The sequence below is a fragment of the Solea solea genome, chromosome 20, assembly GCF_958295425.1.
Source record: "Solea solea chromosome 20, fSolSol10.1, whole genome shotgun sequence".
NCBI classification, from domain to species: domain Eukaryota; kingdom Metazoa; phylum Chordata; class Actinopteri; order Pleuronectiformes; family Soleidae; genus Solea; species Solea solea.
In genome coordinates, this window is record NC_081153.1 from 20,274,440 (window position 1) to 20,417,407 (window position 142,968).

A 142,968-nucleotide genomic window follows, 5' to 3' on the forward strand; every position below is an offset into this window, starting at 1 on the left:
GACTGTTCATTCCTAAATGTGTGAGTTTCATCAGATTATGGATGATTGTTATATGTTGTATGATGTTTAGTGTCAATATTCGTCTGACACATTTATCAGATTATAGGATTTAAGTATTTGTTGACAAATCATATAATTTGGACTGTTTTTTATCAGATTATAAATAATTTACTGACTTTTCAATTACATTGTTGAGAGTTTGCACACGCAGGTTTGTCTGTTTTATCAGATTATAAAGATTATAAAGAATTGTATGTTGTATGTTTAGTCACATTACTGAGCGTTAACTTGTATTATGGACAGCTTTATCAGATTATAAAGAATTGTATGACTGTTTTTCACAATACTGAGTGTTAACTCACATATTTTGGACTGTTTTATCAGATTATAAAGAATTTTATGACTGTTTAGTCATATAACTGAGTGTTAACTCATATTTTGGACTTCTTTATCAGATTATAATCGACTTTATGACTGTATTCACATTACCAAGCTTTAACTCACATATTTTGGACCGCTTTATCAGATTATAAATGTTTTATTGACTATAAATTGACATTGTTGAGTGATTTGCACACCTGGGTTTGACTGTTTGATCAGATTATAAAGGATACTTTGACTGTTTAGATTGTGTTATTTGCCTAATCTGGACTGTTTTATCTGATTATAAACTATGTATTGAACAGTATTGAGCGTTTTTACACACAAATCTGACCGTTTTGTCAGATTATAAAGGATTTCTTGACAGTATATTATGTCGAGTCTGGACACTCACACACACACACACAGTTATTTGCACCTATGCTTTTTCATTGTTTAAATAGATATAAATATAAGATATTTGTTGAGTATTTATTCAGGCACATTTGAGTGCTTTATCAGATTATGAAGGATGGTTGTGTGTTGTTTACATACAGTATGTGTGAGCACAGCACAGATAAGGATCCTGAGCAACAGCCTTTGACCCCATTACATAGAAAAAATCTTGCATTTCTTGTTCTTTCCTCTGTTGTATGGATGTCTCTGTGGTTAGAACTGTGAAATCCTTACAATAAAAATAAAAAAAGAAAGAAAATACCAGAGAGCAAGATTTTCTCTCTCATTGACCTCCATTTTCCACAGTGGTGAGCAGGAGTTTCTGGGGACGATTAGAGGCTTCAGCTGTGGCTTCATCCTGACACTATCCATTAAAGTTGGGATGAATAGTGAGAGAGAGAGATGTGGCACTTTTCTGTTTATTTACATGAGCTATTGATAGACTGCAGTGGCTTCTTAGAGAATCTGGTTTGAGAATAAATGAATTTTGACTCTTTTTTGTAAATCTGTGTCTGTACACTGTACCTGACACGTAAAACACAACATTTATATGTTAAAATGCTGCCATCTGCTGTTCAAACCACATAACTACAATACAGAAATGTGTTGACGCAGACTAAGCACTGAATGAAGCAGACAGACTTGAGTAGTATTATTACTGTGATATTTCTCATTTTAATTCATACAACTACAATACACACCATGTAATATCTGTGCAATCAGTACTCGGTACATAATATGACCATATTTAATATATTCTGCTCTCTATGGTATGTATGACTTTTTTCTTTTAACATTTTACATGTAGTGCGGCAAATAAAGGATCATCTCATCTTATCTTAAATTGTTTTATCTTAGCTGCCAGCATCTTATAGAGGAAGATACAGCTGCACATATTAATCACATTTCTGATTTTATGCTGTAGAATCATTTAAATTTATCTTGCAGGGAATTCATTCTTAGATCTTGTCCATGGTAATTCATATACTTTCATTCAGGTTATCATATATTTTATATTTCCAGGGGAATTGAAGATATCTTTAAGTGGATTTACAACTAGTCAGAATTTAAGTGTAGGTATCTCAAACTGGAACTGTGGATAGCGATGATATAAATGAACTGCAGTGACAAGCCACATACAAATGAACACAAACATGGAGGAACCATTTCTATACTGTAGCTTTAGGTGACTGTGTCCCTGAGCAAACTTGTTGATATAGATGTTGAAAGAAAAAAGCTGCAATGAAGCTCATCTCATCAAACTATAGCACATCTTTTATTGAAGACTCACACACAACAAAAAATACATTTTCAAGCTACCACTCAGCATTCACACGGAGGTTTGCGTCGTAAAATGTGTCGTTGAAGCTACAGAGAGCTGTGACAGGAAGTCCGAGTCAAAATATCACCTGCTTGTTTGACCACATTGATGTCGCTCCCTCTGTTGAGCACTCGAGGAACTGGCACAGTCACGGTCTGAGCAGGAGACGCTGGTCACATGAGTCATTACCACCAGAGAAAAACACAAACACTGCACGTCACAGGGTTTGGGTTTTTTTCCACACTGGAGATTAAAGCCACTTAAAGTCTTCAAAATAAGCAGAAACATGAAAAAAGAGTAACAGAGAAACATCTTATAGGATGTGATGAGCAGTTCATGAAAATATAGTTCTCTATCCTCAACCACCAGTAAGCTGCAGAGTAAAGAGGATTAACTGGCCGTTAAGGTAAATATACTTTTGACATTTTATTACTATTAAATGTACAGAAAATATGAACCGAACTTTGGCATGGGTTTAGTTTTTTTTCTTAAATATATATTATATATATATATATCATCTCCTATACTGGACAAATATACTGCATTTCTAAATAATACGTGTGATCTCCTCTTTTCAAGCCAGAGGAGAATGAGACAGTCTTGTTTCAGCTCTGATGCTGTGACTCCATTCAAAGGCAACATCATTGTCTCTCAGTGTCCAGTTCATGAGCTGCGTCTTCTCTAATCCATCCACATTCATTTTGCAAACAGTGAGGCAACATCTGCAGGACAGGACACGCATGCTTTCATACCATCTCTTTCCACACAGCGCGGCCACCATTGCACTTCAGGTAAACACTAAAGAATCGAAACATGTCACTCGTCTCCCCTCTGCCCTTTTAAACATCGTTTCCATTCAGAGCCGCATATTTTAAAGCACTCAGGTTGTTGCTGGACGAGCTCGCTGTTCTCCAGTGAGCAGTGTGTGCCGAGGTGCCGACTTCAAACACCTCGTGGATGGCTTTCCGGAAACAATGGAAATTGTACTCTATCAAACCTGCAAAGGGAACAAAAGTCCATCAAAATGGCTCATTTCAAATTTCAAATTGGCTGTGTGAGTATATATATATATATATATCCTGCCTTTCCTTCATTCCTAATGTCAGACCCTGCTAAATATTGAGCATTTAAAAGGAGTGACCACAGACAGTCAACATGATAGTTCAGGTTTCAGACTATTTGGAAACCTTTCACTCCCCACACCAAAGTCCATAGAGATCATCAGCGATTTTACATCACGGCATACAGGAATTGTTGATCCAAATGGGTTATCTTGTCACTGTGGTGTTTTAAATACTTTGTTAAGATTTATAAGTGACACAAACCTACCAAATGAGACACAACATTAGCTGTTTGAATATGGACACACTTCTAAAAGTAGAATCATATGTCATTTTAAGCAGTCTAGACAGTTCTATGCTGCCAGTTTTGGATTCCATATAAACACTTCTAATGTCCTGTATAATCAAACCACTGTGGTACCAACATGACTGTTTCAATAATCTACGACTGCCCACCTTTCCTCTCAAAGCTCTCCTCTCTGAGGATGCACACAAGAGCGAGGAACTTTGTGACCTCCTTCAGATAAAGCACTGTGGTGTTGTTGAGTTTGATGATAGCCAGCGACTCCTTGTCATAGGCACAACCGCTGCCGTCTTCCATCAGTCTGCCAAGAGTGAGATGACTGAAGAATCAGTGGGTATAATCTCTGCCATTACTTTAAAAAAAACATTCTCCTTCTTACCCGTAAATGCAGGAGACATCAATGACGACGTCGATCATATCACAGCAGATTTCGTACGACTGCATGTCCACAGGAGAGCTGTCTGTGGCGATGTAGATCTTGCTAACGACGTCAAACAGGAAGGCTTTCTCAATCCCAGAATGCTGAAAAACATAAATAATGTTAATGACTGAAGGAAACACTTGTTTTTTACTGAATGAAGATAAGAAGAAGAACAACATACTGATATGAAAATGTTTAAAAGGTTCTCCAAAGTTGGTAACTGAGGAATCAGCTTCTGGACGACTTTACTGAAGGCCTCGAATATGGAGTGGTCGTAGATACTGGTCAAGTAGAAGCTGAGGAAGGAACAGGAGGAGAGGATTGTGACGAAGAGGTGAGGCATTACCAGACAAGTGAAAAAAAATCATAATTCTGATAACAACAACAACAACAACAACAACAACAACAACACAAGTATTGTCATGTCAGCTCAATGTGAGGATGACACGACAACACACCAATTTATGCAGGTCAAATAGAAAGAATATTGTCGTTAACTCCACCAAGGTGGTTACAATCAGCAAGATTACACAAAAACTACTCAGCCGATCTCCTGGAGAAGTAAATCAAGACCCTGAGAAAAAGCCTTAAATTTTAGGATGGATCTAGAAAGCTTTTTAACTTTGTTTATCATGGCAAAGAGAGTGTTAACATTTCCACCCACCCTTCTAGTTATTATCATGCTACATCTAACACTATATCTAAAATGACTATTGAATGACTAATGAATATTGTATATACACACATATAACACAACATCACTCATGTATATACAGCCACATTTTCTCCCTGGGACCCTGAAGAACAATTATTTAAAAAAGGGGATAAAATAGGAAATGTATGGTCACCTGAGGTGAACCTTCTCCAGGTTGGCATCTGCCAGATCATCGTTAGCCCGCTGATGAATGTCTCTCTGTGTTTCTATTTTGTGGTCATCTGACAGTCCGTCTACTTTATGGATGAAAACCTCAAAGTTGATGTCTGGATTCACTTTGTAGGCTCTTGACACAGTGAGATGCAACCGAACCAGTGCCTCCACGTAATCATCCTAATGACAGGAGACATATTTATGGGAAGAGAACCAAAAGCCCGGATGTGTTGACTCATTTCACACAGGAAGCATTTAAATGTAAGCTTCAGATCCTCTTACCTGAGCATCGATGACAAAAATCAAAGCACCGGTTCCTTTGAAAATCATCTCACTGTCAAACGTGGGGTCGAAAAAGTCAACCTGTCCAGGAAAGTCCCAGATCTGGAAGTTGACAAAGGAGCTGCTGGAGATGTCGTCCTTGTAGATTTTGTTGGTGCTCTCCAGGAACAAAGTCTCATTGGGTGACATTTTGTGGAATACCACCTGGGGTATGTGCAAGTCACAATATTATTTCAATACAAACAACAATACGGTCAATGTAAACTGTACAAGGGTTTTCCCCTCACGCAATGTCTGATGGAGGATTTAACTTGCTGGCTGTAAAGCCGTTCGGGGGAAATGTGTTTGTGACGTTGGGCTATATAAATAAATATTATTTATAACACTTATTATCATGAGGGCCACACGGTGGTGTAGTGGTTAGCACTCTCGCCTTGCAGCGAGAAGACCCGGGTTCGAGCCCCGGTTGGAACAAGGGCCTTTCTGCATGGAGTTTGCATGTTCTCCCCGTGTGTGCGTGGGTTCCCTCCGGGTACTCCGGCTTCCTCCCACAGTCCAAAAACATGCAATGTGGGGATAGGTAAATTGGACACTCCAAATTGACCATAGGAGTGAGTGTGAGAGTGAATGGTTGTTTGTCTCTATCTGTGTGTGGCCCTGCGATGGACTGGCGAACTGTCCAGGGTGTACCCCGCCTATCGCCCGATGTAGCTGAGATTGGCACAGCACCCCCCGCGACCCTCTGGTTGAGGATAAAGCGGTAGATGATGACTGACTTATTATCATGTGAAAACTGTCTATTGACTGTTTTTTTATCCATTATGTACCTTTTTATCCCTTTAAATGTTGCCGTACAGTTGTTCAATGGTTTTTAAGGTTGCATAATTTTACTATTTGTATTGTATTTTACTATTTGTATTGTATTGTATTGTATTGCAGAAAGGGGTTTCCCAATATTTATTTGTTTCAAATATTAAAAGTAATATTATGCACATGTGAGCTATGTTTAATGATGTAACTGGACTATTAATCTCTGCACATTGTGTTTTTGATTATGTGCGTTTTACCATTCACAGTTATAATGGAGACAATGTTGATACTACAAGTGACTTACAGTATTATAACATTTAACCCAGCTTGTTACAAAGTTAAATATTGTTAAGGTGATACATGAATACATCATTTATTAGTATTTGTAGCAGTATTAGTATCAGTCCTAGTAGCAGTATTAAAACACATTAGTATCAGTCCTACTAGCAGTATTAAAACACATTAGTATTAGTCTTAGTAGCTGTATTAAAACACATTAGTATTAGTCTTAGTAGCAGTATTAAAACACATTAGTATTAGTCTTAATAGCAGTATTAAATCACATTAGTATCAGTCCTAGTAGCAGTATAAAAAACACATTAGTATTAGTCTTAGAAGCAGTATTAAAACACATTAGTATTAGTCTTAATAGCAGTATTAAAACACATTAGTATCAGTCCTACTAGCAGTATTAAAACACATTAGTATCAGTCCTAGTAGCAGTATTAAAACACATTAGTATTAGTCTTAATAGCAGTATTAAATCACATTAGTATCAGTTCTAGTAGCAGTATGAGAACACATATTTCTAGTCAAATAACACAAAATAAAGTGGTCATTAGGGACTAGAGCCAATGTTTATAAAAAACGTTTTTTTAAAACGTCTACCATAATAATATGAAAATTACATTCATGAAGATAAATCATAACCACTTTCCTCTAAATATAAATGAATCCTACCTTCTGTATGGATGACTTCCCGCTGCGCCTCAGTCCCATCAGCAGTATTCTGGGTTTGTCTGGAGGGGAGCAGTTCTCCTCCATGTCTCCCTCCTCCTCCGCCCCGTAACCAAAACTTTTGGGAAACGACCCGACATCGTAACTCCCAGTAAACGCAGACTCCCCGCATTTCATAGACATTCTGAACTAGACTGCCCCTCTGTGTTGTGTTCTTCTTAGAGCAGTGCGCTGTTAGTACACGGTGGTGTTTTTGTCTGTCCTGTTCAAAACTGTCCCGAGCGAGAATGTTATTGTTGTCGAGGACTTTCGCGACAAGCTAGCATGGCAAGCTAACAGGCTGGCAGCTGACCCCTCGGTGTTTCTGTGTTAAAACGCTAACGTATCATTGTGTGGTTTGAAATAACACTTGTAATAAATGTCACATTATCGCAATGTCGTGTTAGGACTGCATAACCCAAGCAAATAAAGCAGAAATGATCTCAAAATAGGACAGTTTCAAATTAGACATTTCCGCCCACCTCTGTGTTGCCATTTGTGACTAAAACGAAGAAGTCGGTATAACAAATATAACAATTATTAATTGTTATACAAATAATTCTATATGTAATGGTTTGCAAGTGTGTATGCAGTATTCGTAACACCGTTCTGTGTAATGATAAAAAAGCAACATAAACTCTCAGAACTGGACCGAATTTGGTTCTTCCAGCTGAGCGGAAAAAACTGCCCAACATGGCAACCCAGCCTCCCTGAATTTGATTGGCTGCTCTGTCTAAACGAAAATGTCATGTGACAGAATCGACAAACAAGCAGGAACTGGCACATAAGCGGTGAGTAATGTGTTTGTGTATAACAATGATTTAACAGTAATTATCTGGTGTACACTTGAATTATGAGCTATATTTAAAATTTGGTTTGTGTTTTTAAACGTTTCGTATCTTAAATATTCCACCATTTGTCTCGGAAGTGTATTTAGTTACTAATAACTGAGTGAAAAGTCTGTGTTTTTAGCTTGTACGTACTCACTTGAATGTGACTCAGTGACTCAGTGAAAATAGGGTTGTTCGGGGATAATCTGTGGACTCTTTCCTTGTTCAAACATAGTCTTTTATGTTTTATATGTGAGGCACTGATAAAGAACTGAAAGCACTGTAGATAACAGGAAATACAACATCATGGTTTCTGTTCTGCACAATCGATCAGTTGATAACACAAACTAACACATAACACTGTTTTAAACCGACAACTAAAAACACAGTTTGAAATGGTGCACCAATTTAATCTGCATTTGTGGTCTAAATGTTAAAATCAAGGTATATTAAATAATGTTGTTTTTCTTCACCCTGGAATAGTAAAAAAAGTATAACCTCTTTGTACTGTTGTTTATTTATTTACTCTCACTTGTGTTTGGGCTGCACAATATATAGAACATCTATCATCATTGTGATAACAATATATGCATTATAGAGTATTTGATGTATACATATTGCAAAGACTGACTGAACTACAACACATGTAGATAGTTCCTCGTGTTGGTTTTGTTTGACCAAGAACTTACAATAAAGGCAGATTTTTTAATAAAGAAAAATGAGAAGAGAATTGGTTTGAGAGGTACAATGAGAGCCACCGCAGTTTGATTTAAATTATTATTTAATATATATAACTATAGTTATTTATAGTCAAATGTTGCACGTCGTCAGTGCAATATTCAAAAATGCTGTCGCATACTGGCTGGGTTTTTTCATATTGTGTTTGCTGTTTTGTACTTAATTAGACTTAAGTATTGTGGAATTCTTATTTCAGGGTCCATAATGGCAGCAGCGCTCCTGTGTTTCCTCCTGGCTGGTCCAGTGCTGCTGGCTGCTGCCGCTCCACTCGACTACTCCAACAATGGCACACTACCGTTGGTGATTTGGCATGGGATGGGTGAGGATTGTAGTTAAAGGATACATAACACATTTTAAACATGTTTACATACACTATCTGTCTTTCAGCACTTTAAGTTTACATATCAGAAGTCCAGTGAGTTATCTTTACCATTTTTAGTACGTCTGGTCAACAGTATTGAAAACTCTGACAGGGTTTGGATACAAAGGCATTACTTGTCATTGTAATCCGTTATTGGGATTTGAGCCGTGAAGATGATTAATCTTATGTTTTAAAGCATGAAGGCATTTTTAGCATACTTCTTTAGAGCAGTATCTGTTTCACTTGTGTTTTTACTTTTCTATTTGGGGAATAATCTTAATCTTAACTGTAGCTCAGTTGTTTCAATGTGAATAAACAAAACCAAGTGTGTGTGTCTGTGTGTGTGTGTGTTTTCGCCAGGTGACAGCTGTTGTAACCCTCTCAGCATGGGTGCGATAAAGAAGATGGTTGAGAAAGAGATCCCGGGAATTTACGTGATCTCACTCATGATTGGGAAAAACATCGTAGAGGTACCGCTAACGCTGTGTTTTTAAGTCTGCAGTTGTTTATTTTCTTTTATTTTTCTGTGCTATTTACTGATATAAAATGGCAGATTCCCTTTGTGAAGTTCTGTTTTATCCTCATCATATCATTTTCTGCTGTAAAAATTAACCGACATGACCCAAGAAACGTGTGATATTTCATTGAGACTTTATTTAAATTCCATAAATGTACATAAATTCAGTCTCTCCACCTTGAATTGAGAAACCAACTTCTCTTTTTCCAATTGCACGAACACACACAATGCATATACAAATGTATAGCCAAGAAAGTTGTATGGAACCAGTGATACAGCAGCTGTGACTGATTTGTCCATATGAAAATGTCAGGAGTCCCATTCTGTGACAGTTGCAGCACCACTGGCACAAGTTACATCAGACAAAATGGCTCCTTTTACAGCTTCTCTGTGTCGTTTCTCCACATTTATATTCGCTGCAAACCAGTTTGACTTTGCTTTGATCCATCTCGACACCATGACCGCATCACTCCTCGCGGGCTGTGCTCGTCTCGTTCTTCTAATTTGTCCGCCAGGCTTTGAACTTTTTATATTTCCGCTCCTGCAGGACACAGAAAATGGCTTTTTCATGGACGTGAATAAGCAGGTGTCCATGGTGTGCAGTCAGCTGGCTCAGGACCCCAAGTTGAAGGGAGGGTACAACGCCATGGGCTTCTCCCAGGGGGCACAATTTCTGTATGTAGCTCCTGTTCTGGACACTGAATGTTGTGTAGCTTTCCTTCTTGTTCAAAGTGAAAGAAATAGGAAAACTGATGTCTTGGCTCTCGGTGCAGAGATGCTTCAGTCTTAGGTTGCATCCTCTGTTTGAACATGTTTTTCCTGATAAGACTGTGGAAGCTCACTCTGATTCCCCGCTGCTTACTGTCCTCACAGGAGAGCTGTTGCTCAGCGCTGTCCCTCTCCAACAATGAAAACTCTGATCTCTGTCGGTGGTCAGCACCAAGGTAACATCATCATGAGGAAAAAAACACGACACCAAAACAGCTCACTCCCAAAGAAGCAGGAAATATTATCATATTATTTCTGTTCTGACTCCAGAATATCGTGCTGTCTTACCTCGTTTCAATATTCTCTTGATATTTGCTGCTTTTATTTTGTCAACAAAACCAAAAATAAGTAACTGAGCTTTTGTTGGTTGTGGTCTTTTTGTCTGTTTGTCAAAATAATTGACTATTTAAAGTCTAAACCCTCCCGACGTGTGTGTTGTTCCTCAGGTGTGTACGGTTTACCCCGCTGTCCCGGCGAAAGCTCACACATCTGCGACATGATCCGCAAAGCTCTGAACGACGGCGCTTACACCGACATCGTCCAGAAACAGTAAGCTGTGACCGTCACCACATTAGATGCCGCTGTTCCTGTGAAACTAAAGGTGCAGCACTGACTGTCTGTGTGAATGTGTGCGTGTGTGTGTGTGTGCGCTTTTTCAGCCTGGTGCAGGCACAGTACTGGCACGACCCGTTAAATGACGACCTGTACAAGAAGCACAGCCTGTTCTTGGCCGACATCAACCAGGAGCGGGTCAGTATGTGGAAAAACCAGATCAGGCAAATGCAACATTTGCATCAGTGCAAGACTGAAAACTATCCTCTTGTGTTTTTGTACCTTGAAGGCAGTAAATGAGACTTATAAGAAGAATCTCCAGCTGCTGGACAAGTTTGTCCTGGTCAAGTTCCTGCAGGACACTGTGGTGGATCCTGTAGACAGTGAGGTAACACTCCCAACACACATGTAACATTAAAACATTAAATGTTATGACGCTGCATCACAAACGGGTTTGTTTTTTTTTTGTCCGTCAGTGGTTTGGCTTCCTGAAAACCGGCCAGGCCAAGGAGACGGAGACTCTCCAGGAGAGCGTTCTCTACAAAGAGGTGAAAGTCTTTATGGATATACTTTTATGTTGATATAATATAAAATAGGTCAGTGCATATGAATACAAACCCCGTCCTATTTAGAAAATCCTAAAGAACTGGTCGCTCTTCACACCATCTTTGAATAATCACAAATTCAATCATACAACTTAATTTAATAACCTTTAATATCTTTATTTACAAAAAAAATAATCTTTTAGCTTCTCATTTAAATGCAACAATGAAAAGTGTTTTTCAAATCAAAATCACATTTAGAATCAATGCTATTGTCAGTTTGTTGAGCTCTGCTACTTATTCCCTTACATTTTCTTTTAATATTCATATATCTAGTATCCTCTGATATTCACCATTTCAGCCTTTCACACATCTGGGTTTAGTTCTGCATCAAGCACTGCCAGGAACTCCATAGCAAGGAGTCTTGTGATAGACATAGATGTGCTGTATGAATGGGTGAATAACGAAACTTAAGTGTAAATTGGCTTTGAGTGATCATCCAGACTAGAAAAAGGGCTTTATAAATAAATACAGACCATTTACTCTGGCAGGCTGCATGTGTGAATGAGGAAATCCTTTCAGAGATTCTACTGCCGCTAATCTCCAAATAATTATTTACGGGAAGTTAAGTGAAAGGGTGCGCGTGTGTGTGTGTTATAAAACCTTTCTGGCTAAAGTCTTGTTTGTTTCTCCTCAGGATCGTTTGGGCCTGGCAGCCATGGACAAAGCCGGAAAGTTGGTTTTCCTGGCGACTGAAGGAGATCACCTACAGTTCACCCCAGAGTGGTTCAAGGAAAACCTGCTGCCTTTCCTTCACTAAAGCACCAAACAACACTTCTAATGCTGATTAGGGTTGCAAAAGGGGCGGTAGAGTAAATCCCCAGAAGACTTTCCATGGAAATTAAAGAGAATTAACTGGAAATAATGAAACTATGATATACAAAATAAACGCTTTGTTTTGTCATAAGCAGAAATGCATGCAAAAGGATACAATTGAAAGACACAACAGATTATTTGTGTGTGTAGGTATATAAATATATACACATGTATGTATATGTGGCTCTCTAGCTGTGACTTCTCTTGGAAATAAGATGTTTCTGGGCTTTTAATGTCCATGTCTCGAGCTGTCAACAGTTTTACTATTGTGGTCTATGGGAGAATTGTTTTTTGTTGCAGTACCACTAGTGGCCACTGGGGAAAAAAGTAGCTGCAAATACTCCATCCAGTTCTTATAATACATGTGAAGGAGGAATGGAAAATACAGTGCATACAGAGGCGTGGCTTAAGTTCCCAATCTTCAACTTAACTCACATTAATTCCCTTAAATGGAAAGTTTTGCAATTTTAAAAAGACTTTTGCAACCCTGATCCTGAAATACATGATCTGGCTTCACAATAACGCAGAGAAAGAGTAAACCGAGGCTTAAAAACCCATTTTTGCACTGATCACTTGTAGCAAATCCACTAACACTGGACTCTAATGTTATTTCATGATGATGTTTTATTGCTTTTACAAATGTTTGTTATTATTTTAACAGCTGATGGATTAATTATACAATAAAGACAGACCAAACTACACTGGTTTTATTGCAAGATTTCCTTTAATGATGTTTCCAGTACTAATGAGCAGACCTCTGATTGTTGGACCCAAAATAACAAGGTAAAAGAAAGACAATAGAAAAAAAAAAAAGGAAATGAGTGAAGAGCGTCACAGCTCCAGGAGCTGAACATCAGAGAGTGCAGACAGCCCTCAGAGGAAGAGTGAAGAGATGTTGATATTTAAGACCATTTCAAAATGAATCATATTTATATGTACACACGTGATTACAGCAGATATTTTCAATCTAGAGCCTGAGGTGAACATGAAGCATTTAACAATAATCAGTGATTTTCTTTTGTCTTGAGTCTTTCTGCATCATTCTTTCCTTCCGTCTGTGTCAACATCTCTTTGCTCTTTACCTCAAACATTTTGAATTTTTCTTACAGGCCTCCTTACATGGAATGATTAAAACTCAGGAATGTCCGATGTGTGGGATTAAGGGATAGCACATGGAATTATTACTTGTTCTTCTACTTGTTAACGTTTTACGATGTGAAATAGACTGATTTTGCACACAAAGTGTTTTTAACTTATTTCTATGTGCTTTTAAATTTGACAAATGTTTAACATGCATAATTGGTGACTTCCAATGATGTTTATTTTACCGTCTACATCAGCGATGGTGGTGGTAACATGGATGCCATTATCCTGTGTAGAAATGCTGTTGTCATTGGTAACACTGCCTAAAATGAAGCAGAAAATCAGGTCACAACTTTAAGAAGAGCCTGATTGAATGCAGTTGCTTTTTTTGCAGATGAATCCCCATCTGTTTCCATGATGGCTATTCTACGGGTTTATCTTTTTTGGGGAAAAAAAAGAAATCAAGTGCATCCCATCTGTTGGCAAAACTCATTTTTGAAAAGTGCTCATTGGATTTACAGGGAATCTGATTTGAATAACAAGCTGCTCCCTGCTGATTGGCTGGAGGATTTGCTGCAGGTAAAGCAAGCAATCCTCTCATTGGCTTATGGAAGGGACAGCGGAAGCTGTGCTTGGCTGACAGGGAAGGGGGGGTGGAACACATGAGGTCCAAATCTCAGTCTACAACGTTGATAGTGAGTTGGTGGGGTGGTCGAACAGTCAGGCGGGCATTGGGGTGATGTGTCGAGGAGAGGCGGCCATTTTCTCCACGCTTGAATCTACCCGGTGATCTCTGATGCTGTGGTGACGAGTTTGGTGCCGTCCCAGACGGTCTTGAACTGCTCAGGAACAGCAAACTCCGTCTGAGTAAAGACAGACAGGTTGTTTAGCTTCGATGTGCTATGTTCAAAATGCTTTAACTTCATCCATTTACTTCCACAGACCAAAAACTAAATATACAGTATTTTATTTTTTTATTTAACAGTTAAGATGAATAATTCTGATATTATATATTTTATAAAAATATTTTGAATAATTTTTGAACGTATTAAACCATCTTCAAGTCAACCCAAGTCTTTGGTCCTACAATGAATTGTATTAAACCCAACAGGAATAAATGGTTCCAGGGACAAGGATACTCACATAATCTCCGTCTTCCTTGACAATCAGGATGTTCATCTCTGAGCTCTTGGCGCTGACGATCTCACAGTTCACCGAGTCTTTGCTTAGGTAAATGTGACAACCGTCCGTCTTGTTGATGGAGATGATGGGGACCTTACCCATGACCTGGAGTCATATTAAAAACAATAACATTTATACAAATACATGCGACAGCTGTGGCATCACAACAGAACCGTGGATTTATTTCACTTCTATGTGATAGGACACATTTCTCTCAACCTACTGCTCAGTGTTTGACCAACATGTAACAGCATTAGGGCTCATTTTCATCGATCAATTACCTTTTCAATTAATCGTTTGGTCCACAAAATGTTGATCAGTGTTAACCAAACCTTCAAATGATGATGTTCTCAAATGTCTTGTTTTGTCCACAAACCAAAATGATTCAGTTTGAATTTCTTTGTTATATGGAGCTACTGTACTGCAATTTTACAATTGCAAGTGGCACCATATTTGTCAAAATATCATTTTTGATTAATTATTGTCTTGATCTATATAAATCTTATTCTACAGACTGAAGAGAACATCTTTGGTTCCCACACATCTGCACAAATATCACACAGTTTTCAAATTAAAATGATGATAATGATGTAAAAATTATCATTCTCTTCGATATCGCAAACCATATAGCAATCCTGTCAAAAAAAACGTTCAGCCCTATTTAATGATAAACCCCCGCTAAAACCAATTCTCAAAATAGTTGAAGATGAATTAATAGTATTAGAATTAATAGTATTAGAATTAGAATTAATAGTGTAGCCCTAAACTACATGAACTTACAGGACGATGCTCATGAAAAAGCATAAACAGCAGCACATAAACCAGTGGGTGACATGGTGACATGAAACAAAGTCAGTGGACAGGAACACACACGATAATCATCTTATACACACACCTGGATCTTAACGTCTTTGCAGTTGATGATCTCTACGACGCCCACGACATCATCAAACACCAGGCCCATCTTCTTACAGTTGTCTGAGTGAAACAGAGGTCCGTTGATACTTGAGTTATATTATGGTCTGTGGTTTATATGCAGATTTGTGTTCAACACTTGAGATAAGATCTGTTCACATGTTTAACTAGAACTACTGAAGTTTAAATACAACAGTATCTAAGCCTTCACCGAGATTACAAACCTCAGCTTTGTTCTTACCGACGATGATGGAGTTAATTTTGCCTTTGACCTGCAGAGTGCTTTTGTTACACTTGAAAGCATAAACCACTTGCTTCAGCTGAGTGTCGCTGATCACCAGATTCTGTGCGCCCTCATGGTTTTCCTACAGGCGGCGAGAAAGGAACAAATCAGCGGACAAAAACAGAGCCCAAGAGTTTTTTTTCCCTCTCGATTAATGCAGCAGTTTGTGAGGATTTGCCAAAATGGATTTGGCAAATAACTTTCACTCAATAATTTCAGCTAAAAGCCACAAAAAAAATGAAGTTAACATTTGATATGACTCACGGCCTGTGTGTGCATAAATTAATTTGCAATTCACATATCAAACATATCTATATTGCAATGTCTGTTCAAAATGATATTCATTATTACACAAATAGCAGTTACTTTTTTCTCAAATTATATTTTCCATTGGATCATGAAAATGTTTCACCTTTAAAAAAATGGGGTCCTCATATAAAGTTTGAGAAACACAGATTTTATTGTTAGCTGAATGATAGCTTTTAAGGCAAGACCTCAGATTTTGGGTTTCTATGTTTAACAGTTTTTTGGGGGTAGAGATTTTGTATATATGCGTCATCTAAAACTCTCTGGTTCTCATTTTTCAATTGGCTGAAATGTCCGAAAAGGGACAATACAAGATTTTGTTTTACCACTGGTGCAGTTTCCAATGATTCTGTTTGAACAGGTCTAAACATGACTAGCTGCCTTTACTAAAACTGACAATAAGAAAATACACTTTGTGTCTTATTCACTGAGGAGAGATAGGTTCAATAACTTACCACTTTCCACTTCTTCCCTTCCAGCTCCAACACTGGGGGCAGAGTTTTGGCTGGAGCAGGGGACGCAGCGGGTTTGGGGGAGGAAGAAGCAAAGGGTTTGGGTCCAGTACGCACAGAAGCTCCCTGACCCCTCAGGCCAGGATTCTTGTGGGTCTTCTCGTTATCGCTCACATGCTTCAGGCCTGGAGGTCAAAGAAAGAGAGGGGAAAAATAAATAAATAAATAATCACATGAGAATTTACTTAAACTCACAATGTGGTTTTAGAAAAGCCTTTCAGCTACCTACCCTTGGTTATGTCGGCTCCCTTGTTGAGTGACTCGAACAAAGCATTACGACTAAGACCAGAATCGGCACTGCCACCGCCAGAGGGTGCACTCAGGTCCATAGGAGGAGGTGGTGGTCCTGGGGGGGGTGGGGGAGGACAACAACCACCAGCAGGTGCAGGAGCGGCTGCAGTAGCTGAGGCTACTGGACCCTGAGGTGGACAGGAAATTAGAAAGGTGACAGGAGAAATCTTAATTAACATTTGCATTACAAACGCATTAAATGACAAACAGCATGAGATCTGATAACATCTCAATTGCTTTGAATACCTAAGAGTTGTTTTTATTTCCAAAAATGTCCTTTTATTTTTTCCCTTTCCTCCAAGTGCCAATTTCATGGTGATTAATCACATGATCACATTCAGTGAAGTGAACTTTTACTTCTCAGGAAGTCATTTAAGACTCACGCTCTTGCTCCAGGTCAGTCCTGTTGTGTGGTACTTCTTGATGTAGTCTTGCAGCTCAGTCCAGATGGCGATGTATGCCTTCACCCAGTCCACATGTGTCATGTCCCTGTCAGCGGAAAAGACCATGCTCAGACATCACACGAGACCCCCACACCCCAAAATAGACAACGAATAACACAGCATATAAACTGGCTGTTTGGATACAGGACTGTCACTGTTTTGCATTTAACTCCGAGGATACTTTGACAACAAAAGTCATGTTTTGTGCAGTGTTTCTGTTTAGTGTGAAAAGGGTAATTTCAATCAGAGGAATTTGACTACAACTCAAATCTGCTCATAAACACGTTTAAATGCAGGGAGTCTAACCACCAGCATGTCAGCCAGTTGTGCCAGAGCTGACTCTTTGTGATGCCGTGAGATAATGAGCAACAGATCGGCTGCAGGAACTGCTTGGCTATGTTTGAATGTTCCTATGATACTTATTTATTAGGTGTTACATTTATATAAAATAATAATAATGCGAAAGGATCTAAAAATAAGCTCAAACCTCCACCCAGACTGCTCAGGAAACTGTATCCCACTTTATCTTGCCAGGTGAAAAATTGTATGGGGGGAAAAAAAAAAATCCTGAATATGAATTGAAAAAAAAAAAAAAAGTGCCATAACCTACATCCCCAGAAAAGTCCATCCAAATATGTCCTTTCCTTTTTGAGTCACGCTGCTCAAGGTCAGATGAGACAATCAGTGACTCCACAGTAAACGGAGGCTTCACTTACTTGTCCTTGTACTCCTTGAGCACGCGGTTGGTGTAGAAGGTGGCGGCGTCCTGCATCTCTTTAACATAGGGACATGGTTTTGGTGCCTGGGACATGGAAATAAAATGTTTTTAAACATGAATCCATTCATGTCTTCACTAAATAGTTGTAGAAAAAGTTTCACATGAGAGGATCGAGAACACTCGCATACGTAAAGTAAAATATAACGCAACATTCAGCAGCCAGTTAGCTTAGCATATAAACTGGACGTGGAGGGAACAGCTAATAAGTGAGATTTAAAGGCCAACATGCATACAAATGTTAGTCAACTGTTTTAACAGAAGGATTCAGATACATTTGAGAGCTTATCTTAGGAAACCAGTTAACATACAAGTTGTTTTCATGCTGCTACAGCTTTGTATAGCACTCATGTTTGCATGCTATCAATTTAAATGAGTGCATTTCCCATAATATAATCTTTTCCTTTAAATTTCCAGTAACAAGTGGGTGGCAAAATCCACATAAGTTCAGTTCATAAGTGAATAAGAAGATTTTCGTAAAAGAGGAGAGGTCCAACAAAGACTGATTATATTATGTGCATATCAAAAGCTGATGCATTATTCATAAGCAACAAAATTGACAATAACCAACAACATTCATCATCATCATCATCATCATCATCATCGTCATCTAAATTGTAACAGTGCAGCTTTGTTGCTAGTGTGAGTCAGCCAAGAAACTGACAGAAACCGATGACAGAATCAAAGAGCGGATTGTTTCCCCCACCATTATACACTTGTTTATCCACACACACACTCATGAACCCCTGCCATCCCCAGTCTCACCATGGCGACCCATCCGAGAGCAGGAACACTCTCGCTGACAGCTGAGAGATGGTTGAAGAGCGGCGAGGTGCGGTGCGTCTCACGGAATGCCTGCACCTGTTGCAGCACTTTGGACATGGGCTGCAGCAGAGTCGTTATAACCGCCTGAACGGGACAAAGGCCACATGAGTTTTAGGCGTTTAGATTCAGACAGGCTGTATCCTGATTACCAAGTTCCACTACAACAAGAAAATGTTTAATATAGCAACACAAAAATGTGATTTACAGTTGCACATTCAGATGTCAAGAAGTAGCTATGAAGGCCGCATGTGCAGCAGTGTGTCGGCAGATTTTTAAACGTGTCATGGTGAGGCAGGAAATAAGGAGAGCCAACAACATGGAAGAGGAGAGGGAGCAGCAGGGACTTAAAGACGGGAGGGAATCTACATGAATAATGCAAATTGCGGCCAATAATCAATGAGTTGCTGTGTTTAATGTAGAATGAACAATAAGCAAATGTGTTCAACTCACATCAGAGGGCTTCTGGGAGGAAGACGCTGTTACGAGGAGTTGTCTCTGACTGGAGAACACCTGCTTTACCATCTCTGCCTGGAGGGACAAGATGAGGGGATTTAAAATAAAAAAAACAAAAAAACAAACAACAGATGATCACCAAATTGTTTTAATGATATTTTTTGTTAAACTGTATTTTCTGATTTTCAAGGATCGTACAAAAGAATAATTAATTTTATTTTTCGTCTACTTTTTATAGTTCAGCAAGATGTGTGATTCAAAATAAATATTTAAAATATGTAAAGACTCAGAGACTGACAGTGTTTCAAAAAGAAACAGCTTTCAGACAAACATTCCCATTATTAGATCCAAAACTGCGACTTACATGTTTCTGGACGTCGCCCCCGATCTTCTGGCTGATAGACAGGTACCGGGCCACAGCACCTTTCACGATCTCATCAAAGGCCTCAACGTACTCCGATACAGCTGGAGAAATAAGAAAGCAATTGTAATGTATAGCCCCATTTCACAACATACACCATCTCAAGGAATTTTACATAGACATGCGTGTGATTAAACATGGTATATATTTTGAATTCAATTGTTAAGACTTCAAATTATTAATCTGACAAATAGTAATACTCTCTGTAGACAAGGATCTCTCATTCCTGGGAATTATTCATCTCAAGACTGTTAATTGCTCTATAATAACGATGCTTGATGTTTACCTCCTCCAGCAGAATCTCCACCTGGGCCACCGGGGCCTGACATGGTCTCCAGACGACTCACCGCCACCTCCAGCCGCTGCACCAGACCCGCCAACTCTGCCATAACTGTGAGGTGGAGAGGAGAAGGGAGACAGGTGAGAACAGTAAAGAGTCAACACAGAGGAATTATAGTTGTCGATTAATTGATTCATCGATTAATAATTGATTCATCGATTAATTGTTTCAGCTCTAATCTACAGTCATGTGATACAGCGGGAGGGTAAGAAGCCAATTTAAATCCTGTTTTTGTAAACACAGCATTATACATATGTTTTTCTAAATGTCTGATCAATCAGGTTTATTGTTGAACAGTCATTGAGGTGCTATGACCTTCGGACAGTGGAAACATTAGTAATAGTAGAAACAACAAAAAATGTTCACTCTCTTGGAACATGTACATGTGTGTACATGTTCCAAATTACAAGGCATTTATCAGCCCAGCACAGAAGGTTCCTTAAGAAGAGTGTTGTTACAGGTGGGCAGGTCAGGACCTGCTGGGTAAAGAAGGTATGTAGAACATTAGCAGTTACTGTCAACTCTCTGAGGAGTGCAGACCTGCCCAGTTATCCTAACAATGTCGGTTGTGCATGTTCTCATGTTCCACAATGACAAAAATCTGGGCAGCACCAATGAAACTACATATAGGTACTATGGGTGAAACCAGAGCAAAACAAAATTGTTATTGCGTTACTCTGGTTAAAACAATGAGTAAAATTGCATTCAATCTTATGTCTAAAAGTCAGACAGTTACACCCATTCAGAACAGAGTCAGACTCAATCTGGCGTGGGTGCTTTTCACATACACCACAGCTCCCACCCCCAATTTAAACCCACAAATAATACAAGAAGCTGGTAAACAATAGAATAGGACAATAGCAACACAACATCACATTGGTACATGACATATAGAGCTCACCGTCACGTCCTCAACTGTGACTAGAAAAACCAAACTATAACAGGAAGAATGTGTGGCAGGACAGATGATTAACTCATTTCAATCCACTTCTGGCATAAACTTACACCTGAAGTACTCACAGATACATACGCACACACATACCTAATGAACAAGGCTAACATTACACAAAGACGGCCGTAACTGGACACTGCTGAGAGTGTCTCAGGTGATTACACCTGGCTGATAAGTGGAGTCACATGGACCACTCTCACTAACGAGTCCACACGAAACATGCTGCTGCAGTCTCACTTTCACTAAACAGGCACCAAGTTAAATCCTTTGATATCTCATGACTGGGAGAGCTTAACAGTTTTGGCTGTTATAGCTAAAGCTTTAGGCTAAAAGTATGAACTTTCCGGGAAGTATAAAGGGAATCAAGGGTGTAGGTTGCAAACTAAAAATGGAGCTGGTCTAGACTTACAATATTTTGACAACCGATAAACTATAATTTCCAAGTAAAAATATGAAATATTTCTCCTTTTTATCACAGATTGACTTAACCTCTGGGCAGGCCTATATTAATAACCTCTGTAGGCTGTATAATAATACTTTAAAAACAGGGTGTGGTGAGTTAAAAGTCCACAGTTGCAGTATTGAATGAAATAACATCTAGGCATGAGTATCAGCAGCATTACATTATTAAACCTCTAAAATGTTCACTGAAACCACTCCAGAAGGAGAAACAATTTGACACCTTTAACATTAAAAAGTACTATTCTTACAGCACCACATCTACTAGTCTCTCTCTGCAGGGCTTGGAGATAAATTGGATCACAGCAGGATAACACACCCTCTCTGTCTTTGACCTACATGCCTATAGAACCACCGCAAAGTCTCTGCAGGTACCAGAGTTCAGCTGTTACACTTCCTGGTCTCAGCAGAGAAGTGACTCAACAGCAAACCAGGAAGGGAGTTGCCCCTAAAGGTGACTCGAGGAGTAATAAAAAGCAAAAAATAAAAACAAACTTCTTTATGCGACAGGTGCCACTTTCTGACAACAGCAACTTTCTGGTTTTAGCAATTCTGAGCAAATCCCCAAGAGATGCACATTTTAGTGTCCTGGTGGTTGCCATGCTATAATAAGCATAAATGCTTGAGAACATTCAAGTAAAGTGCTGATTGCCAAGGAAACTCTACTGTCAAGGAAAGAACAACTTTCCAGGGACGCAAGGCCAGATATAGTCAGGCATCAAGAGGAAATTGCGCCTGACATAATATTTTCCTTTTATTTAGAGAAAAGAAACTATCCACAGACAAGGTATGGAAGTCAGAAAGCAATTTGTTGAAAGAACTGTCATTTGATGGACTCATACAGACCCCACTTCACCTGGCACCTCACCAACTGATTAGATGCTCAATCTATTGGATATTGGCCATTCTGATCATTTATATCATTGTTTGAGCACAATCGCTTACCAGTTCAGTGGTACCAGCTTTTAAGGTCCGACACATTTCAGTAGAAACGTGCATTTTGGAGGGATTACATTTACTTGCTCCACATTATGGCCCCTGCTGGCTTTTCTCCAAAATGTGGACCAATGCTGACTGCATTCTCAGACCTACTTATGGACATGTGGCAAAAATATTCTGCACAATAATCATGGAGAGGCCATAAAGTAGGTTAGGCCTGTGAGCTTGTGCTTCTTTTGCCGGAGGGTGGGGACATGGACATTCAAACAAAGACAGGCGAGTCCAGCTTAGTATACAGTATGTACATTTGCTGCCCACTTTGTTAGGGAAACCAGGCCAACAGCTTAATGCAAATACATCATCGGCCAATCACATGGCAGCAACGTAATGCATTTGGACATAAATGCTGAGGTTCAAACCAAGCAGAATGGGGATGAAAGGTGTTTTGAAGTGACTTTGGCACCAACAACCATACCACATTCAAACAGAACAAACTGCTGATAGAGTGAATTTCATACACAAACATTTGTAAGGTTTACCGTGAATGGTACTAAAAACAGAAAAAAATAGCAAATAGCAGCAGTTATCTGGGTGAAAACATATCGTATTGGAGGAGAATGACCTGACCGGTTCAAAATGATAGAAAGGCAATACTACAACAGGTCAAACATGGAAGCAGATGGCCTAAAGACCACGCCAGATGCTACTCCTGCCACTTTTCTCATCATGTGCATTGCATTAAACAAAAACACACATCATCTCATCCCTGCCATGGTGGCAAAATTAGGCCATGAGGTCTGACCTTAGTGTCCAACCTCGGTGGACTTACAGCTGCAGACATATCAAGTTCAAGCCACTGATGCTTTACAGTGCAGTACTAGTTTGTTCTTGTGTGTTTGTGTAAATGCATGTTAGCGCTATGGAAATTAATCATTTCTAAAATGTGTCACAAAGCAGCCAAACTGATTCTGCATCGAAGCAGCGACAGCACATACTGTACATAGCCACGTAACATTTCTGTTCATTTTCCTTTTGCTAGAAGCTGCAGCTTGAGTGCAAGAGTATTTGTAAAGTTCTTCTTCTTCTTGTTAAGTTTCTTTGTAGGTACACAAAAATGTGTGCAAACTTCACAGCCTTGCTCAAGGTAACAAAACTATACAGGTCATATGGACCACTTTTGTTCATTGTGATTTACTCAGGGGTAACTGGCTGGATATTTTCTGCTTTTCCAGTACATTTCTGCAGTGAAATGTCATGATCCATGGTCCCTTTTCCCCCAAACTGGACAGATCAAAGGCAAGCAAGATAGAACACAGACAAGTCCAAAGCAACAGTATAAGTTTGAATTCTGAATGTAAAGAAATAGAAATACATATACAAAGTAAGATAACTCTAAATTTTTTGGGGAAATGAATGTTCTACTTCGAGTATAAAATAGCCATGTGCATTAGTAAATAAAACTGAGGATGCAATGCATCACGGAAGTGAATCACTGACATGACGATCAGAATTGTAATACGACACCAGTGAAGATGCACAACCCCAATGCATATAATTATGTGTTATCTTTAATGTTCCTATTGCTTTGCAGAGCTTGTTTTTATTTACATATTATTCATTGCGTGCTGCTGTTTGATTTTATGGTAATGTATGATGTTATTGTTGAATTGTGACCTGGGGTGTAAGGAGAGCACTTTAAATTAACTGTACTGTTATTATTATGATGATTATTATTATGACGGTGTTGTTGTTAATGGATCACTGAGTTTACACTCAGACCAGCTATCAGAGCTAGTGATGGGTGAAGTGGGCGACCCCGTCCCCACGGCACATTCAGTCTCCGGTAACGCATACTTTGGTCACCACTAGTCCAGCAATTATCACGTATGAGAAATAAACACATGTTTAAAATATTAAATAGCGAAAAACAGATCTATATGAGCTCAGTCTGCGAGGGGAACAAAATGTTTCGGGACACAAGAAGAGCTAGCTAACGACCATTAACGCTCGTTAATGGTCTCTTTTGAGACAAAGCTGTGAATAAATTGGATAAAACTGCAGTTATCCATGTTGTTAGTATACTGTGTGTCTGTTTATAACTCCTCTTCCTCTCTGCAGTTAAGTATTTGTTATCTGTGTCGGCATTTCCTGGATTTTTTTCCTCCTCTCCCGCACACTCGCACACCCCTCCCTGTGTTAGCTAACGCTGCACAACACAGCAGAAAACAAGAAGTTACCACATCCAAGCGAGCAAGCAATTCTTCTTATAAAAAGAAGAAGTGCACGACTGGGTACATGTTTTAAGTGTTTAAAAACACACTTGTGTCGGCGGTGAAGTTGCATCCGTGCGAGCTAACAGTGTCGACTAGCCGGTGTGTGTGTGTTAGCATCACACCGATTACAATTCACATTTCCTGGTGAGACAAACTGCGGCGCATTGAAGCTAATATCTCCCTCTATTTTTTATATTACAAAACAAACAAAAGGAAAATGGTGTTACATTGGCAGAGGCACAACAACATGGCGCTCACCTGCCAAACTGGTGGAGCAGTGATTTGGTCCGTGTGTGTCGGTGAATGAGCGGAGCAGCAGCAGCAGCAGCAGCAGCACCAGGTCAGGTACAGTGACAACCGTCAATGCAACAGCAGCACTAGCGTCGTCTCTCTTCCTGTATGTGGTGAGATTACCCAGCTGTCACCGCGCCGCGTTTCCGCCCTTGTTCGCGCAACTAATTCCTTTCCCTTATAAGGAGTGTAAGAGGCAGAGGGCAGCAAAAAAAAAAGAGAGAGAAACGATGAAAGAACATCTCTCTTCTTCTCCCCCCCCCCCCACTCACATGATAACAGAAATGTAACCATTGTCATCTGTTCTCCTAATCATATCCATGTCCCCCGTAAAGAAATTCAAGTGACAAATACAGACATTTGCTGACAACATGTGTGGAGTTGCATGTTTCTTGTTGGAGCTTGTTTGCTGATCTGATCCATTTAAACAGAGGATGTCAATTTGAAATGTTTTATTTATTTACTTTTACAAAAATCTGTTTCATGTGTATTCCTACAATCAGTGGCGTGCACGGACAGGGGAGAAAATTAAAAGGGCACCTACTGGTGAGGCAGGCACCATCCATCCATCCATCTTCTACCGCTTTATCCTCCACATGAGGGTCCCAGGGTCAGGTGCCAACCCCAGCTGAAAGGCGGGGTCACACCCTGGACTGGTCACCAATCCATCACAGGGACACATAGAGACAAACAACCATTAACTCTCACACTCATACCTACGGTCAATTTAGAGTGTCCAAAGGAGGAAACCGGAGAACCCAGAGAAAACCCACTTACTTTCTATCACCAAGACGGGCATGTTCTATACAGCACTGAATCATTTCCCCTAAGAAATGCTTCATGTTGATGAAAATCATTCAAATGAGTTTGAGACCCCTGTTTTATATCCTCTCTGGTATGTGAAGGCCATCGTAGTTCCTCGACATGCTTGGGAGGGATGAGAAAAAGGAGTCCTCCTTTTGTTACGATCTGCAGTATCACCACTTAAAGGGAGAATAAACCCCACAATCAACCTAATATGCATGCACTTAATATGGGGAATTTGGTCATAATAACAATGAAAAATGAAAAAAATTTTATTAATTAAAAAAAGGAGTGCCGGTATCCTCACTATAAAGATTTTACACGTGCAGTAACCCTAGCCTACAAGTATTTTCTAAGGGGAAAAAAGCAAACGCTTCTCAAGAACAAACAGAAACCTTTTATTTTAATTTACAGATAATCCAGTTGCTTCAGGTCTGGTCACACAAAGAAAACAAAGACAGAAAGGAGGAGTAATCCTTCATTAAAACATACTTCCTGTTAAACATTTAAAATTAAATTCCCTTCAGTTGCTTTTCCTTTCTCCTTCTGCCTTCACAGAAGACTCCATCAGAGTCAAGGTCAGTTTATTTAATCCCAAATGTCACGGGCCAGTGTTGCACACAACAGAAGAAATGTCAAATTCAGTATCGTTAAATTGGTATAAAAAGACTTGGAATGGTCTTATCTTTTTGAATAGAGAATGTCCATGAATCAACAACACAGTTCTATGTGTGACAAAAAGAAAAGAAAATAACAAAACTTTAAACAATGAATTGAACTGAAATCAGCAGTAATCGACTCGACAGTGCGAAAACAAACCTCTTTTAAATGATTGCTTATTTCACACGGAGTACAAGCTGAAGTGAATTAACAGTGTACCCCTTTAACAATCAACAAGTGCCTCAAAATGTGGACTCATGGAGCAGTTTCACATTCTGTGTGCAAAGCGATCACATGCTCAGCTCTCCAAATGACTCTTCATTTTGGTTCATGTGGTCAATCAGTGCAAGTTCAGAAACACCTTAGAACGACACTGACACAGCAGATTTGTCTCCATTATTGTGTGTTCTGTAACTGGTGCATCTCAGGCAAACATCCCTCCTGATTTTGTGGAAAAAGGAACAATTAGTTGTCCTGATAAAGCTCAGTTTGAGCCCATGACCCATTTCCATTACCAATGGAGGTTTAGTGATGCCTGTTTTAATCTTGAATTTCAGTCTCGATCAGGTCAAGGCCTCTCGCGCCGATGTGTGAATATGTGCCACAAGTAAAGCAATTGGATAAATGTTGCTGAAATTACAGAGAAACTTAAAATCCCACTTTGATAGACATCAATTATACCTTCACTTGCAGTAGGCAGGACCACACTTGGATTGGACTAATACTCGCTCATATTTAAATGCATTTAATTACCTTTAAATCCAACTCTGTTTTCATATTTAGGTTTCTTTGTGTCATAGGCAGTTGCAGTAAAACAGCCATTAGATGTGCCCGCTCGACTCTGAACTGTGGCATCATCCTCTCAAATCTCTCAAATAGATTTACATAATGTTGAAAGGTTATTAAGGAATTGTTAATATGCTAATACTATCCTGCCTACTGCACCTTTACGCCTAGAGGTATGTAACAGTTACTGAGGATGCCTCTGGATATGAGCTGTGTTCAGGTTTGCTCAAGTTCTTCAGATTTCCTTTCTATATTCAAGGGGAAAAAAAACTGCAGCAGAATTATTCAGTGTTTTTGGCTGAACTTCCAACCAGTGAGACAAAAATAAGACTGACAGACATGAAATCAAAGTGCATTGAAATCTAATCACAGCGTAAAGGTTGTTTAAAAAAACAAAGCAGTCTCCACGGTTCAAGCATTTGTTACACTGCGGTAAATTGAGATAATGGAGGAAGCCGTGTCCCAATTATCTTTGTTGTGAACTTATAATTATCTTCCTCACTCATTAACGATGTGTGTTCCAGTGTGTATGTGTGTGTGTGTGTGTGTGTCCTAGTGGATTTAATCCACAGAGAAGCTTTCACAATAAAAAACATGTTGCTTTTTAGAGATAAAGAGATAAAAAAATGATCTTCTGTCCCAAACTCACCGACAACACAGCGGCTCTTCCGTGGGTTAATTATTAACAAACATAAAATTAAATAAAATGCACTGAAGATCACATGTTTTTTGGCACAGCAGCCAGACAAACCCACACATACACTCCACTCACACAAACATGCAGACGGTCATTCCAGTGTCGTATTGTGCCACAACTGCGATCTGATTCTTCATGCACGTATGGGTTTTTTTTTTTCTTTAGGTGACTGTTGCTGTTGGTGGCCATTTTGTTGTTTTCATCAGACGAGTCACGAAAAAACGTCCTCAGAGCAGAAAAAACCACGGCAGTGTTTGGTAGCACCAGGTTGACCTGGCACAGTGTGACGACGATGTGTTTGTGTGCGGTTATTTACGTCTGTGACAAGAGGCAAGGTGTGAGTGAGTCAAGTGGCTGGTTTTCATGTCACTAATGCAGCTTTTCCTTTTTTTTGTCAATCCAGAAAGTCAAGTGTAACTAATGTGTGCCTCAGTCAGAGGGGTAACAGTACATTCTTTATGTCTCTGTGTTAAATAAAAGGGGTCTATGTCATATTTTATACAATACAAAACACAGTGCTCACCCAAAATTGAGTGATGTTTTTTTTTTCCCCTTCATATTGGCTCAGAACAATCAGGAATATTCCGGTATAATGGGTGTTTTTTGCTGTGACACATGTTTCCAGCATGTGTTTCCCAAATCCAGGTATCATGCCGTCTGTCTTCATGAATGAGAGGTGCGAGGTTTTTGTGTTGAAGAAAAACAAAAGAGGAAGAGTGAGGAACAGAGGGGGTGTGATGGTCAGAGGAGGGGTGTGTGAGGGCAGCAGCGAGCTCCCTCCTCCTCTCTTGCTATAGCCGCTCCTCCCTTTGCTTCTTGGCCCTGGTCGGCCCCTGGCCGTTCCTCAGGGAGCCGTTCTGGGGCCGGAGGAGGTGCCCGCGCTCCTGCTCCGTCCACGGCACGCCGCCGTGCCCGTCATCGCTGTCCAGGTCAGAGTCCGAGTGCATGAGAGCGGAGGAGGTGGGAGCAGTTACTGGCTTCAGACGTGCTAGAAAGCAGGTTGTGGTGAAGAGGGAGAAACGGTGTGAAGTTCAAGTGACGCTCATTTAAAACTGGACTATGCAGAAGATTCTATTGTTATGGAGCAGTGACTTATTTATTACACAATTTTATGATTATTTTAAAGATTTTTTTTCGTTAAGCAGCATCATTCAAAAAGTTAACAACAGATTGAGATAAAGGTTTGTGGATATGTAAGTTATGGACCATGGAAGAAATCATAGGATTTGGGTGGAGACCAGGATACAGATTCACTGTATTGACATTGTGGAAATCTGAGCAGCCTTTTGCACAGGTTTGTACTCTGTGAGTGATTTTTCTTATTTTAATGTATGTAGCATAAGGAAATTAGATAAAAATACATGCTATAGTACAATAATAATTGCCTGTGTTATTGAAAGATATTCAGTTATGACATGTCTTACCAACTCTCGGCAGCTGTAGCTCCAAACTGTCTTGCTCGTCAGCTTCTAGTATCTTGTATCGACTTTTGCTTCTGCGCACTTTGCTCTTTCGCCTTTCAGGAAAAAAAACAAAAAAACATTTCACTTTTCATCTGCCGGTGAAGTAAAGAGGTGGAGAAAAACCTCAGAAAATAAAGTGTGTACTTATGCTTCCAAAGACATTTTAGAACAATCATCATATTTTATTTCAAGTTGTAGGACTTCAACTCACCGCCTGCAGCAACACACCATACCCCAGAACACTGTTGCTATAGCAACCACGATCAGAAAAGACGCAATGGTCACGTAGAGTACGCTCCACTCTGAAAACAAAGGTTTGACACAAAGAAAATGTACTTAAAATAATATAATTCAACGAAATTGTACATTGTACAGTCTCTTTAAGACTGAGACTACATTTTATAGAATAATCCCTGTACACTCACCAGCCACAGGTACACAAATATCTGATATCTAATCAGTAAATCACATGGCCGCAACTCAATGTATTTAGACATGTAGAAATGGTCAAGACGACTTTCTGAGGTTGAAACGGAGCATTACAAAGAGGAAGATCTGTGATTTAAGTGACTTTGAATGTAGACTTTGACTCTACTGGGATTTTCACACATATCACAGTTCTCTTGTGGAAAATGCTGACAAATTCAGAAATTAAGTCAATTAAAGTTAATTGTCTAAAGCAGCAGAGGTCAACTAAATCCAAGTCATTATTATTATTATTGTTATTATTATTAGTTTTATCTGGTACTGCTCCTGGCCTTTTTATTAGGGTGTCCCATGTGCCTAATAAAGTGGCTGATGAGTGTACAGTATATGAATTCTCATTCTTCTCATCTCACCACAGTTGCTCTCTGCATCTCCAAACTGAGTTCGGATGAAGTTCTCCATCCAGAACGGGTGACAGACACAGCGTCGTGTGAACGAGTCACACTCGCCATGGCTGGAGCAGTTCAGCTGACAGACTGAGGAGAGAGAGGGAGAGTGTTATATGTAATTAAAATACCAGAGTGATGACAAGATTAAAAATACTAACAACAAACTGCAGTATATGCATGTTATAGAACACAAATCAAGGAATTGAAGTGTTCTTCATTTCCTTTTGCTGCGTTTGTCTCTAACAGCCTTTATTTCCTAAGGTACTCACTGACTGTATCCACTCGTCGAGCTTTAAAGATGAGGAAGTCGTTCTTCTGCTTGCGCAGTTTGTTGCGTAGGCCAAATGCAACACTGTGTCCAGATAGAGGAGGGCGCCCTGGACCACCCGACACCAGGAAGACCAAACAAGTACTGAGGAGGGATGAAAAAGAGGAATGAATGTTATTTGTTAAATATTATTTCTGAAATGTATTAGTATTATTATTATTACTTTCATATCAGACATTTCTTATGTTGTAGTGAGAACATCTGGATTTAAAACAGTGCTTCACAATTAACACTGCACTAAAAACATGGTAATAGTTTTATTATTGTGATACCATTTTATTTCTAATGTAGTTTCAGTGTAAGAGTGCGGTAATTAGGAAATAATACAACAGTAATACCATGTTTTTTCATTGTAATAGCTCAGTTATGAGAATAACCTCCAGTGACAATCATTGTAATATATTGTGAAAGTTCATTATGTCTTCTGCTTGAATCTTAGTTTTTTGTTCATTTTTTTTAGACAATAGTAAGTTTTTCTTTTACCTTGTTGACAAGTTTTGGCGTGTATCTTCCGCCTTCCTCAGAACGAAAAGAAAAACTTACTATTGTCTAAAAAACAAACCAAAAAACTAAAATAACGACTCACCTGTGCTCATTAAATGCAGTGATATCTCGCACGATGATGTCACTGTCCAGGACGCCCAGTAAAACGCCGACCTGGCGCAGCAGCATGTCACGCTGGTGCTGGGACACCTGTGATACTGGAACCTCCAACACCAGCTCCACCAGGTCACGTTCCCACGTGTCTGACGGGGACAGAACGGGAGAGGGACACAGTTTAAGACAAATATGGCATTGAAAAAGAAAAAAATGTATACATTTTTGGTGAAAACTAAGAAATGTTCTGGTGTCTAAAACTTATTATTTCGTACAATTTTAATCACGACCTCAGAGAACAATGCCTCTCATATTAGTCACGTAACATATTCCTGCTTTTGAACTATTTTTATGTTCTTGTACATATTATTTTTATTTACTTGCTTTTGATGTTATTGTTGTTTTTGTCTGTGTGACATAAGTGAAAACAAAAATAGTAACGCAGAGATGAGAACAGGCTGATCACAGAATCCATCTGACTGTTAAATCTGGGAAAGCAGCCAGAGCGCAGAGCGATGGATTAGTTTCTGGCGGAGAGTTTGTCTGTGCACCGTATGTCGTACACTGATCTGTTCAACCTTCTGCTGTAGGGTTGTGTTTCTGGCTGTGTAGACTCTGCAATAGACTTTGAATTCGTACCTTTGTTTTATTATGATTTTTAAGATAAAATGCTGCAAGTTGACTTCTAATTTACACACTTTACCTACAACAATCTCATGTGCTTCGGCTTTATCGTCTGGGTTCATGTTTGTTGTTGTTTGGTTTTATGTCAGTAGGTTGAATGCTACTACAAAATAAAAGTCTTAATAGAGGCTGCTGTTTTATTAGCCATATGATTTTTCTTTTAGGCTTCAGCTCAATATTTACTGTATTAGAGATATAAAAAGTGATGCTTTACCACATGATACCATCAAATAATGACTACTATACTGTAATACAAGAATGACAATTTGAATTTCCTCTATAAGTGGGTTCATATAAATATATCTCACAATAATAAAAACAGTTTTACCTGCTTTGACCTCCACTGTCCCTCGGTCATTGCTGGTCTGTCCTTTACTGTCAGTCACAGTAAGGCTAAAGCTGTACTTCCCCATTACCAGGTTTCCCAGAAACAGCACCGCCTGGTGGTCAGAGTTGTTCAGTACATCCTGTTGGAACAAAAATTACAAAACATGTAACTGACGTTTCCTAATGTGGATATCCAAATTAGCTTTCAAGGGACATATTTAGCATTTACTGTTTCTGATGTACAGTCAAGGGCTGAAATTAAAGACACTCACCCCTGCAGCTGGGCTGGTATCGTCTCTGGTCCACAGGTAAGTGACTCCACCTTTGTCGTCAGTTGAGTGGGATCCGTCCAGAATGGCGGTCCTGACAGGCAGAGCGATGGGTGGACTCGACACGACGTGAGCCAAAGGTGGCTGGTCCAACTCTGGTGGGAGACAGAAACATTGTATCCGTATAAAAACAGCAGTCTCATATAAAGTGAAGGATTATCAGATAATGTCGATCAGGTTTGGTCAATGCATGTGGGGTAGATTACTGTTAACATGAGGGGGATTTTTTCCACTGAATGAATCTATAGCATTTGTCTTTATGTCACTATCTATTTATGGTGATATGAACAACTCGAGAAAAGCTAAAATAGAACTTAAAAAACATTCAGGTCATAACTTAAACTATATTTTTGAAGTGGATGTATGGGTAAGTATTTCTGATTATGTATGTGCACATGTATTTTAGATGGGTATATTTTAGAAGTATATTTAAAAAATATAATATATTTTTAAAAAAAAAAGGATTTTGTTATGATTTGTGGGAGGTTTTTATTCTGCAGGTTTTATTTAAGTTAAAATAAAGATAAGATATAGATCAACATAACAAAATGAACTAAAAATCCTTAATACACAGCTATCCTTATGGAACTCACATTGACCTCCATTCATTTGGACAGTCTAAAGTCTTATCCCTAACCCTGACCATAACCTGTTAACACCTTACCTTTACCTAACCACAATTCAAATCTTAAATCTAAACTTAACCAGTTCCTCAAAAATGAGGTTCTGGCTCATAAGAACCGGTTTTTGGTTTCCATGAGAACTACTGGTCCTGACAAAGTCAGTGCTTATGCTAGAAACGGTCCTAAAGGGGTAAGAAATACAATTACACCCACACACACACTCACCTTCTCTGACGATGACCACGACAGTGTCTGTACTCTGCAGCTTCCTCTCATCCATTACAGTCAGGGTGAACTCGTACCTGCCGACCTCCAGACCTGTCACCGTGGCAACCGCACCGTCTCCGTTCTCGATCTTCACATCAACAGGACCGCTGATGGAGCAAGAGAGTGTGAAATGAGATTAACTTATGGTCCTTGATGAAAAAGAGCGGTTGTGGATGTTTGCTTTCCACTACGTTATATATCTGAAGTGAAGTGAAGTGTTATGTTAATGTTAATTTCCCCGAGGGAACCTCCCAAAGGGATTAATAAAGTCGTCTGTCTGTCTGTCTGTCTGTCTGTCAAGTGACTTTAACACTGAGTCATACTGAGTTTTCTTATGACTTACTATTTCATGGGCTGCAAAACCAGATTAATACAGATGTGGATGGAACTTTCTAATGAATGTGGAAGTTATTACAGTCAGCTCATCTTAGAACTGAAAACTATAACCTTTTAATGTAAATCCTGAAACTAAATCATGAGATTCATGGACATTTAAAGGGAAGAGTGGAATTAAAGAGGTAAAACCATAGGCTGAATTTAGGATTTAACTTAAACAGCAGAGGCTGAGATGTTCTAAAATGTTCACTTTAGTGCAGAATGTAATCGCTGACGTTTCCCTCCAACTGAAAATCTACATTTTATTTAATTAATTCAAAAAGAAATGTGCCAAAGTGTATGTGTGTATGAGCTGGTGTCTAACTGACCTGGTTTGTATCCAGTGGTATGTGGAAATCTTCTGATCGTCGCTGCTCTTACTGCCGTCCAGTGTGGTCCGGTCGACTGGCAGAGTCAGCTCTTTCTCTGGTCCTGCATCTGCTACTGGTGGTTTATTGTTTTCTGCAGAAAGAAAGTTACAGAAAGAGAGAAGCTTAAGACACATTTTTATCTCTTGTTTGTAGACCATGAGACTCTTGAATATAAGGATTGTGGGTTTGAGGGCACTTTTTCTGGGCTGCCAGGTGGAAGAGAATTGGGTTTGTAACTGTAGAGTTGCTGGTTAAAATCCATGGACAGGTCAGGAGCTGAGGTACCGCAGATGCGTGCTGCCCGATGCTCTTGATCCCCCATTTGTGTGTGTAATTCTCAATGAAAATAAAAACAACAACACAAAACATCCAAGACACAGTAACACACCCGACTGTTTCTTCAGATCTGCTCGTCTATGATCATGTCTATAACGCACCACCTGCACAGGGCACATCACACATTGGAATTACACTATTATTGACACAGTGTGACCCTGCAAGAGATAACATCACACATCCATATCCTGTTTAAACATCGCAATGCCGTCTTGCTAATGTTTACACGTTACAGTTCACTATCTGCTCATCGCCTTCCACACACGGAGTCAGCGGGTCACAGCTGGGTTCAGGTGATTCTGCTGCACTCAGCTTGACAATGAAACAGGATTTTAACCATTTGAGGGGGAAAAAAAAAATAGAAAATCAATATGTAGTAATCAGTGTGGATACTGTGGTGGTAAATCATTGTATGGGAAACACAGAGCAGTGTAAAAATACATCAGAGAATATCAGCTGAGAAGGATAATGACCACCTACGAATGTGTGACACTACAGACCATGACAATTTCTTATTTTTATATACATTTTTTTAATGATTTTTTTAAAAATGTATGTGTTTCTGAATGGGTAAAATATGGTATTGCAACTTCATTGTAAAAATCAAAATCCATACCGTAAGGAAAACACAAAAGGCTCATTCTGGGGTCAAGAAAAACAACAATTTTCACCTGAGACAAATGTCTGAATGAGGCCAAAATGCTTTGTCTTACAATGGTTTGGAAACAAGTAGAGATTTCTTTTACAAATGTAAGCACTGACATCAGATTCACACATAAATAGGAGAATAAATGATACTGACACAGAACTGTCAGTCAGTGTGCTGCATAAATAACGCTCATATTTGTATGAAGCCTGAGAGAGCACGTGTAAACAAGACATAACTCAGGAAGTAATGAGCATAAAGGAAGAGATAAAGAGTTTAGTGTCTCAGTTTTAGTGGTTTGGCATAAGTGCAGACAGCTGCACAAACAAACCCAAACTCGACAGGCAATCTGTCCAGGGCGTATAAGGTCAAGATCACATCACACATCTAGATCAAGATTATTATCTCAATCTGCTCCACGCTGTGCACATTCATAGAGCCCAAGATCATAAATGGAGCAATTCACACTGATGATTGCTTCATATCACTAATTCTGACTTTCTCTGCATAATGGTCAAATTTTAAGGATTATGATAAAATAAATGAATGAAATAAAAAAATTTTGACCATGTTTAGTTAAAATCATTAAAATTCTTGCATGATCCTGCAGACAAATAAACAAACCACAGCTACAAACATATACAGCTACACAAAACATGAGGTAAAGCATGTGCACAGCAGCAAGACAGTATGAAGCTAAATCTGGTGTCCTGAGTATTTTTCATTCCTTTTCACTTGAACATGATCTGACCTGACTATCACTTTGGATGCCGTTACCATGGCTTCCAGCTTCACTGTGAAGAACCTTGGGAGTTATTTTTGACCAGGGCCTGTCATTTGACCCGCATGCAAGACTAATTTCCAGAACAACCTTTTTCCACCTGCTAAACTCAAAACTCAAACTCAAAAAACACTAGTTAGATCTAGACTGGACTACTGCAAATCAGGATGTTCCAATAAGTCTGTTAAAACCCTCTATATGTATGTTACACCATGTCAGTCCTGTGATTCTCTGTGATGTGATCTATCCACTGGACTGAATGTAATCTATGTAATGTATGAAAACAAGAGGCTTGGCACAACATTTACCAAGACATAGACAATTCTTGCCCCGTCCTCTTGATTGTTTGTTTATTTATTTGTAACTAATATATATATATAAGAACTAGTTGTACCTCACCATCCCAAATGATCACTTCACCCTCAAAATGCAGGCTTACTTGTTGTTTTCAGAGTCTGTACGCGTAGAAGCAGAGTAGGAGTAGAGTTACCAGGCTCATCTCCAGTGGAACCAGCTCCCAGTGTTGGTTCAGGAGGTGATTAATCTCTCTGTATTTAAAGTTAGACTTAAAACCCTGATTTTTGATAAAAAACCTATCGTGAGAGCAGGCTCAGGAAAACCTGAACTATCTGTTAGTTATGGTGCTATAGACCTAGACTGCTGGGGGAACTCCCATGGCGCTCCCTGTCCCACTCTCTTTGTATGCACGTTACATTATGACATGACACTAACCTTATTCATTTTCTCTCTCTTCTTTCTGCATTATTATTATGCTTATTGTTATTAATAATCTCTCTGTCCTCGCTCTGCTGGTACCTGTGACTCCAGAGCGGATATTATTATATCAAATTGTGTGTGATTTGGCACTATAAGAACAAGATTGAATTAAAATGCTCATCCAGCATTTTACCTGGCTGCACAATGACCGTGACCTGGGCGGTGTCCTGCTGTCCAGATGAGTCTGTCACAGTCAGCTGAAAGGTGTAGTCCCCCTCCTGCATCGCTGACAGCTGCAGAATCGCCGTCCGTACGCCCTGAAATCACACACGCCGTTAGCTGCCACGCTCTAACTCATGGAAGAATAAGCTCAAAGCATGAGTTAAAATAATGTTGACGAGTTTCTCACCTGCATCTCCACCACTTTATCCTTGCTCTCGGGGCTCAGGGACCACTCATAAGACAGTGAATCGTGGTCGTCGTTGCTTTGGTTGCCGTACAGAGTGATGGAGTTGCGAGGCAACTGGATGACCTGAATTTTTCAGACATTGAAGATAAAATAATTGTAAATAATAATTATTTTGTAGTGTACAATTATTGCTTTTCATTAGTCCAGAATGAGCCTGTTTATATTTAAATCAGGAACCAGCTGCAACATGCATCTTCACCATATGTTGCTAAATTTTACACACCTGGTTAGGGCCGGCATTGGCCACGGGCCGGTAATCCTTGGCTTTGTACACAGAGAGGGAGGCCTGCGTCGAGTGTTTGGCTCCATCCGAGTCTGTCACTGTTAAACTGCAAAAAGGACACATTCATCTTATTAAATATACAAACTTTATGGGCTACACATTATAAATGTACATAGTAACTTAGTATTCAGCTTTGAGATAAATGAGGTTCATCTGCACCTGAACGTGTAGTTCCCAGGCACCAGGCCGGTGAGAGTGAGGACGGGTGTCTCGGCAGAGACCTTCTCCTCCCTCAGTGGACCTTTGACCTCTTCCCAGTACCATGCAACGACCTTGTCATCATCAGTGCTCTCTGAAAAGAGGGCAAGGAAAATGTATTTAAAAGGCATTCATAGAGGTAATTCAATGTACTTTATAGAAGCGGTGGTGGGTACATTTTTAATAGAAACAAATGTCTATTATATTCAAATCACTGCCATGAATTCACACAATAATGATTAAAAGCTTATCAGCTCCAAACACAGTATACTGTAGCAGTGTTTTAAACTATCCAGCGACATTCCTGTCCAGCGACTAGCAAAGTTAACACCCTGCAGCTTTAAAAGAGAAAGTCGAAAGAGTGTAAAAGTACACATGAAATAAAAGTTTAAAATAGATACATTAAAGGATCAGAGGAAATTATAATAAATTAAATTATTCCTTAGATATGTCTGTCTCTCTGTGTGTGTGTGTGTGAGACTCACGGCTGCCGTCGATCACCGTAGAGCTGGTTGGCAAGGAAATCTCCTGGAACTTTGGGGAAACTATGGCAACAGGAGGCTTGTTTACCCGAGGCTCTGTCAGGTGGAAGACAAGAAAGCGAGGCACTGTCAGCAAGTCATAGTCATGAAGTGTGTGTGTGGGTGGAAAGCAGCCTCATCTCCCTGTAATATGATCTGAGTTGATGAAGTTAAACAAGAGGCATCAACTGTGCACTGACTTATGATCATTCCTTCTCATTGACTCTTTCAGGAAGGAAAATATGATCAAAAACATCCTGCTGTGGGTGGACACAATAACACATATATAATAGTCTTGCACAAATTGTTCCTGAAAACTCTTACACAAATATCCTATTCTGTTTGTCAGGGTCAAGCCATCGTTTACATCAATTTCTCATATAAAACAGGTAAAAAAAAGGCTTGATATTACATTTTTTTTATTTGTTAATAGGGCTGAGCAGTTTATCGATATATTATCTATATGGTTTTAATTTGGCTGTTGTATTGATAATCATCATATTTCATAATTTAATGAAACACACAAAATATTATATATTGATTAAAAATAATCAATGATTGGCACTTAATAACACTTACACACACTAATTATCTTTGTCATAGCAGAATTTGACCATATTTGTATTTAAATGTATTTCCATAAATGTAATTTCATTGTTTCTGACACACGTACATATCCTTCATTGAACATTAAAAAGACAGAAATAAAGCAGGTATTAACTGAAATGAAAGGTAATGACTGTATTTTAAGATCATGTCATACAGATAATACAGTGAAGTGTATTTACAGTGTATTATCGCTCTCCTTTGAGAAGCACAAACATCTCAAAAGAAAACGTTTCATGAGTTTAGAGAAATAACCCGTGTGCGGCTTTATATCCCGATATATCTCGTATATTTATAAACACCCTTTTTGCATACATGTACATTCCATTTTCATTGTTTATAGCACTGCTATTCTATTTATTTGATATTGCGTATTTTATGTCCTATTGTAGTACTCCCAACCCTGCTACTGTAACAGGTGAATTTCCCCCAGTGTGGAATCGATAAAGTCAAACCTAATCTAGTCTAATCCAATTTAATCTTTGTATGATGACTATTAGATCCTGAAACTACCTGGCAACCACAGAGCCAGAGCCTCTAGTCTGGGGAGGGTGGATAACACCTTCCAATGTTTTGAATTTGAATTGCGACACTCGTGGAAGTGACGTTAAGCTATCTTATACACATCCCTTCATCACACATGCTCGTTTTTATGATGTCACACTGAGGTTAACCGTTATAAAATGCCATTACTTCATTATTTTGCCATACTTGTGTAAGAGATTGCCGTTCATTTTACAAGAGCGTGAATGGTGTTTGGTTGTTTCATGGCCTTTCGCACAGGAACACGTAAACACCCTCTGCTGACCATGAGGACATTAATGAGACCGCTCACCTGGTTTGACCGTGACGTTGACAAAACCTTCTCCATGAGCTCCCCCCCCGTCCACCATCACCTCAAACTCATACAGACCCACAGTCAGCTGTGAGAGAGAGAGAGAGAGAGAGAGAGAGAGAGAGAGAGAGAGAAGAGGTTGAGTGAAACAAGCAAGCGTTGAGAGGAAACGACCTTTCTGAGACAACTGAAACCTTCTGTTTATTGTGTTCAGTGGAGCTGCAGCTGCATGCTTTATTATTAGCAGGGTACGAAAGTGAGAGCGGTTCATCTGTACCTTGCTGAGTTTAAGAGTCTTGTTTTTCTTTCCTTCCATCTCCCCACTGTAATCTTTGGGATGTGATATCAAGCGCCAGTCAAATGCATAGTTCGTCCCTGCGAGCAGAGAAACAGCAGTGTTTAACAAGTCAGGACAGTACACAAAATTACTCATGCTATGAAATCAAAGGTGTCAGATAAGAATCATTTTCACATGAGAGACTTAGCACAGAAGGAGCTTGTCAACAATAGATCACGGGATTGGAAATTTTTATGACGTGTAAGCTGGATTTAAATTTCTGTTTGACAAACAGTGTGCTAAATACAACAATCAGAGATGCTGACTCAGTGTTGAACTAAAACATGTGACACTGACAGTGACGATGTTTACAGGGATACACTTATCAACCTTTTCTTTATACACCTGTTCAAATATGATGCAAGTATCTAATCAGCCAAGCACACGGCAGTGACTCAGTTTATTTAGGCACGTGAACATCATTTAACCTGAGCATCAGAATGAGGAAGAAGGGCGTTTTTGACGTGACTTTGAATGTGGCATGGTTGTTGGTGCCAGGGCTGAGTATTTCAACAACCTGGTGATCTACTGGAATTTTCACACAAAGCCATCTTAGGGTTTACAGAGAATGAGTGGATGAGTGAGCAGAAAATGCCTTGTTGATGTCAGAAGTGAGAGAAGAATGGTCAGACTGGTTCTAGACGACAGAAAGGCACAAACCCTTACCCACAGAAAGGCAATAAAGACCATCTCTGAACTGGGGCTGCAACGATGATTCATCGATTATTAAATTAAACATCAACTATTTTGATAATCGATGAATCGGTTTGAGTTTTTTTTTTTTTTTTAATAATTAAAACAAGCTTTATGATTTTTCAACTTCTTAAATGTAAATATTTTAAGAAATCCTTAAAACTGAATTATTTTGGTTTGTGGACAGAGCAAGAGCAACATTTGAGAACATTGTCACTTGTTTGTTTCATGGACCAAACAAGTACTCGATTATCCAGAAAATAATCAACAGATTTATTGATTATGAAAATAATTGTTAGTTGCAGCTCTACTCTAAACACACAACACATGGGCCACAGCAACAGAAGACCACAACAGGCACTTTATTAGGTCATAAATCAACCTTATTATCAATCATCTAAAAAAGAAACTGCCATATAAACTATATTTTCTGGTTATCTGAACATGAATATTATCATCCTCGAATAATAAATAGATTAAGATGTGTCTGGAATTATTATTATAATATTCTTAATTTTGGTCACATTACGCTCCATAGGAGTTTTCACAGCACTGATGAGTCATCATCAAACTATGCTATGTTAACAGAACTGTTGATAGAATATTCTATAGCAACAGAAATGTCTGATTCAGTTGGATTATTTGCGTAAACTGTTTAATTTATGGTGCAGTGGTTTTTTACCTGTCGGAGGCGGTGGGACCACAAAGGCATTGAGTTCAACCTCGTTGCGGGGAAGTGTGACCTCCACGCTCTGTCCCGCTGACACCACCAGCTCCTTCACTGCTGTGGGTGACAACACATGATCAGAGACGATGCCAAAATGACAGTAGGGTAAGGCTGGCATGGCAACCAAAGGACTGGAACTGGTCAGGTAATGGAGGGAATACATTTTTATATATTTTTCTGGTCAACATCATTACTGTAGAGTGTGTTTATCATGAATTAGGCAGCTGGTTTTTCGTGAAAACCTGTGAAAAGCCAATGTTCACTACCTGCAAAGCAACAAACAACACACATAGCATTATTTAAAAAGCATTTATTTGCTAAATATCCTTAGATGTCATCTAGGGTTTAATCTCGGCAAAGAAATCAGGACCATTTCCCAATTCCTCAGAAATGTATCTTGACAGTTGGTGATGCTAAAGCCTGTGGCCTGTGAATGATTTCTTCAGAAATTTAGTATTAAATTCCAGGAAAATTGTCATCTTTAGTACTAATGGAGACTAAAGACACAGCTAAAACAAGCTTGGACACAGAACTTGCAGAAAGATGTAGAGAGAAACAAGATTTCAAAGAACAATTTTGAATAAATATTATGTAACGTGCGATTATTTAGACTGAAACTGGGATTGTATTTGCTATATTAGAAGAAATGGTAATGTTTACATCATTACTCTCATTTTCATTGAAAAACATTTTTAAAATGATGACTAGATTTGTGCAGATCTGGGAAACAAAAAGGTTTTCTATAGTCTGAAGAATATGATGTGTAAGTCAGGACAATATTTAAACTAAAATGGTATTCTGACACATGTCTCTTCAGGCCTCAATAAATATTGTACCTCCAATTTAAAAATTGCAGAAAGCCATATTGAGATTTTGACAAAATGTTACCATTTCTCCATATCTACTAAATGTGGGGAAAAGGTCCTCTTAAAAGGTGATAATACTAGATATTATTTATTGCTTACTCAGTGATACTGCTCCATAAAATTGGGGGAATTGCCAGATATACAACCGTGTTAAGCATTAATCCTCATGTCTAATAAACTGATCATCTTGTGTAAAACTGTGAACTGCATCAGGTGGTTAATGTGAACATAAGCTGCTCTCTTAGAGAATCATTGGTTCTAATTGTGTTTCAAAAGTGCAGCTTTCCTTCAAAACCAGCTCAGCTTGTTATTGCTCACTAATAAATCCAGTGTTGTGAGTTTACAGAGTCCGTACCAACATGTGCACGGCTTTGTCTGCTGTAAACACATCGGAAATCTAATGTCAGAACAGAGGAGAGGTGCTATTTTCATTCAGGGTGGAGAAACTGATCGTGCGAGTTATTCCTGTTTGGATAAGCCTGAGGCTTCTCAGCACATTCCTAGTGATAACACTGACCCGGCATCACACTCGCGACGGGTGTGACTTTGATGTGGGAAAAATAACATGTGCACAGTCTGCCGTTGCATTCGTGGGCAAAGTACGTCTTTGTTTTGTCAAACATCAGCAAGCTCGAGCAAACGAGAAGGTAGAACATGAGTGCCCGTGAGCCATAAAAGCACGTAAGCTTGAAGAAAGGACGTGAGAGTCATGTGGAATCTTTCTCCTCGGCTGCACAACCACAGCGCTGTTACATTATATATTAGCTGATAATTAATAAGTGATGGCAAATTACTGAATGAGCTGGAAATAGCCAATCTCTGATAGTCTTACCAGCCTTTGTTGGAGTTGTGATGACATTCAGTTCGGTTGTGATTGAGGTGACATCACTGCTGTTGGAAGACGCCGGACTATCAACAGTGTTGTCCACCGTTGAGTTTTGTTGTGATGATGCTACAGCTGTGTGTGAACTCCCATTGGATAAAGGGCTAAGGCTCTTTTGGGGTACCTGGAGTGCGATGGTGCTGGGTGACGTCGGAGTGGGGAAAGATGTTTCCAGCTTGAAACTTTCCTGCAGAGACAATTAAGGATTTAAGCAAACTTTCAGGCATAGAAAGTGAAAATAGTCTTCCTCATTTGTACCAGTACAATGTGAGTTTTTATTCAACTGGAAGTTCACAAACGTCACCTGCACCATTGGACGACACTAGCTGTCAATTACACTGGTGTCCACACTTTTGTACAGTGCTTAATAGTCTGTTTTCCTCAAAATGGAATCAATCAATCAATCAATCAATGACATCAAGTTCCATTGAAGAAGAGCTTAAATTAGCAATAAAGATCAAGAAAATGTTTACTAATGATATAAATCAAGGACTTCTGTGCATTTTTCTACACAATATATGAGGTTGTGTATATATATCCAGGTTGATATCTTTATAAAATGTATTTAGATTTATTATTTCATTCCTCAAATGTACCTCCACCACACTTTTATTTGACTAAACCAAACTGGGGTTGTCAAACTCCTGTGGTACTTGGAGGAAAATCAGAAATACTAAATACTATAAAAATAATGATGATTTGATCAGAGGAATTTTTACCAGTGTGCGTAGAAAATGAAACAAATAACTAGAAATAATAATAAAGTAAATAACAATAATCTAATGTCGCTATACCAGTGTGTGAAGTACATGCGCAAAGTATTTACACCACTGTATTTTAATGTTGCTGGTGATCATGGTGTTACTTTGAGAGCTCAATATTATTTTTGCTCGGTATAAAGAGTTTGAGATCCACTGACCGAAACAATCAAAGCGCGTGAGAATGGTTACAAAAAAGTTACAAACAAGCAAATATTCTGTGACGTTACCGTGCTTGTGAGGTCTCCTGGGTGTGGTCTGCTTCCGGCAGGAAGTGCACGACGAGCCGCTCTGCGTTTCGCTCGGACGGGACCCTTTAAGTAAAGATACAAACAAAGAGTTTTAGAAATACATTTGTTCTCTATAAATGTCAGTATCAATTACTACGACCAATGCTGTCTGTATTATGTTTATTCTTCATGGGACTTGCCATGCGAAATAACGTAACAGTGATATGGCACAGATATGTCAAACAAACATCAGAGCCACTGATTAATTGAAGCCGGTGCATACTGAGCTTTAACTGTAACAAAACACGCTCATCTACAGCTGAAATCACCCCAGTTTCCATGTTTCTTAACAATAAGAGAAAGTCAGTAACGTTAGTTTAAGACTGATGTATTTGTTGTGGGCAGTGTTGAGCATGAATCCAATCAATGGCTCAACAATCTGAAAGGTGAATCAGTGTGTGAGATGAAATAAACGTGCCTTGGAGAGCAACTGAAGGAGGCCAAGAGACTCCTGGTGAGGCTGGGGCAGGAAAGTGATGGGGCAGCCCTTCTTCCTCGAGCAGCTGAGGAGGATGCAGCGCCCGCCGATGCTCCACACGGCACTGCAGTGCTGATGTAAGCAGCAGGACTCCCAACATGTTGCCCCACCTATCCCGTCTGCTAAAGGGTACCAACCCAGGCTGACGGCGCTGCTCCAGTGCATCCCCAGAACCCCGCCAGTCACCCTGCACAGATCTGCCGACACCCCTGGACCAGGAAGGGAGACGGGAAGGATGTTAAAAAATAAATGTTATTTTTATTAAAATAACTCAAGACATTTGCAACAAGATCACAGTTATAAGAAGAGGGCACAATTCAGCAGAAAGGGAGTGTGGCGCTTCTGTTTCTGCATCTGTTGTTACTAAGCAACCAAAACCCGGGAGCTGCTGAAATGACAGAAGTTGCTGCACCTAACAACAAACACAGATTACCAGCGCCGCTCATCTGCCACAGCAGCTTTGCTGTTTGGAAAGTGTGTGGAGAACAAAACAGAAATGTGTCTGGAGCATCCTATCCTTCACCAGTCTATTCAGCAGGGTTTCTCAATGCTTGCTGATGAGCTGACCAACTGAATCAGGTTTGTCGGAGCAGGGAAACATCTAAAACACGCAGGGCAGAGTTTGGATGATGGAGGTTCGAGTCGACAAAGATCAGTCTACTGTCCTTCGTTGAAGTATCAAAATAGTTGCTGTGCACATGTCTAACATGCATCCCCTCTGTAAATAATGTATTAGTGCGTGCAAAAGAAGATACATGCAACGGCTCCAGAGAGTGGTCACGAAGAAGAACGTTCACGACAGAATGTAGTTTGATCAAATGGATCTGTCAAATGCACAGTTACTGGGCAGTGTACGCTCGTCTGTGTCAGTCCAGCCATTGTTGGGTGAACTTGGCAGAGTCACAGGCAAAAGGGCAAAGTAAAACCCACAGTGAATTCCTGCTCCAAACCAGTGACACTTAACAGATTACGCTCCGACTGAAGAAAAGCCAGTGTGCGGCCTCGGTTAGAGGAGTCAGCCAACTCAGCAGCAGAGAGAGGAAGTTAGCCTTCCCTCCACCCCGACAAAACAAGGTACTGATTAAAACCCAAAGCACAGTCAGCACAGTACGCACAAAGCTCCGCCCACTGAGCCAGACCTTATCAGACTCACATCAGCAGTGCAGTGAACCAGGACATTTAGCTGTTAAGAGTGTGTGTGTGTGTGAGTTCTTCTGCTTGTGTGTTACTTCAGGCGATAAAAGAATTCTCATGTGCTCCCTTTGTCGGATAAACCCATCATTTGTCTCAGATGAAACACTTCTTTTATAGCCAGGTACAATAAAACGGCACAATGGAGGTTTTATACTGTATTCAACATTACTTAAGTCAATGTCCACAGAGACAAAGAAGCCAAACCGGACGTGAGTAATACAGTAGTCCAAGATGTAAGGACTTCGGCTGAGTCACTTCAGGGAATAAAGAAAAACTACAGTCGTAAAATCAACCCAGTCCTGTATCCATCACATTTGATATGTTTTAATGTTGTTACTGTATTTTAACACAATGATGTCCTGTTACTTTACTGAACGTAAAGAGCAGACTTTATATTGTTGTTGTTTTGTGTTTTTTACTGTTGTGTACTGCATTATTCAGACAAACAATATTATTTATTCAACAGTTTATCTTATAAACCTCTAGATTTCAGTCCTGATTGGTATTGCAGGGCTAACTGAACTGTTATTTTGTCAGAAATATAACCGAGGAGCAACCTTTTTCCATCATGCATCCATGACCTTGTTTCATGCCGCATGAGCTCCACTTGTTTTCCAAACAGCGGCACAGAGAAAGGAGTCGATTACCATGCAAAGTCTCCATTTGTTTGATGCATTTTTCATTAGCGATTGACGTGAGCTGTAATCTCAATGACAGGCGCATTGTTTTCCTTAGTCACCACATTATAAACAATGAACCTGGATGACGTGGGTTCACCGTTTCTTATCCCACCCAGGAACGATGGGTGGGATAACCTGTGAACGGTTAAGAAAAAGACGATAGATCATATAAAGGTGGGATATAACTATGTGAAACTGTTTGACTTCTGCAAACTCGAGCGAAAGGAAAGATGAAAGAAAAGTGCAGTCCATTAGACCGTCTGGGAATAACTGCTGCTACCATGGCAACACTAGAGCCAGAGGTAACTTTACGGGATGCGTCAGTGTGAGACAAGTCGGGGAAAAAAAACACTAACGAAAAACACACAAAAGTGCTACAGTTTGTTTGAGAAAGGGGTGTCATGCCCCGGGCCTTGTTCACTGTTTCTCTGTCCGCTAGTCCTCTCAACACACACACACACACACACACACACACACACGCACACGCGCACACACACAGTGTCTACCCACAAGGCCCTTATTGTTCCGTTTCACATTGTAAGCCACTGAGTGGCATGGCATCTGAAAGAAGGGACGCGCATGAGCAAATACACACAAACACACACACACACACACACGTACACACACATGCATATGCACACACACAGATAGACCGACAGACACAGTGGGGGATCCAACAGTCCTCAGTGTGTCAACCTCGCATTAAACACATACAGTAAACCCCGACAAGACAGATAAAGACCCACCCTGAGCAATCAAAGGTGTGTGAATCTACTCCGTGTATCTAGAATACAGATGAGCACCGGAGGTGTAACAGACCCGAGTGTCTTTATTCGTTTTCTGTCAACAAATGCTTTCCTGTTTGGTGTTTGTTTTACCTGTGGTCAGAGCCACGAGCCACAGGTAGGTCAGCGGCAGGAGGGCGAAGTGAGATTCGCTCCAGGTGAGCAGCTTGTGATGTGCATAGGACATTTTTCTTGAAGACCTTAAGAAGACCTGGGGAGAGACAACAGAGCGACATAAGCACATCATCGTTATGTGTCGCTAACCTGCCACAAGCTCAGTCACTGCAAACTCTCATAATTCCAGTCATACTTTCAATTCTAAAAAAATGAAACAGCTACATATCCTCTTTTTACACAGCTCGTTCAAGGTCTGCACCTTACTGTATGAAAAGGTACAAAGACACCGTGAGAGGACATTTCTGTTCCACCACATTTGACTTTATAACATAATCCAGGGAGCTTTTTTGCCTACATGCATGTATGCATGAGCGTTGTGAATGTGAACTGTCAAATGCGACTTGTATTGAATCTGACATGAATAATGTCGCTGGTAATAAGAGATGAGCAGATATAATATGCAGTACTGGCTTTCATCCAATAATGGTTAAGATTACTGGATCAATTAGCAGAAACAAGACTATCCATTGCTATCTATTTGTTCTTTATTGAGGCAGAAAATGTTTTATTATAGTTAAAATCATGTTTTAGAAATGGCTGTTTCTGGCTCAGGGGTGAATGCATCAACACAAATACCTCTTTAATTCTCAAGGTTGTGACATTGGTATCGGGCAAGAAAAAGTGCTTTCGAGCCATCCCGATGTTAATGAACATATCCCTGGAATCCAGAAAGCATGAAAACATTGTGATTCAGCGCTGGAGCAAGAGACTAATATGTGTTACACTTAGGAAAAAAATAATTGCTGTGTTAGACGGGCTACAGCTGGACTTTTAAAAGACATGTTAACACAGTGGTTTTATACAGGGACCAACTTTTTAAAGATAAATACAGATGGCGACAAGAACAAATTTGGTAATCCAGGACAATTTCAGGAGATGAACATTTGAATTTCATTTTACATATTGTATGTATTATTTAATTAATCTTAAGTAAAAGGCTGGAAACAATTCAGCAAATTATTTAGGCGACACAAAAAAAAATTCTCCCGTGACCCAGCTGAGGATCCCAATCCAGTATCTGGCAATGACTGAGTTCACTTCACTCATTAGTCTGACAGAAGTGCTAATAAATCAAATCTCTCAATGACAGACTAACACACCCAGACAACGACTGGAGTCAACTTATTGTTTCAGTGTCGGCTGACACAGAAATATTAGAAGACAACAGCGAGATAAACTTGTCAAGATCCAGGCTAGTGAGAGAGCAATTTTATGCTCTGCCATCTTAAAGAATTTAATATTTTAAAGTTCATGGATGGTAGGAAGACTCGGCTAAGGGGGCGTATCATCACCTAGTGTAGCGGAGGTGGACACACTAGAGTCAATAAATCGATTCCTCGCAAGGGCTTGCAGTCGACCTATGGCTGTATGAAATATACTGCCTGTCAGATGCAGTGGAATAAGATGAACTTCCACCTTTAAAAATGCACTTATAAGAAAAGTTGATGAAGAAAACTGCATGTAAAAGGTTTCACACTGTCAAATAAACAAGCTTATCATGTGCAGTACAACCCATGTTGTACTGCACCCTACTGCAGTACAACAGTACAGTACACAGTACAGTTCTTATTTTTACACTTATTTTATGCATATATGTTATTTTAGTTTCTTTGTAATTATTTATATTTTTCTTATGTATATTTATACTTTTTTTTTTACAAAAGCATCTCTTTCTTACTTTATGCTGGTGTTTTTGAGTGGACAGCAAAGTAAGAATTTCATTGTACAGGGAAACGTGTTTCTTTACTGTGCATATGACAATAAACACTTTGAATCTTTGAATCTTGAATCTCTACAACCAACTGCATTGATGCGTTGTAACAGCATCAATGAAGCAGTTACAACGTCACCAAATAAATGCACAAATGTAGTGTTTTTGAGGATTTAATTTCACCACAGTGAGCGTGATGATTCTCAGGTCTCACACCCCATCAACTATTTAGGTGTGATCAGACTCCCACTCCCACTCACAGTAAACAAACTTACTGTGTGTAAGGGCAACTTAGCAAACTAATCTACAGTTTGTTTATTCAAAAACCTGCTAACTGTAATCAAGCACGCCCTCTAAATAACAACTGCCAACTTTAAGAAAGAAAAAAAAAACAAAGAAAAAGAAAAAAAAGCACACCTTACTTTACCTTTCTCCCGACCAGGCAGTGGAAGAAGAGGAATGCAGGAAGAGAGTGAGGGTTTAGGTTGGCAGCGTGCCGCTGCGAGGCGACGGGTGAAGACGGGTCAACGCCAGCACTCTGAGGAAGAGATCCAACATGGCCGGCGCTGGGGCCTTCACGGACTCAGCTGCTCAAAAACAATGCTGAAGAGAGCGAGACAGAGAGAAATGATTTAATGTGTTGATGACGTGTTTATCACACTATACTCAACAAGGAAACTGGTTTAACTCTATCATACGTCTTAATGAGTCTGTCGCTGTACTCTTTACTTTACTCCTTAACATTCTGCACTGTGGTAAATGCTTTAAATGCCTTGTTTGTTGACACTATTTGGTTGTTTATGTCAGTTCCTACCAATTTAATAATGTTTTTTAATAATCAGCTCCATACTGAACTTTTATGGCAGGTGGTCCTTTGTTTTTTTCTTTATTCTGTGTACTGTGTAAATATAGTTGATGTAACGATGATTATTGACATCAGGCTGGGAAATATTTTACCATTTTCTTGATTGTCTACTGTGTGTTTTACACTGACTTAAATTACTTGTGTAAATCACTTCAGCCCCCCTGATATTTCAACTGTATGTAACAACATGTGGATCGGAGCATCACCACATGATCGTGATGAAACACTTCATCAACAGCAGACACACCTCTCCTAAAAATAATTCACCGATTCTGAAGTCAATGTGCAAGAGAAAGTGAAATGTTTGTCATTAGTCAGTTTCATTATGGTGCAACGCTGCTAATGTCCTGTTGCCGAGGTTTAAAACATCTCACAATCCTGTTAGGGACTTCTGCTTTGAAGCAAAACAGATGTGAAAAAGGAAAATCAATCAATCAAATAATTCAATCTATAACAATCTGTGCCATGATGTAATCCCTGAGCCTTAACTGAAGACCACAGCTCAGCAAATTGTGCAATCTGTCCTCCACCATCTAACTATATGTGTCTAGTTTTGGAGTTTTTATAGTCTTCTACCAGCCAGACTGTATGTCCATAAGCTGAGTTTGATGTAAATGAACCATGGTCAAAGTCAGAGTCAACGTCCTAACACTCAACATCCTGTCTTGCAGGAAGTGTGAGGAGGAAGTTTCTCGCTTCAAATTCATGAGAACTGATAAAAAACAGTGCTAGAAGATAAACAGTCAAAAGACGGCGGGGACAAGGCAGAGACTATGTCCAACATGTAACTGCATGTAACCATTTTCCTCAGACATAAATCTGTTTTCTTGTAATACAAAAGGTGGATTCAGTTCTCATAACACTTCATACTTATATGATAATGATAGTAAATAATAATAATAATAATAATAATAATAATGATGATAATACATCAAATTCTATAGCGCTTCTCCGGACACTCAAAGAAGCATATAACATATTGGAGTATACTATATAAGTATATGGTTGCAAATGACATAACTATATTTCTTTTGGTCTGTATTTAAAACATGTAATCATGTAATGTAACCTCCTCCAATACAAGATAGCTGATTATTTCTGTACTTATCGTATGTACATTTCAACTATCCTATCTTATTTGATCATTTTTAGAAAGATGCTGTTTAAAAAACCAACCAAGTTCATACGATCATGACATCAATGTAAAAAATATATAAAGAACATCAGAGCTGCTTTTGATCTGTGATTTAGGCTGAGTATAAGTATGTCTGTTTTAATGTAGAGTATTTTACTGCTTCTTTTACTTGTTTCCTATTGATGTCAAGTGTCTTTCAGCATTTTTTAAAGCCTTATACAAATAAAAAGGGTTATTATAATTATTATTTTACAGTAAAAATGCTACAGCGACACCACAACAAAATTAATCTGGTTACACAATATGAACTGTTGACACAAACCTGTGTGTTCTTCTTCCATGTATTTCATTTCTGCGTGTGGACACGCTTGAGCCTCTGCAGCTCAGCTCAAACGGCTCCCAAAACCACAATTAGTCATTCGCTCCCTTCCCAGGTGAAAGAGAATCCAGGTTAAAAAACCATCCAGACAAAAAGAAATGTGGGGGATTGTGTCCTTCCTGGTGTCACAGTAATGTGGATCTTCCCTTTTTTACTGCGCAATAAATGTCCAGGGGCTGCAGCGGCGGCGGCAGCAGCAGCAGCAGCAGTAATGCTCAGGTGCATTCACTCACCTGTGCTGATGACAGCTCAGCCATTACAGACTTTTCAATGGCTTTTCGTCCCTTGAGAAGCTTCTGTTGAACAATGGCCTCTGTGACCAAAAGCCTCCACAAGTTCTCCAAGGTTCTTTCTCTCTCTTCTTCCTCTCGTTCAGCCACACCATCTAATCCCTGTGATGGTTTTAATCAAGTCAGGTTGGTGGAGGAGACAGGTGTTTCCAGGCTGCAACAGGGAAGAAAAATCTTATTACAAACGCCGGCAAAATAATAGTAATGCTCCTATTCTGCTGTGACAACTATAGAAACATAATTACTGCAATGACAATTGCAATCTATTCCTAAAACAGTAAGTAGAATCTAACACTTACAAAACATGAATTCACAAACTAAATAACTATTATAGTTTGCCTCTAACACATATTCATTTCACTGGTATTCACGTGATCGATCAAACCAGTTTGTCTTGTATTATTAGTTTTAGCATTTGCTCTGATTCACTGCATGTTTTATCTTTGTCTCGCAAACAATACAACAAACTGTATGCACTGATTGCAATAGATGTGAGTATTTATTTATATTACAAAATACCTGCTCTTAACTGAAGAAAGTAGCAACTATTTTGATAATGAATTAATCTTTTTCCCAGTCGCTCCTCTGACAGTAAACTGAATTAGTTTGATTAGTGGACAAAGCGAGACATTTCAGGGACGTTGTGACTTACAGGTTTAGGAGACACCGATCAACGTTTATCACCCTTTTCTTTTTTTTGCATTTTATAGACCAAACAACAAATCAATTGGCATATTAATCAATAATGAAATAGTTGCAGCCCTAAAATGAACTGTCAGCAAATTGCTCAGGGGATCAATTGATAATATTAAAGTCATTCATTAAGACTAAACACCCCCCAGTTGTTTATTATTGTCAAAATAGATCTTCTAAATAAGAAGACACTGGAGGCTCTGGTTGCCTTTAAATTACTAAAGTAAATTAATGATGGATGAAACCAACCATAACAAATGATATGTTATTTTACGGCAGGGATTCATTAATTAGCTGAAAATAAGTGTGTGATTAGAAAACAGGTTGCAAAGAGCTGGTGGGGGATTTGGAAAGTAGAATGGAAAGTATAAGGCTTATAAAGAAGTTATTTTGTTCTCCCTCTGAACAGAATGCAAAGGAATTTTCCTTTGCATTCTGTTTAATATCATCTTATCATTGAAGTAGTAAAGCTAACAGGAAAGCACAGCAGTGATGTGAATGAGAGATATTGAAAACACAATGTACAATAATATATATATATGAATAAACTAATACAGTGGAAGCATTACATCTAAAATGGTGGGTTCACACATTGTGCATCTTATCAAGCTGTGAAATAATATCACTAAAGGCCGATGCTTACAGCAAAATACAGCATTGTAATATCACACATTTACACAGGAGTGAGGGCTGAATCAATAACACTATATCAAAATTTGGGTTTTTTATCTAATTAATGAAATAACGACATCCCAGCACTGAGGCATGAAGGTTGAGGTAAGTCACACTGAGGTAATAAATACACCTGTTATAATCCGGGATCACCCCCCGCGTTTTACGGCACCTTGAGGCTGACAACAGCTGCTGACATCTCTCCTCCAAGACTACAAACCGAGCAGGATTCATCCGGTACGTTTTTACTTACAACACCGTGACAGAGGGAGAAGTGCGCAGGGACTTACGGTGTTGGAGAACGAAATAGAGGGGTTTCCCTATCCGGTCAGAGGCTGTGGAAGTGTCGTTTCGTCGCTGCTGCTGTTGTTGTCGTTGTCCCTCCGCGGCTACAGTAAAATGGGTCAGCGTTTCTGTCGCTGCTCGTACAGCTGACGAGCTTGTGTGACCGCCGTCAAGAGACAGGGGAGGGACGTAAGACACTTCCGGAGACTGGATTTCCAAAATAAAAACTAGTTAGTTATATATATATATATGTATATGCATTAACTGCTATATAGATATATACATATATGTATATATATATATATATAGAACAAAAAAGAATATATACAGTTTCCACACACACAACAGGGTTTAACTCAAATATATACGACTAACTTACAATGTACATTCAGGAGTTATTAAATAGCACATTCATTTTTGGAAGTGAAAAAACTCTTCTTTTGCATGTTCTATTAATGATTTTAAGCATTAACGATTCAATGTAGTAAAGCAAGTAAATACTTTTTCAACATATCCACACATTTTTTGGATTTATGCCTTCCTTACTTTAATGCCCTTTTATTCCATGGTCTGCCTTTAATTGATTGTTATTAAAAAACTTTTTTTTATTCTTTCCTATGTTTAACGTTTGTAAAGCTGTACAGCCTTTGCTTATATGCTCCCAATGAGTACATTGTGTATATGTGTGTTCAATTAAAAGTAACAGATACTAGATTGATATTCAGTGCAAAAATGCATTATACTGTATACATGTTGTGTCTTCAATTACACAATGGTTGATCCAGATATTTGCATATCTGTGAGTTAATGCAGTAAATATAGATTAATTTATTGAACAGAGCTTAACCCAAATCTGCAATTAGTCAATAAATTAAATATTTATTTTTATGCTATCTCAAAGTATTTTTTATTCAAAATGGGAATCGGTTGTATGTTTTTGTTTTCTTTTTAATGATGGTAGTTTTTCAGTATTTTATAGTCCCTTTATTTTGAAAAGCGGAAATGGGGCATCTTGTTCTACGCAGCTTCAACATTAACACACAATCGAGAATACTGGCGCAATCCACGCTGAGGGACCATGAGAATAAGAGTGACAGCTGGCGTAACCGCCGTCTATTATTGAATTAGTTCGGCCCAACGACAACCTGCTGAACTAAACACGAGTACATGTAAAATGTAGTGTTACTAATAAAACTATACTTACATTATACATATTATTACATGCACACATTCGATGCTCATGTGTGATGTGACGTCGCTTTAACGGCGTTATAACACGAAGCAAAATGGCGCCTCCACCTGCCAACTATCCCCTCTCTGATTGGTCGACTAAACTTGTAGCGCGGTTTTGATTGGCTCCAAGTCGCCGTACGTGAACGTCAACTTCCGGTGAGCGTCCACGAGCAGCCTTGGCGCGCGAGAAGGCTATCTATAAAGTAAGTGATCTTTATTAAAATTAAGAAATTCATCGTTTGAATCTTACATCGCCACAAACTGTTGTTGAGAAACCACGAGTAGACTGACTGCACATCATAATATTAAGGTGGCGTTTGTCGCTGTTGACACCGAGGAGCGTGTGTGTGTGGCAGGCATGAGTGCAGCATTTACTAACCCGTTTCACATTTTTCCTAACGTTACTCGTTATTTATCTCTCGAGGTGCATGTTCGCGAAGGTCGTAATGGCTGACACCGCCGACGGGAAAACTGCTGTGAGCAGCCGGCCTCCTGGAGAAGAGGAGCAGGGAGGAGGAGAAGGTGGAGGAGGCTCAGAGGAGGATGCAGGAGGTGGTTTGACAGATGCTCAGAGAGATGTGTTGGAGAGATGCCTTCATGCCCTCAAACACGGCAAAAATGACAGTCACACACTGGCTGCTCTTCTGTTGGTAAGTCTCCTCCATGTGAGCAATATCATGAAATTCAGCTGGTTTTATACTGGCTGTGGCCCTATTCACAACATCAACAATCCTCATTATTCATATTTGTATATAATTGAGTTTTATAACATAATCCTATTTTATGTCTTCATATTGAACCACCAGGCAATGAGGGATTAACCATGCAGATAGTTTTTTTATATTCAATTAGATTAATCTTGTCTTTATTAATCCCCACACTGTGGAAATTAACTTGGATACAAAATACAAAAAAGTAATAGAATTGAATAGAAAATATGCAATACATGTAGACAAATATTAAGTATAAAATTTAAATTAGACACAGACTGTGTGAGTAATAACAACTTAGGTATTGCAATGGTGCAAATTACAAGTATACATTTTACAGTGTAACTGTGTTCTGTAAAATCCCTTATATTCCATTATCTTCCCTGGTTTCAGAATATCTGTTTCTGGTGTTTGGGATTTGTATTACTAACTCATGCTCACATGCTTTGCTGTGAGCTGCCTATCCCCTGTGCTGGGTTTCATGGTCAAAAAGATCAATGATTATTGTAATAAATGCCCTGAGTGAATTAGGGATGGCTCAATACCACATTTTTTTGTGTCCAATCTTGATTTCAGGTCTTGAATTTTTACCAATATCAGTCAGTCAGTCTTTTATCTCTTTTAAACAATTTAGCTGGTAATGACACATTTATGCCAATGCATTTTCCATTTGCACCATATAAAGAGTTGACAAATGGTTTAGAATGACTTGATGTTTTTCCAATAGTGATTTTGGATAGTGCTGGACAGATAATATTGTGTAAGCTCATCCCTAGAATAAAAGATTGAAGAAACTTTACCCGCATGATGACTGACTATTGGGCCAAAATGTGTTATAATTTAAGATTTTCTATAATTTTGTACATCAGAGTGCTAAGGATGCCTTTATTTATGAACTGCCACTTACATTTTATGGACTTCCCCTTAAGATTGAACAGTATAGTTTTGTTTTGTCACCCTTTGTGACCCTAAGTTGCACTCTCCTTTGACAAGCACTTGTTAAAGTAGAGAGATATTTCTGAAATCTAATGTAAAATATCCAATTCAGTATTATTTATTATGTGCCACAAATGCATAAACATGTCAAACTTTTGTTACATTGCTGTTGAATAAAATATTTTTTTCTATAATTGAATTCTGACCCAGTCCGAACTTGTCCCTATGTGAACTGTTGGCATCATTGCGTTACTGTTGGGGCACATGACAATGTAAAGGTAATTTATCTTAGAAGGTTTGTTGGTTTAGTCCGCACAACTAACAGATGATTGCTTTGTAACTGTGACTTTATTTGTTGTTATACTCTTTGCATCTTAGATCACTCGTTTGTGCCCAGCAAGCCAACTTGACAAACCCACCTTGAGACGCATCTTCGAGGCCGTGGGACTCAACCTTCCCGCTCGGCTTCTGGTGACAGCGGTCAGAGGGAGCGAGAGCTCCGCCTTACCCCCACATGAGCTCCTTTCACTAGGCACAGCTCTGTTGGCTGCCCTGAGCACAGACCCAGACATGGCCTCCCATCCCCAGCTCCTTATCACCATCCCTCTCCTGCTGGGTATTTTAGCAAACGGTCCCCTGCCAAACCAGCAGAAACAAGAAGAAGAGATGGGTCAGAGTCCAGATAATGAAGGACAGTCAGCAGAGAGGTCAAGCACAGATATTACAGTGGAAATATCGGCCGGAGAGAGTCACTCCAGCAAGCAAAAAGAAGACGATGGCACTGCAACAAATGGAGCACCAGCATCTAAAGAAACGTCAGCATGTTCCAGTCTTGATGAGGCCATGGCTTCCGACTGCTACCAGGTTTTGACCGCTGTGTGTGCTTTACCCAGAGGTCCTGATCAGTTACTGAGCAGGGGTGCTGTTCCCGCTCTCTGTCAAGCAGTGGCACAAAACCAGACTCTCAGCCAGGATAAGGGGCTTCCCTTGCTTGGTCGCCTCCTCTCTGGCAAAACCAAAGACAAAGTGTGGAGTAAACACAGTGCAGAACTCCTCACTCTGCTGCTCAGGCTCTGTAAAGATTTCTGTGAGTCTGCAGACCAGGCCAGACTGGATATGTGTTCCCAGTTGGTGCAGTTTCTTCCCCCAGCAGGAGTGGCGGTGGATAGTGAGGAACTGAAGGGCGCCATGAGCCGTGTGTGTGGGGAATTGAGGCCCATGATGCAGGCGAAGTTGACACCGAGGCAGATCGGGCCGATACTGGTCCTCAGTGCATGTCTGCTGGATTTGTACGGGTGGGAGCTGTTGGGACCGCCAAAGTTCTGCTGCTTACTGGTGAACCGGGCGTGTGTGGAGGTCAGAATGGGCCTGGAGGAACCGCCTGGTAACAAGCTGAGTCCAGAGCTGCAGCACACACTCACAGGTAGTGTATTAATCATCATTATACACACAGTCATTTCTGCTACTAAGGTTTTATCAATGAAAACAATAACAAAATAACCTAGTTTGATGACAGTGGGATCAGGGGATTGTTGATTAAAAATAATATAAAATAATAACAAAAGACAACACACTGGCTTACCCGTAGTACCGAATATTTCCTTTCCTTGGTCGTAAGTTATAGCAGGGAGACAGGGAACGACATCTTTAAAAGGCAACAAAAGTGAAATGTACATTTCAATAATTATAATGGTTACTATAATAATAGCTATAGTAGTGTTAGATCTGGATCCCGCAGCCCTGGAGTCATAGATACCTGCAGAATGAGGACAGAGAAGTCAATAAAGTTAATAATTATAATTACGCATCTTCTAAATAGTTTACTTCATTCAGAGCCAAATGAACAAAATGTGAATATCAGGGCTTGGGAATGAGAGCTAACTGGTGCACAACTGTCACTCTTTGATCATGCCGTTCAATTCTAACCTGTTTTTAATAGTGTTTGGAATTTATCCAAGTCAGATTAGAACACAATTAACTACTTTCATTATTTAAAGTTGCCCTACCTTTTTAAACACAAACAAAAGCCTGCGTAAACCTTTGTTTAAGTTTACACAATGCCAATTAACAATAATACACATTAATGAGCATTCACATGTGAATGTCCCAGATTGTAGCCATTTCCACCTTTAGTCCCAAAACAGGTTGATGTTTCGCCCCGCAACATTCCTGTGCTGCACACAGGAAGTGATTTATTTTACCTCATAACAGAAGTAGGCAACAGCAACATTGCGCTAGTAAAGTGAGGCGACTGCAATCAGGTGGGATTATTATTTAAAAATTGTACTGCTTAAAAATAAAAACAGTCGTTGAGTGGTTTGATGGTATAAATGCTTCTTGTCCCCACCCTCCCCGGCGCTGCCTGTGTATACACACCAACACTCCCTCAGTCAGGTCTGATAGTTTTGGTTGATAGAGCTTGTTTCCATTATATAAATAATGTTGCATCTTTTCTGTTCACAAAGACCAAACCGAGGCAGAATAACAACATCAAGAACAACAACAACAACAAAACAAATCACCAAAAGTTACGCACTGTAGCTTTAAACCTCCTCCTCTTGTTCTTAGGCTGTTACAGAATCATGGAGGCTGCTATAGAGCAGGCGTGCAGTTCAGCATTGACGCAGACAACTGCACCTTCTCAGAGCTCTGTCTCCTCACTCAGCCTGCAGCAGAGCAGGCAGGTCCTCAGGGTGCTGGAGGAGGCCTTCTCCGCTTTGATATACCACCTACAGCAGGTGAGGGGACACCATCATCTTTGATGTTTTACTTGCTCCTAAGAAATCTCCCATTGTGCACCATGTAATTCTTCCTGTAATAATAATCATTATAAGCACTGTAGAAGCCAAACTCTCCTCAGAAGTCACTTAAGCATTCTCCCTCTTCTCCTCCTGTTGCCGTAGGTCGATCCAAATCAATATGGCGACCCTTTTGTTTTTGCCACGTTCCGCTCTCTGTGCTCGTGGCTGGCTGAGGAGACTTCCTGTCTGAAGGAGGAAGTGATGGGACTGCTGCCTTTCCTGATTGGATACAGCCGGAGCCACCTGCAGGGCGAGAGCTCAGAGCAGGGCCTCTCTGACTGGATGGCTGACATGAGTGTCTCTGACGAGAGGCTGGCCTGGACCGGCAAAGAACCTTTGAGGTAAGAATTACAACACAAAGAAATAAAGCATGAAAGGCTGTTCATAAATCCTTTCCTTATTATGAAAAAAACTATCACAGACAATAGATTACCAGTGCTGCTCTTCCTTCACTCCAATTAAGATTATATAGATTAATCTGGATGATTGTTGTTCAGAGGACGGTTAAACATTTTTTGGCCAGAAATTCAAAAGACGAGCTTCAAGTGCTCAGTGCATTCCAAAATGTTGAGATATTCTCATCTCAGTGTGATCCCAGAAAAAAGGTACATCACAACTAAGTGGCATGTGGATGTGACGTCACCCCTATTTCAGCTGGAAGAGGTTTTGGATGATTCCAGTTGTCGGTAACACACGTGTCCACTCATATGTGCCATACTTTACAGTCTATTTTCCTCTAAATGGAAAAGACATCATGTTCTAATAAAGAAGACCCGAAACTATTGAGACATACTGAAGTAGGTTAATTTTCTCATTTTATAACCAGTTGAGTCGCCCTCTAGTCGCTATTCAGTATATTCTTACTTTCTAATTAGCTTGAACTAGTAAATCAATAGACCAATTTTTAATTATGTTTGAAACGGATACACGTCATTCTTTTTCTTGAAAACATTGTATCTGTGCACACTGCATGAGTACGGCCCCTTACAAGTACACCTTGTTTTATGTCTGTGTTGTCTCCAGGTACCTCCTCCCAGCTCTGTGCCACCTGTCGGCAGAGGAAGGTCCCAGGAAAGTGCTGCTCACACTCGACACCCCGGCCTTGCTGGTGGACTACCTGTCCCAGAGCTGGACTTCCCTCAGAGGAAAAGGTGGCATGGTTTTGGGCAGAGATCCCAGCATGGAGACGGTCTGCTCTGCCCTCCTCAACTTCACCGTCACAGAACCAGAGAGAGTCAGGTGAAATAACTCATCTTCTGCCTGTGAATTAACCACACAACACATAATCTGTTCCGTCATTTCCAACTTTGTTCTCCTTCTTTGTTTGTTTGTTTTCTAGGAAAGACCCATGTTTCAAAACGCTCGAGGCTTTTCTGAGTGAAGCACTTCCCTTGTTGGTGCACAAACCCCGCCTCCTGGTCCTTGCGGCAAATTACTGCACGTTGGGGCTAATGATCGGCCGACTCAAATTATCTCCTGCAGGTGAGAGCGGTTTTGGTTAGTCACTCACATTTAGTGCCATATAACAATTTATGCAAATAGTCTCTGTGCTGTTGTATGTAAATGATGCTGTAACTCTACAGCTGTCATTATCAAAAACTGGATCAGAATGGAAAAAAATGGTCCAAAACATTATGTACACCGATTTGTTCTTATTGTGAACTAGATTGCCATAGTTTGTCATCTTTATAAATTGAGTCCGCATATAAAGAGTTTTGGAGTTTTTCAGTTCTTGTATTCGTCTTTTCTTTCCAGTGATGTGTCTTTTTAACTGACCTCAGTTCAGACTTACATTTACACATTTAAAAGTCTTAATCTAAAGCCATGAAGACCAGACCATTTTTATTTTAAAGTGATTACACACATAAACAAACAGTTTGTTCAATTTCTGCCAGTAACCTCCTGCACCTTTAATAGTTAATGTTGACTGAGTGATTCTTAGAGCAAACGTATAAACCTGTATCACCACATAAGTGAAGAATAAATATTGGGTGGATTCATCTCACTGTAGTGTGAAAGTGAGGAAGAAGGGGAAAACATAGTGGCTTTAAATGGAATTTTTGTGTCCTCTAGTGGCCAAAGTAGATTAATGCAACTCTAACTTTCAGTTGTTGGCAGCATTAGATAAGAAACATTAACATGAATCCATGTTTGTTGTTTTGTTCCTGTAGCATCAGCAGAAGCAGGCCAAAGGCGTTTCTTCTCCTCCGCTCTCCGGTTTCTCCGCGGCGCCATGGACTCCGGCTCCAGCCCCGGTCCGGTGAAGGTGAGCGTCGGCTGGGAGGAGAGCTGGGACGAGGCCGCCGAGCTCTGGAGGTTGGGCCTGCAGGCTCTGGGAGGCTGCGTCCGCGCTCAGCCCTGGATCACCAGCCTCCTCAGAGAGGAAGGCTGGCTCAAACACACACTCACCATGCTGGGCCAGTGCAGCGCACTACCTGACCAGCACACACAGGAGGCGCTAGAGGAAGCACTGTGTGCCGTGGCTGAGCAGTGCACGCTCTGTAAGCAGGAGATTAGAGACATGATGATGAGACACGATAAAGGAGCGCTGAGCTGTATGAGGAACCTGAAGAAGTCGGTGGCAGTGAAGTGAAAATCAAATAAGGTCCAACTAAATAAATAAAAGCACAGCGGTTTATGATGTTTCTGTCGATCATATTTTTCAGTGGAATTATTCCCCAATAAAGAGGCTCATTCACTATTTGCATGACTGGAAAAAAACGTTTCTTACATGTGAATGTGAAAATGTAAATGCATTTAATAAAGAATTATTTTGTCAGAACAGAAAACTTATGTTTCCATTTGTCACTTTCTTTTACAGCCATGTTTGTTTGTTCTGGGGATGTAGGTAAGACCTAAGGAAGAAATAATATTATTAAATAATTATTTTGGTTGTGATCCTGACACATTTTATTTTATATATTTATATTATAAGGCTTGTAAATCAACATTAATACTTATAGTTAATAAACATGGTATGGCATGGAGGTTGGATTAAGATAAAATATGATGTACTTTATTAATCCCTGTAGGAAACTTGAGTTGTCCACCAGCTGACAAAATAGGCAAGACAATAAATAAAAACATTAAAGGCCGTGAAATTGCATTTCAGCCAGTAAAATACAGGTCTAAAAGGTAGTGCAATCAAACCTAAAGGATTATACAGGGTATTATAAGTGTATGGTGTATATAAAATCTAAAGCTGGCAGCATAGAACTGTCTAAACTGCCCAAAATGAGACATGGTGCTACTATTAGTGTGTGTCCATATTCTAACAGCCAATGTTGTCTCTGCTTTGCTTTGGTGGATCCGTATAACATTTGAACATATTAAGTGGGTAAATGTGAAGTTTTAGTGTTGTTTTGTGCATGAAACTATTATTTGTGCTGTAATATAAACACAGTAGATCACCAGTGAATTAAATTTAATGGAGGCTGAAAAATCAGCAGTGGAGATTAGAGAACAGTGATCTAAAGTGGCCACAGGGTGGCGCAGTCAGACCTAATGTGGTCACCTAAGATTTTTGATCTCAAAACTCATTTGCTGAATGGTTGTCTGTCGCTCTCCCTCTTGTTTTTAGACAACTATGTATGTTGTTTAAATTTAAATAATAATAATTAAAAACCAGAGATAATAGAAGTAGCCACACATGTTGATTAAAGGTCGATGTAACATCAAATCAAATCTGACAGTAAACAGATTCGACAAATTGATCTTTACATTAAGTATGTGTTTAAATGCATTTCTCAAGTTTAATCATTTTAAGTTGTGAATTTATGTAAATCAGTGTAAATAACGTCTACAATTTGCATTTTTTTGGTCATGTGATGTGTGATTATTATCACAGACCAGCCGTGTTTTTTTTCTTCCTTATTCAGCGCCTCATCCCGGATCCTTTATTCTTTGTACAGCCGTGAAAGAAGTTTTCAATCAGCTTCCCCCCTCGACTCCTGTCACCTCCCGCCCTCTCCTGTATCTGAGCCCCCCCTCCCTAACAGCGTCTCTATTCTCTCTGACTCATCCATACAAACTCCTGCATCGTCTCAAACTAAACTCACTCATCTTCTGCACCTTCAGCCTCCATCCATCCACCGCGTCACGTTCAGCCCATCAGTTGGAGCTTCACCATCCTCATCATCACCACCACCATGCTCTGGAAATCACGCAAGACTGATATTTTGCAGGTAAAAAACGGCATCACAGTTTCTTTCCTGTCGTATAAATTGCTTACTTATTTATACATTTACTTCAGCAGCTAAAACTCTGTTGTGTGATGGAAAAAAAGAGGCAGCAAATGGTGCCGGCAGTTTGAAAATAGCCTGAGTGATTTCATTTAAAGAACATAAAAAACAACCAAGAAAGTCCTAATCTTTGGCTAAAAAATACTTGGATGTTCGTGTGTAAAATCGATTTAAAATGTTATTTTAATGTTTAAAATTTGATTTTTGTCACATTATTGTAAAGTTGACATGAACAAAATATTGGGAAAACTAGTGTAACGGGGTGCGTAAAACGTGCGTAAAACCTGGAGTGCTGTACAATCCTGTGCCAGTATGTTAAAATATTGTGCCAAAAATATTAAAGTGCAGTGTGTATGTGTGTGTGTGTATTAACAAGCGATAAGTGGATGAATATATCTCTTTAAGAGAAGTGGACCCTGTCGACCCCTCCCCTCTTTCTGCCGGGTGCGCGCAAAACCTATAAGTAGTGCGCTCATGGAGAGGCTGCGGGACTCTGTGTTGCGTGTGTGTATATCTGGCATCAGCAGCATCATCATCATCAGCAGCAGCAGTGGCTTCTTGACATCTGTGTGTAAATAGTTCCACGGAGCAGCGAGAAAAAAGGAAAGCCAATAAGTTTTGAGTTGAATGGAGCGTTAAAACCGCCTGGATTTTACGTCTCGGGAATCATATTTTTGGGTGACAGCTCGTTGGAACGGTGCGCATCGTGTTGAATTTTAAGTTTGGGAGACATCACAGTGGTCCAGATGTTAATCCACACCTATTCCGCTATGGTGAGTTTAATAAACACTTTTTTCTCATGTCTTTTGATCAATAATTCGTTTTAGGATTAAATATTTTAGACCAAACCTTGAAAAACATGCGTATTATTTACTTTTAAAAGTGGGTGAACATGTTTTTTCTTGTAAATGGCTGTATCATGAGAGTCATTTAATGAATGAGTTGCATTATTACACCTGTGGCACCAGCTGTCGAACTGAGAGAATAATGAACGTGACTGATAATTATTATCTTCATGCGCTTTTATCGCGGAGTTAAACACGTTTGTGAGAAGTGTGGATGATTCTCTCTCCCCGGTGTTAAAAGTGTGAACTGCTCTGAACTGTGCGTTTACTGTAGCAGGAGATGCTCTTTGTCTGCGCAGTGTCACAGCGAGTGAGACCTACAGTGACAGTGGAGTGTCCACGCAGACACTGCGAACACTCATCGTGACGCGCGACAGGGTGGTCTGCGCCCTCAGATGCAGTCTCAACCCAATAACTTGTGTTAGGATAAAAGAAGAAACATATACAGTATATGTGTACATATATATATATACAGTATGTGTGTGTAAGTGTGTGTGACCTGCGTGGTAGTGGCCATCTGTGCCGTGGCAGATAATGGACACGGTTCCACCACAATAGCATTGATTGATTTCGGGTGACCTAGCTTTTACAATAAATCCAATTTTAGCAGGATGTACACACACACACACATAGAAACACATTTTTTTTTTTTTAATTCATTGATATCATTCATTTGGACAGCCTAAACAAATCTTAGCTCTAAACTTTCCTCAGAAATGAGGTTCTGCCTCATTAGGACCAGGTTTTGGTCTTCATGAGGATTATTGGACCTGACAAGTTTAGTGTCTATGTCAAAAAAGCTAATAAAGAGGTAGCAAATACACACAGAGAGACAAACACTTTTTACATTAAATTCACATTTCGTTTCCTGCTCTTTATGACATAAATTACCTTTTTTTTAAATTATTATTATCTTGGTTGTGTGGGTCAGGTGTGTGTGTGTGTGTTGTTGTTTACACCCCTCCCTTCCTTCTGCCGTGGTGAGGTGTTTGTGTGATTGTTGTGTATTACCTGTCCCCTGTCCTTTGTGCAGCATCTTGGTGGCCATGACCTTTGTGACACTGTTAAAGCGGCGATGCCAACGGCGTCTCGTGTCAGTGCGCATCACTTCCAGCTGCTGCTGCTGCTGCTTTTTCCAACCATCCTAAAAAAAATGGAAATCATTTATAATTAATTCATGTTTCTGTGTCCAAGTGAAATATTGGAACAAGTTTGTGCTTGTGTGGTTTTGTTTAGACTCTTTTCCTGCGTAATCATTGTGTTTGTGTTGGGTTTTGATAAAGAGTTGATAAAACAAACTTCCTAATGTTTTATTCTTCTCCGCAGGACCGCGCAGACGGACTCAGCGGTTCTTCGCCGGGTGGGCGCCTCTCCCAGCTCTCCTCCCTGAACCAGGCCGCCTACTCCTCAGCTCCTCCGCTCTGCCACACCCCGGCCTCTGACTTCCAGCCTCCGTACTTTCCTCCCCCTTACGCCCAGTCTTCCCTGTCATACTCCCAGAGCCAGGACTCGGCCTATTCCCACCTGTCGGACCCTTATCCCTCCATCAACTCCATCCATCAGCATCAACAAGCGGCATGGCACTCGCAGAGGTCGCGCTCCGAGGAAGGGGGGCTGCTGTCACAGTCTCACCGGGCTCTGAGCCTCGACCCCCGGCGGGAGTATCCAGCTGTGCCCCGGCTGCTCCACGGTCTCGGGGAAGGCGCTGCCGCTCTTGGGGACGGTCCTCTAGGGATGCACCTGGGACATCACGGCCTGGAGGATCTGCAGGTGACTGGAGATTTGTTTTTTTTTGTTTTTGTTCATTTTTTCCCCAATCGCGCTGAAGCTGCTTACATTTTATGCAAAGTGCGTGCGTAAAAGTCACTCGGCATTTCATCCAAGCAGCACGCAAAACATATTCCTTACTTTTTCGATGATTTTACTTCCAGTAATTTATAATAATCCATAATCCATTATTATAAACAAAATATTGAAAACACCTGTTATCGCGGGAACATGTAATGTAACATGTAACATAAAAGCTGCATCAAGGCCTTGAGGTCATTTATCTTCCATTTACACTATTTACAATTCTACAAATGACTTCATAAACACCTAATAAAATATCGCAATTATAATAAGAATGTGCTCTCATTAACTCCTTATATATTAGGCTATATTTACAATTTTTATTTTGTATTTTTTAATTACCACCTTCAGGCCTTCAGGCTATTTTAAAAATGTATTTAAAATAAGAAATATCACACGAGCAGCTTTGCTGTTAAACATAAATAAAGAGGAAATCAATTAGTCAAAATATCAAAATAATCAAAATAATATTGAATGTCTGGAATATTAGTTTCCATCAGAATAAAATTGTGTGTTTTATGTAATTGATTTGACTTAGGATGAACTAAGTCAAGTTAACATTAACATTTTCACTTAAGTGGATTTTATAATGCCCTTTTTGCCACAGAAATTTAAAGGTAACGAGTCTATAAATTAATTCATTTTTGAATGATTCAATTTTATTTAAAGAAAATAACAATAAAAGTGGTGATTATTTGGTAACAGGCCAGTTTATTATTCATTCCTGCACCCACACTGTTAACCTCGGCGTTATCCGGCGTCTCGCACAAAGACAAAGTGATTTTTTTTTTCCTTTTTGATTTTTGTAGAGAAGAATAGTTTCTATGGTTTATTGAGCAGCAGCCTCAGCCTCCCTGCAGCAGCAGCAGCAGGTGCAGCTGCAGACGCTGTTGTTTGTTGCCTCCTCGCAGGAAAAAGACAAACACACACACACACACTCACACACACCGAGACCAATTGATCTTTATGGTCATTAATAGAAAAGAAACGCAGCAGCGGCATCAGCGCCAGGCGAAGAGTCAGCGCGCGGGCATGTTGCTGTTAAACGCTCCCACCTGACAAGGACCTTTATTTGATTAATGGATTATATCCTGCGCGTCTGAAGCCTCTTATAAATTCAGCACAAAGGAGAGACATCCGAGAGGAGACGCTTTTATTCCGGGAGAATGGAAAAGATCAAATGAAATGCAATGGTTTTCAGTAATTCAGTAACACAGCGCCTGTTTTTACATTCAATAGTTTCAGTTTTTAAGTCAAAGTGAAAAGTGAAATCCCTTATTTGTATTTTGCTCATTATATTTATTTGAAAAACAGTTATTTGAGTGATTTTTTTTTTTTTTTAGAATATTTGAAATTGTATTTTTGGTGCTATGATTTGAGCTCTGACCCTGGAAAAAGAAAATGGTTGACCTGACTTTAAAGCTGGCAACATCTCAATGAATTGAGCTAATATAAACAACACGTGATTAAGTTATACAACTTATTTCAACCTTATTAATTTAAATGTTGCCAACTGAAGTCATTTTTGTGTGTTTGTCGGCCAGTGAATAACAGAGGGACGTTTTCATCAAAAACATTTTTACTACATAAAGCTCCTAAAAAATAACTAATAACATAACATAAAAATGAAACTATAAAAATATAAACTGTGATCATTTAAAAAAATGCACTTACACAATTGTTGTCAAGTTGTGTGTAAAACATGATTAAACAATGTCATTTAGTTTGGAAAAAAAAAGTTTTACGTGAATATGGAGAGGACTCACATTCACTGTGTGTGTGTGAAAGAGAACTAAATGTTGGACCTTCTATCTTAGTTTGGCCTCAGAGAAAGTGTGTGTGTGTGTGTGTGTGTGTCCATTGATAAATGATAGTGACTGTCTGTCTGTCTGACACAGGGAATGGAGGAAGGATCGGCCCTGGGCATCCTCGACCACTCTGTCATTAAAAAAGGTAAGAGGTGGGAGAGAGAGCTCTGTGTGTGTGTGTGTGTGTGTGTGTGCGTGAGAGAGAGAGAGGGAGAGAAAGTGAGTGTGTGTGTGCATTTGTGTGCACCTATATAATTGTGCTATATGTGCTGAAGGGGGTTTTGTGTTTAGGGGCACTCCAACACCAGTCTCTCTCTCTCTCTCTCTCTCTCTCTCTCTCTCTCTCTCTCTCGCTGTTGCACACACACACACACACACACACACACACACTATAAATAATTCTGTTTTGCTATTTCATTTGAAGTCAAGAAGTCCTCTAACACTCAGCTGCAGACTTCACCCCAAAGGCACACATTCTTAATGAACTGTTCATGGTCATATGAGAGAGTGAGTGTGTGTGTGTGTGTGTGTGTGTGTGTGTGTGTGTGTGTGTGTGTGTGTGTGAAAAAGAGAAGGATTAGAGTGGAGAGGAGAGAGAGGGAAGTGGGCCAAGGCATAAAAGGAAAGAGGAAGACGATAAAAGAGGAGTTGTGGGGAAATTTGCAGAATATATATATATATATATATATATATATAGAGAGAGAGAGAGAGAGAGAGCCATATATATGATGGCTCTAATAACAGTGTGAGTGTGAGCGGCAGAAAACACAGGGGCACGATTAGAAAACTCAAGTTGGATTTGAAGCTGGTGCGCTGTGATAGTGTGAAAATCTCACTCAGCCAAACCCCCCTGGTACAGACAGTGTGATGGAGTGTAGTGGTGCATTAAAAAAAGAGACAATTTGCTTTTATTTATTTCTCCTTATACATTTTCTTCCATATTTAGTGAAAATAATTGAAAAACTGTCTTTGGTATTCAAACAGTTCTAATTCAATGTATTCATCTCGCTGGTTTTAACGTCTCGGTGCCGTAAAGTTTTCACAATAACAGAGATGTAATCGTCTGAATCTAAAGTCCCAGAGGAAGAAGAAGCTCAGTGTGCGCCTGATTCCAAAGTGGGTCTGACTGAATCTGACAGACAGACAAACAGAGATTGCACTTGTTTGCCACACGTTTAGAAAGTGATCAGTCACCACAGTGAGTCTCTGCTCTGGCACGACGGCAGCGTGGAGAAACAAAAAAGCCCTTGTGAATAAGAAAATCCGAAAAGAAGAAGAAAACAGAATATAGGGAAAAGAAAAAAACAGAAAGAAAGAGATGGAGTGAGGGAGTGAGGGAGGGAGGGGGTGCAAGATGATAAGAGAAGGAGAGAAAAGAGAGGGAGGGGTCGACAGAGAGGAAACTCTGTCCTCACTGCTGTTTCATCCACTGGCTGTGATTGTGAATGATTGGATTTTAGGAGATTTTTCTTACCAGTTTGTTGGGGAATCGTTGCTCTGTGAGGAAACCACCCAGGCTGATGTCAGTCATTCACACACGATATGTCTCTTTGAATAGAGAAGATCAAAGAAAGAGTGAGACAGAGGCCTGGAAGGAGACTTGGAGTCATTTACTGTATTATTACATAGTGAATATTCTTACTAAAACACTTAACAACTACTGACTAAATGAGTTCTCTGACCCTGCCGTCTTGTGCTTTGCTTCGCTCTATTTTGACCAAAAAAAAACATATTTTCCCTGAAGACAGTGACACTGAGCCTCATCACTTCCTGTCATCCTTATAATCATGCCTTAAAGCTCCAGTATGTAACATTAAGGAGGGAATAAACTAGCCAGAAATTTTTTTTTTTAATAAAAATCATAAATTAATAAATATAAATTGAACTGGTGTAGCTTACTATGAAAATAAACGCTGAGCATCATCCTTTTTGGTCTGTAAAGGCCTCCGTATATAGTTCCCTGATGCTCTAGGAAAAGGGTGAGAGGAGGAGTTTTTAGAGATTTGTTACAATCTGCAGTCTCACCAATAGATGCAATTAAATGCCCAAAATGTTCTCTTCTGCACTCATAGATGGGCAGATAGTCTAGGTTTAAGGTGAAGTCATTTTTTTGGGTGTACATTCATTCATTGTTGTCATCTGATCTGGGGTTAAATTGGAGTTAATCCCAGATACACAGGCTGAGAGGCAGTATTTAGATTTTTAATAGTTAATTTATGACATTTTTTTGAGCTTAAACAAACTTCGTTGAATTGAAAGCCAAAAAGCCTACACTGTAAAAAGAAAATGGTTGCTTTAACCGCTTTAACACCTAAATTAAACTAAAATAAGCAAGTTCTCCTCATATAACTTGGTAAATTTAGTTTGAATTAACTTATTTTAGGTGTTAGGAACTGAAGTAATATCTATTTACTGTTTACAGTTTTTCTGTGCAACACCTAAAAAAAGCTTATTAATAAAAAAGAGTAAGAGCTTTAGGATGATTACGCCAAATATGAATGTATTCAATGTAAAATATTGGCCACAGTGATTACACATAGTTCTGAAAAAATATTCACCGTTCAAAGTATTTAAAAAATATTTTTTTTAAAGCAAAAGGAAATCTGTTCCAAACACAGATTATACAAACATATAGATTCATGGTACCTGCAGAATCCGGGGGTTAATCTCATCAACACACGGCAAAGATAATCAGGGTCAGGTCTCTCTGCCAACTCTCACATCTGTTTTTAAAACCTTGCTGCAAGTTAGCAGTTGGTGCACATTACACACAGATCAGCCCTAAAAGTTTCGTGATGTGCAAATTGAGCTCTTGCAGGTGTGAAATGAAGCTATTTGAAAATGCACAACTGTAATGAAACAAGCTGCAGTTTTAGGCAACAGAGTCAACAAGCAGCGCTCCGGATTTAGAGCTGTCGACACGGGGGAGAAGATTACGCTGCATAGATTAATGAGGAGTCATTCACACAACACTATTGTCATTGCACGAGACATATGTTTAGGACTGATGATCTTTATTCACCGTTTACCTCTTTTGTTTGCCTCTGTGTGCTGTTGCTGTCACAGTTTCAACTCTGGATTTTGGTGTTTCTGTGTTGTTTGTGTATAAATGAGTTAAAACTTTTCCAATTTTTTCTCACAGTTCCTATCCCGTCCAAGCTGAACGGCTCGTCCCTGTCAGCCTTGTCCCTATGCAAGGAGGGTCTCAGTATGGGTTCCGTGTCCAACCCAGCCGAGGTGTTCTGTTCTGTCCCGGGTCGCCTATCCTTGCTCAGCTCCACCTCCAAGTACAAAGTGACGGTCGGGGAGGTGCAGCGCCGCCTCTCTCCACCTGAGTGCCTCAACGCGTCTCTGCTGGGTGGAGTCCTCCGCAGGTGAGAGGAGGATGGGGAATGAGTGAGCGTGATGTTGTTCTAGGGAGCAAGAATCTGAAGTCGACACAAAAATAAACCTTAAATGAGTTGTTTTTTTGGACCTAATAAAGGTTTCTACACTGGAATTAAGTTCATTCAAGCTTAAATATGCACGTTCTACATAGACAACATGCTTATTTTAGATTGTATGAACATTTATTTAAGTGTTACCAAATTAAGTGTTTTTATACTTTGGTTGTTAATACCTAAATGAAAATGTGCAAGTGCTATGAAGACAACTTACTTACTTTAGTTTGAATGAACTTCGTCTTTACTAAGCACTAACAACCACTTCTGACTCACGTATGGTACAGTATTTTAAATGAACTCTTAATCATAGGTCCAGAGCCGAGGACCCAGTGTGCGTCATGGGACTAAATCACAAGAGAAGCAATGTGGTTTAATGAATCACAGCCTCAGGGTTTTATGATTGGTTGTTAGAAGCTAAAGTACTTCAAGAAGACATAATTAAAAGATATTTAGGAGAATAAATGCATTCTATGAATAATAATCCCCTCTATATCACCCACTACATTTACTTTTATTCTCTTCAGTTTATGGCATGTTAGTATAGTGTGGCTGAAAGTAAGATTGTTTTAGAAAGAATGTGATGCATATATCTTGATAAACCCCCAGTTATCTATAATATAGTTAATATCAGCTCCACTTCAACAACTTTACTTTGGCTTAAAGTACAGTAATGTAAGAATTAGTGACATCTAAAGGTGAGACGGAGGACTCGTCCGCTCTCCCCTCCCTTCACAAAGAGCATAAAGAAACTACGGTGGCCCTCACATACCAGAAAGGATGTCATTCTTCTTCATTTTTCATAGCTCCGTGAAATGCAAGCACAAGGCTTATATTAAGGTCACGAAAGCTAAATGATTATTACTTTTAAGTGATAATACGGCTGTAAAAACATACTTAGACGTAGTAAATTAAATTTCTGCCAATAAAACCCTTCTAAAATATTACACAGTGGGCTTTAAAGTCAGGTTTCTAATGCAGGAATTAATAATAATAAAAAAGGCCTAACATATAGAGGAGAGCTATTTCCTCTCCCACTGCTGTGGGTCAATTGAATGTCAAGAATGTTTCTTAGAAATGGTAAATGAAGATGACTGGATGAGAGCAGACAAGGAAGATAAAAGCAATAAATCAGGGATGAAAGCAAAATAAAGAAATAAATACAAGACACCATTAGTTCTGACAGGAGACATAGGGAGAAGTTAGCCACACACACACACACACACACACACGCTCTTTACCATAGACATGATCTAGAAACACACACACACACACAAACACACCACAGCAGAACCAATAAAGCCAAACACACCCTGGGCACAGGCTCACACAGCTATTTGTCTTAGGACACTGCATGGACGTACATTCATCTGGACGGTCTTAACACTGCTTCATCTCTAACCTTAACCAGTTAATGCCCTTAACCCTCACCTTAACCTAACCACAATCATAAATCTTAGCCCTAAACATTTCCAAATCCTCAGAAATGAGGTTCTGCCTCATTAGGACCATGGTTTTAGTCTCCATGTGGACGACTGGTCCTGACAAAGTCAGTGTTTATGCCAGAAAAAGGTCCTAAAGAGGCAACAAATTCAAGCAAACACACACACACTCACCCAAGGAGCATCTCCTAAAAAGTGCTCTCTCTGTCTCCTCCCCCTCAGGGCGAAGTCAAAGAATGGTGGCCGCTGTCTGAGAGAGCGTCTGGAGAAGATTGGCCTCAACCTGCCCGCCGGGCGACGCAAGGCAGCCAACGTCACTCTGCTAACATCTCTAGTGGAGGGTAGGGAAACGCGCACACACACACACACACACACACACACACACACACACACACACATGTGACCTGCATGTATCCTGACAGATTGAGACACATATTCACATAGAAAAATCCTCACATGAGCAGACATGAATAAACAGTCATAACAGGGTTCAACTGATGCTTTTGTGTGCGTGTGCACTGCTGCTGCTGCTGCTGCTGCTGCTTCTTGAAGCCAAAGTGCAGTGAACTGTTTGAGCAGCAAAAGTGAGAAAAATGGCTGCAGAGTTTGTCTCTTGACCTTGACCTGAACTGACCCGTCGATTGTGCATCACTTAAACCCATTTACATGGATAATTACTGTAATGTTGACCCCTGAAAAACACACAGACGTACAACAGTAGCTGCTTTCCCCCTTAACTAATGGAGAGGAGAGTCTGTTTTTGGACTTGTTTTGTATTTGCTTCACTCTCTCCTCTTCCTCCTGCTCCTCAGGTGAGGCTGTCCATCTGGCGCGGGACTTTGGTTACGTGTGCGAGACAGAGTTTCCAGCCAGAGCGACAGCTGAGTATCTGTGCAGGCAGAGCGAACCAGAGCAGCTCCCGACACGGCGCAGCATGCTGCTCGCCACCAAGTGAGTCTCACCGTCTGAGCACGGATTATTTCAGGCCACAGCTGCAACTTCTCTGTCTTTTCTCTTTTTACCAAATCCCCACTGGTCAAAAAATAGTTAAATCCCAAGTTAAAGAAGGTTTTTCACTTAAATGACTCTGTAATGGACACATTATTGGCTAGGGCTGCAGTCGGCATCGATGGGACAGCAAGAACTTCATCTTCTGGCCGTTAGTGTAGCAAATAGCATAGCTGTAAGCATGAAAGTTTGTAGTAATCCTTATTTTCTTTGAAACCTGGAATAGCCCACATATTTAAAATTTTAAAAAGATCACGAGCGCTATGGAGTTTTGTTTCTGTTTCCAGCCGAGGTGAAAGTGACACCACAGCACAGATGGAAACAGTGTTAATCATGTTTTTTCTTTTTTCTTTTTTTTTAAATCAGCTTCATGCAGGTTTAAATATCCCAGGTTTATCCACCAACGAGACTTTCTACTGATACTCAGTATCAGTAAATCGTAATTTTTTAAGATTTTAAATCTCAGTGGTATGGATGTATTTACCACCTAGCTTTAATTAGACATTTCAAAAAACATCAGCATGGCAGACACGTGCAGCCTTCACTCATTTTCTGGTTACATGACAACGGTCAAAGTCACTAATTCTTATTTTTACCAGTTAACGATGCAGAGTATTGGGTTCATCCTTTCTTTTTAATCTGCAGAACCTGTGCAAAGTTTGCCTTGTATGCATCAATTTTCAGCCAAGTTTGATTGATGTTTTAATGTTTTCAGTCACATAGGGATGATAATCAATAGTTTTTTTGTACCTTTGTAGCAGCGTGCCTTACTATTTTTTAAGCAAAAACTGTTGACATTCATTTTTCTGACAACCAACAACTTGAATCATTTTGAAATAAAACTGAACCTGAGCCTCAGTATGAGCCACAAATCTCTGGATGAATAAATAATAAAGAAATCCAACCTCTTGTTTCCTCTCAGGGAAGTCTGTAAGGAGTTTGTAGACCTCATGTCCCAGGACCGTTCCCCGCTAGGCGGCAGTCGACCCACCCCGTGTCTGGAGCCAGGAGTCCAGGGAAGCCTCACCCACTTCAGCCTGCTCACCCACGGCTTCGGAGGCCCCGCCATCTGCGCCGCGCTCTCCGCCTTCCAGAGCTACCTGATCGAGGCCATCAAAATGCTGGACAAAGGAGAAGGTGGAGGGAAGAGCCACCACGACAAGGAGATGAAGCACCGCAAATAGAGGACGAACGAACAAAAGTGTGGTGACATGGATGGATGGATGGATGAGAGGCAGAGAGGAAGAGGAAAAAGAGGGCGGGGGGTGGGGGGTGGAAGACTTCCGTGTGCCCCTCTGTGTCTTTGACCTTTGCCCTCAGGATAAAAACTGAGACTTTTACCTCTCAGAGACCCCTCGCATCACAGAGGTGGGGATTATGATGATATCTGTACTGTAATACTGTATGTGTCCACAACCACCTCACTCGAAACGACGCATGGACCTCTTCTTCTTCTCAGTAGCTGGTTTGTGTCGCGATGGCGTCGACAAAAAGACAAAATCTTCAGGATGAGTTCCTACACATGGCAGTCATGATTTTATGATTTTTAATAACCCCATTTTATATTAAACTCAAGTAGGGCTGGGTATCCAACTTCAATACTTCTGTGGTATCGATCAAATCTTGGCCTGGGTATCAAATTTCAGTACTTCTGTGGCATGGCGGTGCTTGTTTAATGAATGGAGGTATGTTGAGAAGAGCTGACTGTGCACTAAAACTAAAGGATTTTACCGTAATGTGTGATGTTATTTTTGTGAAAATGGACTTCATAACATTGGTACTGAAGAAAGTCTCATTCAGGAGTTAGTATCAAAGTCCAGATATGGATTCTGTATTGAAATGTGTAAACAATACCCAGCCCTGTACTCTCATCCTTACCTTTACCCCCCCCCCACACACACACACACGCACACACACGCACTTACACTTTTTTTTGGACTGAACTCACCTTGGGAAACATCGTAAGCCATATCTGAGAGAACGACCTGCTCTTTGCTCCTCTGGAGACTTCTGCGAGACTTTTAGCTCCACCTGATTGGACAGCATAAACTTCCACGTGTTGTGATCCGTAGCGGGTGGTCATGGGAAATGGAGTTCTCTTGGTACACTGGCAGTGAGGGTCAGGGGGAGGAGTCAAAGCGGCAGCTAAAGGAGATTTGTTTTATTTTGAAGTACGACGTGCTGGTAACTTAAAAAAAAAAACACAACGCAAATCATTTTGTACTTTCTGTGTCTGTTTATTATTAATGTTATTACTGTTGTTGTTATTATTATTATTGTATTACGGCATAAATGTAATATATTATTAAAGAATTAAGAAGTGAGCAGCTGGGTTTTATGACTGTGTTTTTATGTTTTAATCTAAAACGACAAAAACTAATGGCACGTTTATTCAGCTTTTATTGCTATGATCATAATATTTTTATTGATTACTGCAGGCAAAGTCTATCCTCTCTTCCACAGTAAAGGTCATGACCAGGTCTAACTGACACTTGAGTTCATCATTGATTATTCTCTGGTTTGTTTGATTGACTGAGTGACTAATTGTTGAGTTCATACATTGTCTGACGATTATAAAAAGAAAATTGTCGTGTGAGGCTTTTATGGCTCATGGGGAAGCTGGAGCCCAACCTAGCTGACCTGGACAGGTCACCAGTCCACCACAGGACAACAACCACAACACACCGTGAGTTTAGTGTTCAATTAACCTCTGCATGTTTTGGACTGTTGGAGGAAACTGGAGTACATGAGAAGAACATGTAACATCCACACAGAAAGGTCCTTGTTCAAACTGGGATTCAAATCAGTGACCTTCTTGCTGTGAGGCAACAGTGCTAACCACTACTTCACCACATGGCTCCCTTTAAAGTGGAATTATGCAGGATTTATACCATAATTGAACAGTTTTGGAGTCATTGTAACGGTTAAATGTCTTGTCTCCACTGCCCCTACCGTCTGTTCATGGGAAACCAGCTTTGCAAGATCAGGGCCGCTGATTCTCAGGACTCTGGGTCACGGGTCTGGCAAGCACTACATACTACACACACACCCACAGCCAGGTACCAGCTATAAGATCGAGGCAGTGATAATGTTATTTTAGACGTCCATCATGGCAGAGCTGGTGAGAAAGAAGCAGAGACAACTGTTGTCGGAGGAAGTGAGGAAGAGGAAACGACACGAGTAAACCTCAGACTGGTGGAGAAGCATGCAAAATGGATGCTGAAAGGCATGAGCATGGCGGAGAGGGGACGGGGGGGACAAGGGGGTGGGTTGTGAGTGGGTCTCTGTAGAGAAAAAGGTTGAAAAGTGACCCAAACTGGGCTTTAAAATTCTTCTAGATTAATTTCCAGTTATGAATGAATGAATCAACTGCTGATGTAACTTCTGATTGAGCTGGAGTAAGCCTGAATGCTGGCTTACCCTTTCACACATAGTGAATACTGTGCTGGCAAATCTTCCGTGTGCACAAAAAAGGGATCTCTCAGCAAAGTGAGGGTCCCTCTCGGGCGTCAGCACCGGCCGACGGAGATGGCAGCATCATAAGTGAATGTGCCTAACACACCGTCGGACCTCTCCCCGTGCTCTTTCACTTTATTTAAACAGGACGAGATATACTCCACACAGATATTACGCTCTATCCTGGGACTGCACACATACATGTGTCGCATACCTGCCCTATCTCCTCTTCTCTCTTCCCATCTCATTACCCTCCTGTGTCAACCACCCCCCACTCCTCCCCTCCGTGCCTCCATCCCTTCATCTCCCTCTCAGTAACCTAACCACTCTGATTTCTCCTTTGTGTGTGTGTGTGAGTGTGTGAGTGTGAGAGTGTGCACACAATGACTCAGCAAAGCTCAGATTTTCACTAAACTTGGGTTGTAACTCCAGATGTTTAACGCTTGGAGGTGATCAGTCAAAAGTCCATGAAAGCACATTTTCTAAACACATCTCCACAAAAAACTAGGCTAGATAGACGATCACAATCTAAAATTGATCAGATTATTTCCATCGTATCATAAAACGTTTGGGGAAAAAAAAGAAGCATTTTCCACAATATCAAAAACTTTTATATCGTAGAATGGAATATCATTTTTAAGTCACTCTCAGGAAATGATGTCATATGAAGTAGTAATGCAACAACACTTACTGTAAATAACATTAGAAAAACGAAAAAATTGTGAAATGGGTAAATAAAGCCATATTGGAAATGCTTACCAACACTGCATCAGAAAGTTGTTGATATAAATTCATTGTACATTTTGATTTTCATATTATTTTAGGTCTGTAATGATGAATTGCTAATTTGTGTGAAACTTAGAAGTGTTTTCTTTTAAATAAAAGCATGTTCTGTGATTTCAGCTTCTTAAATGTGACGTTGCGTCGATTTCTTTGCACATTTACAACAATAAACTGACCTTGGTTTGTGGACAAAACACTCGAATATTGTCATCTTGAAGTCTGAGAAACAACAATTGACATTTCTAAGCTATATATTAATCATAAAATAATCGTCAGATGAAGTGATAATAAAAAACTAGCTTGAATCCATGAAAATATTGATAGAAACTTTGAAACCAAGATCCTTGTCAAACTTTTTTACATATTTAAGAATGATTGACTAAATAGAACTAAAGGTTACACTTTCGAGGAGTTGCTGCTTGAACATCACAACATTACACGTTAGTTACACCAGGATGATTTGAAAACCTACTCCTATTTTGATGTAGTTTTGACGTTCAGCGACAGGAAATAACATTGTACTCTTCATGCACAGGCACGAGTGAGTGTGCATTAACCATGCGCACACTTGTTGAGAACAATCGCAAAATGGGGAAAGTACGCAGCCAGAAGGCTGTTCTTTCTCTTTGTATGTGCAGATGAGCAGAGAGGAAGCACCACGGGGACAAAGAGCTTGTATCTCAACTGTGTGTCACTTTTTTATTGAAAGAGAAAGAAGGTTAACAGTACAAAAAAAAAACTACAGAGCGCAAGGGGCGTCATCGTTTGTACTTAAGCCGTGATTGGTCCCTTAGTGCCAATGGTGATCTTCTCCAGGTCATGGATGCCCTCCTTGTCAATCAAACGGACAGTGAAGGAGTGGAGGTTCAGGATGAAACGCCTGTTCAGCTAGAGGAGGAAGAAATGTGAACATATTAAATACAATTAATTACATTTTTACAGTTTTTATTTAAACTTCCTCAAGTTGGCTAGTTGTCACTTTCCAAAAAGACTGGTAATATTGTCTGTTCAGCATCTACAAGCCTCTATATTTACACCTTGAAGAGTTTACACGTAGCTAATGGCTACTGCTGAACCAGCACTAATTAGGGAATTTTGTCGATGGAGAAAAAAAAGGTAGGCTGTAAACCTATAGGGTGAACAAGGCCTGTGCACATTCGTAGTAATAAGAGTAAATTTGTTCCTCTAATAAAGCAACATTACTACTGCAGCAATGTAGTAAACTATGAAACAAAATGCTTATCATTGCTATTTACACAATAGAGGTAAAACTAGTTGAACTCACCTCCTCAACGCACTTCTTCAGCAGACCCACAGCCTCATCTTTGGTCAGATCTGAAACAACAGAAACATGAATTTAGATTTAAATAAAGCTGGAAACATCTATCGTTAACAAAATAAGGAATATAATTTAGACCAGCACTGAAAAACGTATCCTATCAAATTGGAACCACAAATTACACAGGGTTTATACTTAAATATCAGTGGAAGACCCTATGCAATAAACATGTTGGAAGCACTTTGAATCTTCTCATGTTTGCATTAAAAAATTAAGTAAAAAAGTAAGTTTAACAAAACTTGTTGAAAATAAAATTGTGAATCAAACTAATCACGACAAAAAAAAAAAAAATCGCAATTAGATTTGACCTGAATGATAACTATGGAATATGCTGAGGTACTGAAACACACTCTAAGGACCAATATTAGAGCAGTTGTGCTCAGACAGCAGCAACAACATACAGCCAAAAACAACAAAAAACAAAACACGTATAAGACATTTCCCTGCACTGACCTGGTTTGTAGTAGCGATCAAGAATGGACAGAGTGAGAAAGGCTCCGTAGCCGTGGGCAGCGAAGGGGGCCTTGGCCAGGGAAGACAGGTAGTCCATGTAGAAGAGACCTGGGCCATCTGTGTCATCATAGCCCGCCAACAACAGGTTCACATGATACGGCGTCTGGAGATGATGGAGGATGAGCGCGAAGGTAAGTAAACAAGACACTCAAGTGTTGATGAAACCGCTTTGATGCCACTTTAACAGCAATTCCCTTGTACATGTACAATGACAGTTAAGAGTCTTATCTTAATCACGGCATTATCTAACGTGGTGGTATAAACACTGCAAAAACAATCAGTGAATTTTAAATAATAAATAGAAAGGACAAACTCAAAAATAGGACAGAAATCCCAGGGCCTACAGTTTGAAAAGAATGGCAATTACAGAAATTTCATTTGGGTAACTGAATATGGACTCATATGTAGAAGTAGACGTGGTCAAGATGAGCTGCTGAGATTAAGAGCAGATTTCAGGGTGAAAATGCCTCGTTGATGTCAGAGTTCGGAGGAGAATGAGCTGGACTGGTTCAAAATAAAAGAAAGACGACAGTGAGTCAAATAAACACTTGTTACAACCAAGGTCATCTCCGAGTAAAGATGTGCTGCATCAGCAGAAGACAACACTGACTGCCACTTCTGCAGCAAAATACAGTGTCCTCTGTACCTAATAAAGTGGCCAGTGAGTGAAGTTTGAGAGTGGACTTGATATTATTCTTAAAAAAATACATAAAACTATATATATATATATATATTGGTGAGTGTCTCGTTATGCTGCTGCTGTATGAGGAGGCAGAATTCCTACACTTTCAGTGTATCAATGCCACTTTGCTGTAGTACGACTAGAACGACTCGGAAAAAAGGTCTTCCGTCACCCAAGAGTGAGAAATCTCACCACTTGAAAAGTACAACTTCTCAACTCCTTCCAAATAAATTGCTCTTAATTAGCGACTTTTTCTACCTTGGCGCAGACGCGGAGTGATGCACACACAGTGGCAACATTGACACAACATACAAAACAGAGAGAGGGAGGGAGGGAGAGAGAGAGTGGAGGGGGCTGGAGAGTGATGGAGGGATAGGAAAGGTGAAAGGGTGTTACAGGACAGAGGAGGTGTGTGTGTTCTTGTGCAGGAGAAAGGTGTCACCGACTGTGTGACATCTGCTGGGAGTCAGCACCCCCTGTTGCTCCCTCCATCCCTCAATGATCCTCCCCTTTTTTCACTCCCCCCCTCCCTCTCTGCCGCCTTCAACCCTCATGCCCTGGAGAAGTGCCAGGGCTCATTAAAAACTTCTAAAGTCGTTTCTCTTTTGCCCCCTTTACCCCCCCTTTTTTAAATTACATCTTTTACGCTCCGAGCCTCTTATCCCCTCTCTTCCTCCAAAACACTAATTTTCTCCAGTCGTTTTTTGCGAGCCCCTCTTCCTCCATTTATTAAAGCCAGACAATTTTCAAAGCGTTTCACGGCACAGCCTGACATTTTTTTGCAGAGTGTTTGCATGTAGTGTGTGATGGAACAAGAAAAACGTAACATGTCACACAGAGAGAGGCAAATATGATCCAATGACGCCAGGAGAGCTGTGATCTACACACCTGCCCTCTCATTTCTATTTAACTCACACACAACATGCTTATTTCTGTGACGTGTGTGTGTGTGTGTTCCGGGCCATGTTTGCCACAAGGGTAGTGATGATGGTTATGTTCCCCGTGGACTGGAGTCGGCTTTGGCGTACATATGTGTGTGGGATAACGATGGATTACACACACACTTTCACGTGAGAAAGGGAAACAGTGTGTTTGTGAGTACACACCAGGGGTGTGACTCTCAAGATGAATATCTTATTGTGCGCGCGTGTGTTTTAATTCCTCTGTGAGCTTGCGAATGCCCCGGTGGCGTCACCCCCACCCACCACACACCTGCCTCACTGGTTACAATGTAACAATAATACTGACTTGGCATCAAAATAACCTTCCCATGTCACCTCAGAGGGAGCCAGGCACCTTGTTAACCCTGCCACCTGAACTCACACCCAGGTTCTCATGCAAACAATGCACATAGTGTGTTTTTTTCTCTCTTTCTCTCGCGTGCTCAGCCACACAAGGCAAAATGCAGTGTTTTGCCAAACAAAAGACGCTCCTGTGTGTGCGCGTTACTACCGTCGCCTTCAGCAGACTCAAACCAGACCCAACTGGTTTTCAAGGAGCTGTCTTGACATTTTGGGAAAGTACTCTCACTTTGAAGAGAGTTAAATTGATACTTCTGTCTATATAGTGGAAGAAATTTGGAAAGGGAACTTCTAACTGGAGGGTCAAGTGCTCGACATCTAGTGTTCTCCTAGTACAGGTCCCAAGCCTGAATAATTGGGAGGGTTGCATCTTTCATAAAATCTCTGCCAAATCTAATATGTGAACAAAAAGCAGGTGATCCACTGTGGTGACCCCTAGAGAGAAAGAAAATCATTGTTTGGTTTAGCAAATGGACTAGAACTGGGTGGGGAAAATCTTAGTCTTGGCAACAGTCAGTCGCACGTCAATGGAGTGAAATAGGATTAAAGGTCCATTGGGTAAGAACGGGTGACACCCGATGGTGAGAATGCGAACTACAACACCTCCGCTAACCACGCTTTTCCCATAGTGTATCAGGGAACTAGTGTCTTTCACATGCTATAGAGGATTAGTTGTCGACCAACAGTTCAGTTTTTGATTAATTAAGAGTGTTTTGATGCAGTGCTAGTGTTTCTTGGGTTGGAAGCTGTTGGTGTTGTGGAATCGTTATGTTAAGACAGAGGCGTACAAGATGTATCATGTTGGACAGAGCAGTGAAATCAATCTGCTCATCAAACTCTGGTCAAGAAATTTGAACTATTCCTTGAGGGTGACACATTCAGAACAAAGGCGGCAGCTTTGGCTGCGACACAAATTAAGGTCATGTTGCGACTGCGCCACCACAAACTCATTCCCTATCTCCTCTTCCACATTCTAGCATTCCCTCCCCTCTTTCTTTCCTTCCTTCCTTCCCTCTCATCCCTCCCCCTATTTTTGTACTCCGCCCTGGGGCATGTTCTCTTTATTGGCATTTCTTCTCAATCTGCTTGTATTAATTGTTCATCTGTGCAGGAGCAGGGGAGCAGCATGCAATATGGCACCAGTAATTATTTGTGCCCACTGTGTGCTACAAAATATTTTACAAACCCATATGGGGCCAGCTGTGGATCACCACAGTACAGAGGCTAACTGTTGCTGTGGCCTTACCAAAACAAAAAAGCTTTATTTACAAAACCAAACAAGGAATTCAAATTTGACAGAAAATGTTTCATCATCACCTGAAAGCAGCAAACATCTACATATTTACACAAAAACTGGAGACTGCAAGGCTTTTACATGAAATGTGATATTTATAAATTCTCTGCCTCTCGCAGCATTGTTGTTGTTTTGTTTGGTTTAATCTAACCTCATGTTTGAGGCTCACAAACAAACACTGCTTAACTTTTTTTTTTTTCTTACCTCAGTGGTGAACCTGTCAATTCTGGATCAATTAATTTAATCTGTATTCATCTAATATACACAACTATATCAGTGCACATAAAACGAGAGAAACTAAAAACAAACAGAATTTCTATGCTGGTGGTGAATTTCTATGCCGGTGGTGAATTTCTATGCCCCCGAAACTTTGCAGTTGTTGTTTTGTTCTGAATTTCATGTGTATCATTACTGATATTCATGCGGCACAGTCGAGGCCTCAGGTGATTACACTTACCGCTAGTGTGTGTGTGTTTTTTTTTTTCTTTGTCTGCTCTCTAAAGCTTGAGTGAATACAGTACTCCAGAGGTTAGAGGAGTTGTTTTTCTGGACAGCGGGCTGGTAAAGTACAACAGGCTTAACTGTGCCCTTACTGAGCTGCTGACGTTAACTAACCTCCTGGAGGTCAGAAGACACTTGGGTAATTTCATCTGTAATTGATCCTGGAGGAAAGAGGCCATCAGAATTAACAATATACCACTGATTAATTTATCAGTCAGGACTTGTTTTAACCCAAGGGTCTGGACATACTGGCAGCATTATGGGATGGTTTGTGTGTATGTGTGTGTGTTGGGGGTGGGGGGGGGTGTTCAGAGGATGATTTAAGAATGGAAGGGAAAAAAATTATTTGTGATCATTATCTTGCCTTTCTGTCTGGGTTAAATTTTCATCTGCAATGATTTAATCAGATTAATTAAAACATATGCAGTCAGCTGCTTCCCCAGACATGAAGTGAGCGAGGCTGTACGTTGACTTTTCTTTTAGACAGCAAATGAGCTTAATCCATGTCTGAGAGACAAGCCTGTAGGCTCATATATCATCTATGCTGCACACAGCAGACATCATTTATGGACAACAAGTTCACCTTGAACCTTTATGGAACAGTTGTCTCCCTAACTCTATACTACATACACATGAACATATACGGGAGTTGTTTTTCTTCAAAATGAGAGAAACTGAAGTAGATTTTGATTTTTAAGCATTATGGATTTCCTCCTTTTCTGTTGGTTCAAATCCTGTACTTTTTTTTTCTTCCCTCAGACAAAAAATAAATATCTTTATGGCCAAAATGTATCTATAACAGAGACTGTAGATTAATTGCTGTTGAAAATAAACCATAAACTAACTAACACTGTAATTCCCAGCATCAGGAGTGATTCTAGATGGTTTAAGGTGACATACTTAAAAATATAATTATTGGCCTAAATTAGGTAAAAGAAAAATGGCCAGATTGAAAATGCTTCTACCTTCTGATAACTTCTGCAAACGTATTCAATACCAAACAGTTCAAGTTTTTGGCAGTTGATTTCTTTCCTTGTTTCACATTCAGATGGACAACACACATTACATATTCTACAGACTCAGGATGTTCTGTGGGGGGGGGACCATAAAAAAAACTGTTTATACAAAATAATTTGCAAATGTCCATGTTCTCTGGAGGTTGATGAATGTGAAAAGAACATAGCTGGAGGAAGGTGTGGGATGATGCACAGGAGAAACTGCTACTCCAACACTTTCTGCAGCACTCCTGAGAACATGGCATTGGTGATTCCTGCACTTGTAAAACCAAATTCATAACCGTGAGGCACAAATATAGCGATGCAGCTACAACTTATGACAAGACTTGAATATAAATGTTATCCTCCACAACATGTACAGTACAACCTTGACTTGAATAACACAGTCCTATAGGTCCCTCTGTGTGCATGCTTATTGTAATCATGTGCATTTTGACTCATCGTCTTTCTCACACTGTGTGGTGTTGTCTACTGGGCCCGTTTGTTCTCCCCCAGGACCCCCACTACTCCTCCTCCTCCTCCTGCTGCTCTATCCCTATCCCCCGTTCGATGTGTCCCACATTCCCTTCTCTGCCGCACTAATTGTTTTTTGTAATTATTTTTACCCTTCTGCTATTGTGACAGGCAGCGGCTGCACTACTCTTAACAAATTAGTGCAAAAGATGCATTGAATAGTTAAATGGAGTTGAGAGCACATGCACGCAGCAAGAAAAACTATATGTTAGGAGAAGAAATTAATTAAAATTAAAAAAATGTTTTTGTCAAAAGGGGCATACTATTTTCTTTTTATGATAAAACCATAGTTGATAACATAAAACATACTGAAATTAAGAAACAACTCTCCACAAATGAGCTGGAACAGAGACATGTTTGTCTATTGTGGCTGGTTATTTTCCTATAAATTGTTTTTTATTACAGCCACTAAATCTTGTACTGCAAGTAGTACTGCAAATTAACTGATTTATCATTAGGTATGACAAATTGATCCCCATTTGAACGCCAATTGGTTGTGGCCTTACAGGGTATCTAAATGTTTTCAATTAAAAAAAAAACACCCAGAGTTCTAGTAAATCATCTAGACAACAGATACTTAATTTAGGGGTGTTGCTGTCAGTATGTTTAACATACAGTACATACAGTCCATCCATAATTTAGCTATAGCACTTACTTATACGGCAAAGTCACAAAATAAAAAGTGACGAGCGCAAGGCATACATTTGCAAAGTGAAGTACAATTATATTTAGTATCAATAAAACCGTTAAAATAATTGCTAATTTATTTGGTGATGCCTTGAAAAATCTCCTGTGACTCATCTGTGGGCCCTGACACAGTCTCTGGAAACAACTGCCCTATACAGTTCACCAGTCAGTCACATGGCTGACACATAAAAGCATTTATACTCATAATATTGGCACCATTTGGCAATTTGTGGTCGTTTCTTAATCCTAAATGTGTTTGGACTACAGGAGGAATCCAGTGTACCCATAGAAAACCCACTTAAACACAGTGGACCAATAGAAATTTTGTGTGTGTGACTCTCATTCTGCTACAATTTTGCCTCTTGGGTCAGAATTTTAAATAATAGCCTTCTAAATTAAGTACAAATGTATTACAGTTATTACAGGTGTGTGTGTGTGTGTGTGTGTGTGTGTGTGTGTGTGTGCTGCTGAAGGCTCAGGTGTTGCCATGAAGTCTCTGAGGGGAATAGGTCATGATTCACAACAAGCTGACAAATGTACCTGCCTCTGTCAAAATGCATCTGCTTACACACGCACAGGTACAATTACAGGTGACATCTGATTCCCACCTGAACTTGACTGCGACACCAACTCCTCTATCACCATGACGACAACGGTGTCACAGCATCAAGACAAAAAAAGGTCTCTGCAGTGATTGTGTTCCTTCTTAGTTTTTAGCCACCAACGCATTTGAAACAAAAATGTAAACATATTGCTGATGTACACACAGTGAATGTTGCTGCAATTTGAATTACATATTACTTTAAATAATGGAAATTAGCCTGTGAGGCCATCATTTGTTCCCTAGGGCAAAATGAGACTGAAAATGCTACAGGATGTAATTAAGTTTAAACAAAATTAAAATATTTATAGGTATACTTGCTTAACACACCACAATGAATATGCATAACTCAGAGGATGACCACTGGTGCAAGGTATTAATTATCTTCTGTTTTTTAACTGAGAAAAGGAGAATACAGATGTTAAAATTATTATAGTGACATAGAAAAGACTGACAGATGTAATGGGAAGACAAAAAAATGTATAAGTTCAGCAGATGCTGCTGCTTTACATATAATCAGAATCCTTTTATTATCCCGAAGGAAATTGTTTAAAAAAGTAGAAGACTGAACAGGAGCGACTGTAAAAGGCTGCACGCTGGTTGGCACATGCGCACAACGAAGTATAGTGGATTTACTGTACATTTGTGGAGATGAACACTACACACAGGACTGCTGTGTTTGTTTGGTGTGAATAAAACTGTGATGCCATGTCTTTTAAGATTGAAGATAACCCAGTGTAGTTTGAAAAATCACAAATGACAGAAGTAGTTATTGTTGAAATTAAATAATTTTGTTGGTTGCCTTTGTTTTTTTGGTACAGCAACTAGAAATGTTCAAATAAATGTGTCCATTACATTATCTTAATCTTCACCACCATATGATCAGCTATCATTGCTGTCTGTGTTGATTTGTGAAGATTCTCAACAATATTGTATGTGCAAATCATCTGAATATACACTTCATTTTTCTTTATCAAAATTTAAATTCTACAATTTGTAAAACTTCTATAAATCTGGCGCAATAAGATTATTTATGTTATCGTGTGACTGTGAGGTTCAAACCGCTAAACTCCATTGAAACTCACTGAAAAAAAGCTATTTACATACATTCAAAGCCAAGGGGGAGCAAATTATGGATAATTTCTACTGCAAGTGCCAAGTAAAATGAAAATAAATACTTCCTGCAGTTTATTATGTCTTTTTAAGTTATAACTATACATGACCACTGTATTGTTAAAACAGCAATTTATTTGATACTTAGCAAACTCATCATTGTACTGCTTTAAGGATGGCAGGGGTTTTCAACGTATTGTCAAAGAACAGCTCTGCTCCATTGAAAACTGGGGCTGATTTTGCTTCACTTTGTACAGTATATAAATTCAAATTCATTCTACTCCTAAAAGTTGTGTTCAAATATGTTTTTGATTTTTAGGAAAATCCCAAATGGATAGCATCCACCATCCATTCCCATAGTGCTGATTTGCTCAATGTGGCTGTAACATATGCAATAAGCACAGTTTATTCAGTTGTAGCCAGTTTCACTCTGAATAAATGGGTCTAAATGGGTTGTTTATCAAGAATAGTTACCCTGCTCCGAAGGTAGTCTGCCAGGTTTTTTCGTGTGAAGTTTGCTGCTGCTGCTGGACTGAGCTCATAACCTGAGAAATAAGGATGGGAAAATGGCGTCACAAAGAAAATTGAGTGAATAAATTAAATAAATAAACTTAAGGCCTATATTTGTTACATCACTTGTTAAATTACATATTTCTCAACAATAAAAATAATAGTAATAATAATAATAATAGTATTGGTAATTAAAATGTGGTCACGCAGGCCTTTCATAAATGAATGCCAATCAACACCCAATTGTTAAAGACCAGATCATTTGTGTGATTATGCCACAGCCATGTAATATTAATAATTTCTTTAGTTCTTACCATTCCTCATTTTGTAAAGCTGGACATTCTTCTGGATATACTCTGCAAACTGTACGGTGTCTCCAGCTTCACCAACACACAGCATCAAAATCTTCTCACTGAGCTTGAACATTTTGTCATAGTCTGGAAAAAACACAAATCACACGAAATTACTTATTTATTTGACGTACTGTAAATATCCTGAGCACCAGTTCCGTACACGTTAATATGGGTCTGACTTTCACTTTCACAACAGTAACACAAATACATTTTCAAACGTTTTTAAAACGATTCGACCGAATCAAACCATCAACCAAAGCAGCGCTTACTATAGTATTACATGTTTATGGGAGAATATAAACTCAAACACCACAGAATCAAAGCATAATGCTAGAGATTCATGCGCTACTTAGCATAGTGCATGATAGCTTAGTTAGCTCAGGTCACAACCAGAAATTGTGATTCAGTCGGCGTTGTAAGCAGAACGGTAAATGTACAAAACAGTGTTATATAAGAGGGAAAATAAATGGCGAGTATGTGTTTACTGAGAAAACGAAGATTTGTGTTAATTTAGCAAGCGGCTCAATGGCTAATGCTAAGCTAACGCATTGTCATACCGTGTTTCATTTGAATGATACTGCTGGCTGCGACATTATCAGCGGCGACGAGGACAAAATCCTTCCCCTGGATTCCAAGCAAATATTCCATCTTCAATATAAACTGTGCGTTTAAATAATTGTAAAATACTATCAAACCGCAGGTGCCTCTTAGCCGGTGATACACAGATTACACAGCAAAAGTTACTCAGTACATAGACAGCGCAGACTAGTGCCGTCACCGGAAGACACTATTTCGTCATTTCCACGCGACAAGGGCGGGCAATTTGAGCGGACTCACCGAAGCTAAGATAGCAGTGTTTTTATTTTTGAAATCAAAACGGCAAAGTTAGACCGTTTTATTTGAACTGAATGTCTGTATGAACTGCGGAACACGTCGAAACAAAATGTCTGAGTCTAATAAGCTCGACGTCTCCCTGCGGAGACGGTCACCGCGGTTGAGTTCTCCTCTTCAGGCTAACGTAAAAACGGATACGAAACCGGCGCAGGGCCCTGTGGCTGTTAAACGCTCAATAACAGTGAGGAAAATCGCTCCCAGAAAAACAACCGCGCCATCGGAGCATAACAAGGAGAACACACCGAGGTTGTCAGAGACGGATGGCAGCCAGCAGAAGAAACAGAGGGCGTCCGACCTGGTTCCCATCCGGACCCGCCGCAGCTCCTCGACTGGGGAGAAAGAGAAGAAGAAGGCCGCTATGCCCTCACCGATCCTGCCATCATCACCGCCGCCCTCTCGCCCCCAACAGCCGGCAACGGATCCAGAGGACGCGGTGTGGTCACAGAAAGTTCGCCGGTCCTACAGCAGGCTCAGCGACAAGTCATTCAGCAGCCCCGACTCAAAAGATAATTTATTCGGCTTCGAGAAGTTGCACACCCCGGAGGTTTTCCAGAGAGTGCGACATTCCAAGGCAGATCTTGAAGGCTCCGGGTCCTTGTCTGGTCTCAACTCATTCATGTCTATGCTCGAGGCGGACGACTGCGGTTCGGGTTTCCCCGAGCAGGATCCAAACATCCCCGGAGTGACTGTGGTGAAGGAGAAGAAGAAGAGGAGGAAGAAGGTGCAGCAGATTAACACCACGGAGCTGGACGCACTGGCTGCAGAGATGAACGCAGTGTTTGAGCAAGCAGAAGAGTTTGATCTGATTGTGGAGTAAAACCAACATAAGAGACTTGGACAAACTGAAGGAACGATTCTCTTTTTGTTGCATGTGGATTTTCTCACTGACATCCCGGAAAATTACTTTTTGGGAGTGTTTTATATTCAAAACGGATACGTTTTTTGTATACTGCAAGTTTCTTAAGATGTACATGTTGTTTCTTTGACTTTTGCAGTTTTGCTCTTAATTTAAATGTCCTTAATGGTGAGATTTAGATCATTTATGTAGACATAGACAAGTATTGTTTTGATTTGACCAGTAGTTAATTGCTTTAGTTACATTTCAAGCAAAAAAGTGCCACATGTTCTGCTGATTCATGCCTCAGACATGGTAATCCGCTGTGTTTCTTTAGGATGTATCATATTTGACATGTACAGTAGTGTTTCTGATACAAACCGGATAATGACAATAATCTGAAAAAGACACTGCTATGAGAAACAATACTGGTTGTGTTATATAGTCACATTTGAATCTTAATGAGATTATGATGCCCTGCTGAATTGTTTGCAGCAGTGGACATAATATAGAACACCAGTCATAATCCGACTATGCTCTGTAACATGTAAACTGCAATATAGATGCAACAGTCCATTACAAAGTAATGTTAACATTATAACCAGAGTAATGTCTCCTACAGAACAAGGTCAGTAGATGGATTTTCTGTGTTCATTTAAATGGAGCTGTGATAAACTGAATAACTTGGAGTTTACTTTGGATTAATTAATAAGGAAAATGGTTATTATATGCCACCCTAATTATCTTAAATTTTTACCTTGATTTAGAATGATAAAACTACATTTATACACATGTTTATAAGCAGGCTTTGGCCATGTTTACTGTCTCCATTTTGTACTGGTTGATTGTTCAGGAGATCCATTGTGGAAGACAAAAACTGTTGAAGCTGTCTGAACACAATTAAAGAGTTCCACTCAGGAGTTTTCTCCTTTTAAAACACAACTAGCATTTTGTTTCCCCCTGTTGATTACATTTGACGTCCCCTAGAGTGACAGATCACTTCCCTTTCTTGTTCACAATCAACAGACTCAAAACAGTACTATTAGACAGTGTTTATCTATGTTTGATCATTTGTTTGTCTTAAATGTAATGGAGAATCGGTTTTAAATGTAAATAAATCACCTTTAATAATCTACCAACATATTTACAGGTTATTTCAATCACTCCAAATTCACTTCTTTAGCAAAGTTTACTTTTTGTTACTGATTTTAGGGATACGAACATCAACAAAAGACATTCAGAGCTTCTTTTTTTCTTTTTTAATAATTCATCATATGGTAAACAGATATTTGTGTGCCCTGGGATGAACAACACATTGATCTGCTCTAAAATGGATTTGTTTAGCTGAAATAGTTGAGGTTGACGCTCTCATTCATTATTACTGAGTAAACATAATTGGGGTCTAATATTTAGCTGCTGGTGGAGTCTGTTGATTAACAACAGTCCTGTTCACAGTCTCCAGTGACGATGATGACGATGATGATGAGGCAGACTGAATGAGTGCGTGGTTGATCAGTTTGCCTTTAATGAGAATGGTGGACAGGTAGAAACACTGTCCTCCAGAGTCTCTTTAACTGGACGTGTTGCATAATTTACACTAACAAGGACCCACCTGTATGTGTGAATGTAAACACAGAGAACCGCCCGTGTAGATCAGAGCACTCTCTGGCAGATTAATTGATTCAGAAAAACAATTACTGCAAACATAGTACAGGGCAATAATAGGACTTCTCTTTAGTGTTTCTTCTGATTTCATCACCATGCATTATATTTAACGTTCTATTGCTAAGCAGCAATTATGGCTACGTATTATGTCTCAAAACTGGTACAGAATGTTTATTTTATGGATTTTTGCAGGTACAGAAATGTAACAAATATAAAACAGCAACTATCCACAGGCAGATTTTAGTTTTTTATCCTTGTGATATTATCACAAAGAGGTTTTGGGAGACACATGCACTCATTATTAAGTATGTACAGTAGGTAAATCACTAATTAAATTGCTATTATGGCCATTTTAACTTGGTTCATGAGTTAATGTTTGTCCACTGTCCTGGTCAGGATCATCATTTCTTTTGACCCCACAAAGCAACCACAAGATTATGTTGAAGAGGATTAGGGTCAAATCTGAAATTTAACTTGGAAACAAAATAAAAAGTAAAAGTCAAAATAAAAAGTCAGAAATTCTGAGATTTTTCTCCAATATTTATTCTTAGAGTCCTGAGATTTAAGTTGGAAGGAATTCTTTGGATGACAGTAAACAAATGTTTTACTGTTGTCATTGTATACACACTGATGAATGAAAGAAATTAGTCCTAAACCTGCTGATTATAAGTATATTTATTGGTCTCAGCCTTGTATTTCTCCTATGATAAAATAACGCTCAAGGTTTTTGCAGACAAAAAAAATCAATCCAATTTAAAAAGCAGTTAAATTCTCCACCCCACAAGCTGGAGGCCTCCACCATAGCTGATACTGTATTTTACTTTGTTTAACTACATTTGTTAAATAATCAGATTAAAGTGAGTCCCTGTGTGTCTGTGGCTCACGTTTAATCGACCCACTGTTGTTAAAACAGACCAAAGCGCCACAGCTTTCACAGTCACGCAGTACTATCAGGCGGAATCATGATAAATAAACCATGAAGATCCATATTTAAATGATGCACATTGTAGTGGAGGATGCTGACAAGTATATATTCACCTGTTAGAGAGAGAGAAAAGAAAATCCCATGAATAAGCTATGAAGTCAGATGTTTACCTCTGCTTAGACACGTGTGAATGAGGACGAGGCATGCAGAGAAATAATGAGTGTGTGTGTGTGTGTGTTTGAGCGTGTCACATGTAGTGAGCGAGAAAATCCACAATTTGCTCATGCATTTGTTTCCTTCCTCAGGTGCCATTTCATCTTCATCCTCTTCATTTGGCATTTCAGCTCCTGAGGAGAGGAGACATTTTATTTTCAGTTTTTTTTTGCAGACACACACATTGAGGCTTGACTTAGGTATAGTTTTAACAAGGTGCTCATGTGTACTTTATACTGACACTGAAACCAAGTGAAGAAGGAGGGTGCTTTTGAGTTGCCACTGCCAGAAACTGTTATTGATTCACACTGCTGCTGCTGCTGCTGCTTTGGAGTCTGTTCACTTTTTGGGGGAGGTTGGATGTTTTACACTCATATTCATGCCCCCCCCCCCCCCCCCCCCCCCCCTTCACCATCACCACCACATTTCACTCTCGGCAGTTGTCGCTGGTTCAGCTTGACTGCTTCGTTAGGGCTCATCATTTGCATTCAGATTAATTATCTAATTACCGACAAATGTCCGGCGGCCACCCCACACTCCGGCTCGTCAGCTCTCAGCCTGTAATTATTTTAATCATTTACTTTCATCTGGAGCGTTCCTGCCATACTCCTGTGTTTAGAGGCCATTCTTAATTACCCTGCCAAGACACTCTTTTCATGAGAGGGAAGGAGGGATAGAGGGAGGCGAGGGGTGGTTTTGGGGGAGAAGAGAGTGCAACTGGGTGAGGGAACATGTGTGTGTGTGTGTGGGGGGGGGTGGGGACCAATAGGGACATGATCCAGAGGCTGTGACAGCACAGAAGAAGCTCCCCACACTGCTGGATGCTCTTTCCTCTCTTTTATTTTTCCTCTCTCTTTTCCCCATCCACCCATCCCTACCACCTCCCCCATCCAACCAACTTCCTCATCTCCCTTCCCCAACAGACACACACGCACACACACACACACACACAAACACAACTCACTCCCACCCCCTCGTCGACTCAACGCCCTGCTTTTCTTCCACCGTTACACTTCCTCCCTTTTTCCCCCCTTTATCGCGAGCACACACAGGAATCGCCCGTGGGCTTCAGTGCTCTGACTGCTAATACACTCACACACTCACACACACACACACGTGCACACACACACGCACACACACACACACACAGAAACAGGCAGACAACAGAGTCACGCGCCCTGTTTGTGGCACTCGTCACATCTTTCCACTATCTGCCTAGAAAATCTATACTCCTCTCTGCTCATCTGTCTGTTCCCGTCTCCTCTCTCCTGTCTCTCCCACCATCCATCCATCCCTCCCTCTGTCCATCAGACCTGCATGGCTGCCCTCTACATGTCTGTCCACATGCTGTCTGTCATCCTCCATGTCCATCCCTTCTTTCTTTTTCCCTTTTTTTCATCACAGTATTTGGACAGCCACACATCAGGCCTGCTGCTCCCTGTCCTCCACGAGGGTCATCTGTCTCTCTCTCTCTCTCTCTGTCTCCCCTCCTTCTCATCCTCCTCTTCCTCCACCAGTGTGACTGCCTCATAATGATGCTCTCACTCAACCCTAAAGCCACTCACCCTTCTCCCCGACTGCTCTTGTTAAGAAAAACAAGAGTGAGGGGGAATGAGAGAAAGAGAGAGCGAAGGAGAGATACAAGCTCTGTAATTGGGCTCTTGAATATTTAAGTGGCTGGGGATGAAAGTTTAATGAAAAGATGATTATCTACCAGTTTATCACCACCACTGTTTCATATTTCATTCTCATATTCTCGTTTCCAGCCTCGTTGTCCATTTGGCGGCTGTAGATACAGCGTTTACTATCCAGAGCGAAGCTGAAAAACACAGAGAAGATGGAGGAGACGCTTAAAAAGAGATGCATCAGGGAAAACATTTAGGAGCAAGAGTCCTGTAATGTTGGTTTGTCACGTGTATTTTGTCCACAATTGTCCATTTTGACAGATGCAAACTGAGTGCAGTAAAGTGTATGTGTTAGATTAGGCTGCACAAACTGTTGAGGTATGAGGGGAAAAAGAAGAAGACCTGTATGATGCTATGATGAGTTAAGAGATCATTAAACTCAACAAACCACAGAGTCAGCAACTTTGAAGTGAACTAAACCAGACAACGTGATTCTGTATAAACCAGAAAGCAACTTTCATATTCCACCCCTGATTTAAACTCTTACTCTTCATTTTCATTTTAAATACATGTGTCTGTAATATTGTTGTTTGCTTTGTTAGTTTAGGAGCAACTCTAATGTTGGAGTCCCACTTGATGTCTTACTGTGTCTTCAAATTGGACTCATAATATCATATTTAGTCATGCACTTGAACCTGAACCAATATCATATATTGGAAAACTATGGCCAAAATGACCCCAGATTTTAGGATGAGCAACAATAACCATGATGTAAAAAAAAACAATAACTTGGAAATTATTATTTTTTGTTCCAATTGTTGATGAATCATCATCATAAATAACCACAATAGTAACATTAATCAAAATGTGGAATTATTGTTTTGGCCATAACTGAGAAACCATATGAACACAAAATAAGATGTGAATAACAAAGTGAGACATAAGATGTTATTATACTTCCCTTTATTATTAACTTTCAATTTAGATTGGAGAAAAGAATATAAAATACATTTGAATAGAAGAAATTTTAGATTCCTATCTGAGGCCCACCTGTAATACCTGCAAGGCCCAGTGGTGGACCACAACCCACACTTTGGTAAGCACTGATTTATATATGTAACAAATTAGGAATTGAAAACAAAACACAATAAGACCACTAAACATGACTTTCTAAAAACATAGAAAGATTTTACTTCAAGTTGATTCCAATTAGAATTTTAAAAAATGATGTTCAATTTAATGCACATTAATGAATCTTTTGAAATCAGACTATATGAATATTTAGGGAAACTGAGAATCGTGTAAAAACACACATGTCGTGTGCATATGTAAATCATATTAGGTTGGATTGTGTGACAAAACGAAATACAGTTTATCTTGTGATCCGCACAATAGATACATTTTAAAAGACACTAAAACTGTTACTATTTGAAAACACACACTCCCTAACAACAATAATGCTCATTCCTGAGACATGTTTAAAGTGGCAAACAAATTAAAAAATATAGAAGTATTTCAATTTAAAAGTTAAACAATAAAAATGTCTAAAAGTAATTTAATAAAAAGAAGGTAAAAGCAATGATATCATAAAGTGCTCTTCCAGGATCAGCAGTGCTACTGTTACTGGAGTAACAGAAAACATATTATCAGTTAAGTTTTTCACCTTTGTCATACAATAAATCAGATTTTCCGTTGCATTCAAACTGAATGTAATGAAGGAATGGATTGACTCCCAGCAACCTCAGCTTAAAGCATCACATGGCAACTTAACTCGCCGCTTTCAGCCCATTCTGTTGATTGTGTGTCACCTCCTCCACCCTAACACCCCCGAGACAGTTCAATAAGAAGCACAAGGACACTCTTTCCTTTATTTAATGGTGCCGGATAAACAGACGGCTGTTTGTTATTCATTCTCATTATTCATAATAGTGGGGACATTAATCCCTTTTTGCTGTAAGAAGGTGTGAATAAAAGCATTGAGCACTGCTCCGCGTTGACATGTAGCACTTGAGCCAAACCCCAGTGGAATAACAGGGACCGCTGCAGAGTTTGGAGGGGGATTATGTTGAGAACACACACACAGCCTCAGGGGCCACAGTTTGGAATGGGGCCACAGTCGCGGTGGCAGAGATTAAAAACCATATACCTTATGTGGTGCAAGGAGGCCATTTCCAGGCAGAGAACCAGGCGAACACGGGGACGACTATCAGCTGTGGTGAATTCATTCTGGTAATAAGATACAGACTTTATTGTGAATGCATTAAAAAATGATGATAAGAGGTGATGCTTGCTTAAAGGCCATATTGACACGAGATAAATCTATGAATTTTGTCAAGTCAAGTCAGTTTATTTGTACCCAGAGGGAGATTTGATTTGCAAGTTAAAGACAGTCAGTACATTTACATGAAAAAACTATTTGAAATGTATTAAAAAAAACAAGTTAGACGAAAACATGTTAATCTAAATCCAAGTTGGACAAACACACAGTCTTGTATAAAGTACTTATGCAAGGGAAACTTGAGTATGTTACCAGAAAATGACTGGTAGAAGTTTAAGTCAGCTTTTCTAATAATATTACTTAAGTAAACGTCTTAAAGTCTATGACATTTATCGTACTAAAAGTGATTTTCTGATATAAAATATACTTAGAAGTAAAAGCATTAAATAAGTGAGGAGTTAGGATTGGTGCCATGGTAGTTCAGTGGTAGGAGGAGTTGTCTTTCAACTGGAAGGTTGTGGGTTAAATTCTGCGAGTCTTTATGTTGCAGTGTGTGAATGGGTGAAAACTGTAGTTTAAAGCAGTTCATCAAGACTAGAAATATTGTATTGTTCTATAATATAATAATATAAAAAGTATAGAATTGTGTTGTAGCCCATGTTTGAAGATTTTGTATTGATTCATCCTGATTCAATTTGTTTTTAATGATTAATGATTATTGTTTGATTCGTTTTACACTGTATCATTAAACAGGGGGAACATGTTGACATCCATGTGAAATAAGTCTCCACTGGTGGTAAACCCCCCCCAAAACATTCAGTCCCAGCATTAAATTACATTACATTACATTACATGTCATTTAGCAGACGCTTTTATCCAAAGTGACTTACAATAAGTGCATTTAAACATTTGGGTACAAATAAGAGCTAGAAGTAAGTGAGAGCTTCAAGTAAATCAAACTATGAAGTGCTAGTCATAAGTGCGATATATATATATATATATATATATGTTGTTTTTTTTTGTTTGTTTTTTTTGTTTTTTTTGTCGTCGTCGTTATCGTCTTAGTGAAATAAATGACTAAATGACAGTGTTTCATCTGAATTCACTCTTTGCGATGCACACACGTTTTATTGGGAATACAAAATTCGAGTGTACGCAATCATTTCTTATTCGTCTGCTCCGTTTTTCTCAGTGATGTGTCATTTATGTTGCAACTCTATGTCACATATTCATCCTCTGGACGTTAGCTTAGCCGTTAGCACTAAAAACTTGGGACAGTGCTCAATATCAGCATAAGTGATTGACTGATCGAGAAACTGAAGTAAAATCTTCACAACTCACACACAGGTGACACGGGTGATAAAAACACCACAGCGTAGGCCAACCACAGGCAATGGGAACAGGGCTATTGGGTGTTAGCGGGTTTACAAATCCTGGCTGAACCCCCTTCATTTTAGTGTGAAAGAGGCTAAAGACTGAGTTAACCCCTCGAAAGTCTCTCAAAATGTGAGGGATGCTATCTTTTGCACTGCTTATCGGTTTAATCCACAATTACACGGCGCTGAGGCGGGCGCGACCCTCACCGCTTGCTGCTTTTGTGAGCAGGGTGTCACCGTTTAGCATGATCTCCATGGCTTGGACGTGGGAGGAGGAAAAACCTGGGAGACTAGATCCATGTCTAGGTCAGGGCAGGAGGGGGGAGATCAGGGGGACGGGGGGTTGCAAAGAGAAGAGAAAAGAAAAAGAGCAAGTTAAATGAAAGTGACAATCTGCAAACATTCCTGCCGGCAGCTGCACATGCATTCTCCATAGTTCAGCCACCCTCCGCACGCTGACTGACCGGGCCCCCGCGACCCCCCTGAGCCTGGCACACGCACCTGCCGCTCCCAGCCGCGTTTCCACCGACAGCCAGATAATCTATGGGCGGATCGCAGCCGGGCCGCCCCTCAATGTGCTCATGAGAAAACCCCTTATGCGTGAAAAAGCCTCCTTTCTCTGCCTTTTGTCTGACACAGTTTTATGGGACACCATTGGGCATTATGAGGTTTGGGGGATTTTTCATGGGACTCTATAGAAGGGTATAATCCTTTCAAGCACGAGACAAATGAAAAAGTTTTAACCTGCTGTTTTCATATTTATTAGCTGGTTATAGCGGACGAGGCAGCTGAACCATCCACACACACACACACTCAAACCCTCCTCCTCTTCCTCCTCACACACACACAGAAGCTTCACGTCCTGGAATCACACAGTGACATGCATCTTGAGTGGGCTCCTTTATAATGGACCTGATTGCTTTAACTGAATTAGTCCAGAGAGTCAAGTGGGTGAGTGACACTCAGGGTCACAGAGGTGTTTTCACTTGTCAGTCAACAGGTTGTGTCAACACGTAATCACATGTTTCACTTTATAAAATTTTATAAAAGATTTGACCTTCTTCTTTTTTTTTGCCTTGTTTGTTAATTAAGTGTTTGATTAAACCTCCAGTCAAGTCAAATTAAGCCAATTTTGAGAGAGAAAATCTAACAGGAGCAATTTTGATGAGCTTGTATGTTAATTAAACTCAAAAACTGTGCTGGAATGAAAATGAGAAAAAAAAAGTAAAAATTCATGAGAAATGTAATTAGCTGGGACATTTACCTTCTGTTAATTCTCTTTCAATTAAACATATGACTTGTCTGGCCGTTTATTTGATTTTAATGATAAACTATTTGGATCATTTTGGTAATTTTGCAAGAGTTTAGACAAAATACCACCTATTTGACAACTGTATCAGAGCAAATACAACATTTACAAATGGGAGCACGAATAAAGAAGAGAGGAGAAAATGGAAAAAGGGAACATTTAAAAAGAAACTTAAAATACTGATGTTAAAACCAAAGTACAAAAAATATAAAATATAATTTAAAAGTAGCAATTTGATCAAAATATGTTTTTGATGAGCCTGTAAGTTGTTTTAGCTTAAGAACTGCACAAAAATCATAGTTAATATTTGTAAACGGTGAGAAATCAAAAAAACATGTACATTCTGAAATGATTTAGATGCTCCATCTTTTACTTTTTCACATACAGTCACATTTAGTCATTAATTTGATCTTAGCGAAACTCTTTTTGGATTCATTTTACTTCTTTTTTGTGAGAGTTTGTCCAATAATTAGTTACTTGACTATTACATGAATATCAAAGTGATACAAAACCAATGTTCTATCTATCTATCTATCTATCTATCTATCTGTACAGTACTGTGTTGTTTCTCCTCTGACGACAGGTCTTTCTATCCAGTTCATCATACTCAGGCCTCGGGCAGCAGCCTCACCCCTCCTCACCCCCCCCTCCCATCCTCACCCCTCCTCACCCCACCCTCTCCCTTTATCCCTCCCCACCACCCCCTTTCTGTCAAAGCTGATTGTTTCCACGCCAGCAGAGTGCTGCGGGCGAACACACTGTCACACTACATCAGGCAGAGGGAAGAAGGGGAGAGAGAGTGTATGATAGGGTATATATATGTATTTCTCTGTTCAAAAATCAAAAAAGAAAAAAAAAGAAAAGAAGAAGCTCCGCACATCAGCTGAAGCCCAGACTTTTTCATGTCAAAAGCATCTGAACATAAAAAACCACAGAGGCCAGATTTGTCCTGAGGAAGACATGGAGGTAAATTTGTGAATTATGGACAAACACGCTACAACAGTAACATAAAGTCAACTCTGGAGGCAGCTGTTGTTTTAGATGTTTTTCTTCAAATTCATCAAATAACTTATGTGTAGACTGAATTACACAGATACATGTTTTTGAGTATTTGTCTCATGATAAATACCAGAATTCTTCAAGGAATAAGTTGAAAAAGAATGTAAATGAATGGTAAATGTTTGTGATTCTGTCCGAAAATTAAGGATAGGGTTTTTTAATTAAAAATAAAAATAATTTAATTTTAATTTCTCACTTTCTTTCCTTTTTCCTAAATTTCCAAATTTAACCCTCAGGAAACAGTAAATATTGGCAGTATTGGAACTGTGAGTACGATTAAAAAAGAATCTACATGCTACAAGCGAAATACTACATTATACCAGTGTTTCCAAACCCTTTGACCTCTGACCCCTTCAGCACATGGTGCCACTGCATGTGTCCTTGCTGTAAGCACTTTTTCCTTTCCTGGTTTCTTTCTTTCTTTTCTTTTTTTAAAGCATATTTATACAGCAGCTAAACGCCTGAGCAAACATAATTGATCATGTGTAAATGTGCAGTTATTAAACTTTCTGTCCTGTTCATCGTCCTGTGACCTCTCACCTTTCTTGGTCCTGACCTCTGCGTTGAACTGTATGTCATTATTTAACGCGCAGTGACAAAAAGTCTTCTTCTCTTCCCAGTGGAGAACATTCATGGATCCCAGGTTCCCCCTCAACACCAACAACAACACCAACACCTCCCTCCAATAGATAAAAATAAAAAAACACACACACACACACTCTGCTGGATCATCCACTCATATGCACACCGTTGCCCCCTGGCGTCAAAACACAACAACAATCACAGGTGATGGGCTGAGCCAGGCTGTTCTGTGATGGAGTGTCTCCCCCTAGTGGACATTGTTTACTGAAGCGTCCTTTAGGTGAGCTAGTGTGTACTTTTGTGTGTATGAATACATGGGAAAATAATAATAATAATAATACATCTGTCTTTTAATGTTAATGAGATAAAAAAAAGAGATAAAGAGGGAAATAAAGTATGATTAAATTAATGGTTTAATGCTGTTGTCATTGGAAATATGTACAACTGTAAATCACTTTGTTGTAATTGTATCATCAATATCACTGCATCATTATCAAACAATCACATGTTCAGTAATTTGATGAATTTGTTGATATGTTTATTTTAAAATGTGTATATAAAACGATGGCAATTACTATATTAAAAACAAGTCATTTGCAGAGGTAACAAAAAAAGTGTTTCTGTCCAGCAAATATTTTGGGAACTCTAAAAAGTAAATAAAACAGCCTTTATGTAAAAAACAGTTTACATCAGAAACATAAGAATTTGACTTATTCCAGTTATACTCCAGATTATAAAGCCTGTGTTTATTATTTATCAGATACTCTGATGCCTGGGGTCTGAACAAAAGACATAAAAACAGAACACGGTAGAAAAAAATGATGTGAAATTCTGCTCAATCTTTTTCTCAAAAATTATTTCTCCATGTTCCTCTATTGTTATTCATTTACAGAAGCTGAATGGTCAGAAGAAGCTGCTCCTCTGTTTTTTCCATTTAAGGTATTAGAGGTGAAAGATTGGACCATTTAAAATGTCCAGCTCTTCATCACTAACACTCTCTCTCACCTGGACAGCAGCAGCAGCAGCAGCAGCAGCAGCAGCATGTGTTCTTTCTGTTTGCTCTATTATGATACCAGAGTTCCTGTTCCTGTCCTGGTCCAGGGGAATCACTGTCCTGCATGTTATACAACACACGTGATCCAGATGAACAGCTTGTTACCAGGCTTCTGCAGAGCTTGTTGACGAGCTGTTCATCTGAATCAGGTGTGTTGGAGTAGGGCAACATCTACAACATACAGGGCAGTGTTCCCTGAGAACCAGGGTTGGGAAACACTGTTATAGAGGTTTTTCTGCCCCGACACCCCTGATTCAAATGGTCAGCTGATCATCAAGCTCTGCAAAAGCCTACATTCAGTAGAATCTGGTGTGTTAAAGGAGGGAAACATCTAAAACGTGCAGGACAGTGAGTCATCAGGACCAGAATGTCATGTTGTTTTACCCATTTATTAAAACTGGTTTTATTGTGTGTTTGAGCAGTCTCCACAGAAAACTACATTGCTTGGATTATGGTCTTGATTTCGAGAGACTTCTGATGGCAAGTCTGGGAGTAGACTATAAAAACAATGAGTGTTTGTGTTGTTGAATACAAGCATTACAATAAAACCCTTTAGTTGGTTAGAAGTTTGGTGCTCACTGTTGTTTTCTGAACAGATAAAATGCTGAGGTGCCGTGCACAGCCTCTCTACAACTAAGGAAGTTTGATACTGATTTAAAAACTAACACCACAACTGTCATTTACATACAGTTTCTATTATTATTTGTTTTTTTTAATACTGACTGAATTAGTCTGTTTGCAGAGACAGAAAACAACAACGTTGGCACCGTTTTTTAACAAGCTGCCATTCTTATTAATAAAATACATATAATTAATTTAAACACTGTTGATTAAACATGTGATGTTTATCCTTCCTTTTTTTAACTCATCAGGGAGACAAACTTCTTGGAGCATCTGGATTAAAATTCAAAAATGTGATTTGTTGTAAAATATAAAATAAAATATCTTTATAGTTATGACTATGGATTGTTGAAAATAAACTGATTAATTCATGTCTAAATGTGTTTTTTATGTAAAAGACAGACCTGTATTTTCACTGCACACGTATAAATAAACCTAACTGGGGCAAAAGAGCAATATAAATACAAATAAAGGTTTAATTAGGATCAGTAAAATAAGTAAATGCCTATTAAACAACCACTGGGAAAATATAAGAGCGAACCCACTGACAGTTCACAACCTGGCAACCAAATCATCACTAATAAACTATCAATAATCACTTTTTTCAACAAAGAAAGACACACACATTTTTATTTTTATTTTTATATTCAGCAAACAGGGAAAATGTTACAATGGAAAACAACTGGGGATATTTTCATGCTGAAGTAGTGAACATAGAAACACTGACACTTTTCTCCTGAGGCAAAGCTGCACAAAGTGAGAGCTGTTTTTCCCTGTAAAAGTGTTATGTTACAGCCTTTGGCCTCATTTATCTCCATGTTTCATGCAGTTTCTTTTATTCTGCAGGCATCAATCGCGCCTCTAGACCCTGGAATCACACATCGGTTATTTACTGAATCACAATCAAAGGCATGTTTGTCTCATTTTTCTTTTCAGAGGTGCACTGTTTTGCGCGTTGCTTACAAGTCACCATCCCGGTGTTAAAACATTTTATCCGCTCAGCTTTGACTCACCTACAGCCAGAGAACAAGGGATCAATATGTTCCGAGTAAAACTGTGATGTCTGCGTTCAACACACAGCAGATAAGCCTTTTCTTTTTAAATGAACGGGAGTGAGTTAGTTAGGATGCACATTCAAGGCCGGGGATTATCTCCAACTTGCCGCGGGGTTTGGCTCTTCACCGGACCAGCGTCTGTTCGCTGCGGCCGGATTGGACCTGCAGGGCCCCGGGGCGCACACTCGCAGGCTCCCCGGGGCCCCTGCAGCGCGCAGAAGGCCCCCACCAGCACGACTCAGCGCATGGATTTGGAGATTATAGGGTGGCAGCGTGGCTGGTATCTCTCTGAACACACATATATATAAGAGGTGAGATGAAGTCTCAGTGCCCGCGGCGGCGGCAGCAGCAGCAGCAGCCATGCCCATGAAAGAAGGACGACGCTTGAGCCTCACACGGCTATCACACACCCTGCAGAACACACACACACACACACACACACACACAGCGCCTTGTGATGAGCAGATACATACCAACTTTGTTCAGCTGACAAAGAAGCAATTGTGAGCTTAAAGGTCATTTGCCCTGAAGGCTCCAGTCCTGCAAGTACACAGCTGCAGAGGATTTCTTTTCTTTCTTTAAAGTGCCCTCCTTTATCAGCACTGAAGGAGCTATGATTAACCTGCTCCATGAAACCAACATGCTGATCTGTGATAAAAACGACCTTTTAAAGGTCCACTGTGTGAAATCTAACAGGATTTATTAGATTCAAGTGAATATACTAACCAAGTGTAAAATTGCTTCAAAATTAAACAATTATTTGGTATTTTATAGCCTCAAAGTAGTTCCATTTATAGTCAAAAATCGGAATTTCCAAGGTCATGGGTGAGGAACGCCCCCTGAACTCGGATTTCCAACTCGGAATAACAATAGCGTGGTTATTGACTGGTATATAAGTTGTTGCTGTGTTGCTTAGTGAGCACAGGAAACTGTTAAGGATTTTTATTTTGTCACTGCTAACCTGCTAACATACAGTACCTGTTACACACACACACACACACACACTGTCCACTTCTTTTGGTGCTTTTCCACTATATAGTCCTGGCATTATACGGCACGGCACAGCTCTACTCTACACGGTTTGGTTCATTCTCCGTGACTATAGGACCTCCTCAACATGGGCGGAGTCATCATAGCAAGGCTGCGTGAAACTGCTGTGACCTTTTTACACATGACACCGGAGCACAGACTCCGTCTGACACAGTCACTGAACTGAAATACCACTGAACGGGTCGTGATTCGGCTCATGATCGCCGGCTTTCAGCAGTGCTGTCTCTAAATACACCAGACTCCTCTGTCAAATATTGACATTTTAGACATTTACTTTGCTAAATGTTGGAGATTAGCGTATGTTTTCAGGATTTTTAAGTAACTGATCGAAAGCTGGACGTTGTTTGCTTTGATTCTTGTGTCGGACGCCGTGCTCATGACTCTTCCAGTGATGAAACTCTCTGACCAATCAATGACCAGCAGCCTGTTGACATCACAATTTATTATCGGCTCAGCTCATTTGGAACCGTCTGTGTCTGAAGACTGGTCAGATCGGATAACAATCCATGTAATGTGTATTTACACTTGTACTCATACTTGAATGCCAAGTGTAAAGGGGTATATGAGTGTACGCTTGCTACGCAAACAAATAGTTACCTAACTATTATTGAAAGGGAGGGGTGAGCGAAGGAGTCTTCTGTTTGTTACGACCTGCAATCTCGCCACTAGATGTCACTAACACTTGAACATTAAACCTTTAAAGAAGAATGATACGAGCTACCAGCACTGCACTCCCCCAAAGTCAAATAAATCAAATAAACTATTATCATCAAACATAAACACAATATTAAAGCGTGTGGTAGTTTTATTTATTCTTTATCTAATTATATATATATATATATATATTTCATATATGTATATACAGCATCTATAAACCATCTGTTACACTGATACATCCTCATTATCTTTTAGCACAGTTATAGTTTTCTATACTCACAAGTCAATACAAGCAATGACAGCAAAAGCACACAGACCATTTTGGATTAAAACATGACATTAACATCACAACACAGTCATTCATTTTTCCATTGCTTTAAATAGAATATGTTTTTTATGAAGGGACAGGGGATTTAAACTGTATTGTATGTATAAACAACATAAACAAATGTGCGCTGCGTTCAAGCCACTGTCAGATAAGTTCATACAATACTGATCATTCATCTCTCCAATTAGCTCTACAATGCCGTGTCACCCGGTGACACATAACAAGTGATGTGTTACACAAAAAGGTGCCTCAGAAATGTTCAGAAGTGAATTCTACTGCTCAAAACACCTGGTTATTCAGCAAATGCTTCTGGTCCCCCTCCCGCCACTGTGCTGCTGGTGTATACACACTAGCGCTCCCTCAGTCAGGTCTGATAGTACTGCCTGACAGAGCCTGAATAATAACATCAACAACAAAAATCACTGGCAGCTTTGAATAAAATATATTCTAATGATTTGTAGAAGTGATGCAGGGAAGTGCGAGTCTTCCTGAATAAAGACGAGTTGAATGTTTGTACAGAAATTCAACAAAAACTCAGGTTTCTGCATCATAACAATCAACAACATGACTGTGAATCTTTAAAGTGGCAAAGAGGATGATGGGGTGAGGGAAAATGTCTTCAGGTCAGAGTCAAACACAGCAAAAATAGCTGTTTTAACAACTTCCAGTCTTTCAGTTCGCCCGCCTTCTTTCTCTGTTCATCATTGTCCGACAGCAGTGGGGGGAGCGGCGTTTGCCACGGCGGTGGCGGCGGCGCCCATGCGCAGCAGCTCCTTCCTGTGCGTGAGTATGACGTCGAAACTGGACTGCAGGCGGTTCTGCTGCTCCTGGACGTGGCTCTGTAGCGTGCGCACCCAGCGGATCAGTGCCAAGCGGCGGTACATGGTCAGCTGCACCTGGTGCTTCTCCATCTCCTGGGCCTTGAAGCGCTCGCGGTCTCGCAGCGTCCACACGGCGTCCATCAGCTCTGACTTCTCGCCGTCTGTGTCTGAAGACTGGTCATCGTCGTCTCCTGGTCCTCTTCCCTCCTCTGTGAGGTCTCCCAGGAAGCTTCCAGCCAGTGATTTTTGGCTGAAGCTTTGTCGTGAGACCCATTCTCTGCTGGTGTTTGAGCACTGGTTGCCATCTTGCGGGCTCAATTTTGGTTCACCGACTCCGATGCGGTCCCATCCTCCCATCAGCACCCTGTCTCCTGTGCTCTCCAAGTGGAGGGAGGACATGCTGCTGCCGGACTGGTAGCTGTCCTCAGACCCAGAGTCACTGTCTCCCCATTCATCATCATCTTCCAGCTTCAGGATGTCGACTTCTTCCTCTTTTCCTCTGGAAACCATGCCACATTTCTTCATCTGCGACTGTTTCTTCTCCCGTCGCTTCATCTCACTCAGCCTCCTCATCATGACTCCCTCCTCCTCCTCCATCCTCCCTTCCTCTGCTCCATCTGGGGGAACCCGCCCGAACCCGTCGTCCACATTCTCGATCTCAGGCAGGGGCTCCAGTGGACTCCAGCAGGGCATTCTGGGTCGCTGCGTCCCACTGGAGTTGTGATATGCAGACGACGGCGAGGAGTTTGGAGGGTCGCGACCCAGCGGGCCTAAACTACGTGGCCGCACCTGGTTTCGGTTCTCGTCTCCTCCTCCACTGCCCGTGAAGTCCTCTTCATCTTTACCTGGCAGGAAGTTGAAGTTGCCGTCTTTGTCGCACTTCCTGTTTCGAAGCGAGGAGGAAGATGTGTTGTTTGTGCCTCCCTGGCCTCCGTAGTTACGAGGTTGGTCCTGATGGTGGAGCATCACTGACCTCGACTGTGCGTCACTGAAACAAACAGGGAGACCATGAATACATGTTTGTCAACAAAACACGTCATGTTTGCTCATCATTTCAGTTTCATCTTTGACATCTTTGAATTCATACATTTAGTTTTAGTCTTTCTTTTCGACAGCCAAAAGTTTACATCCATATTAAAACAACATAAAAATTAACATATGGAGACAATGAATCCACACCAGAGAAAACTGTCAATTTTACACATTAAGAAGTGTAAAATTGTCACACTGAAAGAACAAAATGGTTGACACAATTAAAATTGTTTTTTTTTTACTATAATTGGTAACACCCACATTAATTAAGTTCATTAACTATGTTAAAAAGTTATATAAACACAACTCTAGCTTAATTTATTTTGAATTAACTTCATCAGTTTAGATGTGACCAATATCTCTGAAAATGTGATGGATAATTACTTTAAACTGTAAGATTTCAAAGTCATTTTCATGGGCATTTTTTCAGCCTTCAACACAAAAAGCTCCAAAAACGGTAAAATCTAATGTCAGTGACACAAACATCAACCTTTTCATGGTGTAAACAGACCCCGTACACTCTGCCCTTTCCTATAAATACACTCTCCTGCTCATCTCATCATCTCCACTTAAGACACAAAACACAGCTTGCATAATCACCATAAAATCTCCAGGCTGCGATTCCAAGAAGTTCACGAGTTAAGTTCTTTAAAGACAAGTCAAGCTTTCAGCTGCTCGCTGTGATAAACCGACTTTGGCAGCTATAAATAAAGCAAACATCGCGTTAACTGTGACATAGAGATATCTGAAGTAAGTTTACCTGAGATATATGTTAAATATGTAAACAGAAGCGTTTAAAAGCAAAAGCAGCTCAACAGTGATTTAAAGGATATGACAAAAACAAAATACAATATATGAACAATACACACACACACACACACACAAGGCTTTGCATAGGACACTGCATTTGGACAGCCTAAACAAAGCAGTATCACTAACTTTAACCATAACCAGTTAAGCCTAAATAGGGATGGGATGATACCGCGATATCGCAAACTCTAATACCAATACTAGTCATTTTAGACCATTTATTAACTATGGTAGCTCTTAATTGATTTGTGCCGAGTCATTTTAAACACATAATTTTTTTTAATGTGTTACAAATATTGTTGTCCCCAAAAAGAAGAAATAAACAGCCCAAACACGACTCAGCTAAAATGCTTTTGCTGATGAAGCAAGTGATATATATAGGTTTATTTTTTATCTGTCCGATATCTGATACAGTGATTTTGACCTGTATCGGACCGATACTGATTTCCCATCCCCAATCTTAATCTAACCTAGCAGATTAAAATCTTAGCTGCACACTTAACCAGTTGCTCACAAATGAAGTTCTGCCTCATTAGGACCAGGTTTTAGTCTCTATGAGGGACTCCTGGTCCTGACAAGGTCTCTCACACACACACACACACACACACACACTATAACTACAGGCTGGTGTGTTCACTCCACTTCTATTAACATCAAACATTTACATGTCTCCTCAGAATGGAAATCTCTCTAATCCTGACTTCAGGCTGCTGTCAATCAAAGTCACATCCTCCCCCCTCCCCCCCTTTCCTACCCAGTGCACGCGCGCCCGCTTGGTGCTGGAGGACAGCGATTCTGAGGTTCGGGAGCGCGCGCGCACACACACACACACACAAACCATCATGACGAAGAGATTTGAAAAAAGAAAATAACAAAAACTTAATCATCCTCCGTGTGAATATCGATATAAATAAGTCAGTTTTGGTCGATACTGTCACCAGCTAAAGGCGCATTCCGTCTGTGTGTGTTTATGAAGCTGTAACCCGGCGAAAATGAAGAAATCATGATGTAAAAACACAACAATTCTACTCGATGCGTCCTTGTGCGTTGAGTGTATTTGCGTGGAAAAAAAGACCAATGGCGCCGCATGTTACACAGCAGCTCTGCAGCGGATGCTGCGCAGAAAATAGAATAAATAAATAAATAAATAAGTAGAATGAAACCGTGTCACATCCACATCCATTCACAACCCGAGGAGTGATTCCACATTTCTTCTAAAATGGTAAATATCAACAAAAATGCAGAGGAAAAAAAGCCAGAATATTTGAATATTTGAGTTTCCGTCGCGTTATATAAAGCTCACCCCATATCAGTGTTGTCTGCTCTCCCTCTATCTCTCTCTCTTTCTCTCTCTCTCTTTCTCCTCAGTAAAAAAACAAGCTCATGCAGCAGATCCTGCCTTTCATCTGCTTTTACACACACACACACACACACACACCCATGTGGGAATATATTAGCATGAGCTTTTGGATCATTCTTACCTTTTTTACGCGTCGGGGTTTTTTTCTCAGTGGTGGAGGAAAAAAAAATCAGTGGACGCTGCGCCCTCCCTGTGTTTCCCCTCCTCCTATGTGATGTTTATCTTCCTCTCTCCTCCTCCTCCTCCCACCATCCACTCACTGTCACTGTACTTACAGGAGAAAAATGAAAGGACTGAGGTCTGAGTAACACTTCCTAAACTGGGCTGGGGCTGCAGGAAGAGGGAAACTGGAGGATGAGGAGAAACAATGTGAGCGTATACACACAGATGAAACAATCACTGCTGTATACAGTTTATGACCTACTGTGTATAATAATAGTCACGCAGTGCCGACCCAAGACTTTATGGGGACCTAGACTGAATTTGATTTGGGGGGGCCCCTCCTTCCACCACCTCGGAGTAGCCATGCTTAACTATTATTGACACAAAAAGGGTGGAAACAGGTTTAGGTGAATACTTTTTTGTCGGAGAAGGCTATAGATTAAGTGGTTGATGGTTTAACTTGGTTGTCTCTCTTAGACTCAAATGCACTGGCTTAGTTAGTAGTTAAGGTTCAAAAAAGTCTCCAGGACTTAAATATAAGTCAAGGCAATGTCCTCTGAATTCCTGGAACCACACCAGTGTGTGTGTGTGTGTGTGTGTCAGGACTGCAGCAGCCACATGATGCTGCACTGCATTGTATGTTTAATGGTTTAGATTCAGCCTGTGGCAAAAGTCTGCAGAACACTTATATAATATGTGTCTACACAGGCTCATAGTGTGTGTGTGTGTGTGCTACAATGATTAACGACACTCAGGAAGAACAGAACAGTGGGAGCATTTACATGACTGTACATCAGTGAGAACCTTTAACTATACCTGATCCATAAATATGATATTTCAACATGCTTTATTTTATGATGTAATAACATGAAGTTACATAATCCTTCTCCACTTATTTAGCTCTGTTCAGTTTATGAGGTGAGGAGCTTCAGTGTTCACATACAGTATCACATCACAGTGAGGTCTCGATTGGTCTTGATTATTCCCAAACTGTGGGCTGTGGCCCTCTGGTGGGTCATTAAGGTACTACAGCATTAACACACGTCTCTATTTTAAAAAACAGGGACAACACACATTAATAATAAAAACACATATACAGGTGCCAGATTGTAGCCGTGGGCTAATTTCCATCTATAGTGATGTAACATGATTAACACATAAAACACCACAAACATAATGTACACACACTGATACACAGTGACCGCCACAAATAGACATAAAGCACATATAATAATGTAATATAAAGTGACACTGAGAAGTGCACATTATCCTGTATAATGCAGTGTAGATGGCATTGTTGGTTATGACACATTGTCCGTTAATATTGCACGTTATCAGTTACTTTTATGCATTTATAGGTTTCTGTTTTGTAACTAAGCTTCACATAACCATAAATTGTCTATACTTACTATTGGAAAGTTACATTCATGTGGATAGATTATCCTATATGGATAATTTATGGAACACTTTACTTTGTAAATGATTTGCACCCCCCCCCCCCCCCTTTTTTGGGGGGTGTTGCTGTTTATGAAATAAATAATAAGTTACGTATGGGAAATACTCATCCTTGTATCCTTGTGTTCTGATCATTGTAATAAAAGATTCTGCAGAAGATGACATGGTGATCTAATAAAGTCTGTCTGTCTCTGCTCTTTAAGTCTTTCAGGGACTCGCTGTCCTGCATGTTCTAGATGTTTCTCTGCTCCAGCACACCTGATTCAAATGTTCAGTTTATCATCAAGCTCCGACCAAAGCCTGATAACGACCCATTCATTTAAATCAGGTGTGTTATGTGTGCCCGGGAAGCAATGAGGGATTGGGTGCCTTGCTCAGGGGCACTCCAGGGATTTGAACCAGCAACCATCCAGTTACAAGCCTTACAACGCCTTTCACATGGCCCATGAGGAAAGGAATTGGGGTCGTAACCAGAAGGTCACCAGTTCAAATCCTGGGAAGAGCCAAGGGCTGGGTGGGGATAAGTGCTGCCCACTGCTGCTGTGCCTGGCGTGTGTGAGTTCACTACTGGTGAGTAATAAGGATGGGTTAAATGCAGAGGTCACTATCACTGAGTGCAACAGGCTGCTAATTCTAATTCTAAAAACACTTCAGTTCTTAATTTTCAGGTGATATACTACCAAAAAAAACTCCACACAATTATGAATGAAGGAAGTTGAACCTTGAACTCCAGTCCATATTCATTCCTTTTATGGCCACAATTCACCCTCTTCTCATCACTACTATAACAATATGAGCGTCGCTAAATTAGAGTGAAGGTGAAAATTGAGAACAAACTCCGCACAGACGTGTTTCTGCACCGTGAAATTAAACTTCAACAACAGTCGGTGCGGTCGGTAATTGCACCGTCTTTTTGTGGGTTTGATCCTGCTTTTCTCCATTAGGTGATGCAATATTTTTGCTTTTTCCAGCTCAGTCAAAAATACTGAAGTTTAATTGCAATGTTTGAATAAGTTTATTTTTAAATTGTTAACGAGAAACGGCTTAGACTTTTGTTTCTATGCTGTGGCAGTTCTACGCCTCCATACAAAATGAAAATTCATAGTAGGATTATAACTTGTTTTAAGGCTATTGTTTTAATTTACATTCATTTAGTCGGAAAAACATCATCTGTGTGTAATATTGTATTACAACTCAAACCCCTCTTATTAGATTCATCAAGCAACATCATGCTCGTCCTCTGGTGGTCGTAGACAAGCATCTTGGGAAATGGTGAAAAAGAATTGTCTTAATCTGAGGCAGAACTGCAAATTCCAACACTTCTAATTGGACCTGGAACACATCATCATGTAGCTGTTGATGTTTGAGTGAGTCAAACACACAGAGATGGATTTAAAAAAACAACAACAGTCAAAATCACACATCATGACGTCCGTCAACAGTTGCAGGTGAGTTTTAACGTAAAAAGGCAGCCAAAATGTTACCCACAATGCACTGTGAATCTCCAGCCATCGCAAAAGGACAGACAGGAGGATTTGATGCACTGTGATGTGGTGAGTGACTGCTTTTGTGATCGTCAATCTCAGATCCAAGGGCAAGGCAGAGGGCTGAGGGTTTCCTGGAAGGTGTGTGTGTGCGTGTGTGTGTGTGTGTGCGCGTGTGTGTGTGTGTGTGTGTGCGTGTAAGGAGGTTACATCAGTAAGACTTAACAAGTGTTCACTGTCTCAATCTTTCTCGCCCTCAACTCACTGACATGTCGTCGCTGAAGGCAGAGAAAGAACCACATGCACACACACACACACACACACACACACACACACACACTTCTCCATCCTCCCCTCCTCTCCCTCTCTCTTTCAACAACATCCCCATTCAAGTACATCAGCTCCAGGCATCACCCCTCCTCCCCTCCTCCCTCCCCTCCCCATCATTCAGTAGTAGCCTAAGCACATAAAAAATACATCAAACACAGGCGTCTGCCCAAGGCCTCGTCACACGCAAAATCATCTCTCCCTTCATCTCTCTCTCTCTCTCTCTCTCTCTCTCTCTCCAAAAAAGAAAACGAAAAAAGCCCAAGTTACGAAAGACGACTGCAGAGGACACAGATAGAGAGAGAGATAGAGTGAACTCGGAGGAGTGAGGGTCATCTGTGAGGCCTCCTGAGGGAAGACAAGATTATTGTAGGCTAATGTTGACGCCATTTGACAAACACACACACACACACTCATAAAAAAAAGAAAAAAAAAAGTTTATGAAAAAAAAAGGGAGCATGACTTACCTTGTGCATAATAAGACCTTGTCTGAATGGTACACAGCCTCCAGTACTGTGACCCATTTCCCTCAGTTCAGCTCCACATCTGCTCCAGCACCAGTCTCGGCTGTGACAGTGGCCGAGGGCGGCCGGCAGCCCCCGTGGGGCCACTCTGTCAGATCCTTGGTGCTGAGATGCACGGAGACTGTAAGAGAGAGAGGGAGAGAGAAAGCCTGCCGGACGTTGAGCTCACAGCCAGCGAACTTACAAAAAATAATAATAACCAGCCAAATCAGCCAAGACGTGCTACCATTCAACCACTAACCCAGCACGGGTGGAGGGGGCTGGGGGGTCGCTTTACACACTAATTATATGCTTTTATTTTAGCCGTAGATGTGAACAGACACACACACACACACATACAGTGCATACATCATGACACCAGCACATCCTTGGGTGCAACAGCTCAAGTATCACTTCAATTATTCCACTCGCTTTTTGCCTCCTCTCCTCCTCGTAATCTGACTAAAGCCAGATCTGTGTCCTCTAGATATTTAGGAGCTGGGACTCGATGCCAAAACATGTAACCTTCCTCTTCTTTCAAGTGGGGAGTGAATTTGGTGGGGGGGGGGGATCCTGCGCTGACCTCGTACTTCGAGCTTGAAGGTTAAAGCTGTGGTACGTAACTTTTGTTGTTGTGATTGTTGCTGGTGTGATTATTCTGCCTCGGTTTGGTCTGTCTTTGTGAACATAAATGATGCTGCATCCTTCATCTGAAAGCAAAACTATCAGACCTGACTGAGGGAGCGTTTGAGTGTATACAGTTGGAGCGCCGGCTGGGCGGGGACAAGAAGCTGCAACATGTTTGCAGTCATCTCACTTTACTTCTTCAGTGTTGCTGTTGTCACTTTTCTGTATGTCACCGGGCGACACAAGATCTAAACACTGGCAAACTCAGAGAGAGTCGTGCAGAGCTGAGATTCAAGTTGTATGAACGTTTGACAGTGAATGTAACTGAAAATGATCTGTATCGGAATATATACAGTTGAAAAAGTGACGTACTACAGCTTTAACAGCACTGGATGGACAAAATTGATGCGGTATATGAACCGTCATGTGTATAACTGTATGAGAGAAGAGAACAATGTATAGAATAGAGCAAACACACAAGGCAGAAACGTGTACCACAAAACATCCAAAATAACAATAATAATCATAACAATAGAAAGGAAATTCAGCCAAATGAACCAGTAAAACCAGAAACACAAATGTATTAAATACATAAAATAAACACACAAACAAGCAAATAAACAAATAAATCAGAGATTCTAAAAAAATAAATGCTACCAGCATGAAAGACACAATAATCAAACATGTGGTTCTAATTAGCAACACGTTTTAAAGGAAACCTAGCAACAGACCACAGCTACATCCACATGACTGTGATTGTAAAATACATAACATCTGCTACAGTTACGGGAGATTTGAACCTCTAAAAACAAAACAAGTTTAGGAACACTGCTGACTGGTTGTTTCATCCATCCATCCATCTTCTACCTGCTTCATCCTCCACATGAGGGTGGCAGCTGTGCCAATCTCAGCTGACATAGGGCAAAAGGCGGGGTCACAGCCTGAACTAACTAACAACCATTCACTCTCACAATCACGGTCAATTTAGAGTGTGCTATTTACCTAATCCCCATATTGCATGTTTTTGGACTGTGGGAGGAAACCGGAGAACCTGGAGAAAAGTCACACACACACACACAGGGAGATATTTCATCCCATCTAGAGCTAAAACGCTAATCTTGACATAAAACAAGTCACTTCCTGTGTGCAGCGCGGACCTAACGTGACCTAAACACTGAGAAATACAGAGAGTTGTGTGGAGCTCAATCAGCATTGTGTAAACCCAGTGGTTTGAATGGAACAGACATTTGTTTATGTTTAAAAGTTGCACAGTGCAGCTTTAAGCAAAGTTATGAAATCCAGTTAGAAGTGGGTATAGTGCTCATGCAGAGACAGAGAACTAAAAAGCAGAATTAGAGTGTTACTCTCCCAACTTGCGAAGACATTACTCCTATTAAATTCCAATTAGGACTGATCGCTTATCTTCTTGACCCTGCAAAGAGCCTTAGGATTTGAAAGCAAGTCTTTATCTCGGTTAATTGCGTCGTAATGGCTCAAAAGTAATGATAGATGCAGCCACACGACAAAATCCATCATTCCTTCATACATTTTGGGGCCTTTTTTAAATTTGACAGAAATTCAGCTTTATTTTTAGATGTTTCTTTCTAAAAAAAACAAAAACATCACAAAATACTACACCCTGGTGACACAGTTAAAATGTTACCGTTGCTGTAACACCAGGATCAGGCCCCGTCCGCCCTGCAGCTCGCAGCAGCCCCCAGCATGGGGTTCATTCCAGACCGTCCTCACACTGGCCCCTAATGATGTGTAATGGGGCCTCCTGCGACCACGCATAACCCCGGGACCTCCTCTTAATCACCATGGCTACTAATGAGATGGAGAGACATGAAAGGGCTCGTTAGAAGAAGCGCCCTCTAATGCCGGCCTATTATTAGCCACTTGCCAAATCATTAGTCTCTAAACTGCGATTATGCATCAAAACCTGCGAGAAAAAGTGAAATGAAAGAGTCAAAGGAGTCTCAGAGAGAGAGAGAAGACAAGAGTGAAGCCTTTAACTTCACAGGACAGTGAGGTGTAATCACTTTAAGTGGATTCAATTGTTTTAACCTTGTCCACTAAACTAAACAATTAAGTTTGGATGTTGTGGAACAGATTGAGTCGAGACAAAGACAAGATTTAATAAAGAGAAAAGTAACGACCACAGCTTATTATGAAACCATTTTTTTTTATATACACTATCTTGAAATTTCTATGTTGACCTGTTTTTCTAGAAATCCAGACACGCTAATGACGTCAGAAACTTATCTGCACTAAAAACCACCATCTGTACAGTTTAATGTGGAACGATGATAAGCAGTGTGGCCACACATAGTTGCTTTTGTTGCCAGAGAGGTTATTATCACGATTCTAATAATGGAGACAGTAAAAACTGTGACTTTTGGCAGCTGTATCGTCGTCTGTTTAAGTCAAGATCATAAAATGATCTTATGAAAATCAGCTTTGACACAGTGAGTCACATTTCATATACCATGTGATTTCCAATGAAGTCCTCAATATGAGACTGTGCAGATTGTCCTGCAACTTAGCTTTTTACTCTCCATTATGTCAAACTATAAAGACAAACCACATAAATCAGCTTCCTCAAAGATAAACAGCTTCAGGGATGCAATAGTGTATCTGTTGTGCCTCAGTATTAGCCAATATTTACCTTGTTGTTACTGGACTGGTCTGCTAACAGGACTACACTCACTGACTTAAAAATAATCTTATTTTTTGAGATTGTACTTAAGGTCATTTAATGTATTTGTATTGAGGGTTTTTCTAGGAAACAAAACAGAATAGGAGGGCAACACTGACGGCATTGCCCTCATATTCTGGTGGATATAATTGATTTGCCTCAGCAGTATGTTTAAATAGCAAAGAACATAATCTTTTAAGGCCTTTGTAAGAATTGAGGTTTGATAAAAGTGTACATTCATGAATATCTGCAGATCATGTAACTTGCAACAATTACATGTCGCACAAAAGGGGTAAAAACATACGAACAATGAACATTTACCCCACTGAGAAAACGCCCCTGACTACATTGGTGATTGTGAAGAGCTTTTTTTTTTTATAATAGTTAGTGTTCCTGCCAAAAAAACACAGCCAATATCAACCATTGGTATCAACATTGGCCCAGAAATCAGTTATTATATTATTAAAAATCTATATCAAAGTATTAAACAAAAGACATTCTGAGCTTTAGCTCATTTAGTAGGCTGGACTATACAATTAAAATTTAAGACATACAGAACTCCCTTAATGATTATTTTCTAAACACCTGTCATTTCTGTTGTAAAGACACAACCTGAGCGATGTCTTAAAATACGCTTTTATTTACACTGTAAAACAAATACATTTAAAATCATACAAAAAAAACTAAAAAACCTTTCATTTAAAAAAATTAATCATATTTACATGATAAAACATTTTAAACGGACAAACTGCAATGACAGTCCAAATCAAGTCAAGTAAACGTGTGACCAGTGACCACGTGACCGACACGCTCTGTTTTTCAAGTCTTGGATGGTGAAATAGTGGATGTGGGTTTGCAGGTTCTGTCCGTTCCCAGCTGGTCAGAACCTGCACAGGCGTGCAGTGTGGTCAGGGTTACAGGAAGTTGAAGATGCTCCGCTGTGGGCCTTTTGTTTGTCCTGCAGCTTTGTCGTCTTTGCGGAGCCTCTTTGCTGCGGGTTTCACAGCCTCTGCCTGTCCCCTCTTCTTCATCATCTTACGACAAAACAACCGCAACAGGAAAATAGGACTTCAGTAAAAAGCAATTCATTTTATTGTAATTTTTCCGTTTTTTCCTTGTATATTCTGGCAATAAATGAAGGATGTTTAGAAAAACACTTTATTGTAGCCATCGCTACACAATAGGATTCAATAAGAGTGTTGGGCTTTGGCTCCACCTAGAGTCTGTTTATAGAATGACAACAATATTAACCCCCCCATCACTTTCACATGATTATCACACTCAAGTATTTGTTTTTGTGCTATTTTTGGCACCGTTCATGATCATCATTGTAAAGAAAGACTGATTTTCAACTTTAAACTACTTTATGTCAATTAAATAATTGACAGTTTCAATATTTTCCTTCCTTTTTTTGAGCCAACTTCTTACTGAACCACCAATTCATTGCTGTGCCATTTCTCTCACTCACCTGTTTCTGCGGTGCGTTCGATGTCGCGCCGTCCTTCTCGGGGGAAAGAGTTTGAAACAGGAAGCCGCGGGTGTTTCTCGGCGCCAGAGGATTCCCATCTGAGATGGAGGCCAGTTTCTGGAGCATCGACTGAGGCTGACTCAGGAGGGAACCTCTCCTCACCTGGAAGACGTCAGTATTTGCTTGATCAATATCATATATAGAGGTAATAAATCACTCACACCTCATGCAGCAGCATGTTTGGATGCTTTATTTCACTGATCAAAGGGCAGAAAATTCATGTCCGAGTCACAGTTTACTCTTTTGTCACATTAGTTTTACAACCTCGGAAATGCAAACTCTTCCATTGACCTGAGGGAAACGCTTTTTCTGAGAAACATCCAGATATTTTCTCAGAATAAAACAGCATCAGATGACAAGTGATATAATCCCTGTTCAAGAAAAACAAAAACATTTATGCAAGAACTACCGTCTCACTTGTATGCAGCTCGACTCAAAACAGGGTTTTTACAATATTTCATATATAGTGAAGCACTTAAAAAAAAAAGAAGATATTTCAGCCTCTTACTGCTGTGAGCACACTCAAAAATGATTATTTCAGTTTTTTCATCACATTAAAAGAGATGGAATTGTGCTATAAGCAACCAAAATTGTGTTTTGTGAAAGGAGACAGGAAATCTAAAGGAAACACATACGGTTTATGTTTCAAAACAAGTTATCCGTCAGACACTTGAGCTATTTGTTGTAAAAATGTATACAATTACAATTTCTAACACTTTCAAAGTGCTTTATCCAAAAATCAAGCATGTTTCAATTAACATTGTTCCGACTTTAACAAAGTTCCGACTTTAACAAAGTTCCGACTTTGACGATGATCGGCTAAGAAATGCGAGCAGACATTGCAAAAACTGTCACTTTAGGCAGAGCTCACACAGCATTCACCCCATGATTCAGCTTTCTAAACTATGACGTACCTGTGACGACGGTGCAGGTCTCTGGAAAGGATTAAGAGCTGATGATGTCGTCTTCTTCTCTGGCTGTGGCACCACAGCAGGTTCTGGTTTAAAAGAAAAATGATGAAAGATAGTTTAGTAATGTAACCACTCAATCTTCATAGCCTCCCAATATAATGACAGAACATACAGTAGCTTCAAATGACTCTTTATTATTTTTTTTGTTTAGTTTTATTGTGAAAAAAGGGTCAAAAATCAATTACCAACAGCATTTTAGCCGAGTCATGAGTCGCATTTAGTTCTTCTTCAAGAGAGAAGAATATTTGTCTTTGAAATAGTATGGAATGCCAGCACAAAAAGCTCTAAAATGACTGTATTGTATCAATAATGGTATCGGCAGATACACAAGTTTGTGATATTTGAATTTTCTTTTCTCCTTTACGATATGAACGATACGATATTGTCGACGAGACAGTGATACTGACCTTTCTTCTTCAGAGTCTTGGCGGTCACCTTCTTGGCCAGCTTCATAAAATGACTGTCTTCATCTGCAATCCTTTCGTCATCTGCATCCACATCTTCTTCATCTTTTTTGGCCTTCTGTTCCGACTGTAACAAAACATTCAAATATGAATTTTAAATTCATAATTCCTGACATCCTGGTGCACAGGACCCTTTAAAAACACACAGTTACAGAACCACTTACTTGTTCTCTGAGCCACTGCTCTCGCTCCAGTCTCTCTTTCCTCCTCTGAACCTCACTCGGGTCGGCGCCTTCGTCTTCCTCCTCATCTTCCTCGCCCTCTGGTCCCATCCTGTCTATGTCTAAACCATCATCTGGAGATAAAGATTCAAACAGAGACGCTGAAATTAAAACACTGTAAGAGGTTTAAATTGGTCTATTCTGTATTTACTAGTCCTGTGCTAGTTGAACATAGTTACTGTATGTACAGTCAGTTGTGTTTCAGGTTTCTTTACTAAAGCAATTTCAGACGAGCTACTTGGTAATTGTAGGCAGGTAGTTATGAATTTTACTTAATGTATGGATGTAAATTAAGGCCAAATTCTTCAGACATCATATGGTCTTCAAGGGTTTAATTCTAGTGTAGCTGGAGGTGGAAGAGCTGAAGATGCTGAGTTGAAATGAGAATATTTGGAGGGACAGCTCAGGTTGAACGGTTTGGAAATAAAGTAAAAGAATCAAGATGGTTTTGTCACATGCAGAGGAGGGATAGGGATTATATTAGACTGTTGATGAATGAGGAAAACCACAGAGAAGGTTCATGGATGTTAAAGAGGACATTTGAACAGTTGTTGTGAGAGAAGAGGACACGAGGGAGAGGGCAAGATGGAGGCAGATGATCTGCTGCAAGAGCAACATTCAAGGATTTTATTTCTTCATCTTTGAAACTCACCGATATTTTTCCAGCGGAAACGACGAGCTCGTCCCGGGCCGTCGGAGTGCAGGTCACCATCGGCGAGGTAGCGTTCCTGGTAGAGTCTCAGACGACGCTTGTCGTCATCGAGTATGTGCTTCCTTTAAAAACAGAGATATAAACCATTACTCAAGTCTTTGTCGCACTTCTAGAAACACGAGGGAAAATGAGGCCGGCGTAATAACAACAGTGTCTCCCTCAAACATGGTGTAAAAGCAGCTGCCACTCACATGTGGATCTTGTTGACCTGATCCTGCAGCTCTTCATCAGAGGGAAGCTCCTCCAGAAGCTCCTCCTCCTCGTATTCACTCCCCCCGTCGGCGTCCTCGTCATCGCTGCCCAAGTCACTGCCCGACAGCTCCGCCTCCGAGTCCAGGTAGTCCATCATGCGCCTGTAATCAAAGAAGAGAAGCAATTACAACCTGTGCTGTCCTGATGTCACACGTCACATGAAAGGGTGAAAAACACAGGATAAGGATATTAAAACTTACATTTTCTTTTTCTTTTTCTTGACCGGACGGGGAGCAAACACCCCCTCCATCTCTTCCTCTTCTATGTCATTACCGTCTTCCTCACCAGTATCCTCTTCCTCCTCTCCGCCATCATCCTCATCCTCCTGTAAAGCCACATCATTTGCATTATATATCTACACAATTGGTTTATGCCTCAATAACTGTATGTAGCAACTGTATTACACTGAGGTTTATGTTTTCGGATTATTTTCTTTTACCTTTTCACTTTCTATGTCTGACAGCAGCCGGAACTCACAGTCTTCATCCTCCTCCTCCTCTTCCTGCAGCTCTTCCTCTTTTTCACTGTACAGAGATGTACGACCGTTAGAGTCCAACATGGCGTATAAATATTCAAAGAATAGTCCTTGAGTTAAAGGACACAAAGACTTTTAGATGATGAGGCCTTTGTACTGTACCTGTCTTTTGCTGGTGAGGTCTTGTGAGCAGAACCTCCGGTTGGTGGAAAAGAACAGTTTTGTTTATGTGAAACTGAAAGAAATAAGTAATGTAAAACAATTTATCTGAATATTTTAAACACAAATGGCTGCACACACTCCTGGACTTACCTGGACTTGGGAATTTTCCTGAGCACAGTCCCAGCAGCTGCTCCATGCCACTCTCAGACTCTTCATCCTGTCCTCCCTCTTTACTCTCCTCCCTTTCCATCTTCTCCTCACCCTCCGCCTGCGTCGGTGGAAACGCTCCAGAACACAAACCCAGCAGCTCGTCCTCTTGCGTTGACCCGAGGGCTGCCCTCCGACTGGAACCGCTTGCCGCCGCCGTCGCAAAGACACCGGAGCACAAGCCCAACAACTCCCCCATGTTGGCGTCCATCGCGTTTTCATCCAAGCTGTCCAGGATCAACCGTCTCTTGTGGGAGTGAGGTGCACCGGGGCGGGCCCCCACATTGAGGAAGCCGTCTGCGTCAAGCAACTGTGAATGCGTGTCGTCTTCCAAAGAAAAGTGACCGTGGGAGTCTCCTCCCAGACCAGTGACGGAGGCAACTGCACCCAGAGGCCCGGAGTCAGCACCAGGGGACGGAGGAGCGTAGAGGTCCTGGGAGTCCTCGACAGGGAGGCAGAGAGATTGCTCGGAGAGTTTCCCTGAACTCTGAGGAGAGGGGGTAAAAGAACAAATAAGCCTATGACGAAATTTGTCTTTACTTCCTCTCCTTTATTTTGTGCTAATTTCTCTACAATTGTAAATGTAAATGTATATTTAGGGTGATTTTCTGAAACTATCATGGGCCTTGACGAACTTTCAAGGATTTCCAGGACCCTGATAAACCTTTTAATCAGTAAACCAATTCAATTATGACACAAATCTTTATCCGACTCTTCTACATGTGCTTTTTCAATCTGGATGAACTCTGCATTTACGATTAACCCACACAGTTTAGGGAGGAAAACCGTGATATTATAATTTTAATACTCATAATAAGTAGTGAACAAACTGAAATGTTTTTTTATATAATACCTTAGAAGCAGAGGAGAGGAAGCTAGGCCTGAAGAGGCAGGGGGAAGATGAGCGGAAAGCGGAGGAGTTGGAGATGCCTCTTCCTGTGGAGCGCTGATAATCGACTGGCTGATAGGATGTAATCATGGAGCCTGCAAGCTCAAAGCTGCTGTTGTGGCTGTTGTCCTTTACCAGGGACAGAGAGTCGTCCTCTTCTGGAGACAAGAGCGTCAACAAAAACAATCGTTATACCCGTGCTTAAAGCACTTTCTTTCTTTTTTAGTCAATAACATCTGTTTTGAGTGTACAGACAAAAGCAGTGAACTCACCCATCTTATTACTGCTGTACTGTCCAGAGGGACCAGACCTTCTTATGCCGTCACTAAAATATAAAAAAATAAAAATACATTTAGAAACTACGTACATTAAACATACAATTATAGAAGATAACACGACCAGAAATGCCAAACGAACGTACCCAGTGCGAGAGCAGGAGTTCCCGGGGAAAAGCATGAGTGTGCTGTCTGTGTTAACAAGATCCGGAGTCGGTGAGGGTCCAGTGAGTGCCACGGGAGAAAGGCTCCTGATACTACGAGACACGCTGCCCTCCTCATCCTTATCATCTTCCTCCCCATCATCACCTCCCAGTAAGTCTTCTACACCCTTGGAAAGAGAAGATCAGATGTGACGCAAGAACAAACGGCTGTATAAACTGTAGTGAAAAAAGGAAAAAAATCGTCTTACCTCTTCTTCCTCAGAGTCTGTTAGCTCTTCCTCCTCCTCTTCTTCCTCAGCGCAGTCTTCATTGTCGAGTCGGTTCAGCTCGGCCCTGCGCACCCTCTCCTCTTTCCTCCGCTGAGCCATGGCGAGCAGCAGACGCTGCTTCAGAGTCAAGAGCTTTTCCCCTGCACAAAAAGACCAGAAGATGCCAAGTTAAGAAACATCACAATTCTCTCACGAAAGCTTGTGCAAATCCCCTATTTTTTCCCCTGGCCCCTTCTTTGTAAGTAAATGTGAAACAGTTTAACAATCGAGGCCCACCTGTCCGGCACAGAAAATTGCTTGCTATTAGATAGACACTTTATATGGAAATTGGTTTCCTGCTGCAATCACTGGGCATTTTAAAACCAATAACAAACATCACAACTTTTCTATTTCCATAATGCCTTAGTGGAGGCCATCTGGACATCCTAGTTGTCCTTAAAATCCTCAAAAAATGTACAGCCTGTGGAATAAAATACATTTTGGATCCGTTTTTGGTAAATGAGGGGGGAAGGCATCATTGTCCATCAGATGAGAGTTTGCCGGCCAATATCACTGTGTTTTTCTGGGATTCTGTAGCATTTCCAAACCAGCAGATGATGCCAACTGTCAATTTACTTTTGATAGAACAGGGTATGAGCCAAGTAGGAGGTTCTTAGCAGAACAATCGATACATGGGGCAACCTTTGAGCGGGACGATTTCCAAAAAGACAGAAAAGCAAATGAAGGGTCAGTCGGTCAGGTGAGTGAACAGTCAAACCTAATATGAGACTGAGACATCAAAGCAACCTTCATATCTGTGCTCAATAACAGCTTTATTCTCTATCATTTTTCACCCCATAGTTTCTGTTTTCATGCTCCTCATTCCTGGGCCTGTTTACAGTCTTTTTGTACTTGCCTAATAAAACGCCAAATTCTTTACAGAGATTTCCAAAGAAAATAATATATCTAGTTTATTGTGTCATTGGCATTTTTAAGACCTTCAAATACCAGACTGAAGGATTCATTGTTGCTCTTAAGGATCTGCAGACACCCAGTAAAAGTAAAATAAAATAGGTGAGGAGGCTGTTTTTAAATTTAAATTTACAAAATTAAACAAAGTAATACATCATGCAATTCCCACATGAATCCTTACCAGGCTTTGTTGGCACTGGCTCATCTGCTTCCCCCCTCACAGTGACAGTGACCGACTCCGTGTGTAACTCTTCCTGTCCAGACGGGGTGCTGTCTTTGCGGACGATGTTGAGCTGCATGGTGCGCTCTGCTTGGGGCCTTGCAGGAACCTTGAATTGACGTAGGTATCGCTCTTTTAAAGCCACCACCCCTGATTGAGGGAGGACACCAAGGTTAATTGGGCACATTCTTGTACTAGAGCTTTTAAAATCCTTAAAAGAATCACAACTTACCGGGGTTGAGCTGCGGGGGCTCAAGCTGAACAAAGGCTCCATCATCTGGACACAGTTTAGGAATAGGTGGGGGGACCAGACCAAGCTCCTTCAGTCTGGCCAGTTTGTCCTTCTTGGGCTTGGAGGGTTGCTGTTTTAAAGTGGCTGCTAATGAAGAATCAGCTATAGGCTCCACAGAAGCCACAGATACAGGCTGCATTAGCAGGGATTCAGATTCAGACGTGACTGCAGTCTGGCTTTGCTCTGTGGGGACAGCAGAGGTTTCCTCCCCAAAGTCATTCATAGTTTTCACAACATCATCTGCTCTGAATGATTCCTGCAGACTCTCAGAGAGGTAAAGCATCGGGCCAGATTCCTGGTTGGCGTCTGAGCTTGTCGTTTCTTCTCTGACCTGGTTGTGGCTCTCCTGCTGGGGTGAGGAGGTAGCGGCTGGGTGAGATAAAGGCTGAATCTGAGTGCATGAAAGATCCAGAGACGGCTCCTGTTCTGTTGTCGGCTGTTGGGGCTCCATAGGTGGGTTTGGGGGAGGTGGGGGAGGAGGAACCGCTGGCGTCTTCAACATCATAGCTGAATATTTTGTGGATCTAATGAAAATAAATCAAATGAAATCAGATTTTTAACCTTTTTAACAACATTTTCAACATAACTTTAAAATACTATAAAATAACACTTTTTGGGTAAGATTGTGACAGCAGATCATGTTTGGCTTGTCGGGTTTGCATATTTTTGTGTTAACTGTTGTCTTTACTTCAGTAAAGCCATGGCAGGACCCTCGGGTCTGGATCTCTTCTTAAAGAACTGGTCGATGGTCTTAGGCTTAGGCATATGGTAGGGCAGGCCCAGAGTGGACTCTACAAAGGCAGAAGAACATGTCAGCAATGTAGTGTCAGTAACATACATTTCATAGGATAATCCAAAAATTAAAAACAGAAAAAGTAATTCTTACTGACCTCTGACCAGCCTCTGAGACTCACTGTGGAGATGTTTCATTGCCTCCTTGCTGGCACGTGCAGCTTTCCTCTCCTAAAAACATCACACGTGGAAAATAAAGTTTCAAGTTTTGTATTACCTTTATAGCATTGTGAGAAAAAATAGCATTTTGGCACTACATACCTCACGCTGAGGTTTCACTGGTGCCTCTTCATCTTCCTCATCTTCTTCATCCTGGAGAGGTTCCTGCATTAACATTTAACAATGATCACACAACAGCCTTTCAAGCAGCATCTCCAAAGTGTCAGACCACACGCAGTCTCACTTTTAAAATACAGTTCTCATTAACATTTAACACAAGCACATAAATAAAATCATTGTGATAATTAAGTCTTGATTTTACAATTTCAAATCATCGGTTACATACCTTGTGTTTTTTCATCTTGTGCTTGACCGCAGCTCGGATAGCGTCCAGGGACTCTTCCTCCTCCTCGTCATCATCATTGAGACCGGTGTCAAACAGATCCGTGTCACCCAGCAGAAACCCGCTGTCGTTCAGAGCCCGAGGAAGAGTGTCCTGAGGAAACAGGAAAAGTTTTTCATCTTCTGTATCCCAATTTTAAGATTAAGTTTTTTTAATTTTCTCAAAAAGAAACCAAATCACAAAACAACCATGCTTAAGAAAACATACAGTGACATGAACCTAAACATGCATTTAATATAGAAAGTAAAAAAGTACTTTCATGAGGACGTCAAGTACATTACACGGGTAAGTGCCGTCAAGATAAAAGTAGAAATCAGTGATTCTGTGTACAAAAGCTGAATGGCAGAGAACATGTACCAAAGAAACACCAAGTCACACATACCTCGTCATTTACAGAGACCCTCTCTTTCTTTTTCAGTTTTTCCACTGCTTTGCTTCGTTTCTCCTTCTTCTCTCGATTCCTCTGGCTCTTCTCCCTCTTCTTGCGTTCCTTTGAATTTGCTTCCTTTTTCTCATCATGCTCCTCCGCCGTCACTCCTTGTTTCCCTTGCTCCGACTCACTGTCCTCACTGTCGATCGGCGCTCTGCTTATTCTCTTGCTCTTCTGTGTCCCCTTTCCTGTCTTCTTGTCCTCCTCTTTAGCCTCACCTGTCTCCATCTCTTCTCCGCTGGAAGCAGACAAAACCAGAGCCTCAGCCATGTGGACACTGTCCTCTGCAGCAGCCTCCTCCTCACTGTCACTGTCTCTAATGGCTTTACGTCGAGGCTTCCTGTGAGTTGTGATAGCTTCATCATCATCATCAGAATCTGGAAGCAAAGTAACATTTTATTAACAGTCAAACTTCAAAATAGGAATAATGAAGTTTGAGATGTTACAGGCAAGTTTCTTTCAGTCAAGCACTGTGAAATTATGATAGTTTTTCTCTCATTTTGAGCCTCTTTCACACTAAAATTAAGGAGTATAATCTGGGATTTTTGAAGATGGGTGAACCCGCTAAAAGGAACCTTTGTCTGAATTGTGACATCACAAACAAGCCAAAAACAAAATAAGTCAGAAGAAGAAGAAAGCGGAAACAACAGCAACAAAATGCAGATCAGTAACCTGGTTAAACTTGTTACTAATTTGTATATTTTACTACTTCACTGTCACTAACCTGAATGGATTTCTCATTTACATTCTATTGTTGTGTTACTTCACCTGGAAGCTCCTCTTTATTGTTGGCCGTCTCCGTGACCATCTCCTCCACTGGAGAGCCCACCCCGCTGTCTGAATCGCTCTCTGCTGCTGTTAGGGCCACAGCAGGAAGCTCCTCAGCCTGTGACCAATAACACAGAAACATCATTCAACCACCATTTTTGTTGTGGCATTTGAGCACTGCAGTGTATTCTGATGTTATATGATTATTAGTAAAAGTAAAAAAAAAAGAGGCAGCACAGTAATAGATTATGTTCCAAATGCACAATACAGCTTGAATTGTACCTCTTAGTGACTTATTGTAAAACACTAGGGCTGCACTTTCAAGAAACAAACCCAACATACATTATTGACATGTCAAAAGAAGATTAGATTGCATCTATTCATAACAGTGCAACTTCTTCCTAGATTTTTATAAAATATTATAATTGTATGAGTCTATTTCATTCTGAAATAAATGAATAAATGGGGTAGTTTCCTCAATTATAAGTTAACATTAAACATGGAGGTCGCACCCAGAACAATAAGCACAGAAGGTAAAACATGGCTTCCTTTCACTCTTTGCACACTGCTACATGCGATTTCCCTTTAAAAGAACACACTTAGGATGAAGGATGTAAAGTCAAGTTAACAATCCCGCGAATTACAAACGACATATAAACATATTCTGACAGTTTTAAGCACAGTAACATGTCAGGACAGGACAGATTTAATCGATAACCAGCAGACATCAGCTGGCTAAACCTAACCTAGCAAGCAAGCTACCTAGCCACAGCTAACAATACCCGACATTTGCAGCTTTTTTTTTTTTTTAACTGTGAATGCATCTTATTTTATTCACTCTAACTTACAAGGACAACTTGATAACAACGTGCTCTAGAACTGGTAGTACTTTGTGGTCTCTGAGAACATTTGCCCTCACCTGTTGTTGAGAGACGAGCAGGCTCATCTTTGTCCGTCGGCTAGTTTACACTCTTCTATAAAAAAGAAGCCGACGACGTCACAAATTCTCGGCAGCCACAACAGATGTCAATAAATACACGTCTGCGTAAAAAGGGGCTATTTTAGACCGTTACAGCAACATTTAGAGAGCGCTTTAGCCGAGCTGCTCCTCTTCCTCCCGCCTCTTCCATACAAGCCAACAGTTTGAGCTTTCGCGCGCCGTGACAGCTGGCCCGCAGTTTTTCTGCACCGAGGTGTCAATCTCCCGTCTCTCGCTTTCCCATTGGTCCGCTCGGAAGATTTGTTTCCGCCCACTGTGACGACGCAGTCATTAGGAGCATTTTCTAAACACCGGGGTTGCTCCCGCGGGTGGGGCTAAGTGCAACTATCTATCTATCTATCTATCTATCTATCTATCTATCTATCTCAAAATGATATATATATATATATATATTAATTTATTCTTGTGCATAACCTGACAGGTGTTTGGGTTTGTAAGGTGTATTCCCTTTGTACCTCATCATATTTAATTTAATTTAATTTAATTTAATTTAATTTAATTTAATTTAATTTAATTTAATTTAATTTAATTTAATTTCAAACTTTCTTAGGGACACATATAGTGATAGGCACCAACAAAACACAACACAATAAAATGATAAGAAAATAAAAATATATATACGCATATGAACACACACACACACACACACACACACACATACATAAATCCATTCCACAGTGATCATGTATTTACATACAGGCTGGAACGCCAGTGGTTCCATATTGTTAAGTTGTAAGCATAAGTTTATAAGTATTTGTTTGTTAACGTCCATTTTCTCTCACAACTGCCTGTGCCGTGGAGAAACATTACGCATGCGCAGTTCGGTTTAAACGGCCTCTGACTAGCGCATGCGCAGTTACAAATCGTCAGAAGCAGCAGGAGGAGCGGCAGCTCAGCTCCGTCGGTTCAGTCGGCAGCCGTCCACATAGCTGTCTATATTCCCCTTTTCTTAAATTAGCCACTTTAAGCTTCGCGATACCGCCCCCAATTTCAGCGTCGGTACGGAGCCGCCAGGCCGGGACAGAGACGGAGAGAGAGGCCTCGGACATGGAAGCGCTCGGACCCGGTAAGAGATTTGAGAAGTGGGGGCAAACAGTGGCAAGCGGCAGCGCCGAGAGCAAGCCGTGTGTCCGTGTACGCGACGCGTCACTGGGGGCCGCGGCTGCAGTGAGGCCTCGAAAACAAACCGAGGCCCAGCCCGTGTGTTTGTGTACATGTGGATGTGTGGCTGTATTTACGTCGCGCGGAACCATGTTTCTTCTCCGTACTAACAAAGTTGTTGTTTTTTTGGTCGCGTAACTGGTCGTGTCTGCGCGGTTTTATTTACACGCATGGCTCGTCGTGTCGGGGCTGACTGGCATTGTGTGGCTGGGGATTTAACCAGGACCGTCCTTCCTCCTTCCGCGTCGTGGTGTGTTTACGTCGATGTTTATTCACAGTGCGTATGTGTGTGTGTGTTTGTTTTCTTGCCAACACAATTGCGACCCAATTTCGACGTAATTATCCACGCAGTGTCGTCGAAATTTGACAGAAAAGACTCATTTTCCCGTCAAGTGTGCTCGGGAACAGCGCGTCTCTTCGTGCTGCCAAGATGACAGCGATGGTGGGTGGAAAATACAAGATGAATGCCAATAAAGCACATGTTACTGGTGTTGCATGAGCAGAGGTGCGCTTATTTTGGTGTAGTTTGCTGGTGTTTTGTGGCGCTGTCATTGGTTTACGCACTTCTTCTCGGGTAGCAGCCATGCGCCCGTGAGACAACAGCAGGAAAGGAAGGCGCTTTTATCGATCACATCTGCAGGTCAGCTCCATATTACTCATCTCCTATATGATAACAAAGGCACTTGACGTGTTTTGCAGCGGTGCAGCAGTGATCGTGCAGGCGGAGGAGAGGCGGACACTCACTTGCACACCGATCCACACAATGCATTTTTATTGTTCCCTGCAGAACACATGCATGTTCACCAGTGTTGACACAATCTACTGGGGTTTTCTTCTGCGTGAAACGCGCCTGTTAATGAACTGCACATAAATCGTATTGCAGAACCAACACCATTTTTTTGCATCTGGAAGGAAAATACTTCAACTTTTAGTTGGTTTTGTCCACACATAATGCCCACTAACTGGTGCATTCATAAAACCAACGAGGAAATCTGTTTGGGGGGAACAGAGTATTGTCACACAGATGAAAGAAGTAGTTGAGATTGTAGATTACAGTTTGATACAGCCATCCACAGGTGTGTGACTCTTCATTGTCTCACATAATCTGTTTTAATTCAACACAAAACTGGGCTTTTAGAAACAATTGTTTTACTTACACTAAGCATTTTTGCCAGCAAGCTACCTTTTACCTTCCTGTGTGGAGTATGCAATCTGAGTATGACAGCAGATTTTGAATTACACCCATAACTCGGCAAAATAAAGAAGTTAAAAAAGATGCACACTTGAAACATGTTTCTAAACTTTTATATAAGACCGTTAAGAAAGTTGTTCTTGTGTGAAGCGATATTCTTTAACCTCGTACGAAAGGCACAACTTGTTTTAAAATAGGGTTCCATGTTAAATAAGTCCTTTCAAAGAGAGTTGAAGTAATTCTCCCAGGAAGTTAAGAAGATGACAGGATCGTTAAATTTCACCTCTAAAACCAGCCAAGTAGTAGTAGCCAAGTCACACCAGAAAGTTGCTGCATTGCGCCACATCTGGATGTCATGTTGTGCAGTGGCTCAACAGTCGAGCCTCCTGGTTCACTTTCACGGGATTTCACAAATGTACACTTTTCGTGGCTTGTGGTTTGGTGTAGTTGCGATTATACACACAGGAGGACCCCTAATGGCCGTGTGTAATGATGTGTTCTTACAGCGCAGCTGGTTTAAATCCGGTTTTCCCCTCTTTTTCCAAAGTTTGTGCAGTCCAATTTTGAAAGTGTTAAAATCTAAACTGTGACAGGAAATTAATAGTATAAATTGTGGCAAGGTTGACTCAACTGAGGTAGAAATATTTTCACCTTGAGTAAGAGGTCTATGCTTATTTATATATATGTTGCTTGGTTTCATAACTGCACAGTGATTTGTTCATAAATACAAAAGCCTGGACCAACGTAACTGACGTTGCTATAGTTTGTTAAATGAGGGAATATTCGATAACATGTGCATAAAAGCTTCTACATACAGACACTTTTTACACAGATTGGTGAATGTTGTGCATTTTGTGAATAGCAGCCTTTCCCTAGTTCACAGCTCAGTGCATTGCATCTTAATCCAGGTGATTTGCAGGTGTGGGCGTCGGAGCACTCGCTGCTCGTTGCCTTTATAGTGTGACTCATCACCAGGCACAAGCCATCATACACTCACGCTGAGTTTTAGCCCAGCTGTCTCTCGGTATGATCACACTGTTGTTGCCAGGGACACGCATAGTGTTAGTCAGGTCTACAGTGTGCGAGTCAAAGCACACATCGCTCTGCCAGTGAGAGTTCACGGCACACGGGCACTTCATCGTGTTGCTCCTTGAACATTTCAGCTGTCAAGTTGGATTCAACTCTGTGTGAATCTTTCACATCATTTACCAGGGGAAAAAAAAACTAATTTCACATCCTCCTGTGACTCAAACCAGATACTGATCGGTCTCACTTAAAAAATGGGTTGTTTAAATCACAACTTCGATGAAAAGTCTGCAAAGACTCTGTTATTTTATACCCATCTGTAATATTAAAAATGTTGTATTAAGACACGGCTGCTGCAAATGTGTATGAAGATGAATAGTCATCAAAAACAAATGCGCTTTAATCCAGACTATGAAAATAGATATTAGATTCAGGAGAGTTAGCCTAGTATCACAATGCATCTGCTACTATACTTGCACAAAACAAAGTAATGCAAATAAAACTCTGAGATGGGTGTGGTGTTGTTTAACGGACGTAATGTGAAGGATGGGTCTGGGTATTTCACGTCAAGACACTCGTACATGTTGCAAAGCATGGTCGTGCAGCAGCTGAGGTGGCTATATATAGATCTAGGTCTGTTTTTGGTGAAAGTGGGAGAGGAAGACCTCATACTGAGCTTCAGGTCCCACACACTCTGTGGGACCTGTGCATGCACCCAGCATTCAGATAAAATAGTTATGCCTGTATAGTTCAGTTCTGTAGGGAGATATTACAGTTTTTGAGTTGTACTAAAAAGTACAACTCAAAAACAAAACATTAGTCTTTCATTTAAATGACCAAAGGCCATTTGTTTTTCAGGAACTTGTAAGTGTTTTCTCTAATTGTGAGACATGCCTCTGGACATGAAACATTATTAGATAAGTTGATTGCCTTTAGGAATCTTTGTTTCTTCTGGATTTAGAAACCCTAAATCAAGAAGCACTGCAAAGTGATTTTGAGATTGTATGGAAAAGGCTCTGTATTATTGTAATAATGATTTCTGTGGTCATAGTTTGATTGTGTGTTTTGTGACATCACTAAGTTTTTTTTTTTTGTGGTTTCCATGGTTTTTTCATGTTTATCTAAGTTCCTTTTGACCAAATATGAGCGTACCACTGACTGGACTGGAATGGCTGAAAGTGCCACAGGGAGCATGGAACCAATCTAGACGTGTGCATAGATTTGTCTGCATTTGGGGGACCAAATTTACGTCACTCAGACCCCAGCACAGGGGTGGTTTAACATGGGTACAGTTTGATGTATACACAATGTTCCTGAATTACTGTTGAATTTATGCAAATCTGTACACATGATGTTCAGTTGGCCAGTTTGCAGCATAGCGTAGAGCTCTCAATGTGCCTTTTATTGTTGTTATTGTTGAAGGCCAGGAGGACAAAGTACAGAGAGAAAACTGTATTATTGAAGAGCGTTAAATGAAAGTGATAGTGGAATGGTGCGACAATAAAGGCTAGGTGTGTGTGTGTGTGGGTGGTGATATGGGGCCCAGGCTACACGAGGGCATGTTGGGAAGCGTGTTCTCAGGAAGTGATGGGGAGGGTCCCAATTGTCTGTGTTCTCGAGCTTCACATGCTAACTGGAGCGTGTGGGTGCATGGAGTTCAGGAGGACCCCAGCAGTCTCTTAGCCGTCCAAGAACAAAAGCCTTAAACAGCCCCCACCCCCGCAGTATTTTACCTTTTCTAATTTTGATTTTTTTTTGTCTTGATTATGTTCTTTTCTGTTGCTCACCTTTCTTCTTCACTAGCACTGGTTGTTTTCCTCCATTTTGCAATCACATTTTGCGCACTTGGAGGACAAATTGAAGCTGGGGCAGGGTGATGTCGCCAAAATTGTTAAAAAAATAAATGAATAATAAACAATAAAATGTGATGTTAGTAAAGAGTAACCTCTGTTCCTGAGTGAAAGGTTCAGAAACCAGTTCAAAAAACACCATTTATCTATATGGTCACAAAAAGAATCCTTAGTATAGCCTTCTTTTTTCATGTCAGCATTAAACGGTAATATTTATATGTGAAACACACGGTGAGATTATCAGGTTCACTAAGCAGAATATTGCACGTTACGTGTTGTGGAGTGATGTATGTAAGGTGTATGAGCGTGACATGTAAGTTGTAACGGTAACCCCTGTTTCTGTGTGTCACCCCTCCATATGGCCCTGCTGCTGTCTGTCTGAGAGGCTCTCGGCCTTTGTCTCGGCGTTAGGGCGGGTGTCTTCTGTGTCTGGGTGGAGTCGGGGGCGGGCCGAAGGATAATTGTCGTCATTGTCTTGCCTGACCTGTGTTGACCCACATAGGTCAGGCGTCCGAGTGGCCCATTAGTCAAAGCGTACATACGTATATGAGGCCATTTCTGTGCATTCAAGCAAGTGTCACTGATGCGGTGGTTAGGAGATGGCAACATGTTTGGCATTACGCCGCACACGTCCTTCTTTCAAATATGCGTTAAATGCATGCCCTTGCCGTCACTGTGTATTGTAAAATGATGATAATTTAAAGTCTACTCGGAATTCATAGTTAGTTATGTCAATGTTAATTTCTGAAGATCATTTTAACCTTGTGATAGTGCTTATTATTTATTATAATATAGAGAATAATTATGTATTGCTTGAGTGTTTACCTCAGATTTGTGATTTGTTTTGTGTTAAAGATTTTGTTTTCTGTCCATGAAGAAGTTTGAAACCACCAATAACTCATTTGATTTATTGATAATGATTTGAGGTTCTCTGTTGATAACCTGTATTACCATATCCGCTCCGTCCTCGACCTTTTTTTAAATAGCTTTTTCTCTCCTTGTTCTCTCCAGGGCCACCAGCCCCAACCTCTCTCTTCCAGCCTCCACGTCGTCCCGGCCTTGGCACGGTGGGGAAACCCATCCGGCTCCTTGCCAACCACTTCCAGGTGCAGATTCCCAAGATTGATGTCTATCACTATGATATCGACATCAAGCCTGAGAAACGGCCTCGGAGGGTCAACAGGTAAAAACCTCCAGAGAGTTTTAGCAGAAATGCAATTCAGTGGATGACCAACTGAAATGATTTGCACCTTTTGAGCATCATAAGCACAGACAGCCCAAGGCAAATCTCTGGATTCTAGGATGTGGAGAAAGGAGTAAAGACTGATATAAAAGTGCATCCTTATTGTCTCCATAGATATTCAGTAAACACTCTTATGCCTGTGTTTGTTCTCCTTTACCTTCCAGGGAGGTGGTGGACACCATGGTGCGGCACTTCAAGATGCAGATCTTTGGAGACCGACAGCCTGGGTATGATGGGAAGAGGAACATGTACACAGCACATCCACTGCCTATAGGAAGAGACAGGGTTGGTATCTCGAAAACCTCTTGTGTCATGAGCACATACAGTCATCGCATTTTCTTTTGAAGAATGTTTTGTTTATGTCCTGTGGAGAAGTTGGTCAGCTGCAAGGTCTCATGAAGGGAGACATTGTTGGCTTTTGAGATTTAAACCAAACTATTTTAGCAAATGACAGTGGATTAGGATGTGAGGTTGCTAGCTCAATAAATCTTCAGATAAATGTGGAGAACCTGGACCAAGAATGTGGTGTTTCTAAGAAAAGATAACAACCCCAGACACTGAGTTCGTAATTTTTCATTCACTTGTCAAATGCGATGCTTTGTGGGAAGTAACTCTCACGTGTTTTATGATTTGTTTCTCGCCACTTCTCCAGAATCTGCCTTGTACCATCATTCAAAGTTACTCAATATCTTGTTTTTATGATGTTGTTACTGTTTCCAAAAAATCATGCTTGAACAAATGATGTGTGACACACGATACGATACTGTTAAAGATGATTGGATAAATCTTGAACAGGTTTTTAAGGTTAGAATTTGGACTTCACCTCCAAGTTTGATCAAATATCAGAGTTCTGGAAAAAAAACCTGACGGCTCTATTACTAATAGTATAGAATTCCAGATAAATAATTGCAGCTCCAGTAAGTTGATCTAAGTGTTCTACCACAAACATTTTTAAACCTTCTGCTGCATTGTGAGTCATGAATATCTTGGTCATACTACATTTCTCTGTGCAGCTTAAATGTCCAGTGTGTAAGAATTAGTGACATCTAATCGTGAAACTGCAGATTCTGACAAATGAACCCCTTTTTTTTTGCATCCAGGAACTACTGTTATTCTTCTGCTGTAGAAGCATGGCAACACAAGCCTTGCCTAAAGCACAAATAATAGGTTTATTATTGTAAAGTGATGATACACTTCATTTAATTCATTCCAATAAACTCTCCTAAAGTTTAAACACTGGACCTTTTAAATGAAAATGCAAAAGAAGCCTCTTTCTCATTGACACTAATCTTATACAAAAACCTCATCTCGTGTGTGTTAAGCATTTCATAGTAAATGAGGTTTTTACCAACAAATGGAAAATATAACCGTGATTATGAAATGAAAAGAAGCTTCCTTTTTTTTTTTTTTTTTTTTCACAAATTCTGCTAAATTCAACATTCAGGTTTTTGTTTTTTTTCTTATTACATAATTTTTCTCAAACATGTTCTCAGCTTGTTTACACCCAATGACTGTGTGTGCTAATGAAATGTTTCAGTGCTGCCTCTTCTGTTGCCATTTCAAAGACAAATTGATTCTTTGGTGTTACTCTTTTTTTCTCCTCATTGCTCTTGGGTATTTATTACTTATCTCTGTATGTTACCTGTTCAAATCAATTTTCCATCACTCCCTCCCTGTCCTCACCTCTTCTCCCTCTCTCTCTCTATCCTCAGGTGGATCTGGAGGTGACACTGCCTGGCGAGGGGAAGGATCAGACGTTCAAGGTGTCTTTGCAGTGGGTGTCTGTGGTCAGTCTTCAGATGTTGCTTGAAGCTCTGTCCGGTCACCTAAACGAAGTCCCCGAAGACTCTGTTCAGGCTCTGGACGTCATCACACGACATCTGCCTTCCATGAGGTACCGCCACACGTCCACCTCTGCAACTGCATTTATTACTAAATTATTTGCCAACTATTTTGATAATTAATTGTTTGTGATATGGAGCAAAGAGACAATAACATATTTACATTTATCATTAAAATAGTTTTATGTTCCATCTTGAAAACAATGTTTATCTTTAAATTCTCATCCTTGCATTAGAATATAGTAGTTAATATTTTGATGTCCTCTAACCTGGTAATGATTTATCTTTTAAAATATTAATTATGAATTGATATTTTTTTTTTTATTTGGGCAGATCTACCCATATTTTATCTCGTGCATCTGTCTCCAGCTGCTATTGACTGTTAAATAAAATGCTAGTTTTTAGGCTGCAGTGATTTGTTGGATACAATTGCAATTGTGTGGCATCAATTGAATATGATCTTGTGTTTTGACTGATCCTGTCCCAGATTTCAGATTTGGGGGTGACTTCATGGATCAGTGTGATCCTGTCTGTGATTGATCGTCTGTGTTTGTTCACACAGGTACACTCCAGTGGGGCGTTCCTTTTTCTCCCCTCCGGAGGGATATTATCATCCTCTGGGTGGAGGCAGGGAGGTGTGGTTTGGTTTCCATCAGTCTGTCCGTCCAGCCATGTGGAACATGATGCTCAACATCGATGGTAAAGATTTTTAAAAAAACATGTTAACACACAGAATTGTGATGAGTGATGTCTGACTATACCCAGAGGTAATTCTGTTGTAAAGTGATATGATATGATGCATCTAGTCATTTCTTGTGCTGTAGCCTCTGACACAGAAGACTGCTCAGCAAGAATTCTTGTATTTTCTTTGCTCAAAATCATCTCTCTGTTGTGGAGTTCCTCCCCGCTTTCAGTCATCCATATTTAACCATATCTCCACTGCAGACCTTTTGTTTTTCTTCTCCTCTGGTCAAAATGTATTGGATTTATTAGATAGATTTATTGTTCACCATTTCTGATGCTAGGTGCTGGCAGTTCTTTGCTGTCATCCCATGTGTTGAAGAGCTACTGGCTGTGGCTTTGGGTGGGTGGCGCAACGGACCAAAACAAACTGAATTTGCGGCCCACAAATACTGGCTGCAGCATTGATACAAGTGAAGCCAGTATTTTCATTTAAAATGGTAATTTTATGCCTTAGCGTAAAGAATTTCTTTCATATTGTGTCGCAATAGCCAACGTGTGCCTGTAATATGAGGCTTGAAATAAATAGTCTAGACTGAAACTGCATTGCTCAGCAGAGGCTAATAACCCCTGGGTGGTCATTTCCATCTTTTTTTTTTAAACAAAGGGTAGGGTCATTCAGGTATCGGAGATTAAATGACTTCATGTGATTGGGTCTTACTGTCAAATTAACGTGTAGGTTACACTGAGACAACCACATCAAAAACAGTGAAATGAGGAGTTTCATTATTCCTGCAAGGTGCTTCATGTCTCTTGAAATCCTCTTATGTTTTCGCGCTGCATCTCGACTCCTCGAGGCTGCAGCCGTGGCCAGACTCTGCCTGTGATACACACCGTCTCGGACTTACTGTGCTGGCTCGTCGTTAGTAATTTATGAGACCGTTTGATAAATGAAGCCCCTTCTCTTTTACAGTGTCCGCCACTGCTTTCTACCGTGCTCAGCCTGTGATAGAGTTCATGTGCGAGGTGCTGGATATCCAGAACATCAACGAACAGACCAAACCACTGACTGACTCGCAGCGTGTCAAATTCACCAAGGAAATAAGAGGTGAGCCGGCGTTACCAGCACACATACAGGAGCTCGGCATTCATTGTTTGACTTTAAATGGTTTGAATTTACTTTAGCAGAGGAGGCACACACACATTATACACACAACTTGTGTGACTCAGTGTGTATCCAGTTCATCACAAAGATTACATGTAGGCGTAAGCCTGCAAAAATATGCATGTTTTTATGTGGTGTTAAAAAAAAAAATACACCCACTCCTGATACATTATCATACTCCTTGTGTTTTTTGGACTTGATGTAATTTTTAAAACAGACATTTGAATCTTAACGTTGCACTTCAACAGACTCTCCATTCTCCTTGCACTTTCTTTTATCAAAAGCTTGCACTGTGAACTGAAAAATCCGTTACAAGAGACGAGCAAAATGGCAATGGTATAAAGAAATGTTTGAAGTTGCAGTTGGCAGGAAGAAGCGACTGCTCCATTTCATTCATTTTGTAATCATGTTTTCTTGTGTGTGTGTCTTTTAAAGGGTTAAAAGTTGAGGTCACACATTGTGGTCAGATGAAGAGGAAGTATCGTGTGTGCAATGTCACACGTCGACCTGCCAGCCACCAAACGTAAGCATCACGTGTACTACCTCATCATCAGTTTCTTAATCCTCCACATATCAGCATTGGCACTGTTTTAAGTGGAGTGTAATGAGCCAGGAACGCTAACATTGCAGCGCTTCATGAAGATATCGTCTGTGCTTTTTCGCCCACCCATTCATTTTATTTGCAGGTTCCCCTTACAACTCGAGAACGGCCAAGCCATGGAGTGCACAGTAGCTCAGTATTTCAAGCAGAAGTACAATCTGCAGCTCAAGTATCCACATTTACCCTGTCTCCAAGTAGGGCAGGAACAGAAGCACACTTATCTTCCCCTGGAGGTGAGACACGGGCTGTTTTCGTGATACCTGAATTAATGTTAGAGTGGGCTAAAGGTGCCTGTTCATTCATTCATTCATTTATATTTAGCTTAATTAAAGCTTAATTTTCCTGCTCTGTAGGTCTGCAACATCGTGGCAGGCCAGCGCTGTATCAAGAAACTGACAGACAACCAAACATCCACCATGATTAAAGCGACAGCTCGTTCAGCCCCCGACAGACAGGAGGAGATCAGCAGACTGGTGAGCTCCCTCTTGGGTTAAGAATAAGAACAGCAACATGTGGTTGATACATGTGTTTTAAGCTTCCCTTGATTCTTTAAATTCAGACGTACTGAAATGCTGAATTTTTCAACCTCCACATCCAGGTCAAAAGCAACAGCATGGTCGGGGGCCCAGATCCGTACCTGAAAGAATTTGGCATTGTGGTGCACAATGACATGACGGAGGTGACCGGTCGTGTTCTCCCAGCTCCCATGCTGCAGTATGGGGGCCGGGTGAGTACAGACACAGGGAGGGACTGTGGCAGGGTGAGTACTGGGCAGGGGCGGCACTCAAGGGGGCACACGCCTGATTGGGAATGCTGTGTTGTGAGTGCTTGAACATGAGTGAAGATCCAGGTTTGCAGAAAGCACTGATTAGAAGGATAAGATTTGTATTGGCTACATTGATTCTTGGATACAAAGGGAGTTCTAACCTAATACCCTATTAACCGATCTTTATCCCATCTTTGAAAGCTACTTTTTGGTTCACAGAAACTACGGTGCTTTCACAATGTGTGGCTTCTAAGCCTTGTAAAAGACGTTAATCTGTATTTTACAGTCGTGGTAGGCTGTATTCTCAAATGGATTTGGCTGAAGCACTATCAAATGAGAAAAGTGATGCTGTTTAATTTATATTTACATATCAAAATGAACACCATAACAGGTTGGCAGGTTCTGAAATGATTAGTGTTCTTAGCTGTGAACCTGTGGTGCATTGTATTTATTTGCCTATTTAAAGGTAAGCAGTAATAGATTAGGCTTATTTCAATGATTTGATACAGTTGTACTGCATCAAATCATATTGAATTATATCAGTCCATAATACAAGAATCATAGCCCCTGTATCTGGATAAAAATCAAATTGTCCTCTATGGGAGATTTGTACATATACAGATGATCACATTTGTATTTTCTGTGCATTGCACATCTAGAAAGGTTAAATGACGTGTTCAACTTCAAAACCTGCAGACCTGTAAGATCTGGACCTTGCCGTGTGTTTGTTATAATCCTGTGGTGAACCTCAGCCGTCTGCTCAGTGTTTGCATTTTCCTCTTCACTCGCTCACACACCAACGCAGCTGATAAACATGTGCATCTTTATGACTGCTCTCGTTAGACGAGGGCTGCACTGATGGCGGAAACGAGGCGAGGAGCTACTGCAGACTGCTGAGATTCGCCCTCTGAATCTCAAATCAGCCTCTCTGAAAGATCCAGACTGGATCTGCATGGTGCATGCAGAGATAAGAACTTCATAATTTGAAACCAGTTTGTCAATATGAGATATAAAAAAGTGCTTCTGTAGCACTTTGGGATTCTCTTTTAGAATATAAAGTGCACTAAAAATAAAATGTATTATTATTATTGTTATTATTATTGTTATTATTATTACATAACTAATTTGTACCAATATATATAATTGAATCAAAAATACCAGGCTCTTAGGCTGATTTGGGATTCAAGGATTGTGTGGAAGAGGGGAAGATTGATTGATGAAGATTGATTGATTGAATATTGTAGAATATTCTACACTGTAGCTTTGTGAGAGAATCTGGTTATATCTCCTATCTATGAAACAGGAATAAATGTCTCTTCATTCATAGACTTCATAGGGTTCAATGATTCTGCTAAGATGAGGTGAAACATTAATGATCCCTGTGGGCCAATTGCCTCAGTTTTGGCTGCTGCTTTAGAGCTCCTTTACAATCGTTCTTCTGAATGAAAGCGTATTGTAGCTTGATGAAACCCACTGCCAAGCTTAAATCCTATTATTGGCCGACTGAACTATATGTTAGTTAATTTACTCTCTTTCTGCTTGGCGTCTCGCCTGCTGGGATATTGAGTCTAATCGGCTTCCAGTGAAATGCCCTTAAATGTAGACTGAAAGCTTTTCCCTTGGTATGAATGAAACCCACACTTGTCACATTTTATTCAATGGCTTGTTGATATTGGTCGCATTAAATCATTCACAAAAACTGAACGCTCCCCGATGTGACTGGAGTACGTTTTCTGTGTAATATGCATTTTGTTGATAACCTGTTAGTGTGTATTAGGTAGTTTGAACAAATAGGGTTTTGTTTTTTTAGATGATTTTGTAATCTTAACTTTTTCTGGCGGCCAACACTCAAGCAGTTTGTTGTTGTCACTTGTTTTGGGGGATGAAAGCTCCTCATGGTATTTGGCAAATCCAGATAATTTAATTAAAGACCTCTGCTTTTTGGATCTGTATTCACAACCAAACCCAAAGTTGGAGCACTTGCCTAATGAGGTCTCTTTGAGTTGACACATTGTCAAGACTCATAATGTTTGGCTGGAAATGAATGTCCTGTAGAAAGTAGTAAAGTGCAATTTCAAACCCAAACTGAAAGAAACAAAAAATTAAAGCTGGTATGAATGGTATGCAAACCAAGCAGGAGCTTTTCAGTGCCAATTCATTGGTTTTGTTGACTGTCCTCAGCAATTAAGACACTATTTGTTGGTACAGACACTAATGTCTGTCAGGGATGTGTATACTGCAACACAAGAGGCCAGAAAAGCTTTACAATTTTCCGATTTTTAGGTTGTATTGTGAAAATTCAGAGATGGTATTGACCAAGCGTTATTAGAAACAATACTTTATATTTGCCCTAACACTGTGCACTATGGGACTATATGGGATTTAAATACATTGTTTGTGTGCATATGAAAGAAAAATCAAAGTATATGAAGCCTCTGTATTGGCTCATCCAATCGGGGGGTTGACTAAGAGAACAGGGACTCTCTCCGCAGAATAAAACCGTGGCTACACCCAATCAGGGTGTGTGGGACATGAGAGGGAAGCAGTTCTACGCCGGCATTGAGATCAAGGTGTGGGCCGTGGCCTGCTTCGCTCCACAGAAACAGTGTCGGGAGGACCTGCTCAAGTGAGTGTCGGGCTTATCGTTTGTCTCTCTGGAAAAAAAAAAAAACTGCTTCTCATTTCTGACCCAACCTTTCAACAGGAGCTTCACTGACCAGCTACGGAAGATCTCAAAGGATGCTGGGATGCCCATTCAAGGCCAGCCCTGTTTCTGTAAATACGCCCAGGGAGCCGACAGCGTGGAGCCCATGTTCAAACACCTCAAACTGTCT

At 40.3% G+C, this 142,968-nt stretch overlaps 9 protein-coding genes across 19 annotated transcripts in view; 4 read left to right on the plus strand and 5 right to left on the minus strand.

Annotated features, from left to right (window-relative positions):
• Positions 1-2,070: 2,070 nt before the first annotated feature.
• rragcb (Ras-related GTP binding Cb) lies at positions 2,071-7,485 on the minus strand. 2 transcript variants are annotated; one of them, XM_058619183.1, is made up of 7 exons: positions 6,844-7,485; positions 5,074-5,277; positions 4,772-4,971; positions 4,105-4,219; positions 3,882-4,024; positions 3,655-3,821; positions 2,071-3,134 (listed from the first exon to the last, which is right to left on the minus strand). In XM_058619183.1, exons 1-7 carry the CDS (start codon positions 7,021-7,023, stop codon positions 2,977-2,979), a joined length of 1,167 nt encoding a protein of 388 aa, XP_058475166.1. In that variant the 5' UTR covers positions 7,024-7,485; the 3' UTR covers positions 2,071-2,976. The 2 variants fall into 2 exon arrangements, with proteins under 2 accessions (XP_058475166.1, XP_058475167.1); XM_058619184.1 differs by having other exon boundaries at positions 3,655-3,803; positions 6,844-7,482.
• Positions 7,486-7,564: 79 nt separating this feature from the next.
• ppt1 (palmitoyl-protein thioesterase 1 (ceroid-lipofuscinosis, neuronal 1, infantile)) lies at positions 7,565-12,764 on the plus strand. Its single transcript, XM_058619185.1, has 10 exons — positions 7,565-7,670; positions 8,644-8,766; positions 9,169-9,278; positions 9,873-10,000; positions 10,199-10,269; positions 10,540-10,642; positions 10,753-10,843; positions 10,935-11,033; positions 11,122-11,193; positions 11,885-12,764. Exons 2-10 carry the CDS (start codon positions 8,652-8,654, stop codon positions 12,005-12,007), a joined length of 912 nt encoding a protein of 303 aa, XP_058475168.1. The 5' UTR covers positions 7,565-7,670; positions 8,644-8,651; the 3' UTR covers positions 12,008-12,764.
• Positions 12,765-12,768: 4 nt separating this feature from the next.
• On the minus strand, positions 12,769-53,444 carry kiaa0319l (KIAA0319-like ortholog). 4 transcript variants are annotated; one of them, XM_058619180.1, is made up of 38 exons: positions 53,288-53,444; positions 51,286-51,786; positions 49,391-49,566; positions 47,169-47,286; positions 44,357-44,625; positions 43,879-43,962; positions 42,840-43,077; positions 41,097-41,195; positions 39,662-39,759; positions 39,385-39,472; positions 37,908-38,000; positions 37,384-37,516; positions 37,165-37,270; positions 36,882-37,004; positions 36,666-36,789; positions 33,951-34,083; positions 33,205-33,353; positions 32,300-32,451; positions 32,029-32,167; positions 31,006-31,165; positions 30,361-30,503; positions 30,056-30,178; positions 29,428-29,518; positions 29,178-29,269; positions 28,679-28,741; positions 24,774-24,845; positions 19,839-19,943; positions 19,496-19,596; positions 19,129-19,206; positions 18,619-18,762; positions 17,795-17,880; positions 17,019-17,124; positions 16,574-16,763; positions 16,288-16,469; positions 15,485-15,608; positions 15,224-15,306; positions 14,290-14,433; positions 12,769-14,009 (listed from the first exon to the last, which is right to left on the minus strand). In XM_058619180.1, exons 4-38 carry the CDS (start codon positions 47,260-47,262, stop codon positions 13,926-13,928), a joined length of 4,293 nt encoding a protein of 1,430 aa, XP_058475163.1. In that variant the 5' UTR covers positions 47,263-47,286; positions 49,391-49,566; positions 51,286-51,786; positions 53,288-53,444; the 3' UTR covers positions 12,769-13,925. The 4 variants fall into 4 exon arrangements, with proteins under 4 accessions (XP_058475163.1, XP_058475161.1, XP_058475162.1 ...); XM_058619178.1 differs by having other exon boundaries at positions 41,097-41,198; XM_058619179.1 differs by having other exon boundaries at positions 41,097-41,198; positions 49,381-49,566.
• Positions 53,445-54,343: 899 nt separating this feature from the next.
• Positions 54,344-61,751, plus strand: ncdn (neurochondrin). Its single transcript, XM_058619182.1, has 8 exons — positions 54,344-54,718; positions 54,940-55,165; positions 56,540-57,584; positions 58,730-58,899; positions 59,065-59,303; positions 59,986-60,201; positions 60,302-60,444; positions 61,134-61,751. Exons 2-8 carry the CDS (start codon positions 54,944-54,946, stop codon positions 61,553-61,555), a joined length of 2,457 nt encoding a protein of 818 aa, XP_058475165.1. The 5' UTR covers positions 54,344-54,718; positions 54,940-54,943; the 3' UTR covers positions 61,556-61,751.
• A 1,267-nt stretch (positions 61,752-63,018) lies between these two features.
• tfap2e (transcription factor AP-2 epsilon) lies at positions 63,019-75,484 on the plus strand. Of its 2 annotated transcripts, none has more exons than XM_058618323.1 (7): positions 63,019-63,146; positions 65,375-65,818; positions 67,798-67,852; positions 70,850-71,081; positions 72,812-72,930; positions 73,402-73,540; positions 74,520-75,484. In XM_058618323.1, the coding sequence occupies exons 1-7, from the start codon at positions 63,111-63,113 to the stop codon at positions 74,779-74,781; spliced, it is 1,287 nt and encodes a 428-aa protein (XP_058474306.1). In that variant the 5' UTR covers positions 63,019-63,110; the 3' UTR covers positions 74,782-75,484. The 2 variants fall into 2 exon arrangements, with proteins under 2 accessions (XP_058474306.1, XP_058474307.1); XM_058618324.1 differs by lacking the exon at positions 63,019-63,146 and adding an exon at positions 63,709-63,976.
• A 3,025-nt stretch (positions 75,485-78,509) lies between these two features.
• psmb2 (proteasome 20S subunit beta 2) lies at positions 78,510-89,796 on the minus strand. 2 transcript variants are annotated; one of them, XM_058619568.1, is made up of 6 exons: positions 89,396-89,796; positions 88,221-88,343; positions 87,871-87,941; positions 79,629-79,791; positions 79,122-79,171; positions 78,510-78,724 (listed from the first exon to the last, which is right to left on the minus strand). In XM_058619568.1, the coding sequence occupies exons 1-6, from the start codon at positions 89,457-89,459 to the stop codon at positions 78,608-78,610; spliced, it is 588 nt and encodes a 195-aa protein (XP_058475551.1). In that variant the 5' UTR covers positions 89,460-89,796; the 3' UTR covers positions 78,510-78,607. The 2 variants fall into 2 exon arrangements, with proteins under 2 accessions (XP_058475551.1, XP_058475550.1); XM_058619567.1 differs by lacking the exon at positions 89,396-89,796 and adding an exon at positions 88,817-89,033.
• A 15,731-nt stretch (positions 89,797-105,527) lies between these two features.
• LOC131446937 (UPF0500 protein C1orf216 homolog) lies at positions 105,528-110,077 on the minus strand. Of its 2 annotated transcripts, none has more exons than XM_058618335.1 (2): positions 109,692-109,792; positions 105,528-107,534 (listed from the first exon to the last, which is right to left on the minus strand). In XM_058618335.1, exons 1-2 carry the CDS (start codon positions 109,694-109,696, stop codon positions 106,427-106,429), a joined length of 1,113 nt encoding a protein of 370 aa, XP_058474318.1. In that variant the 5' UTR covers positions 109,697-109,792; the 3' UTR covers positions 105,528-106,426. The 2 variants fall into 2 exon arrangements, 1 of the variants encoding a protein (XP_058474318.1); XR_009233981.1 differs by lacking the exon at positions 109,692-109,792 and adding an exon at positions 109,870-110,077 and having other exon boundaries at positions 107,396-107,534.
• A 7,547-nt stretch (positions 110,078-117,624) lies between these two features.
• Positions 117,625-128,765, minus strand: LOC131447833 (claspin). The gene is made up of 24 exons (XM_058619913.1): positions 128,528-128,765; positions 127,609-127,726; positions 126,793-127,217; positions 126,354-126,503; positions 126,110-126,172; positions 125,947-126,019; positions 125,745-125,847; positions 124,997-125,580; positions 124,726-124,914; positions 123,573-123,733; positions 123,307-123,491; positions 123,158-123,210; positions 122,850-123,043; positions 121,940-122,483; positions 121,790-121,862; positions 121,592-121,676; positions 121,353-121,477; positions 121,092-121,253; positions 120,841-120,962; positions 120,132-120,262; positions 119,911-120,034; positions 119,447-119,529; positions 118,473-118,634; positions 117,625-118,038 (listed from the first exon to the last, which is right to left on the minus strand). Exons 1-24 carry the CDS (start codon positions 128,552-128,554, stop codon positions 117,919-117,921), a joined length of 4,056 nt encoding a protein of 1,351 aa, XP_058475896.1. The 5' UTR covers positions 128,555-128,765; the 3' UTR covers positions 117,625-117,918.
• A 724-nt stretch (positions 128,766-129,489) lies between these two features.
• Positions 129,490-142,968, plus strand: part of ago4 (argonaute RISC component 4) — a 21,198-nt gene continuing 7,719 nt past the window's right edge. For 2 of the 4 annotated variants that reach the window (XM_058618886.1, XM_058618888.1), the window contains exons 1-12: positions 129,490-129,674; positions 134,849-135,020; positions 135,245-135,365; positions 136,793-136,974; positions 137,484-137,620; positions 138,576-138,710; positions 139,203-139,290; positions 139,454-139,601; positions 139,722-139,841; positions 139,967-140,128; positions 142,612-142,760; positions 142,839-142,968. The exon at positions 142,839-142,968 is cut by the window's right edge and continues 55 nt beyond it. In XM_058618886.1, coding sequence (XP_058474869.1) covers positions 129,656-129,674; positions 134,849-135,020; positions 135,245-135,365; positions 136,793-136,974; positions 137,484-137,620; positions 138,576-138,710; positions 139,203-139,290; positions 139,454-139,601; positions 139,722-139,841; positions 139,967-140,128; positions 142,612-142,760; positions 142,839-142,968 — 1,563 coding nt within the window. In that variant the 5' untranslated portion in view covers positions 129,490-129,655. The remainder of the gene's footprint in view (positions 129,675-134,848; positions 135,021-135,244; positions 135,366-136,792; positions 136,975-137,483; positions 137,621-138,575; positions 138,711-139,202; positions 139,291-139,453; positions 139,602-139,721; positions 139,842-139,966; positions 140,129-142,611; positions 142,761-142,838) is intronic. The other 2 variants (XM_058618887.1, XM_058618889.1) reach the window with 1 other exon arrangement.

Bases quoted from the DNA above. Each gene is read 5' to 3' on its own strand.
- rragcb (XM_058619183.1), bottom strand. From the start codon at position 7,023: ATGTCTATGAAATGCGGGGAGTCTGCGTTTACTGGGAGTTACGATGTC. The intron at 4,972-5,073 runs GTAAGAGGATCT...TCCTGTCATTAG, and splicing joins TTTTTGTCATCGATGCTCAG to GATGATTACGTGGAGGCACT. The intron at 3,135-3,654 runs GTGGGCAGTCGT...TTCCCTTTGCAG, and splicing joins GGAGAGCTTTGAGAGGAAAG to GTTTGATAGAGTACAATTTC.
- ncdn (XM_058619182.1), top strand. From the start codon at position 54,944: ATGTTCGCGAAGGTCGTAATGGCTGACACCGCCGACGGGAAAACTGCT. The intron at 59,304-59,985 runs GTAAGAATTACA...TGTTGTCTCCAG, and splicing joins ACCGGCAAAGAACCTTTGAG to GTACCTCCTCCCAGCTCTGT. The intron at 60,202-60,301 runs GTGAAATAACTC...TTTGTTTTCTAG, and splicing joins ACAGAACCAGAGAGAGTCAG to GAAAGACCCATGTTTCAAAA.
- tfap2e (XM_058618323.1), top strand. From the start codon at position 63,111: ATGCTCTGGAAATCACGCAAGACTGATATTTTGCAG. The intron at 65,819-67,797 runs GTGACTGGAGAT...TGTCTGACACAG, and splicing joins ACGGCCTGGAGGATCTGCAG to GGAATGGAGGAAGGATCGGC. The intron at 71,082-72,811 runs GTGAGAGGAGGA...CCTCCCCCTCAG, and splicing joins CTGGGTGGAGTCCTCCGCAG to GGCGAAGTCAAAGAATGGTG.
- LOC131447833 (XM_058619913.1), bottom strand. From the start codon at position 128,554: ATGAGCCTGCTCGTCTCTCAACAACAG. The intron at 123,734-124,725 runs GTAAGGATTCAT...CTTTTTGTGCAG, and splicing joins GCCAGTGCCAACAAAGCCTG to GGGAAAAGCTCTTGACTCTG. The intron at 118,039-118,472 runs GTGAGTGAGAGA...TTTTGTCGTAAG, and splicing joins CGAACGCACCGCAGAAACAG to ATGATGAAGAAGAGGGGACA.
- kiaa0319l (XM_058619178.1), bottom strand. From the start codon at position 47,262: ATGTCCTATGCACATCACAAGCTGCTCACCTGGAGCGAATCTCACTTC. The intron at 19,207-19,495 runs GTAAGTCGCAGT...TTGTCCCTCCAG, and splicing joins GGGGCGACGTCCAGAAACAT to GCAGAGATGGTAAAGCAGGT. The intron at 18,763-19,128 runs GTGAGTTGAACA...TGTCCCGTTCAG, and splicing joins CCTCCCAGAAGCCCTCTGAT to GCGGTTATAACGACTCTGCT.
- psmb2 (XM_058619567.1), bottom strand. From the start codon at position 88,907: ATGGAATATTTGCTTGGAATCCAGGGGAAGGATTTTGTCCTCGTCGCC. The intron at 79,792-87,870 runs GTAACTATTCTT...CATCATCTCCAG, and splicing joins CAGACTACCTTCGGAGCAGG to ACGCCGTATCATGTGAACCT. The intron at 78,725-79,121 runs GTGAGTTCAACT...TTCCTCCTCTAG, and splicing joins TGAAGAAGTGCGTTGAGGAG to CTGAACAGGCGTTTCATCCT.
- ppt1 (XM_058619185.1), top strand. From the start codon at position 8,652: ATGGCAGCAGCGCTCCTGTGTTTCCTCCTGGCTGGTCCAGTGCTGCTG. The intron at 10,001-10,198 runs GTATGTAGCTCC...CTGTCCTCACAG, and splicing joins TCCCAGGGGGCACAATTTCT to GAGAGCTGTTGCTCAGCGCT. The intron at 10,844-10,934 runs GTCAGTATGTGG...TGTACCTTGAAG, and splicing joins CCGACATCAACCAGGAGCGG to GCAGTAAATGAGACTTATAA.